The 126,199-nt window shown below is 50.2% G+C and overlaps 2 protein-coding genes and 1 long non-coding RNA gene across 16 annotated transcripts in view; 2 read left to right on the forward strand and 1 right to left on the reverse strand.

Annotated features, from left to right (window-relative positions):
• KCNC3 (potassium voltage-gated channel subfamily C member 3) overlaps nucleotides 1–2,511 on the forward strand; it is a 16,756-nt gene extending 14,245 nt beyond the window's left edge. For 2 of the 8 annotated variants that reach the window (XM_045077374.1, XM_045077376.1), the window contains exon 5: nucleotides 1,017–1,257. Coding sequence is in view for 3 of the 8 variants with exons in the window: in XM_013063837.2 (XP_012919291.2) it covers nucleotides 2,116–2,252 (137 nt within the window). In the remaining 5 variants the exon portion in view is untranslated. Of the gene's footprint in view, nucleotides 1–826; nucleotides 939–1,016; nucleotides 1,258–1,284; nucleotides 1,389–2,115 lie in introns of those variants that run through there. The other 6 variants (XR_006605881.1, XR_006605882.1, XM_045077377.1 and 3 more) reach the window with 6 other exon arrangements.
• A 3,578-nt stretch (nucleotides 2,512–6,089) lies between these two features.
• Nucleotides 6,090–107,634, reverse strand: MYH14 (myosin heavy chain 14). Of its 7 annotated transcripts, none has more exons than XM_045077361.1 (43): nucleotides 107,532–107,634; nucleotides 100,529–100,669; nucleotides 82,959–83,369; nucleotides 78,679–78,835; nucleotides 75,306–75,333; nucleotides 75,076–75,178; nucleotides 74,395–74,415; nucleotides 73,345–73,437; nucleotides 72,798–72,861; nucleotides 70,564–70,662; nucleotides 69,424–69,564; nucleotides 58,319–58,414; nucleotides 56,033–56,151; nucleotides 54,656–54,808; nucleotides 54,312–54,485; nucleotides 53,813–53,986; nucleotides 52,333–52,447; nucleotides 48,689–48,876; nucleotides 45,376–45,497; nucleotides 43,697–43,766; nucleotides 43,403–43,563; nucleotides 42,223–42,331; nucleotides 40,190–40,321; nucleotides 39,329–39,535; nucleotides 36,461–36,598; nucleotides 34,569–34,692; nucleotides 33,812–33,983; nucleotides 32,131–32,343; nucleotides 31,462–31,606; nucleotides 31,120–31,326; nucleotides 29,254–29,358; nucleotides 28,995–29,147; nucleotides 27,506–27,754; nucleotides 23,062–23,274; nucleotides 21,769–21,981; nucleotides 20,804–20,965; nucleotides 18,974–19,102; nucleotides 18,288–18,376; nucleotides 18,081–18,204; nucleotides 11,530–11,738; nucleotides 8,768–8,876; nucleotides 6,990–7,162; nucleotides 6,090–6,882 (listed from the first exon to the last, which is right to left on the reverse strand). In XM_045077361.1, the coding sequence occupies exons 2-43, from the start codon at nucleotides 100,610–100,612 to the stop codon at nucleotides 6,729–6,731; spliced, it is 6,102 nt and encodes a 2,033-aa protein (XP_044933296.1). In that variant the 5' UTR covers nucleotides 100,613–100,669; nucleotides 107,532–107,634; the 3' UTR covers nucleotides 6,090–6,728. The 7 variants fall into 7 exon arrangements, with proteins under 7 accessions (XP_044933296.1, XP_044933300.1, XP_044933299.1 ...); XM_045077365.1 differs by lacking the exons at nucleotides 100,529–100,669; nucleotides 107,532–107,634 and adding exons at nucleotides 85,733–85,778; nucleotides 86,443–86,582; XM_045077364.1 differs by lacking the exons at nucleotides 100,529–100,669; nucleotides 107,532–107,634 and adding exons at nucleotides 85,733–85,956; nucleotides 86,443–86,582.
• LOC123391269 lies at nucleotides 106,928–110,045 on the forward strand. The gene is made up of 2 exons (XR_006605902.1): nucleotides 106,928–107,092; nucleotides 108,931–110,045. It is a non-coding gene; the product is annotated as an uncharacterized LOC123391269 (long non-coding RNA).
• Nucleotides 110,046–126,199: the final 16,154 nt, after the last annotated feature.

Genomic DNA, 126,199 nt, shown 5'->3' on the forward strand with positions numbered 1-126,199 from the left:
ACAACAGTCTGTGGAAACTTCTTTAGAAATAGAGATAATAGCCCAAAAAATTCCTGCTTACAGCCTACAAAGATGCTGTCATAGGACTTGGGGAGCCTCCAGGGACAGCCTTGTCTCAAGCTCCTTGTTTCACATCAGTTCAGGGGGGCCTTGAGTGACCCCCGCCACAGAGCAGACAGGGACGAGAATCCAGGCTTCCAGGCTCCTCGTCCAGGAGGGACTGTGGCTCCTCTCTTTCCATCCCTCCATCTCCCCCAGTTCATCCTCCATTTTCATCTCATTATCCCCCCCTTCCCTGCTCCCGCCTAACCCTTCCCCCTGCTTGCACCCAGTACCACCCTTTGTTCCCCACCCCAAGGATCTAGATGGGCCCCAGAGAACTGAGGGGCTCAGGGAGTGGGGAGGATTTGGGAATGGGAGGGAGGGTGGAGTGGGGCGGGCGGGTGGAGGTCTCTGCTGCTCTTGCCTCTGATGCCAAAATCCATTCATTGAACTCAAATAGTGGCTGGAGCTGATGGGGCTGACTGAGCGATCTGCTCCCCCCCCCCCACCGTCCTGGGTCCCTCCCCACTCCTGCACTTCCAGGCTCCTCCCTTCCTCTCTGCCCTCCCTGGGTGTCCACTACTGTCTCCCCCACTCCTCCCAAGACCCTTCCCCCTGGCCCACCCCTTGCCCACCCATGACCCTTTCCTTCTCCTCTTCTCACACCAACCTCCTGAGTCCAACTCCTGACACCTGTTACCCTTTCTTCCCTAACCCTCCCCCAGCCTCCCTCCCCTGGTCCTCCTCCGCACCCACCCACTCCTCCCCTGGTCCTCCTCCCCAGCCACCCCGGAAGCTCCTTCCATATTTGATGTCTCTGGCCGCCCCCATTTCACTGCTCCCCTCCCCCGGAAAACACCAGAGAGGAGGAAGAGATTCCGGCGTTTCTCCGTCCCCCCAACAGTGAGGCTGTGTTGGGGGGTTCCCCCTGACCACCCTCCCCCCGCCGTGACTCTGTGTATTTCTGTCCCCAGCTCTTGTCACCGCCTGAGACCTCGCGAGACCCTCGGTCCCCCCCTGCCCCTTCCCCCCAGGTTAGCAATTGGGAATGGCTGGGAGGGGGTGTCCCCAAGATACTGGGCTTCCAACCCTGGCCCCCCAGGCCCCTTCCCCTCTGGTCAAGATGCCCTCATCCAGACAGACCTCTTGGCATGGCCCAGAGAAGTACTGAAACTTTCCCCAGACACTGGCAGAACTCAGATCTTCCCAAGCTTTCAAGAAACCACACACATACTCTCCCAGTCTTAGATCCCTTTGGCTCTCAAGACACTGTGAGAACCTTCCCATCAGAAGGTTTCCACCTCAAGACTTCATGACCCTTTAAAGATACCCCATTACAACCTGCAGGTGAGCCTTGGCCCACTCAGACTGCTCTCCAGCAACCCCCCCCCCCCAGGCACTGCCCGCTTTTGCTCCTTTCCACCTCCCACAGCCCCATCACCTGCCTTTCCCCCTTTCCCCACCACTAGGTCAGCCCCCACCCAAGCCCTCCCACCGGCTGCTCCCCTACATGCATTCCACCAAGCTCCCTCCCCATGCCCGGCTGCCCACCATCTGCCTTGCTGCCCCCCACCTTTTTGCCTCAGATAAGGGGGCCAACGGGGGAGGAGGAGGGGAGGTGGGGGGCGGGTTGCGGTGGGGTTGGGTGAGGGAGGCTCGGTGGGCATCACCCTGCCTCCTAACCCTGAGTCTCTCCCCCCTCCCCATGTCTGAACCTTTCTCCTTGATGCTGACTGACTGTCCAATTTGTTCACCTCTCTCTCTCTCCATCTCCTTGGTCCACCTCTGTCCATCTTTGTCTCTGCCATCTGTCTTGTTATGTCTTGGTGTCTCTGTCTCCCATCCCCTCTGTCTCCCTCATTTTATGTCTCTATCCCTGACCCTCTGCTTCACCTTTTTCTGTCTCTTGACTTTTTCTGTCTCTGGCTCTCTGTTCTCTTTCTTTCTCCATCTCCCTTCCCTCCTGGTCATTTCTCCTCTGCTTCCCTGTCTCGGGGTCTCTCTGTCTGTTGGACCCTTCCCCTGCACCCCCATCTCCATGCTTCCTCCCGTGTTTCCGACCCCCCCCCCCAGGTTACGAGAAATCCCGCAGCCTGAGCAGCATCGCGGGTCTGAGTGGGGTGTCCCTGCGCCTCGCGCCCCTTGCCACTCCCCCGGGCTCTCCCAGGGCCGCCCGCCGCGCTCCCCCAACCCTGCCCTCCATCCTCTAGCGCTCCCCTCCCCCCTGTGGGGGGACTCGGGGGTGACAGGGAAGAAGGTCAAAGGAGCTGGGGGTGGGGGAAAGGGTTTTGTTTTTTTTTTTTAAATCAAAAAGTCATTAATAATATGCAACTGAGACGACGACGCCAGCAGACACCCCCGGACCCCTCACCCCCACCTGGGCCCCCAGGATGGAGGGGGAGGAGCCAAAGTCCAGCCCCCCCAACTCTCTACCCTACCCCCCAATAAAGCCTTCTCAGGTCTCCATGAGCCATAGGACATCCCGCTCCCATAAACTCCTGTAAATATGTCCAAATTATGCCAATTATATTTTGGGGCACCTCTCCCCTACTCTGCATGCCTCCCTCAATCTGGACACCCCCCCACCCCACCCCACCTCAGCAATAAGCCACCAGGGGCTGCATGCCACAGGACTGAGGGAAGGGACATTCTGGGAAGGGGGCAGGGATCTCAAAGGGAGTTTAAGCCACAGGAGGGTTTCCTGGCCTCCTACTCTTCACCCCAGGAGGGCAACCCATCACATTGGTGTGATATATATACATATATATATATATATATATTAGCAACAATATTGGGGAAGGAGTAACAGTCACTCGAGCCCCCAAAATGAGCTAATGAGCTGAGCTCAGATGGTAGAAACAGAGGCATGGGGTGTGTGCTGTGGACAGCTGCTCCCTCAGCCTTTAGGAGGAACCCTGGTGAATGTGACCCTGTCATCTCTCCCCAATTCTCCCTCCCCATCCCAACGTTCCCCCAAGGGATCTGCTCGCCTCTATTCTTGCTGCATGGACTCAGACCTCCCATCTCAGAATTTCTGGGATGATCTGGCCCTAGCACACAAAATTCCCCAATACCCCCCTCAAATTACCAGGACATGAGACCTGTACCCAGAATTCCTGAGACCAACCCTGGCACCCTGCATCCCCTAAATCCCCACAGGGTCCTGGGACTTAACCTCTGCATACAGATGCTGCCCCCTCAAGCCCCACCCCACCCATTGCCTGGACTGCATCCCAGCACCTTGAACCTCCAAGACTTGACCCAGCCCTTCAGCTCACTTTTAGCCTTTGGGATGCTCCAAATCCTTCCCACACTTGGACATTTCTTGGACACCCCCAAATCCTCAGGCCTCCCCCCCATCCAGATATCCCCAAATCTCTGACATCAGACATCCACCTCAGGTTCTCCTGATGCTAGAATTTCCAAGATAGGCTCAACCTGTCTGCAATTCCAGGGAACCAGACCTTCCCCTGGGCATCCCCTTTCTTATGCCTAGACCTGCCTCTTCCAAGAGCCCCTCCCCCTACATGATGCCCAAACGGACCCTCTTCATGGACATCAGTGTTTCCCAGAGGGCTATATTTGGACCCCTGGTGATGTGCTAAAGTTTTAGGCAGTACAAGGACACTTAATCTAGAAAAGTTTTGTCTTTTACGGCATCTTCCAAAGAAGCCGGTAAGTCCAGATACAGCTGCCTAGCCTGGACACCGTTTATTTAGGGTAGAGTGTTTCCACTCACAGCAGAGGCTGTGCCCCCCCCCCCCCCCGGTCAAGGGACACTGGAACATCGGAAGCTTGGGAAACGACAAACCTACGGGGGCTGGAATCCCAGCCCATCCTTCCCCGGCATTCCTCGTCCTGCGATGCTCATGGGCAGAAGATCATTTCTCATATCCCATCCTGGCTCAAGGATGCGCTACCTCCCCCAAGCCCAGAGACCACACGGTCCCAGAATCCTTAGAGGGGACCACCCCTTGTGGAGCTGGAGACCCACGGAATTAGCAACCTCCCTCCTTCTGCTCCCACGGCCTCAGGAGCCCCCCCCCCCAGCCTGAGGGTTGGGGGGTGTCACTGAGCATGATTCTTGATGCAACGATTCCTATGCAAGGGGCATTTTGAGTCCCCCATCCTTCTCTTGGACCCTAAACCCTGGCGAATCAGGGGTGAGGGGTGGGGCAGGTTCTGGTGGGAGCGGGGTGGGACGAGGCAAAGGGCTAGGGGCTCCAGACACCAGGGTATGGGGGTGGGGACCGGTTATATTGCCAAAGGGTTTAACTTATTTAAAAAAAAAAATAGCCCCCAGATTCCCATGACCCTCACGGAAGCCGAACAGCGCAGGGAAAGGGGGTGAGGATCTTTTCCAAAGGGTACAGACCTCTTCCCAACGTCTCCCCCTGCTCGCCAATCTGCCACACGTACCCAGCTTTTTAGTTCAGCTTTTGAAAATAATCACGATCATAAACTTTTACAAAACGTGACTCTCGTCCTTCACCACCGTCCCCAAACCCCAAATCAACAGTGTGGGATTCGGGGAGGAAGAGAGAGCTAAAGGGACAACTTCCGAGTCCCGGCTCCCCTTTTCTCCTCGGCCGCCAGGGTGCCTGCAACTACACGCATGCGCTGCATGACGCGCTCCCCACACGCATGTCGCGCCCCTCCTGCGCTCCGGGAACGCACGGACACGGGGCGGGGGGCGATTGGGGAGGAAGGAACGGCGAGGGGGGGGGGTCTCCCTGAGTTCAGCGGCTCCTCCTCCCCATCACACACACAGCAATAAGACTCTCTCTCTCAAATGTGGGCGGGGCGGGCCTGGCCTGTTGAAGTGGGAGGTGGGAGGAGTGGCGAGGGGGCGCTCTCAGGGATGGGGGCGGGTGTCCGGAGTCAGTGTGGGGAGGGGAGGTCTGCAAATCGTCCAACTCTGGTGCTAATGGCGGGTCTTCTCAGCCCACCCCCAGGGCAGGGAGGGAGGGGTCGGCATGGCCCCACCCCCAAGTCTCCCCCACGCCCACCCTGGGTGCATGAACCGCCCAATGCAGAAGCTGCCGCATGTCACCTGCCCTCCCTAAAGAAAAGTGTCATGCCCCCTTCCCACCCACCCTCTTACTTCCACCAAAATAAAAGTTTCCTTTTCATTTGAAAATTGCATCCTGTTTGCTGGGGAGGTCTGATCCGGGCCGGCTTGGGGGGGTTTTGGGAACAGAGGAGTTGGGTCTTCAACAGGGGTCATATTAAAGTAGCAAGACTGTGTGCTTTGTGGGGGGCAGGGGGTCCAGATATGCCCTTGATCGCTGGCTCTCACCTTGTTACTTTTCTAGGGGATGGTGTGGGGGAGGGGGTAAGAAGTGACTGCCTCAGTTTCCCTGATGCTAAAAATGAGGATCCACACCCCTAACTTGAAACTGTGAGGGCATCTGGTAATAGCTCTTAAGTCAGGGTGATGACCCCAGGAGAGGAGTGGAGCTGGGTCTCCAACAGGAGGTCAGGGCCCGAGGACCACATGCTCCACATTGCCCACTCTGAAGCCCATGGGCAGACTGTGTGGGTTCAGCTTCTTAGTAGTTGTGTGTCCTTGGGCAAGTCTCAACCTCTCTGGGCTTGTTTCCACCACTCTAATAGGGCAGGAAGGGGTGATCTATTCATTCAGCAAATATATGAATTCCAACGGCATGCCAGGCACTATTCTAGGTGCTGGAAAGCAATGGAATCCCTACCTCTAGGGTTCTGCTGAAGGTTGAGAGGAGCGGCCCACGTTTCGCCCATGTTCAGCTAAACAAAGGATCGCCATCCAAAAGGTGGCTCAATGGTCACTCTGTCACTGTTTTGCAAAGGGTCAGAGTGCAGCATCCCTTCTGCCACTTACTGGGAGTCTGGGAGCAAGGGACAGCTCAGCCTCAGTTTCCCCACCTATGATGAAGGGAATATGTGGGAAGGAGGCCGAAATGAGTTTTTTCACATTAAATGCCGGGTACCCCAGCGGCTCTCAACACTGGCCAGCTGTGATTCGAACCAGCAGACTGCCCCACCTGCTGCCCCATCAGAGATCTCTGTGCAGGAACACACACAGCCCCAAGGGCTGGGGCTGGAGTTTATTTCTGCAACAGCCTGGACGCTGAGAGGCTATGAGAGCCTCCTCCAGGCCCCTTAGGAAAATCCAACCAAACTGTGATCACACAAGAGCAATCAGAAGGGAGGGTGGAGCATAGGGGGAGAAGGGTCCCTTTATCCCGCCCCTCTGCAAGGGACAAAGGCTGGTGGAGACCTGGGGCTCGGGCTGTTGTCGCTCAGATGTTCAGGGATCACTGGCTAAGTGGAGCGAGAGGAAGAAATGGGGGTGGGGGGAGAGGAATGGGAGCCTTAGCTTCGGAGGCCAGGGAAGCCATGCTCCCTGGCTAATAAAGATCATTAACAACTTAAGGATGGAGGGAAGCCCTTTGGGACCACAGCTTGCCAACTACACCTGGATTTCTTCCCCAGCGAAAGCCCCAGTCCTCGTCTCCCTGCTCGCCAGCTCCTCTGTGTTTAGGGTTTTACAGGAGGTCGCAGCCCCCCCCCCCATTGGGTTGGTAAGTGCTGTAGTGCCAAAGGGTGGTACCATTTCCCAAGTGCAAGAAGCTGGAGGTCGGAGGGAAGGTTCCTGGCACTTGGGCCTTCAGGGGCCAGGGGCCATGGCTGGGAACAGGGTGGGGTCACTGGGGCTGGGACACAGGCGGCCCGTCAGGCTCTGGTGGTGCCGGCCCAGCCCCAGGCTCTGCCTCCTCGGCCTCCTCTTCCGAGACCACGCCCTCCTCCAGTCGGAAGACCTGGCGCACGGTGCGGGTGGTGAAGGTGAGGGGGCCACGTCTGCAGGGAGGAGGGAAGACCAAGAGACAGAGGTTAAAGGAGGCGGGCAGAGAGAGCTGGGGGGCGGGGCTTATGGAGTGAGGGTGCACGTGCGCGGCTGGTCCTACCGGAGCCGGTTCCTCAGCGTGTTCAGCTCCCGGTTCATGGACTCCGAGGCCTCTGTGACATCCTCCAGCTCATGCTGCAGCCTTCGGCGGACTGACTGAGCCCGGGATGCCTCCTCCTCGGCCTCCTCCAGCTGCCGCTTCAGCTGCTTCACCCGAAGGTTGCCCTTTTCCAGCTTGGTGGGAGCAGAGGACTGGGTTGCATCTCTGGGCCACTCCCTTGGGCCCCCAGAACCCCATCCCTCCTGCCCCCTGCCTTCTGTTGATGCGTTGTTCTAGATCCTCTTGCCAGCCTCCATCCCAGCTGCAAATGTGAGGCTGTCCCCTACTTGGCCTCAGAGGGGTCTTTCTATGCCCAGACTGACCCCATCTCTCCTCTGCTGAAAGCCCTCCCATGGCTTCCCAGTGGCACTGAGACAAAGTGCCAGCCCCTCAGTCTGGCATTCCAGGTCCTGCAGGGTCTTCTTCCCATAAACCCACTGGGAGACCATCTTCACCAAGACCTTCCCCAAATCCTGCTATCTCTGTCTCTGGGGAGGGGACACACATTATCTGCCTCCCACCAACCCCTCTGGCCTCCTTTCTTATCACTCAACTTTCCCTCCCCATTCTTCTCTCCAGCCACACTGCTCGGCTTTTTGCTCTAAATTCACCAAACTTATTTCCACACCCCAGGGCCTTTGCACCTGCTGTTCCCCCTGCCTAGCTCTTTCTCTCCTTTCAGTTCTCAATTCATATGTCACCTCCTTAGAAAGGTCTTCCTGACCCGACCCCCTCACCCCCAATCTAGGGAGTATTCCCTAATCCTCTACCTCTCCTTTTCTCTTCATTCTCTTGTTCCTCCATAGCCCCTGTTACAATCTGTCCTCATCTTTCCTTGTTTATAGGTTTGTGTCTTCCTTTCCTTATGCTACAAATGTGAGCTCCATGAATGAGGGACCTTCTCTATTTTGTTCACAGCCACATCTCCAATGCCAAATACAGTGGTGGGTGCCGGATAATGATGGGATGCAGGGCAAATAAGCGGCAGCAGAGCTTTTAAGGCCACAGTGATGCTATCTACAGTCAGAGAGTCCCGGAATCTGATGCAGGCTCTGTCTCTACTAACTGTGTGACTTTGATATAAACTGTGTCCCCTTTTGAAGTTTCTGTTCTCCCACCTGTTCATTGGGGCTGGTAAGAGAATGCAAACATGTTTTTGTTTTTTGGTTTTTTAAACCATGTGGCACAGTACTTGGGGCACACTTGCTGCTCAATAAATAAATAAGAGCAGAGAGAGACTGCCGTCGGAGTCCTGGGGTTTGAACCCAGATGCCATCTCTTATGAGCTAAGTAATATGAACAAGTTACTTCACCTCTCTCTGCCTCATTTTTAACACCCAAATAAGAGGGAAAAAGATAGTACTTGCCTTGCAGGGTTCTGATAAAAACTGAATATACTACACCTAATGTCTTTCGCACAGTGCCTGGCCCATAGTAGGCATTCTGTAAACATTACACATTGTGATTTTAGCCCTGGCCTAGCCTCTGGGTAGGGTTTCAGTTCTTCCTTCTCCCTGGCTGTCTCAGCTCCCCACCAGGACCTGTCCTCGATCCCACAATGGACAGATCGCAAAGTCACCGATGACAGCTCTCCACTGATGCACCAAGCCCCAGGATGGTGGTCACATGTGGCCTCTCATGATGGGAACTCACTGCATCCAGACAGCATGGGCTACGTCTCTGTCAGTGGAGACCATCCCCCCCCCCCCCGCTGCTCCCTAGAGATGTCAGTGGCTCACCTGGTCCCGGAGCTGGTCAGCCACCCTCCGTTCCTCCTCCACCTGGAGCACCACCTCCTTTAGGCGCTTCTCGGCCCTGCGCACCAGCTTGCCGGAGAGGATGCGCTCCCTGGAGGGGGTGTGAAGGAGGCAATGAGGAGAGGTGCTCATGTGGGCTTCTGTCCCCTCAGCCTTGTCCAGGGGCTGCTGTCCTGTTTTTGCAGTGGCCTCTTCTCTCTTTCCCACCCTCTGTAGCTCCCACAGTTTCCACAGGCCGGACATGGCTCCCAGGCTCCTGACTGCATGGCATCTAGTCCTTGACTTGTACCAAGGTGCTCAATGTTCCTGAGAGTGGCTCATGTCTACACCAGTTCCCGTACCCCACTGTGCACCCCAGTCCTCCTCTTAGAGAACTGCCTCACTGACCACCAATCCCCAGGTCAGATCTAAGGCATTATCTTTGCCCTTTCCTTCCTTGCCATGTGCTCACCCTGTCCTGATGTCCTGTGGACTCTGTCCTGTCCCCTCCTCTCTGTCCTTCAGCCCAAGCCCCCAGCTCAAGGCTGTGCTCTCCTGCCTGACCTGGCCTGTCCCTTCTCTAACTCCCTTCTCCACTGTCCACAAGTGTGTGTATGACACTCTGGAAGCCCAGAGCATCCCCATCAGCCACCCTGGTTGCTTCTTCCCTTTCATACACATGCTTCCCCTGGACAAGCTCATCAGCACCCCAGGTCGCCACAGTCATCTGCTAAATCTGTTTCCTGGGCTCCAGCCAAGTAGGCCCCCAGCCTCGGCCATCCACCAGACCCTACACCCCCCCCACCCCTCATATTCCTCACCAGGCTCAGCGCCTTCTCCCCAACTAGTTCCTCCTCCCCCTGTAGTCCCCCTAGGTCTGCAGATCAGACACCAGAGCCATCCCCACCTCCTGCCCCCTCAAAGCCATCCCCTCCCTTCCCCCAAATTTCCCCACCCATGGCCCTGGCTCCTCTATCCTTTCCTGCAAGGACCATCACACCTGGGGTGAAGTCCACGTGAGGGGCCCCTAGTGATGGGTGGTGCTCGGCAGCCTCAGATGGGCTGAGAGGCAGACATGGGGCTAGGGAAGTGGGAGGGCTCAAGCTGTGGAAAGGGATGCGGTGGGGGAGGCTCCTTGAACTACAGATCCCCCAGCCACTCCTTGCTCCCAGGATGACTTTGAGTATGTCATTAACACCCTCTGAGCCTCAGTTTTTCCATCTGTATAATGGGGGAGGGGAAAGAGCTCAGAGTGGTATATCCATCTGCCTCTGGAAGGCCTCTCCAGAGACCCCAAACTACATCTCCTGTGAGCCCCTGGGCCCTTGGCTGGGCCCTGAGATGACAACACCTTCTCCCATGACCCTCTGGGGCTGGTTCCCATTATCTGTCCTTGAGACCTCATGTTTATCATACTCCCCAGTGAACTCAACTTGTTTCCCTACTATTCCCCCAGTCACTGGGACTTAACCACTAAAACTGTCCTTTTCTCCCTACATCCGCAAGAGCCTATCAGCCCCCAGCTCCACCCCTTCTGCCTCTCTCTCTTTTTCATCCCCTCATGTCTATCCTCACTCTCTAGCCTCAGCTTAGGCCTCATTTTCTGCCACAATCACCCAGCCTCCTCTCTAGCCTCCCAGATCCCAGTCTCTGTCCTCTAGTCTGCTCCCAACTTGATCCCCAGGAGGACTTTTTACACCCAGCACTGACCCTACCCCCACCCCCTCCAGCTCACAGATATCCATGGCTTTCCATCTTCCCAAGACAGAGTTCTTCGGCCTGGCATTCAAGGCTCTTGCCTCCCATCCCTCTCCTGAGTCACAGGCTCTTAGGACCAGTCACCCTCCTCCAAACACCCTGATGTTTCCCATATGTGTCCCCAAGGCTGCTGCTCTGCCTAGGACAGAAATGGCCTCAATTCTCACCTCTTCCTCTACCCACAGCCTTTGCAATAGGATTTTGCAGCTTCTCGCACCAAAAGACAGAATCGATTTCACCATTCCCTTAAATCTGAGCTGGTGACACGACTTGCTTTAGTGACAGGAGGATGCAGCAGATGTGACATTGTACCAGTTCCAAGTCTAGGCCCCAAGAAACCTTAAACACTTTCCCTCACCCATGGAACCTGGACTCTGCCATGTGAACAATCCTGGGCCAGTCTGCAGCAGGGACAAGTGAGCCTCACTGTCCCAGGCAAGGCATTAAGCAAATGGGAGCCCAGCCAAGATCAGCATCCATCTAGCTGACTCAGGTACAGACACATGAATGAAGCTCCCACCCTCAGATCGGCAGAACCTATCAGCCAGCCAAAGACTCATGAGCAGTAAGAAGTGGGTGTTGTTTTAAGCCACTAAAATTTAGGCTTGTTTGTTATGCAGCTAGAGCTAACTGCTACATTACTGTTTGAGGATTTATTTACTTTAGAGAGACTGTGTGGGAACAGGGAGAAGCAGAGGGAGAGTGTGGAGTCCAACATGCATCTAGATCCCATGACTCTGAGACCATGACCTGAGCCAAAGCCAAAGGTCAGATGTTCAATCGACTGAGCCATCCAAGCACCCCTACATTATTGTTTAAATCTTATTCTTGGTGGGAGTACAGTTACTTATAGCCCCAAGTATCTTAAATAATAGAGGAAATCAGCAATCATTAATATTATGACATCTTTAGGATGTTTCTAAACCAGGGGCTTGTAACACAGCTCCCCTTCATCTCCCTGATCAGAATGTGGGGACCACCCTCCAGCTGTGCACCCCCCCACCTACCTGCTCTCCTGCTCCAGCTGCTCCTCAGCCTGGGCCAGCTTAGACTCAAGGGCCGCAATGATCATCTTCTGGCGGGCCCGGGCCCCAGCATCCTCCTCACCTAGGCGCCCCCGGAGCTCCTGCATCTGCCGCTCCAGCTGCTGTCGCCCACTCTCTGCCTTGGCCGAGAAACTGCGCTCAGCTGACAGCTCTGTAGTCAGTGATTCCACCTGTAGCAGTGGGAAAAGCAGAACCATCATGGGAGAGTCTCAGAGGGAAGACAGTAGGTAAATTCAGGCACCTCCCACAATTAAGTGAGTTGACAAAAGTTAAGTGTGTAGCACAGAGTCTGGGACATAATAGACACTCAATAAACAGCATATAATTTCCCTGATTGTCTTAGCAGCCAACAACAGTGCCAGCCCCATGTTTTCACCTTTCCGATAGCTTTCTGCTACATTTTAATAAGTCCACAGGACTATCACAAACTTGTTTAAATGCTATAAATTCTACCTCTGACTGTCAGTGAGTCCATTCAAAGGGTTATCACACCTCTGTTTGCACTGGGATCATGTGGGGAGCTTAAGAAAAAGATGCAGATTGCAGGGTTCCTCCCCCGAGAAGTTCTGCTTCTGGCTGATCCAGGGTTGGAAGGCAGAGGAGTGTCCATGGATCCACATTTTCAACAAGCATCTCAGATGGTTCTGATATGGGTGACAGGCAGGGTCATTTTAAGAAATGCCAGCTCGGGGTGCCTGGGTAGCTCAGTTGGTTAAGTGTTGGCTTTCAGCTTAGGATCAGCCCCCATGGGAATTCCTGCTCAGCAGGAAGCCTGCTTTTCTTTCTCTCTCCCTCAGCCCCTCCCCATTGTTCATTTTCTCTCTAATAAATAAATAAAATCTTTAAAAAAAAATGCCAGCTCCAACAGCAGCTACTACATTGAGAATGTGTAAACACACCCCTAATAATAGTTCCTGTTGATTTATTCAGCTCGTATTCTGACTGAGGTCCTCGCCAGGGCTAAGGAAGTGAGTCAGGTTCAGGCTGATTCATACTTTATTTCACTGGGCTCTCACAGGAACACATCGACACAGTGATTAGCATATGATTTTTTTTTTTTACTTTTCACTGGAAAATGAAACTGTAATACAGAAAGTCAGAAACTGATCAAGTCCATGACATCAGACGTTGAATGGCAAACACCCAGGTGAAGAAATAGAACGGTGCCGTTTCACAAGGCCCAGCACCTGACCACCCTAATACCAACCCCAACCATTCCCCACCAAATAGCACACTGTCCTGATTGTCACGGCCATCACTTCTTTGCTCCTCTTTCAAGTTTTGTCCCTCCAAGATGAAGGCATAGATCCTATAGTTGAATCTTGCCCATTTAAAACTTTGGTCTATGCTTCTTTTAAAAAAACAATATGAATATACTTTCTTTATTTTTTAAGCAGGCTCCATGCCCAGCGTGGAGCTTGAACTCACAACCCTGAGATCAAGACCTGAGCTGAGATCAAGAGTCGGACACTTACCCAGCTGAGTCACCCAGTGCCCCTAAGTTGCTGTTGTTTTGAAGCTACCTGGTTTGGGGGACTTTGTTATGGGTGCCCTAAGAAATGAATATAGTGACTAATGAGTAGTGGAAGAAAATCACTGAATTCATGGATTTAAACAGACTAGATTGATTTAAAGCAGTTGTGATTATTATCCTTGTAGAAGCTCTAACTGCTGCATTTGGGGCCAACAGGAGCTTCTCCTGGTTGATGTCTAGCTGCTTTTTGATGTAAGTATGCCAGCTCCCGGGGTGCCTGGATTGCTCAGTTGGTTAAGTGTCTGCTTTTGGCTCAGGTCATGATCTCAGAGTCCTGGGACTGAGTCCTGCATCAGGCTCTTTGCTCAGCGAGGAGTCTGCTTCTCCTTCTGCCTCTGCTGCTCCCCCCTGCTTGTCCTCTCCCCCGACCACCCTTCAAATAAGTAAATAAAGAGGCTGCTCCCCCTGCTTGTCCCCACTCCAACCTTTCAAATAAATAAATAAAATGTTTTAAGAAAATGTATGCTAGCTCCCTCGATACTGGTATGTTGTAGACTGAACGCTTGTGTCCCTGCAAAATTCCTACATTGAAGTCCTAACCCACAATGTGCTGATCTTGTGAAATGTGGTGAGATCTTGTTATGGGGCCTCTGGGTGGCAGTTAGGGTTCGATGAGGCCACTACGGTGGGACCCCCATGATGGCATCTGTGCCCTTATAAGGAGCCTCAAGAGAGAGCTCTCACCACATATGGTGGCTGCCTCCAAGCCAACAGATGAGACCTCAGAATAAAATCTACCTCATTGGCACCTTATCTTAGACTCCCATCCTCCAGAACTGTGAGAGATAACTGTCTGTTGTGTGAGCCCCCCGCCAATGCTGTGGTATTTTGTCACGGCAGCCTAAGCAGACAGGTGAGGTATGACCAGCACGCCCCAGTCTCCTCTTGTTTGTTTCCTGTTTCAGATCTGGAATCAGCCAGGCCTTGGCATTTCTGGATGGTAATCAGCGGGCCTTGGCATTTCTGAATGGCAAACTTGGGTACCGGCGATGCTCACAGCTACTGGACTGGTTACTGTTTTCAGGCCTTTTGAGTAGATAAAGATAGGATGGCTCTCTACAAAATGCCTCACAAGTTCACATGAACATGCCCAAGTCCAATTCAGAATCACAGAGTTTTGTTTGATTTTAATTAAGCCTCTCCTCATGACCCACCTACATTTAAGTGCTTACTCGCTTATGGACACAGGCAGCAAGAGGACGTGAAGATGCCATCTTTACTCATTGACTTTGTCCCACATTGCACACATGATGGTCTCAGAAACACGACGTGAATACTGTCCTTACCAATATAATTACTCAATCTAGTAATACAGGGTTGTTTTTTTTTTACATATTTGTCCATTCTCTTAATTTAAAAATAATTGCACTACACACAACTGAGCAGACAGCTGTTACCTTCCTTATTCCTTTTCAGCCCTCACTGAGTCTTAGAACAATGAGCAAACTGGTCGCTCATTACGCCCTCATGCTGCTGTCTAATGATTCCTATCACCTGGACCTGGCTCTCAGAGGTGGCATGCATCAGAACCCACTGGGCTTCTTAAAACAGATTGCTGCCCCACCTCTGGCATTCCTCACTCACTCGGGCTTGGCCGAGGCCTAAGAACTTCCATTTCCAGCAAGTTCTCAGGTGACTCTGATGCTGCCAGCCTTGGGGCCACTTTGGGAACCACCAGTCTCATAGATTCCTCAAGAATCACTTGTGGGGACATGGCTGCTGAGCTTCTGCATGCTAACACCTCTTCTGTGTCCTTTATACTTGGAAGGAAGTCTTGCTGGGTGCAAAAATCCATGGCTCACATCTTATGCTGAGAATCTTAACTATATCTTCCATTTTCTTGCAGCACGAAATCTTACTCTCAAAAATCTGATGACAATCGAATTTTCTTTTCCTCATAGATCACAGGCATTTTTCCCTAGATGGCTAAGGATACCTCCCTCCCCCCTGCCCTTATTTGTGCAATAGTTTTGCCAGCATCTGTCTTGGTATCAGTTTTTTTTAAAAAATATATTTTATTTATTTATTTGAGAGAGAGAGAGAAGAAGCAGGGGCAGAGGGAGAGGGAGAATAAGACTCCCTGTTGAGCGGGGAGCCTGATGTGGGGTCTGATCTTAGGACTCTGGGACGATGATCTGAGCCAAATGCAGATGCTTAACCAACTGAGCCACCCAGACACCCCTTGGTATCAGTTTTGATAGGTCAGTATCCTTGGATACACAGTGTGCTCTTCCAGTATGTAGCTTCCAACTGTAGTATTTCAGGAAAGTTCTTGTGTCATGCTCTCAGGTTATTTGCTCTTTCCTCTTCCTGGGGTCATCTTCTTTGGGAACTCCCATTACCATATGTTGGATCTTCTTTGCCTGTCTTCAATATTTGCTATTTTCTTGTAACTCCCTTTTTGTGTCTTTTTAAGTTTCATTTTGATTTTTTTTAAAAGATTTGTTTATTTACTTCAGAGAGAGAAGTGGGGAGGGGCAGAAAGAGAGGGAGAGAGAGTCCCAAGGAGACTCCATGATGAGTGCAGAGCCTAACGTGGGGCTTGATCCCAGTACCTTGAGATCATGACCTGAGCTGAAGTCAGATGCTTAACCAACCGAGCCACCCAGGTGCTCTGCTCCCATTTTGATTTTTTTTTAAGACTTATTTACTGTACTTTATTTTAATTTTTTAAAAGATTTTATTTATTTATTTGATATAGAGAGACACAGTGAGAGAGGGAACACATGCAGGGGGAGTGGGAGAGGGAGAAGGAGGTTTCCTGCCAAGCAGGGAGCCCGATGTGGGACTCAATCCCAGGACCCCCGGGATCATGACCTGAGCTGAAGGCAGGCACTTAATGACTGAGCCAGCCAGGTGCCCTGAAGGACTTATTTACTGTACTTTAGAGAGAGAGAGAGCACACATATGTGCACACATGTGAGCAGGGGGTAGGGGCACAGGGAGAGAAGCAAACTCCCTGCCGAGTAGGGATCCAACTAAAGGGTTCAATCCCAGGAACCCGAGATCATGACCTGAGCTGAAACCAAGAGTCAGACACTTAACTGACTGAGCCACTCAGGCACACCACACCACCCCACCCCCCATCCCATTTTGATTTTTTAAAGAGGTCCTCTTTTCCACTAACAGCCAAAGATGCAGGTTGGGTTAAGTGCCCTTCACTAGAGCATGTATTGGATTATTTACCTAATTTCTAATGAGCACCCAGCACTGTTTTAGATCCAAAGATAGAAGAGTGATCACAATTAAGACAGAAGCCCTACTCTTAACACGCTTACTTTTTTTTTTTTTTTTAAAGCCTCCACACCCAGCATGGAGCCAACGTGGGGCTTGAACTCACCACCCCGAGATCAAGACTGAGTCAAGATCAAGAGTCAGACACTTAACCAACTGAGCCACTCAGGCACCCCTCAAGGTGCTTACATTCTGGTGGGGAGATGGAGAGCAGACAAACAGGTAAATACGTAATATAGTGCCAGGTAGCACTAAGTGATATGAAGGAGATTAAAGGAGAGAGAATGAAGGAGAACTGTGGAAGAGAAGCTGGCTGTTTCACACAGGGTGGTCAGGGAAGGCTATTCTGAAGGAATGAGACATGGGATGGTCTGGGATAAGAGCTCTCTCCCAGAAGGTGGGAAAAGCAAGTACAAAGGCCCTGAGGTAGGAATAAACCTTGCAGAGTCAAGGAATAGTGAGGAGGCTGGTGTGGCTGGAGCAGAGTCAACCAGGGATAAAGAAGGGTTAGAGATAAGGTCTGAGTTAGCTGGGGAGCAGAGTGTGGGGCCTTGCATATGACTGGGCTTTCACTCTGAGTGAGCTCATCATCCTGGAGTATGACTGCCTCTCCTACTGGTCAAGGTGCTCCCCAAGCGCTGAGCTAGGGTCTTAACATTTCCCTGCATCCCCAGCAGGATCAGGGCATGGTTCCTGAGAGGCCTCAAAATGTGTCTTTAAAAATGAATGAGGGCACCTGGTTCAGTCAGTCAAGTGTTAATTCTTGATTTTGGCTCAGGTTATGAACTCATGGTTGTGGGATCAACCCCACACTGGGCATGGAGCCTGCTTGAGATTCTCTCTCTCTTCCTCTGCACCTTCCCACCGCCCCCCTCTCATACACATGGTCTCTCTCTCAAATAAAAAATAAATCAATGAAATAGTGGAGACATCTCCACTATTTCCAAAGGCCTCTCTTTGGAAATCCCATCCCTCCACTGCCTGCCTGGCAAACTCTTAACTTCCTTCAAGATCTTTTAAGATATCATCTCTATCAGGAAGTCTTCCCTGACAGCCCCCAACCTCCAGGCTGGGTCAGTAGTCTCTAGGTTCTCACAGTGTCTTGTGCTGCCTTCACTTTCATTTATATTTCTGTATGGGGATAGTCTGTCTCCTCCATCAGACTAGGATGTCCTTAAAGGCAGAGACCTGGAATGATCCATTGCCAGGTCCCCAGCACCACCCAGCACAGGACCTGAGCCTCCAGAAGTTTCAGACAGTATTTATAAATAAATATACAAATGAAAATATGCTTTTCTCTGTCTGTCTAGCTCCTACTTATGCCTTAAAACCCCAGCCAAATGTTCCTTCTCCCACATACCTTCTTATGATTCTTGGAGCAAGTTCTCTCCCTCCTTCCCCCATTCTTTCTCTATCTCTGTCCATCTGCTGGGCCCAAGATCCTTCTATTATCACACATGCCACCCCACCCATAGACACTGTACTTCCATGTCTATGTTCCCAGAGAACTTTGTAGGACAGAGAACCCACATCATTCATCTCTGTATCCAGCCCTAGAGAAGCCTCAGAAATACAACTGAATGAATACATCCATGCCTATCCCCTCCTTGAGAACTCCTATTCAACCATTAGAACCCAACCTAGACACTCCCTTCTGCTTTAGCTGTTGAATAAGAGGGCTGAAGGTTACAGGCCCAGGTCAGCGGGGTCCCAGGTGGTCCGGGGGGCACTCGGCAGTGCTCACCTGCAGGAGCAGCTTGCGGTAGCGGTCATTGAGCAGCTCTGAGTTGCTCTGCTCCTCCTCTAGCTCCTCTTCCATTTGCCCCAGGCGCCCCTCCAGCTGACGCTTCTCTTCCAGAATGGCTGCCCTAAGGAGAATGGGAACAGGGAAGCTGAGAGGATGCGAGGGCCAGGGAGGGTGTCCTGCCCCATTCTGCCATGGGCCACTCACTTGCTAAGGCTGCCATTGGCCAACTCATCTGCCATCTCGTCCCGCTCCTGCTGGATTTGCCGCCGGGCACGATCTGAGGCGGCCAGTTCCTGTGATGACAGAGGGGGTAGTGGTCAGCAGTGGTGGGGTGACGCTACTTAAGCACCAGCCTCCTTGCCCCTCATACCTCAAGTCTCTTGGCCTTTTCTTCAGTGCACATGAACACACCACCCGTGGGCAACCTTGGAATGAACTTCGATCTACAGGCAGATGTCTCCTGAATCTGTCTCTGGAGCCCCTGACTCAGGTCCATTCCCAAGCCCCTCCCCCTGGCACGGCCTCACTGAGCTCAGCACCTCCTTTCCAACCGGCTTCTCCAGCCATCATCCCCCCACCCCAACCCCGCCCCGTGTCACAGGGCCTAACCCCCAAGGTCTCTCCTTACCTCCTCTGCCTCCTTACAGTCCTATGTTGACCCTTTATTTTCTCTGCCTTGTCTCCTCCCTGCACCCACATGGCCCTAGCTCAGGCCTTGTCCTTTCTCCCCAGCCTTCCTAACTCCAATCTCCCCCCACCCAGAACCATCCCCAGTAGTGCCCTCAAGCCGTCTTTGGCCGGCCCCCCCTCCCATCCCTTGGGCCCCGCCTATCCTCAGCCCCCAATCCCCGCCCACCCCACTTCCAGGGCCACGCCCATCCTGACAATACCTCCTGCAGCCGTAGCACCTCCGCCTCCAGCGCTTTGAGGCGCTTCTCACTCTCCCGGTTCTGGCCAAAGATTTCCTCCCGGGAAGTGCGCGACTCTTCCACCTCTCGCCACAGCTCCTTCATCTGGGCCTGGGTGGAAAGAAGCAAGTGAACTGGCGCAGCCTGGGTGTGACTCACCGGGAGGCCCCTACCCTCACCTTAGCCCTGAGGGACCTCAGAGCAAAGCTCTGCAACCGGCCCTAGGCCCTTGCTCTGTGACCTTGGACCAAGGTCCCCTCCTGGGCTTTGGCTACCTCCCGTTTAAAAAAAGTAACACCTTAAAATTAAAATAAGGATGAAATGGGTGTAGTATTTAGCCTCTGCCATAACCTTAATACTAATGCTGGTGCACATTTACTGAACCTCTACCCTGGCCAGCCTCTGTTATATACTACACATACCGACTCCCTTAATCCTCACAGCTCCAGCTGGTGGGGACTGGTTCCCTCCCCAGTGTAGACGTGGAGCAACCGAGGCAGAGAGGCTCGGCAGCAAGCCAAGTCTGGTAAATGGCAGAGTCAGGACTTGAACCCAGGCCATCTGGCCCCAGGGTTTCCCTCCTAGTCACTTTGCCATGCGGCCACACCAATGTGTGTGTAAAAGTGCCAGTGTAAGACTTCTCAGCGGCTCTTAAACAGAAATAAAACACAAACCTGATGTCCACCACCGTTAACAAAAACTCTATAGAGGGGAGAGTGAGGACAGTACGGGGCTTGATACTCCAGCAGGACAATTAGCATCGCTGTTATGAATATTATTATTTGCTCCATAATAATAGCTTTTCAGGGCAGGCACGTTCTCTATTCTCTCTCAGGGATGAGGTAGTGGGGAATTTTTACTTTTTGGAGAGGGATCTTTCTATCCCAACGCTGCTCTAGGGGAGATACTGCAAGGATATGCGGTTTTACATTATCTAGTGGCTAGATTACAAAAATGAAAAGAAATGGGTGAAAGTATTAAATGCTCTATTCTTATTTAGCCAATATCCAAAATATTATTATTTCTATTTATAATCACTGTAAAAATTATCGAGATATTATACTTTTTTTTTTTTTGTACTAAGTCTTCTGAATCCAGCAGGTAATTTGGACTTCAGTCCCACCACATCATAGATGCCCAACAGCCTCATGGGGCTGGCACCCACTGTACTGGACAGCCCAGTTCTATACTTTTTTTTTTTTTAAATAAGACTTTACAGGGACGCCTGGGTGGCTCAGTTGGTTAAGCAGCTGCCTTCGGCTCAGGTCATGATCCCAGCGTCCTGGGATAGAGTCCCACATCGGGCTCCTTGCTCAGCAGGGATCCTGCTTCTCCCTCTGCCTCTGCCTGCCTCTCAGTCTGCCTGTGCTCGCTCTCTCCTCTCTCTCTCTCTGATAAATAAATAAAATCTTAAAAAAAAAATTAGACTTTACACAGACACATCATTATCATTTAAAAAAATTTTTTTTTCAAGTAATTTCTACTCCCAACCTGGGGCTCGAACTTACGACCCTGAGATCAAGGGTCCCATGCTCCACCAACTGCGCCAGGCACTCCCACCGTCCCACCAATTTTTTTTAAACCACCAGATATAACTTTCATATTAGGGGAGGAACCCTAAGGCATTTCCGTTTCAAAAGGTTAAACAGAATAAAGAAATTGGACTTCATGGCTAAGGATTTTAAATAAAGTCAATAAAAAAATATAAAAAGAAGCAAGTGAGCCTTTGACACGTGAATGTTTATAAAGCAGTGGCTGCCCCCGTCCACCAACATCCCCTCTCCCCCAGCCGGGGTTAAGCCCCACCCCTACCTGCATCTTGCGGAGCTGCTTCCCCGCCTCCTCCTTGCCCTGCTGGGCGGCCGCATTCTGGGCTCTCAAGTCCTCCAGCTCAGCCTCTAGCTTCTTGCGGGCGGCCACAGCCAGGGCGCGCTGCTTGCGTTCCTCGTCCCGCTCCACCTCTGCATCCCTCAGCTGCGGAGAGGTCGGGAGGGGCAGGCTTAGGGGATCGGAGGCCCAGGCTCCCTCTACAAGCTAGGGACCTAGACGTCCACCGGCCAGCTACTGTCCAGGCCACCAGCGCCACTCTGCCTGCCCTCTTGCTTCTCTGCGCTCCAAAGGGATCCCAGCTCTTCGTCCCCAGAGCCCCCAGCTCCAGGGTTTTCCCTTTCCCCCTTTACTTCAGCCTCTGCTCTGCTCCCATGTGTGTCCCCGCCAGGCCCTGCCCACACAGCTCCGCAGGGTCCTTCTACACTTACAGCTGCCCTGCCCTTCCCATGCTCAGCACCCAGCTCCAGCCCACTGCAGAGCACTGGAAGTCCCTCCACTGGCCGAGCCATGAATGGACGTTGCGGAGCCCAGGGAGAGGGGGATGAGTACATGAACAGGGGAGGAAAGCTGTGGTTGAAGGGGTGCAGAGGAGCTGGTCCTTGAGTGATGAAGGAGCACTCGGGCAGGCTGGGGACTGGGGGGAGGAAGTTGCTGGAAAGGGGGCAGCTGGGCGGGTGGAGAAGCAGAGGTACTGCTGTGTAGGCTGTGCGTGGGTGCTGATGCCCATGGAGATGCTGGGTGAATGGTCTGGTGATGATGTCTGATTGGGTATGTCAGTCGGCCAATGAGATATGTGTGTGACTTCACGGTTCCGGTGGGTGAGTGGGCTGGGCAGCAGGAGGGCCTTGGGAAGCAACTTGGAGCAGCAGGGAGGTGAGTGAGGCTTTCTCTGCTCCTCTGTTAACCTGCAGGCACCAGAGCCCTCCCAGCTGGATGGGTGTCCATACCTGCTTGGCCAGCTGCCTCCGCCTCTCCTCGCCAGCCTCATCCCGGCTCTGCAGGTCGCGCTCCTGCTGGGCCTTGAGAGCCTGCAGGGTCACTTCCAGCCGCAGCTTGGCGTCCTCGGCAGCTGTCAGCTCGTCTTCCAGCTCTGTCACCTGGGCTCGCAGGTCGCTGGCTATCTGTTCTGCTGCCCGGCGGGATCGCTCCTGCTCATGCGCCTGGTGGGGACAGGAGGGTGAGCTCTGGGCACCGGGGGCACGGGGAGAGGGAGGCCAGGATCCTAGCTTTATCCTAGGACAGAGTGAGGGAAGCTTTGATGGTCAAGGTGATGTGCACATTCTGGTTCGCTCCTTCATTCACCATTTCCCAGGCAGCAAGTAACCACATGTCTCATTCTGAATCCTCCAAAAACATTTCATTAGTAGCCTCTGCACGCAAGTTCTGTGATCCCAAGCCCTTGAGAGTCCAGTTCAAGTGTGACCTAGCTCGGCTGACTCTCGCTCACGGTAGAGACCTTCCTCACAGGCTTTGAGATTTTTGCATCATGAGCTCACTTCACTAAGGGGCTTCTTTGGGGACATCCTGTGTGGACATGGGTTGAAGGCGTGTCACGTCAGCCTTGAGTGCTGATTTGGGCGGGACCCCCCAGGATCACACCATCGCACTATCTCCTGTGATTTCTTTTCTCAGACCTCCTGGGAAGTTGTAAATTAAAATTCCAAACACCCTGTGAAGGCAGACCTGGGATTATGAATTCTGAGAACCAACCCACCCCCCATCCCCGACATGCCTCTCCTTTAACTGTCACCTTCCCAGAGAAGTGTCCCTTGACCTGACAGGGCTTCTTTGTTACCCACGCTCCTGGTCCTGAGCCCCTCCCTGACTCAGCCTTAGTCACAGTGATCATTTAACGCGAGTTTATGTGCCTTTGTGCATGTGCAGAAACTCATGTCTGGGGCACAGTTCTCAGGCTGTTATGTTGTGGTAAATTCTCTTCATGTTCTCTGTGTATCTGTACATCAGCATGCATGCTGATGAATGGCCTTCCTTACTTCCTGCATGTATGAACATGTGTGTTTGGTGGAAGATTCTCCTCATGCTCTGTATAGGTCATGGGAGTACATGTTTGGTAAGGGGTTCTAGTCCCATTCTGGGCTGGGCGTGAACACATCGCTGTGATGGCTGGTTCCTTTCATGTTCTGTTCATGAGAGCACGCACATGGCTATGGGCCACACACTGTCAGCTGTGCCTGCGGCAGCCCACAGGTATACATTAGGGAGTGGGGGCCCCTGCTCACCGTCTTGCCAGCATCATCCTTGCTGCTCAGTAGTGCTTCCATCTCTGCCCGCAGGGCCCGGTTCTGCCGCTCCAGCTCCTCCCGTGCTTCTTGCTCCTCTTCCAGTGCCCTCGTCAGTGACAAGGTCCGAGCCTCGCGCTCCCGGCCCTCTGCCTCGACCCGCTCACGTTCCTCCACCGCCCGTAGGACAGCAGCCTTCTCCTCTGCTAGGAGCTTCCAGGGTGAGGGAGACGGGGTGGGGGAAACAGATTAGCTGAAGGGAGTGTACAAGTGGATGGGGAAGAGGGAGCAACCAGGGACAGAGAGAGAGGGAGACAAAGGCAGAGACACAAGAGGGAGGTAGAGGGATTAAAGTTGCAACTGTGTCCCAGAGCAGCCCAACTTCTGAGTGGATCAAACTGAGCAGCCCCTCACTCTAGAAACCCAGCAGAGGAAAGGGTGTTTCTTCCTCCTGGAGTAGTGGTATCAAAAACATGTACAGCATTTTTAAAATGTACTTCAACCCTGGCTGTGGTTTGTTTTTTTTTTTTTTTTTTAAAGACACAGAAATTAACAATAATAAAACTTGCAAGACCTGCCAAAAGGGAGAACAGGGCTCACAGTCAAGAGAAGAAACAGTCCATGGAACAAACCAACAGATAACCTCCACATTGACACTGGAATCATCACTCAAGGACTTTAAAGATGATTAATAAATTTCAGGACCAGATGGAAATGGTGGGTAAAGACCCAACGTTATTTCAGGAGGGATTTGAATCTAAAACAGAACCAATTAGAAAGGCCAGGACTGGGGCGCCTGGGTGGCTCAGTGGGTTAAAGCCTCTGCCTTTAGCTCAGGTCATGATCTCAGGGTCCTGGGATTGAGCCCCCGCATCAGGCTTTCTGCTCAGCAGGGTGCCTGCTTCCTCCTCTCTCTCTGCCTGCTGTTCTGCCTACTTGTGATCTCTGACAAATAAATAAATAAAATCTTAAAAAGAAAGAAAGAAAGAAAGGCCAGGACTGAAAAGCATGATATCTGAAATCAAAAAGTCATTGGAGGAAACTGAGAGCAGACTGGACACATCAGAAGAACCAGTAAACTTGAAAGCAGATGTTGATAGAAATGATCTAAATAGGGGCGCCTGGGTGGCTCAGTGGGTTAAGCCGCTGCCTTCGGCTCAGGTCATGATCTCAGAGTCCTGGGATCGAGTCCCGCATCGGGCTCTCTGCTCGGCAGAGAGCCTGCTTCCCTCTCTCTCTCTCTCTGGCTGCCTCTCTGTCTACTTGTGATTTCTCTCTGTCAAATTAATAAATAAAATCTTTAAAAAAAAAAAAAATGATCTAAATAGAGGGGGGGAAAGGTAAAAAGACTGTAAAAAATTAACAGAGCGATAATAACCTGCAAGGCAGCATCAAGCAGTGAAAATTACACAGGTATTTGGAGACCCCCAGAAAAGCGGAAGAAAAAGGAAAGGAAGATGTGAAACTGTCTTCATTCATAGAAAACAGGGTCACCAATATAGAAAATCCAATGAAATTGGGCGCCTGGGTGGCTCAGTGGGTTAAGCCGCTGCCTTTGGCTCAGGTCATGATCTCAGGGTCCTGGGATCAAGTCCCATATCAGGCTCTCTGCTCAGCAGGGAGCCTGCTTCCCTCTCTCTCGCTCGCTCTGCCTGCCTCTCTGCCTACCTGTGATCTCTGTCAAATAAATAAATAAAATCTTTAAAAAAAAAAAAAAGAAAATCCAATGAAATCTATTAAAAAAAAACTTACTAACACTCATAAGTGAATTTAGGTAATAAATTGTAGGATACAAGATCAATACATAAAAATCTACTGTATTTCTATATAGTGGTAATCAGAAACTGAAATAAAAACCAGAACTGCTTAATTTAAGTAATCTCTGTATCCAGTGCAGGACTCAAACTCATAATTCCAGGATCAAGAGTCCCACACTCTTCTGATTAAGCCAGCCAGGTGCCAAAACCAGAACCAATTAAGAAAGCACTGAAAATATGAAATGGTTGGAAATAAATCTGATGAAAGATATGAAAGATATACACTTCTAAGTACTAAAAGGGGGCAACTGGGTGGCTCGGTTGGTTAAATGTCTGCCTTCAGCTCAGGTTATGATCCCAGGGTTCTGGGCTCGAGCTCTGAGTGGGGTTCCCTGCTCAGAAGGGAGTCTGTTTCTCTCTCTGCCTCTGCCAGCCACTCCCCCTGCTTGTGCTTTCTCCTTCTCTCTTTCTATCAAGTAAATAAATTTAAAAAATCTAAAAGTACCAAAAGTAAAGATCTAAATAAATGGGCACATGTACCATGTCCCTAAGTGAGAAATCAGTATTATTATGATGTCAATTCTTCCCAGATTAATCTGTAGATTCAACACAATAGGATTTCCTTTCTCTGTGTGGAAACTGACAAATAGATTCTAGAATACCTGTGGAAATGCAAAGGACCTAGAAGAAGCAGAACAACTTTGAAAAAGAAGGGAAGATTGGACAACTGTCACTCCCTGATTTTTAATGCAAGGAATGAGTCAGTAAGAGAGTCTTTCCAGCTGTGTTTGAACAATTCAGTAACCATATATAAAAAATTAATTTGGAGCCATGAGAGCACAATATAAACAAATTCACCCAAACTGGATCACAGACCTAAATATGAAACTGCAAAGTAGAAAATTTCTGGAAAAAATGTAAGAAATCTCTGTGACTTTGGGTTAGGCAAAGTCTCCTTAGACACAACACTAACAAGCAGAACCCACAAAGTGACAAATTAATAAATAGGACTTCATCAAAATTCAAACCTCTTGGTCTTTGAAAGAGTCCATGAAGAGTAAAAAGTCAAGCCACAGACAGGACAAAAACAATTGCAAAGCGATACAGAATCGAGCCCTGCATTGGGCTCTCTGCTCAGCAGAAAGTCTGCTTCTCCCTCTCCCACTCACCCTGCTTGTATTCCCTCTTTCACTGTGTCTGTCTCTGTCGAATAAACAGAAAAATCTTTTTAAAAATGGGGTTCATCAGCAATAAAAAAAGGAATAAATAATTACTAAAAAAAATTTTTTTTTAAGTTATATCTACACCCAATGTGAGGCTTGAACTCACGACCCTGAGATCAAGAGTTGCATGCTCTACCAATAGAGTCAGCCAGGTGCCCTGAGGGATGAATTATTAATCAATGCAAAAATATGGATGAATCTCAAAATAATTCTGAGTGAAAGAAGCCAATCAAAAGAATTTATATGAGAAGAATTTATATAAAATTCTAAAAGAAACAAATAGAGCCATAATAATCAATGGTACAGTATTAAGTGGTCAAACATACATGTACTTGGAGTCTGAAAAGAAGAGGAAAGAGAGAATGAGACAGAAAAGACATTTAAGACATAATGGCTGAAAATTCCACGTTTGCTCAAAACATGAGCCACAGCTGTGGGATAAATTCAAAAGCCCACAGCTAGATATATCATAGCCAAACTGCTAAACACTAAAGATAGAGAGAGAGAAAAAAAAGTAAACCAGCTAAGAAAACATACATTCCCTATAAAAAAAACACAGGATTTGAATGGCTGCAAACTTTTCATTTGAAACAATGGAGGCCACAGAAAATGGAATGACCTCTTCAAAGTGCTTAAATCATAAACTCTTTGCCTAGAAATCAAGAGCCAATGATAAATCCTTCAAAAATGAAGGCAAAAGTAATGACTCTCCCATCTTCTAGATGAAGAAAATAAGGCACAGAGACATTGGGTAATTCACCTAAGCCACACACAGCCAGGAGAAGCCGGGCTGGGATTTGAACCTCAGAGTTGCCTGATGGTTCTTAATGCTGAGGGGTCCTCTGATTTTTATTTCATCCTCAGATTGCCAGATGCTTAATACTATCCCCATTTCCTAGATGGGCGAACTGAGGCTGAAATGGGAAAAGCAGCTTGCCTGAGCTACACAGCGAGCCAGCAACAGGAGCACATTATGTTATTTCGTTTATTCCTGGTTAGCATGCCCTGGTGCACCTGGTGCATCTGGGGGAGTAAGAGTAGGTACACGATCAGGGTGCCTGGGTGGCTCAGTCAGTTAAGCCTCTGACTCTTGCTTTTGGCTCAGGTCACGATCTCAGGGTCCGGGAATCAAGCCCTGTGTCAGGCTCTGTGCAGAGTGTGGAGCCTGCTTGAGGTTCTCTCTCTCCCTCTCCTATGTCCCTCCCCCTGCTCACATGTGAGTTTCCTCTCTCTCTCTTAAAAAAAAGTGGGCCCTACCAAGAATTATTTTGGGACAAGAGTCATAAAGCAGGAGGATGGGGATCTTATCTGACAGAGGCTTAGAGGGAAGAAGCATCTTGCCCGAGGGTTCCCCCACGTTCATAGCTTAGCTCTGAGGCCACATGTCACCCAATCTGCAATGACTGCAGAAGCATGACAAAGCATCCCAACTCCCCACCCCCCCTGCAACCTGAGGGGCCCCACCTGGTCGAATTTGCGCTGCTTCTTCTCCAGCGTGCTCACGAGCTGCCGCTGCTGCTCCAGGTCCATGAGCGCATCATCCAACTCCTGCCCCAGCTGCCGGCGGCCTCGCTCCAGCCGCTCGACCGCCTCTGTCTTTTCTGCTAGGCGCTGGGTCAGGGCCTCAGCCTCACGGGTGGCCCGGCGCCGCGCCTCCTCCCCTGCTTCCAGTGCTCCCGCCTCTTCCTCCTGGCGCCTCCGCCACTCTGACAGCTGGGTGGGGGAAGTAGGAGACAGAGGGTGGGGGGCAGTCATGGCTGCAACCAAGGTGTGAGCTGGTAGTGCCCTACTTCCCAGAAGAGAAGACTGAGGCCAGAGGAAGGAGGTGACTCTCACTGGGTTCTCCTACCTTGGGATAGGGTTGTGGTTGCAAGTTCTGTGAACCTCAGCTTCTTCCAGAGATGAAAATTACTCCCATTGGGACCCAGAAGATGAACGGGACCTAGACCCTGGCCTAGGGGAACCCTCCTTCTAAGGGGGGAGACTGAGCATCATGGCCAGGGTGATGGAGGCTAAGGCAGGGAGACTTAGGGAAGCATGGGAGCCGTGAGGGCCCACAGGAGGAATTTAGAATCTGCTTAGAACATCCAAGAGGGACTTCCTGGAGAAGGGGGCATTTGAGATGGGTCTTGAAATATGCATAGGAGTCTGCCAGCTGAAGAAGGGTATCTTCAGGCATGCATTCAGCACTCATGCATTCAAGAGGCATTTCTCCAGGCGTCCTATATGTCAGGCTCTATGCTGGCCTGTGCTGAAGACCAAGGTCTAACTCAGAGAGGGTCCCACTTTCAAGGAGCTCCTATTCTGGTTGGGGGTGGGGGAAGACCTATGGGCAGAGAGAGTTCCAGCCCAAGGTGACTGGAATGGGGACAAAGAAAAAAGGATGCGGGAGCTCAGAGTGGGGCGGTGAGGGACCTCCCACAACAGGAGAGGCTGGAATTGAATCCTGAAGAATGAAAAGGGTTTCTTGTATGAAGCGGAAGGAGGTGAGAGATCAACACAGCTAACGACATGGAAGGGCCAACAAAGGCACAGCTGAGAGGCACAGGCTCCATCCTGGGGGCACTGGGAGAAAGGGAGGGCTGTGAGAGGGGAAGAGCAGGGGCAGCTCTGTGGCAGGAAGACCGTGGGGAGGATGAGCTTGGAGGGGAGAAACCAGAGACAAGGAGGCCTGAAGGGAGGCTAACAGGAAGATCCAAGTGGCAGAGGATGAGGCCTGAGTGGGTCTAGGTCTGTGTGGATGCAAAGTAGGGGTGAGACAAGAGTTGGGGGAGGAGGGTGGGGTCTGAAATGACAGGCTGTGGGCTGAGGGACAATCAGAGATGAGAATGGGGGTCTCCCAGGGATCTGGCCTAGGACCAGGTGGACAATGGGGCCATCCCCGATCTGGGGAACCCAGGGGGAGTGGGTTGGGACTGGAGGCCCCTTGAGGTCGCCCTCCAGGACGGCTCACCTGGGCCTGGGCAGTCTGCAGCTCTCGGGCCATCCGCTCCCTGGCGACTGCCTCCTCCTCCAGCTGCTCCCGCAGCCCTACTACCTCAGCCTCCAGGGCTCGTGCCCGGGACCCACAGGCCAGCTTAGCCCTGGTCTCCTCCTGCAGCATCTCCTGCAGATGGGGAGGGGGAATGGAGGACAGGTGATGGCAGAGGGTATGGAGGCATGGTGGGGAGGGGCTGGGTGTAAGGCGGGAGGGTGGGGGGTGCTGGCCTCACCTGGGTGTCATGTAGCTGGGTCTCCGAGCTGCCCAGCTCCTTGCTCAGCCGGATGACTTTGGACTCAGCCTCACTCAGGGCTGCAGACATGTTCTCCAGTTCAGCCTGCGGGGAAGGGGCACCTTCCAATGGCGGCTTCCACCCGGCTGACCCCACCCGCTCCTCTCCCCTCAAATCCCTGCCTCACTGGACTGGTATCGATGATGTCAAGTGGGGAAACCAGCCCCGTGTTTCCTCAAACAGTTAAATGCAGAGTTTCCATATGGCCCTCGCTCTCTAGGGGAAGGAAACCCACCAGCTTCACACACCAATAGCACTATTCCCAGTTGACATAAAGGGAAGCTGAGGCACAGAAAGGTTAGGAAATTTGCCCAAGATGACACAGCTACCAGAGGTGGGACTGAGCCAGGCAGGATGGCTCTACGGCTGTATTGTCCAATATGGTGGCTACCAGCCGTACGTGACTACTTAAATTTAAAATTAAATAAAAGGAAAAATGCACCTCCTCAGCTTTGCTCCCTACGTTCTGAGTATTTGGGGGCCAAGTAGATCGCACGAATACAGAACATGTCTACAATGAAGAACTCCTCTAGTGCTGGAACTCCTGCTATCAGCCCTCAAACTCTACTTCCGTTGTCACTCTTCTGTGTGTGATATATAAAATGTTTAGTACAGTGACCGCTGGCTAGCATGATTCCATCTGGGGCAGACCCTGGCTGTCCCCCCAGAGCCACTCTTCCATTATCCCACTGTGATAGTCTATTCACTAGGCTTGTGCCTGTTAGCTAGAAACTACATTTCCCAGGCTCCTTTGTAGCTAGCTGTGATCATGTGGTTAGGTGGCAGCCAATGGGATATAAGCTAAGGGATGTATGCAAATTTTGCCACTCCCTCTCTTTCCCCTTTCTAAGCAGGAGCATGGATGTGCCCATAATCCAGATTTGACTTGAAGGTGAGGGCAATGCTCTCAGGGACGGTGGCATGACAAGGCCAAGGAACCTGGATCTTAAGTGAACCTGTGGCGCATAGTATCCTGCCGGCCTTCACTGCTTACCCTGAGTCTCTTCCTCCAGAGGGAAAGACACGTCTTTTACTTAAGCTGATGGATTCTGGGATGCCTTTGCTATATGTCAGTTTAGCTTTGACCCTAACTAATACAGCATTTTAATCTGGAAACTAACTGTCATGGTGTTTTCCCCTGGAGGAACTGGACAATTAAAAATCATTCTTCCTGGGGCCCCTAGCTGGCTTAGTCAGTTGAGCATTCGACTCTTGATCTCGGGGTTGTGAGTTCTAGCCCTGTATTGGGTATAGAGATTACTTAAAAACAAATTATTTTTTAAAAAGTCGGTTTTTTCCTTCATTCTTGCTGCTTCTTTGTATTGTCAGTAAGTAAGTATCGGCCATCTAAAGAAACATAATAAAATTAAAATGTAAAAGCCCACATTTCTTTTAACAGTCACAGTATGATATTATCCCCACACAGTTGCACGTGTCCACACTAGGTTTTTTTTTTTTTTTTATCCGAATACAGATTATTTAATGCTTCTTGGAGGTTGGGGGGGGTCATGGTAGGGTTAAGAGCTATAGAATCCGGCATGCCTGGGTTCGAGTTTTGGCTCTGAGGGATCTCAGAGGATCAGTTTCAGGTCTCTGCGCCTCAGTTTCCTTGTATGTACAGGGGGAACAATATTAGGAGAGTCGGAAAGATTTAATGAAACACACAGGATATCTGGTATATAGTAATTGCTCACGGAATCCTAGCTACTCATGAGTGATCATGTTGGAAGAGCTGGAAGGGACAACAGGCTGCTATGGACCAAACGGAAGCCCACAGAGCGTCCCTGCCCTGGCTGCCCCACTTACCTGGACTCGTTGAAGCTTCTCTGTAGCCTCCGCTCGGGCCCGCTCCCCATCACCAGCCCGGCCCTGCACCTCCTGCAGCTGTGACTCCAGGCGGCGTCTGCGCTGCTCACCCTCATGCCGTGAGGCCTGCAGGCTGCTCAGCTCTGACCGCAACTCCGACACTTCGGTCTCCAGGGCCAACCGGGTCTTCTCCCAGGTACCTTTGCTCTGGCAAGGGAGAGACAAGTAAAGATTTATGCCTCCTCTCTCAACCGGACTGGGCACCCTCCTGCCTCAAGGCCTTGGCACTGGCTGTTCCCTCTGCCAGCCCTCCACAACCCCCCCGTTCCTGTCCCAACCCACCCTCCGGGCCTGTTCCAGCTGCTCCGTCAGCTCGCCCAGCGCCTGGCCATGGCGCTGCCTCAGCTCCTGAACTGCCACTTCATGAATTCGCGTCTCCTCTTCCAAAGCCTTCTTCAACTCTGTCACCTCCTGTTCCCTCTTGGACCTTTTGTAAAGGGAACACAATTTCAGAATAAAGAAAGGCAGGGACTTTGGGGATGTGCCTCCTTTTATTGTTTCCCTTCAGGGATGAGGACCTCACTCTACATTCCCTAAGGGATCTGGGTGGTAACCTAGGGAGGAGTGTGGCTTTAAGGGTGAACTCCTATTCACCTTTCAAAACTCTATTCAAAAGTCCCTTTCTCAAGGAAGTCTTCCTGGACCTCCTTCCATAGACATGGTTTAGGGGCTCGCTCTTATCATCCACAATGTCCTGGTTGCTCCCTTAAAGCATACTTTGTTCTGGATTGGGTCCCTTTGCCTGCCTCTGCCTCCCCCAGACCAGAAGTCCTGAGGGAAATGGCTGGGTCTGATGAATCTGTCCCCAGCCTGGCTGAGCTCTACACCCAATACTGGATAAACAGCTGGTGAAAGGCTAAACCTCCTTATGGATGGGGGGCTCGTTCCAAAGCCCCTCTCCTCTCCCTGCCCGGCGCCCAGCCGGTGCCCAGGCTCTGCCGGCTGCCTCACCGGAGCTCTTGCTGCGCATTGGTGGAATCCAGTGTGTCCTCCAGCTCGCTCCGCAGGGCCTCCAGCTCCTCGCCCAGGTCCCTGCGCTGCTTCTCTGCCTTGGCCCTGGCAGCCCGCTCAGCCTCCAGGTCCTCCTGGGCTTCAGCCAGTCCTGCTTGCGCCTCCCGCAGGGATTTGAGCAGCAGGGCCCGGGCGCCGCCCTCCTCCTCCACCCTGGGGGTGGACAAGGACCATGGAGTTGGTACAGGGGCAGGCGAAGGGGAGGGATGATTTCTGGGGGCGGGAAGGCTAAGTATGGATTTGGGGGTGGCCCAAACTGGGCTGAAATCTCAGCTCTGCCCTTGGGCTCATGCCTCACTACCCCGAGCCTCAATTTCCTCAGCTGTAAAATGGGGATGACACCAAGAGTAATCACAGGGACACGTACTGAGCCCCTGCCACAGGGGACCCTTTACTTAATTATCTTATTTAATGATTACACTGAGAAAACTGATGTACAGAGTGGGAAAGTCCTGGCCCAGGTGACACGGTCAGCAAGTGGAAGAGCTGACCCCAGCATCTGATCAGGTTCATAACCCCAAGGAGACACAGCCTCTTGCAAAGAGAAGCTGAATTGAGGGGCAGCACTGACTGGGGGTTTAAATTGTTCATGGAGTCATGAAGACTGGGGTTTGGATCCCCTGCTCTCCAGACTGATCAGGGAAGCCACCCTGGGGCTTGATACCAGAACATTGGGATGACGACCTGTGCCAAAGGCAGATGCTTAACAGACTGAACCCCAAGGCGTCCTTTAAAAGCAGTTGCAGATTTCATCCCCATAATAGCCTTAGGAATAGCTTCAAAATCTCCCCATTTTACAAATGAAGAAATTGGATAGGGAGGCCAATGGCACATGGGTGAGGTCATGTGTCCAGAAAGGGGCGGGCCCATGGCTTGAACCCAGAATTCAGACTAGGGTGCGGGTTCTTAACCACACACACACCTGGCGCACTGCTGATTTTTTTTTTTTAAGATTTTATTTATTTATCAGAGAGAGAGAGGGGGAGAGAGCAAGCACAGGCAGACAGAATGGCAAGCAGAGGCAGAGGGAGAAACAGGCTCCATGCTGAGCAAGGAGCCCGATATGGGACTCTATCCCAGGACACTGGGATCATGACCTGAGCCGAAGGCAGCTGCTTAACCAACTGAGCCACTCAGGCGTCCCCGCACTGCTGATTTTAAGACACACATTTTTCCACACTGACATTTAAGTTGAGCTGCATCTATAACCAAGGGCTCTCAGAGGGCATGAAACACAGCAGGGGCTGGCGGGGGGAGGCATTCATAACACAGGGCGCACACAGTAGGTGCTCCATAATTGCGACTGGCTGTAATCATAATGATACGCCTCCTTTCATGGCTGGGGCGCTTATGAAATCACAGCTGACCCCCTATTCCGACCCCTGAACTGGGCAAGTTACTAGACATGCGAAGCCCCCTTTCACTCTTCCCTTAACCTGGCGGGCTTGGAACTCTCGCCAGGTACAGGTTACAGAAGGGGACACTGAGGCTCAGTGGGGCTGGGGCGCATGCGCGCTGGTGGAGTCTCCCTGCGGTGCCCCCCTGCTGGCGGGCTGTGCCCTGTGGACCCTGCACCGCGCACCGCGCAGGGTCCCCGCTGTCCCCCATCCCCACTGCGCACCTGGCCAGGGCCGCCTGCAGCTCCTCCTCCTTGCGGCCCAGCTGGGCGCGCAACTCCTCCCCGCGCTGCTGCTGCTCGGCCATCTGCTCCTGCAGCTCCGAGCTCTCCCCGTCCAGCCGCCGCTTCAGCTTCTCCAGCTCCTGGCGGCCCTTCTCCTCCTTCCGTAGGCGGTCTGGGGGAGGGCGTGGGGGCCATGCAGAAGAGCTCCGGACCCCACACCCAGCTGCTCCCCCACACCCGCGGCCCCGCCCCTGGCACTGGCTGGGGTGGGGGAGGGGTGAAGCTGTGGCTCAGCATCTCCCTGTGCCCCTTCTTTCCGCTTCTGCGACCCTGGGCCCCACCCCCAGGTGCCGTCCTCTCCTCCTCACCCCCGAGTGACACCCTGCTCCTGCTCAGTGACTGTCACTGCCCTGTCCTGTCCTCTGTCTCCACAGCCTTCTCCAGGCGCTCTCTCCTTTCTGCTTCTGCTTCTGAGTCAATAGCAAGGGACCCAGGCAACAATGTGCCTGAAAGAGTCAGTGGGACAGTCAGAGACAGAGAGAGTGACCCCAAGACACAGAGGAGAGAGCAGGAGAATTGGATTTAGAGTGGCAGAAACAACCTAAGAGCTGGGAAGACACCCAATCTGTCTGGAGCCTCTTTCCTGGCCCCATTGAACAGATCCCACCGCGGAGCCTCCACAGCTCAGAGGTTCCCTCAACGCCCCCTCCCCCGCCAAGTATGCGCAGCGTGGCTTCCCACTGGTGGGGGCGCTTACCCTCCATGTCTGCAATCGTGGCCTCGTATTTGAGTCGAAGCTTATTGAGGCTCTTGACCTTCTCCTCCTCCTCAGCCGCCTGCGATGAGAACTCAGCCAGACGCTCCTCCAGCAGCTTCCGCTCCTGAGGGTGGTGGGTGGTGGGGTCGGTCAGAGCAGCGCCCCCCTGACCCCAATGCACATATCTGGTGTGTTCTCTGCATTTCAGCTCCTCTCCACTCCATCCACCCTGCCCTGAGCCTCCCGCTTCCGACCCCCAGCCTTCCTTCCCCATTTTCTTGGGTCTGCAGACCCATCCCATCCCGAACTACAGGGTAGACTCCCGTTCTTAGAAGAAGCCCAGCATTCCCTAACACACCATCCCACTCTCAGGCGCTGAGGTTCATTCCAAACTGTGTGCCATTACAAACAACACTGCTGACTGCACTGAACATCCTTGCCCACCCGCTGAGTTCCCGGGAGCTCTGGCTCCATGTCCCTTCAACTGTAGGTTTGTGGACCGGCAGCAGCACCAAATGGGAGATTGTAAAAGAAATGCGGCATCTCAGGCTCCCCCCCAGACCCCCTGAATGAGAACAAACTCCCCATGTGATTCCTGGGCATGTAAGCCTTTGAGAAGCCCTGGCGTGGATCTGTACTTTTCAGACTGTGAGTGGTTCTAGACACCAGTGTAGTGCGTTGACACTACCCTTAAAAAGAAAGAAGTAAAAGAGTGTAGAATGGAATAGCCATTGTACCAAAAGGAATATTCTGTGAAGAAACCCCTGTGCATCCTTGACCTCTCAACTCAGATATCTTTGTCTCCGAGAAGCCTGCCCTGACTACCCCAAGGACAGGTGAGGGACCTGTCCTCCTCCATAGTCTTCTGTTCTTTTCTCACAGTTCATAATTAAGTCACAATGTGTGGTTATATTTATTTTCTGTGGTGTCTCATCTAGCATCCCTTTCCCCCATCCCCCTGTCAGGACACAGATGGTTTTCCAGTCAGTTCAATGCCGTCTCCCCCTGTGCCTAGCCTAGTCCTGGCTGTGGCAGGTCAAAGAGGGCAGCGGATTCTCTGCCATGTCCCCACCCAGGGACAGAGCCTGATTTCCCACCCGCTGAGTCTGGGCTGAGCCTCTGACTGCTTTAAGCTCAATGGTCTGCAAACCACAGTGTGTGGGCCCAATCTGGCCCACCACCTATTTTTATAAATAAAGTTTTATTGGGGCACAGTCACACGTATTCAATTATATACTGTCTGTGGCTGCTTTCACGCTACGTCAGCAGAACTGAGCGCTCGTGACAGAAACACAGGGGCTGGGAACGTGTGAAATATTTGCTATCTGACCTTTTACAGAAGATGTTTGCTAACCCCTGATCTATAGAATTGGGAGCAAGCAATGCCATGTCAGTTCCAGGCTTAATACTTTAAGCGGCCTGGATGTTTCTGCTTGACCTTCTTAGAGCCCTGAGCTGCCATGTAAGAAACTCAGGCTCTCCTGTGGGGACAGAAGCCACATGAAGGGGCACGGAGACCGCAGACATCCGCACCCGGCCCCCACGTCACAATGACAGCCTCCGAGAGCCCCGACTGAGCCCCAGCTGACCCACAGAAGGACGGGCTATAATGAGATGGTGTTTGTCTCCAGCTATGTGGCCTTGAAGGTGGGGGGCATGTCTTATGATCTACCAGCCATGGGTAATGACATACAGTAGTTGCTCAAAAATACCGGCAGGGGAAGGTGTGACAAAGGGGAAGTGAAGGTGTGATGGATGAACAAGGGTGGAAGGGAGACATAGCTGAGACTGAGAGCTGGAGAACCCCTAGAGGTGGCACCGGCTGGGGGACAGGCAGAGACCCATGTGCCACTGCCCCTGCCCCTGCCCCTGGGGGCCCACAGGCCACTGACCTTGCTCAGCTTTGCATTCTGATCTTCTAAGAGGAGCAGGTCTTCCTCAAATTTCTTCAGCTTCGCCTCCGTGGTCACCTTCTCTAGCTGCAGCTTCTGTCGCGCCCCCTCCTCAGCCTCGAGGTGGCTCTCCAGCTCCTGGAGAGGGGCGAGGGCAGGGATGAGGATCCAGGGGCTGGAGACTGGGGTGTGATGGGAAGGACGGGGTGGAGGGGACGGTCCCAAACCCTGAGGGCTTGTGGCTCAGACAGGTCCACACTCTGGGTGAGACTGGGAAGGAGCAAACCTTCACTGGTCTCCCTGTTTTTTTTTTTTTTTTTTTTTTTTTTTTTTTAAAGATTTTATTTATTTATTTGACAGACAGAGATCACAGGTAGGCAGAGGCAGGCAGAGAGAGAGGAGGAAGCAGGCTCCCTGCTGAGCAGAGAGCCCGATGTGGGACTCGATCCCAGGACCCTGAGATCACGACCTGAGCCGAAGGCAGCGGCTTAACCCACTGAGCCACCCAGGCGCCCCTGGTCTCCCTGTTTCATTCATTCATTTCATTCTCCCCTGAGCCTTCCCTGAGGGCCCCGTGTGTGCCAAGCCCTGTTCGAGGCACCCAAAATAGATACACATCTTTGTCCTTATGGAAATGACATTCCTTTGTGTGCGGGAAGATGATAAACAATAAAAATAAACTAGCACATCATAGAGATGGGCACTGCCCCCTGTAGCAACATGTGATGCGGGACTGGAAATTAAGATTCGATATTGGGTGACAGCATGGATGGACATCAAGGGCATTGTGCTAGGTGAGAGAAGTCAGAGAAAGACAAATAGCCTATGATCTCACTCATGTGTGGAATCTAAAAAACAAAACCAAAAACACACAAAACACTGAGCTCACAGATACAGAGAAGAGACAAGTGGTTGTTGGGGGAAGAGAGGGTCACTGAAGTGAGGGGGGAAGGGGGTCAAAAAGTATACACTTCTAGTTATAAAATAAATAAATCCAGGGGATGTAATAGTACAACTGTGGTTTTAGCACTGTATTGCATATTTGAGAGTTGCAGAGAGACTAGATCTTAAAAGTTCATACCACTAGAAAAGTTTTTTTTTGTTACTATGTAAAGGGATGGATATTGACTTACTGTGGACATCCCTTGCCAATATGTACAAATACTGAATCACTATGTTGTATACCTGAACTAATGTTATATGTCAATAATACCTCAATTTTTTTCTTTTTTCTTTTTTCTTTAAAGTATGCTCCAAATCACGAAGCCTGACACAGGGCCCGAACTCATGACCCGAGATCAAGAATCAGATGCCCAACCAACGGAGCCACCCAGGTGCCCTAATACATTAATTTAAAAAAATGGGGGAGGACCTGGGTGGCTCAGTTGGTTGAGCATCTGCCTTCAGCTCAGGTCATGATCTCAGGGTCCTGGGATTGAGCCCCAAATTGGGCTCTCTGCTCAGCGGAGAGTCCGTTTCTCCCTCTCTCTCTGTGCTCCCCACCCCCAAGTAAATATATTTTAAAATTTTTAAATATTTAAAATTAGGGGTGCCTGGGTGGCTCGGTGGGTTAAGCCTCTGCCTTCGGCTCAGATCATGGTCTCAGGGTCTCGGGATCGAGCCCCACGTCAGGCTCTCTGCTCAGCAGGGAGCCTGCTTTCCCCTCTCTCCCCTCTCTCTGCCTCCCTCTCTGCCTACTTGTCATCTCTGTCTGTCAAATAAATAAATAAAATCTTTAAAAAATAAAATAAAAGTGTCTCTTTGAAGAAAATAAAATATTTAAAATTAAAATATGTAAAATTTTAAATATTAAAAAAATTAAAATATAAAAATATTAAAAATTTTAAATACTTAAATATCATAAAAATATTTTAAAATATTTAAAATTTTAAAATATTTTAAAACCTTTAAAGAAAAAAGGATGCAGTATTAGGTGCTGCTTGCTCCCTGCTATCGGGAGGATCTGTAATGGCTTACCCACACGTCCTCCTCCTCCCACTCTACTCCCACAGATGAGGTCTACTGGCCACATAACAGTATATATCACAGGGACCAGGCACAGGGCCAGCTTCTGCCGACAGAGTGGACTTCAGCTACCTGCCAGCCCTGGAGTTATTCAAACTAACCCATCACATCTCCCTGTAGGAACCAGAGGTCACCCCATCCTTTTGTTACTACAAAGCCGCCTCCCACAGCTGTGACCTGTTCTTTTCACTCCTGAGTGCAACCCATGTGTGGCTCTCTGTGGCATGGTGTTAGGCCATCTCCATAACTATAGGGCAGAATCCCTCCCCCACATGCAGCTAAAGAGGAGGTAATTAAAACCCTTACTGAGCTCCTGAAATGTGGTCAGTATGACTGAGGAACTGAATTTTCAAACTTATTTAATTTTATTTATTTTAAATTTAAAACCAGACACTCACTTAAATCACTGAAAAATTTTCAAGTATGTTTGGCATAACTTGGGTACCTCGATCTACTTTTTTCAAGGGAAGAGATCATAAAACGTAAATGCAGATGAATACTGTCGGTGAAACTTGAGCATCTGGATGGAGAGGTAAAGTACATAGTGGATTTTGAAGGGGAAACCAAGGGAGCGTGGCCTGCCTGGGAATGCTGCAGCCTAGAGGCAAATGGACCGGATGGAGAGAGAAAGAGTACAAAGGATATCACCTTGGCACCTGGATCCAGCCAAGCCTGAAGTCTTCCATTATTTGAACCAAAGGAGTATTCTTTGGGCCTAATCACTTTGAGTTGAGTTTTCTGCAAATTCATGGCCCAATGAGACATGGTTTGGAGAAGCAAAGATTGTCAGGGTAGACAGAAGGGCATGGGGTGAGGTGGTCTGTGGGCACACAGGGGCCAGACCTGTATATGCTGTTGCAGCCTCTTCTTGTCACTCTGCAGCTGGCGGCTACACTCCTCCTCCTCGCCCACACGGGCCTCCAGCTCGGTCACCACCAGCTCCAGCTCCTGCTTGCGAGCTGCCAGCCGCCCCCGTGTCTCCTCGGCCTCGGCACACAGCTCTGCCTCTGCTCGGAGCTGCTCTGCCAGGCGGGCCCGCTCCTCTTCCAACTGGGGACAGGGTGGGAGGTCAGCACTCAGCAGGCAGTGCTCCCAGAGCAGTCTCCGTGGAGCAATCCAAGTCCCTCCTGCCTTCTGCCTCCTGATTTGCTTTGACCTTTGGGACCTGGAGGGCTTTCCATCTAGGTCCCCATCTCAGGATGACCTCAACCTCCTCCCCCACACAGTCATCAAGTCAGACCCCTAGGTGCCTCCCTCTCCCCCACCTCCCTTCTCCCCAGAGCTTGAGCCTTATCCTTTCCCAGTGAACTCTCTCCAGCCTCCTCCCCGGCCTCCCCGCCTCCAGTCTTTCCCTCTCCAGGCCACCCTCCAAATAGCCCCGGAGAGGCCTTTCTACCATCTCACATTTCATTTAACACTCCTACGCCTAGAAATCTAACCAAAGGAAATAACTCAGTAAAAGCAAACAGGAAAATGCTCCAAAAAGGGTTTTGCTTCAACATTACTTAGAAGACACCAGAAAAACATGGTCAATGGAAAGCTCACCGCCTGTCTTCCTCTCTGCTTGCCCCGCCACAAGGCCGCCCCTGGCCTGCCCCTCTCCAGTCCCCTGAGCATCTAGGATCTGCAGGAACCCCGCGCCTTGCGGCTCAGTCGGGAGCCCCGCCCCCACACCCTGGCTCCGCCCCCGGCCCCGCCCCTTACCTGTGTCAGGCGGCCCTGGAGCTCACACACCTCGCGGGCACTCTGCTGCTGCAGCTCCTGCACTTTCTGCAGCTCCTGTGCCCGCGCCTGCAGCACCTCGTCCTGCCGGGTCACCTGCAGCAGCGGCTTCACCTGAGTCGGGGGAGGGGAGAGGTAAAGGTAGGAACGGCGGGCTCCACGTGGCCCGGGAGCAGAGTAAGCACTGGGCGGCAGCTCGGGAGCCACAGGGCAGCGTGTTCATCCATGGATCCGGGATGGGAACAGCCCCTGCGCTACGGGGTTTTCGCGATGGGTGAATGAGCTGACACGACGAAGAGCCTCGAACAGTTCAAGGCTAAGGCCCGCAGTACAGGCACGAAATGTGTTCCTCCTTCGCTAAACTAACGGGGGGGGGGGGGCGACGAGATGCCGGCGCCGCCCGCTCTGTAACACAATGTCCCTCAAAGTCAAATCCCAGCCCCGAGGGAGGGATGGGAGGGATGCACTGTCCGTGGTGTGACTCGGGTCAGTGGCACCGAAAGGACACACTCCCCTTTTGCTGAGCGGGATCCCCTCTGATCATTGCTGTCGCATGGCTGGCTTCCTGTTCGGTTCCTCCCAACTCTCCTTGGTTCTTTCTCTAATCATAGTCTCTTCTGCCCTAGCTGGTGGCATTTATCACGGCTATAATTTTATATTCCTCTGAGATGCAGTCAACCCCTGGGGCAGGCCAGCTTTCTCCCATGGGGTGAGCAGGACTTTGTTTTTATTCACCATTTTATCATGATCCCCCAAAGGTGACTGGCATATAGCAGGTGCTCAAGTGACACTGGCTGAGGGCCCAGAGGCTGAGCACTCTCACACCGCACTCAGAATTACACTGAATGGCTGGGTTTTTTGCCTCCAAATTTTGACCTTCCTTCCTCCTCTCCAGTTTCTCACTGGGGGGACACACTGCCATGCTCACAGGGGTCTGATGACCCGGCTCTGCCCCTCTGCTCCAGGCGGGCGTGTGATTACCAGCCTGGCTTATGGGATGTGTTGTGACAAGTCCTTGGGTGGTCAGGTCACATGACCCCAGCTGGCCAAGGGTGAGTCAAACCTGAGAATCTAGTGGGAGCTTTGGGACAGAAGTCCATGCTGGCCTAACCGGCCAGGGGACAAGTCTCAGTGGACTGGTGGCACCCGTGTGAAAAAGCCTACAGGGCATCACCTGGGAGAAAAAGCCAGATGGGAGACACAAATCACTTTGATATCACTGTTTGGGCCCTTGTGGCATAAAGGGTTGACTCAGCGGGCCTGGGCTGTCCAAACCCTGCCTCTGTCACTGAAAGGCCTGGCCCTTGCCTGGCTCCTGGAAGATAATCTCCAAGCTCTTGGAACATTCTGACTGATAAGATGGATTTTGTTACCTGGGGTTCTTGGCCACCGTGGTATCAACTTGACCTCTGGAGAGTCTGGAGACTGAGTGAGATCAACTGCATGGCGGGGATCAGCCGTGCCTGTGAGACTGAGCCCTAATGACAAGCTTGGACACTGAGACTCGGGGAGCTTCCCTGGTTGGCAACAGCCCATATGCATTGTCACACACTGTTTCTGGAAGAATTACGCACTGTCCACATGACTCCGTGTTGAGAGGACAACTGGAAGCTTGTGCCTGGTCCCTCCTCTGTTCAGTGCTCCTTTTCCCTTTGCTGACTTTAATCTCTCTTGCCTTTCACTGTAATAAACCACAACTTTGAGGATAACAGCTTCTCTAAGCTCTGTGAGTCCTCCCAGTGAGTCACTGAATCTGAGGGGTTCTCTGGGACCCCTGACTCAGCCCTGGATCCAGCTTTTCCTGAAGCTGTCCAGAATCTTTTACTCATGTTGGTTTGAGTCAGATTTTGGGGGTCTCTACCAAAGAATCCTGGTTAACAAAGGTTGAGCTGATTAGTCCCATTTTACAGATGCAGAAAGTTGAGGCCCAAACAAAGAAAACCACTTGCCCGAGCAGCCCTGGACCCAAGGTGCTGTCTCCTTGCTGCTCAGGTTACTTCCCCAGGTGCCCTCACCTTGATGAAGAGCCGCCACCACTGCCAGTGTCTCAGCTTGAGGTAAGCGGCACAGTTTCTCTGCATCACACGCAGGGCGCTCTGCTGCTGCTGCCGCTTCTGGAAGGCTCTGAGAGGAGAGAGAGGCGGGCAAGGGGGAGAGTAAAGGCTCAGCTCTTTTAGGCCTGTCCCCTTCACAAGACAGCATAGCTCCCTTCACTTAGTCAACCATCGTTAAGAGCCTCCTGTGTGCAAACGCCCTCTACGATTGGCAGGTCCTGTTGCATACAGGCTGTCAGTCCTTCGACCCTTGACTCTCTCGGCTGTGTCCCCTGCTCTCTGTTCCCACAACCCTAGTTCAGGCCTCCTCTTCCCCCGCCTGGACCCTTACCCCAACCTCTCAGTCTCTTCCCCCCAGTCCACCCCCAACCTGTCTTCTGAGGGGGTCTTTCTATACCCCAGAGCTTACCCTCCCCTCCCCTGCTCACAGCTCTTCCATGGCTCCCCAGCACCCCTGGACAAGTTCCCTGCCGCTCAGCCTGGTGTTTAGGGGAGTCCTTTATTCTCTGATCCTCCCTCTGGGCTGTTTCAAGGGAGAAGGAGACTGTCCTACAAACTTCTGACATTCCTGAGACGTGTCAGGCTCTCGTGTCCCTGGGCCTTTGAACCAGCTGTCGCTCCTGCCCGTAGCACCTGTCCCATCCTCCTTTGTCTCTCTGGTCATCGGGTGTATGACCTGAAGGCAATTTGGTCTGCTGCAGGGTCGCCACACTTCACATGGGAGACCATCAAAGCTCCAGACTGTGACATGTGCCCATGTACGTCTCCCCGTCCAGAGTGGAGACCCTTGAGGCACTGGCCGGTAGGGTAACCACCACGCTCTGTTTGCCACAGGCTTTCTTTAGCCCTGAAAATCATGCACCCTGGGGATCCTCCAGTCCCGGGTGATGCAAGACGGTTGGTCAGCCTATAGCCAAGCCTAGCTCCTCCCTGTGTCTCCAGCACTGCTCAGCACCAGACCTGGTCTACAGGGACCCTCGGGGACTGTAGAAGCAAGAAGTCTGAGCATCTGGTGACTCCACCCCTTTGTTTCCCGGCCCTTCCACTATTTTGGAGGCCCTGACCCCTGGAGCCTCTGTTCAACCCTTCCCTGCCCCCGCCCCCAAGCCTTGGCCAACAGGACCCAGGCACGGTGCCCTACTTGCGAGCTAGGTATCCCCGGGCGGCTGCCTGGAAGGACACGATGATGTCTGTGACCTTTAGGTCCCGCTCCTCTTCCAGCTGGGCCAGGACACCTGCCCGGAAGAAGATCTTGCTCTGTCCCACACGGTAGAGGTTGGAGTCTAGTTCTAGGGCCTGGATCTGTGAGGGGTTGGAGAGGGGTGGTGAAGAGGAGGGACAAGGAGAGGGAGGTCCCAGCTCCCCTCTTCCACTGCCAGGGCCCCTGTACATGCACACGTACACACCCACAGCCTAGGCTCTGCCCCATACTCACCATCTTCTCACAGGCCTGTTTCCCATCCATAAAGCCCTTGGGGATGGCATTGGGCGTCAGGATCTCGTATCTGTGGGGGGAGGGGAGGAGTTACATCACGCTGTCACAGCTCCTGCCATGGCCCACACTGCGCTCCAAGCGACAAACAGCAGTAACGATGATGATGATGATACAAACAGTATGAAGAGAGAACATTCGAGCGTTTACAGAGCACCACACCCTGGGCTAAGAGTGTTAATACTGCCAATGGCAGCACTGGCTCTGGGAGCTGCCAAACTTGGACACTCACCGCGAGCTGATTATGAGGGTTCACCCCACCAGCACCACTGAGATGCGGAACATGGCGGGGCTCAGAGTGGAAAGGTGAGAACGCCCGCCAGTGACAGCTGCTGCCTCTGAAGACTTATTATTGGTCAGGCCCTGAGCTAAGCACTGGGCGGCAGCTGTTTCTCAAGCTCAAAGCGCAAATAAAACGGGATACGGTTCCTAAACACATCCCTGCTGTGCCCTTCCCTGGATCTCGACATTCCAGAAAACATCATACACATTATAAATACAATGTATACACACACACATCATAGACATAATACATGTCCTATGTTAATACAACTTATTTTATGACCGGTGGTTGAGAAACGTGTGTGTGCGCGCGCACATGTGTATATCAGGGTTGCTCAGTCACCAGGGGTGGGTTATTAAAATGCAGATCCTAATTCTGTAAGTCTGGGGTGGTGTCTGAACATGTGCATATCTGACAGGCTGTCCAGTGACACTCATGCTGCTGGTCCCGGGGACCACACTTTGAGCAGCCATCTCAGAGCTGCACTGTCCAACAGAGAAGCTGCTGGCCAAATTTAACTGCTGAGCCCTTGAGATGTGGCCCGGCCAATGGAGGAATTGGATTATTGATTTACTTTTGAGAGAGGGAGAGCGAGCACACATGTGCACAAGCAGGGGGAGGAACAGAGGGAGAAGCAGACTCCCCACTGAGCAGGGAGCCCAAGGCTGGGGTCGACCCTGGGACTCCAGGATCACGACCTGAGCCAAAGGCACATGCTCAAGCAACTGAGCCATCCAGGTGCCCCAGTAACTGGATTTTTAATAATTTCTTTTTTTTTTTAGAGAGAAAGAGAGCACACGTGTGCATAAGTAGGGGTTGAGGGGTAGGGAGAGGGTCAGAGGGAGAAGAAGACAGAGAAAGTCAAGCCAGCTCCACACTCTGCACAAAGTCCAATGCTTGCCCGATCTTATGACCTAGAGATCATGACGCGAGCTGAAACCAAGAGTCATAAGCTTCACAGACTGAGCCACCCAGGGGCCCCTATGGCTTGCTGCTTCTTCTTCTTCTTCTTCTTCTTCTTCTTCTTCTTTTTTTCCCATATGACTTGCTTCTTAAACTCTGGTATTTTCTGTCCTATCCCTTCCTATTGCATTTGTAAAGAAATGCAGCTCGTCACCCAGGGACTACCACAGAAGGCAGTCTTTCCCTTGGGAGCGCCCTAAGCCGGGTCCTGCTCTCCCTTTCCACAGAGGAGAAAGCTGAGACAGGAGCCAAAGCAACTTGCCTGGACTCCCCAGACTCAGAAGTGGCAGTGGGGGGATTTGGATGCAGATATGGGGAGGGGGGAGGGGGAGCTTCTCAACCCAAGCCCCACCCCGCGGCGCCCCACCGCACTCACCGCTGCCGGAACTCCTGGAAGAGGATGCGGTTGGGGAAGCCCTGGCGACAGATGCGGATGCCCTCCAGGACGCCGTTGCAGCGCAGCTGGTCCAGCACCAGCCGAGGCTCCAGCTTGCCTGCCTGCAGAGAGCAGGGCAGACACACGGTGTTGGCGGCGGCCACATGGGGGCGCCTCGCACCGGACGGCAGCCGCCTGGGGAAACCAGGGCTGGCCCTACCGGCAGGTCAGAAATCATTGGCGATTTCGCACGGGTCAACCTATAATTTCCTGAGCACGTACTGCCCGCCAGGTAGAGATGCCTGCCCTGGGGGAGTTCATTGTCCAGCTGCAGAGGCTGACAATGAGGACAAGAAATTAGTCACTAAGTCAACGTAGTAGGACGGGAGCAACAAGTGTGTGCTGAGGCAGAAAGAGCCCCAGGGAGGGCGGGGAGTGCTGAATTTGCATGGGGGATAGTTGGTGAATGGCCTCCCTGGAAAGGTGATGTGTAAATAACACCCATGCATCAATATTTTGGAGTAGCTAACTTCTGTTGCCTTTTTTCATTTTAAATTGCTTCTAAAAAAAAAATCTAAACAGTACAAAAATTTAAATGACATTCTTAAAGAGATCTCTTATCTTGTCCAGGCCCCCAGAGTGGGAACACAATCCCCAGTTTCTTTTCTCTCTTATCTCTTTCTCTTTCTTCCTTCCTTCTTTCCCTCTTCATTCTTTCTTTCCCCCTCTCCTCCTTCCTTCCCTCCCTTCCCTCCCTCTCCCTCCCTCCTTCCTCTCTCCCTCCCTTCCTTCCTTTCTTTCTGTAGGCCTCACACCCAGCATGAAGCCCAATGCCCCAGGCTTAAACTCATGACCCTGGGATCATCCTGAAATCAAGACCTGAGCTGAAATCAGGAGTCGGACTCTTAACTGACTGAGCATCCCAGGTGCTCCACAATCCCCAGTTTCTTATAGAACCTTCTAGATCAGTTGTTCTTCAACCCTGGCTGTAAACTAGCACCCTCTGGGAAGCTTTAAAAACAAAACAAAACACCAAAAAACCAAAATCCAACATCCAGGCCACAGTCCAGAATAAAACGTGAATGTCTCAGGAGGGGTATTAAAACACAAGAACCGCCATTCTGGATCTTTTTATGGGGCCACTGAAGCATATATATCTTATATTTATGCAACTGTCAAACATTTATTGAATATCTGCCAAGCACTGTTTGAGGCACTGGGGACTCAACAATGAAAAAGCAGATAAAAGTCTCTTCCCTCAGATTGTTAATGTTGTGGCAAAACGGATTTTCCTTTTATTACTATAGGTGTCCCCCTTTCTTAGCAATAAGGCTTCACTACTGTGGGAGAGAACTAACTCTCCCCTACAGCTTTCAGTGGGATACTGGAGCCACACATGGTCATGTGACCCAGGCCTGGCCAATCACAGTATGTGGTTCTGGGGTAGGCACAAAACCCATCCTAGACCAATGAGGGCACTGGGCAAGAGCCCACCTTTTCCTCCAGGGTTGCTGAACTGGGAGAACCAAAGTTGGGAGCTACTAGGGGCTCCCTTGCCACCCTGAGGGGAATAAGAGAAAGAAAGAGAGCAAAAATGAGATACCTTCAGAATGAAGTCAACACAGAGCCAAGCAAAGGAAAAAGATCCCTGACACCCCATTTGCACACCTGGATCCAGCTATAACTGAACCCCACCATGGAATTTCAATCATGTGAGTTCATACATTCTCGTTTTTGCTTAAGCCACCTTAGTTGACTGTCTCTCAATCAAAACAGCCCCAAGGAAATAGCTGGAGAGAGCTGTAGTCAGAAATGATAAAAAGGATGGTCTCACATTGATGTTTTCTTCCCTCTTCCATCCCACTCTCTTACAAAATATTGGGCAGGCTTGAGTGTGGGAGGTGTCAGGAGGGCCAAGAGATGGATTACATGAAAAGGGACTGAGAAAACACATAAATGTGTAGTATTTTGTAGGATCCAAGTTTCTCACTATTACACACACACACAAAGAGTTACAAATTTGTATGAGGAAAAAGTTACAATGAACTTTGGGATATTGAGAACTTGGCACATTGGTGTGAACTCAGAGATTTCCATATGTAGAGATATTTATAGAAATCAATATAGATATAAATGTGTGTATACGGGGGTGCCTGGCTGGCTCAGTCGGAGAAGCACATGACTCTTGATCTTGGGGTCGTGAGTTCGAGCCCCACGTTGGGTGTAGAGATGACTTAAGAAAAAAAGTATGTTTGTGAATGTTTATGCACTTGTGTGTATATACGAAGCTGTTTGCTGAGAAGTTCTAATACCGCTGAGCATACCTAACACCCAGATCCTTAGATTCCAAACACCATTCAGGGAAAAGAACCAGGGCTCCTTGGAGAAATGGGTGAATCTATGCACGGTATTTCATCAAATACAAGCCTCCATCAGTTGCAAAACATGCTGTTACTTTATATACTGTCAAGAAAGACCAACTCCTGTCAATCATCCTCTGACAGGCCATTGATTGCAGGCCACCCCCCCTAACTTCAGAGATGCTAAAGTGTGAGAAATAAATGTATCCTAGATTTGATAGGATATAGTATCAGCAGACACCAGACACACACACACACACACGCACACACACACACAGGAACTATAGTTCCTATTTTCTGAGGACAGGAGAAGCCTTGGGCACTTATTGCTGTATTTCATTTTCCACCCATATTGACCCTTCTCTACAGGGCCCATTCTCTGATTGTCCTAACAAGAAAACCTTTTGGTGGCCTGGGAAGCCAGGCATGGTCTCCCTACCCTGACATGACACCCCCAGCCCCAACAGCCTTCATTCCATCCCCTGTACCTTTCATGCCCCAATCTCCCACCAGACCTTTGCACAAGCTGTTCTCTCCTCAGCATACCACTTATCCTTCATGGCTCAATCACCACCTCCTCCAGGGAGGCTTCCCTGACTTCACAGACCAGATTAAACTGTAGGGGATACCTACCCCTACAAATTCAATCGGACATTCATTATGGTTGCTCAGTTGAATGTCTGTGCTCCCTCTCAGACTGTGAGAATAGGAGTTGGCCATGCTTTTCTCTCAAAAGTATCCCCAACACCTGACCCTTAATAGGTGCTCAGTAAAATTTAAGTCCCATGAATTGAATGAGTAAGTTTTCCTAACGGAGCACTGAGCCTGGGAGGGAAAGCGACTTGGTCAAGGTCACACACCCAGTCCGAGGTGAGCCAGGCTCCAGCCAAGGTCAGTGGCCAGGCCTTTACCTGCTGCCGGAGTTGCCCCCCCTTCCCAGGCTGATCACTCACCCTCTTCTCATGGTTGGGGACGATACAGCGGACGAAGCTGGGGTTGGTGTTGCTGAGTGTGGCCATGAGGCGGCTCAGGGACTCCTTGTAGAGCTGTCCCACTGTTCGGAACATGCCCCGGCGGGGGCGGCCCCCTGGTGGGCCATCCCCAAGGCTGCTCACCTGCTCCAGCCCCACGATGCCCTCCACTATGGGAAGAGGAAACAGAGGCAGAGGAAGAAGGGGGTCAGGCGTCAGTTGTAGGTGGCCTGGTTAAACCTGGTTAAAGTTCAGGGATCTTGTCCTTGCTAGGACCTGGCGCTTTACATATGAAACACTGCTAAGATAGGTGTTGTCAGCCCCCTGGACTGCTGTGTAAACTCAGACAGGAGGCTCAGAGAGGTGGAAGATGGCACCTGAGGCCACACAGCTTAGAAAATGCAGCTCTAGGATTTGAACCCAGCCAGGGTGAGCCCTCAAGGACCCTGGCCTCTGACCACTCATCTTCTCAAGGATGAGATCTCCATCTCCACACTCCTTATCCACAGGTGCCGATGATGACAGCACAGGCTTACCGAGCACTTCCTCTCTGCCTGGAAGAACCATTCCCGTTTTACAGGCAGACACAGGGTGCTGGAGATCCTGAACGCAGCTTCTGGCATTTTTTAGGAACTTAAAACGATGTCCCACTAAAAAATGTAATAAAGCCTGGGTTTTATGTGCAGTGTGTCAAAGAAGACAGACTGCCTTCACCGAACCAATTTCCCAGTATGGTCTGATCTTGTCATTTGATGGTGTCACTTCAGCTAGTGAGAAATACCTCCTCCTTCCCCTCGAATTCTGTTCTAAATCCTGCCAGGTTTCTGCAGGTGGGGTGGACCCTGACGTCCTGCAGCCCTCAATAGGGAGGGTCAACCAGGTAAATCTGACTTCCGGGCAGGGCCTGGTGTGCAGTGGGGCTCACCTATGGTCTCTTCCTCCCCAGATTTAATGCTCCCTCTCACTGCCAAACTCCCAGCTACCATCAAAAGGATAATGAAGTTCTTACAGCATGGAGGAAAACAGAGGATCTGGGACCCGAGGTCCCAGGTTCAAATCTCAGCTCTGTCCCTTAATGGCTGTGTGACCTCAGGCAGGTGACATAACCTCTCAGGACTTCAGTGTCCTCTGTATCATGGGGTTAGTAGTACTAACACCTGCCTCTCTGGGTTGTTCAGTGGATTCTAGGGCTTCGTAATCGTAAACGGGCTTTGCACATACTAAGTGCTTAGTAAACACCAGCTGGTATTATCATAATTGCTTGTCCCCTTACATGCGGTCTAGTTAGAAGGCATGTGCTGCTATGGAAAGTCTGGAAACTGCTGAGGGAAGCGCCAAGGAAGGGGGAGAAAGGCAAGAGTCCTCCACGTGGAGGAGAGGGGACAGACATTCAAAGTCAGGTACCCGGTCTGACAGGCCCACCCTCCTCGGCCGGCAAATCTCACCCATGGATGCACAGCAACACCCACCCCCTGACGGAGAAATGGCAGAGCCGCGCCTCCCTGAAGATCCTGGGGGTGACAGTGGGAAGGAGCCAAGAAAAGCGAATTGCTGGAAACCCCCATGTTCTTGGGGGGGGAGGTGAGGACAGATGAGGGGAGGGGCAGAGAGATGGGGTAGGAGATGTAAAAGGAACAGCAAGAGAAGGGAGGAGAGAGAGGGAAGGTGGCAGAAAAAAAAGAGAGCATTATTAGTCAACAGCACCAGGCAAAGCAGGAGGGAAAACTTCAGTGCTGACCGTGAACTTCTAAAGCCAGGGGGATTGTCCCATTCGCCTTTGTGTCTACCACTGAGGGCAACAAAGGTGACTGAAAGGATGAACGACCTTTATGAGAATTTAATGCCAAGGGGGGGAAAAAAATCTCTCTAGAGGTTAAATCTGTCTGTTTCATTACGTATTCCTTTTTGCCCTGGCTGCCAGGTAGCTCAATACTCCTCCCCAGTTTGTTGAGGTTGCCTCTCTGAGGAGAGCCTGTCTCATTCACCTTCCCCCCTGGGCTACCAGGACGCTGAGCACCCGACTCTGAGCTCAGGGAAGCTGTCATAGAGATTGATGCACAAACAGCCACTGTCCCTGTCCCTCCCTGTGACTTGCAGCAGCTCCTTGAGTCTGGGCTGTTGTGATTTGCTTTGTTCAGGAGAGTCGTGGAGGAAATAGCACTGTGCCAAGTTTGAGTCCAGGATTCAAAAGGCTTCCCAACTTCCACTTCACTCTTGAAACCCCTGGGGGGCTGGGCACCTATGAGATGTGAGATGTGAGGGATCACAGTGGTGGGGGAGCGTGCTGTGTCCTTGAATGGGACACAGTTTTTGAAGAAGTGTCAGTGTGTTGGTGTGGAAGGATTTTTCAGGCTGAAGAGAGGATGCTTGTTGTGTAATCTGCCTGTTACTGGACATCAAACCCTGCTTGTCGGTCTATCATGTATAAACCACGCAAGACACCATCATCAGATCTCTCGGTCTAAAACCAGCTCACCACCATTGAGGCACCTCACACCCTTTGTTCCATGAGTTCGTCTGGGAAGCACACGTTTGCTTATTTTGTTCTCTTGTCTCATTGCCTGGGCTGGCACTCAACTTCACTTTTCATGTCAAGAAAAAGGCTAAGGCAAACTGACAGATTCTGGAAGCCTTGAATTGGGAGAAACCAAGATGCTGGTTCCACTGGTTGTTAAAATCACCTCCCCTTGGGGCACCTGGGTGGCTCAGTGGATTAAGCGTCTGCCTTCGGCTTGGGTCATGATCTCAGGATCCTGGGATCGAGGCCCGCATCGGGCTCCCTGCTCAGCGGGGAGCCTGCTTCCCCCTCTCCCTCTGCTGCTCCCCCCAGTTGTGCTTTCTCTCCTTCTCTCACTCTCTGTCAAATAAATAAATTCTTTAAAAAAAAAAAAATCACCTCTCCTCTAAGGATGGAGAGTGGTGGACAAGGTTTGGAAAACTACAGGGTTCACTCCAAAGACATTCGGCTTTTCTGCCCGTGCCTCCCAGAAAGGCCATTCCAGAAAGACTGATGGCTAAACCCACATGAGCCTTGTTGCAGCAGGAAAGCTCTCCCAAATGACATTGTGATCTGTCATTCCTTTCTTCTTCCCTGGGGGCCCTGATGGGAACTTTGTGAGAGCCAAAAAAGCAAAGCCCCAAAGCTGACTAATCTATAAAAACACCATGTTGCTGAGTTCTCTTGTGATTAATTCTTGTTCAGTCAAATCTCTTGATTTTTTTTCTTTTTTAGGGATTATATGCTATCTACAATGAATAACTTTCTCTCTTCCTTTATAATAGCAATATAGTTATTTCTCTTTCCAGTCTGATTGCAGAGGCTAGTATTGCTAAAACCATGTTTCCCAGCAGTGCTGACTATGGGCACCCTCATCTTGTTTCTGATTAAGGATAAGTGTGTTTTGTCACTGAGTATGATACTGGCTTAAGACAGCAACTAACCAACCACTCAGTCACTGATTGGAAGCACTACCAGGAGGCCGTCTGGCCTGCCCGCCTCAGTTCTGCGTCCGAGCAGACAACTTCCATTTAGAACTTAGCATCTAGAGCAAAGGTGGTCACACTGTGGGCTGGGGAAAGGGATGCACAGAGCTCCAGGGACAGGGCCTGGAGAAGCTGGCCCTCACCATCTTTCCAGATCTCTGCCGTTAGCTTGTCTGTGCTCAGGTGGAGCAGGGCAGCGACATTGTCATTCAGAGGGTCCATGTTCTTCATCAGCCACTCGTTGGCCTTGTAGTCGACCTGGGTGAAGCCGGGCAGAGGAAGGTGGTGAGACTTCAGCCTCATCAGCTCTCCCAATTTCCCATGGAACCTCTCAGAAGCTATGAGAGCACCAGCTCCAGCAGGGTTCCCCATGGATCAGAGAGCATTGGTGCCACCTTGTGTCCATTCCCAGAACTGCACCCTCCGCAGGTAGGGCCCCTTTCCCTCTACTTTCCATGTCTGTCCTCCACCCAGCTGGAGAACCTCGCCCACCATCACTTCTTCCTTATCCATTCTATTCCAGCCACACTGGGCTCCTCACTGTTCCTCAAACATGCAAGCTGATTTCCACCTCAGGTTTACCCCTGCCATTCCCAACGCCTGTGATTCCCTCACCGTGGATTTTCACAAGGCTGGCTCCTTCCCAGTATTTGAGGCTTTGCTCTGAGGCTTCCAGTCAGTCTTGACAGGCACAGTCCCCGACACATGTGCCCCCCACCAGACAGTGGTTCCCTGAGGCCAGGGCTCAGGTCTAACCCACAGGGCAGAGCTGGGCCCCCTGGAGGTCTTAGATGATGTGTGGAAGAGGGAGTGAGGGATAGACATGGAGCACAGAGGTCTCCTGCCTCCCAGCCTCTGTATGCTGTTCCTTATCCCTGGACAGCACTTCCCATCCTTCACCCATTCTTTGCTGGCTGTTACTCATCATTTGAGCCATGGATTGGCAAATGATCGCCCACAGGCCAAATCCGGCCTTGCCACCTTTTTATAGATAAAGTTTTATTGGAATATGGCCTTCAATTATATATTCCTTTATGTATTCCCCAGGGTGTCTTTCACACTACAGTGGCAGAAGAGAGTAGCTGCAGCAGAGACTGTCTGGCCCACAAAACTGAAACTATGTACAGAAGATGTTTGCTGACCCTTGATTTAAATTCCAAATCGAGCCTTACTCTCCTCTGAAACCTCTCCTGGCATTCCTTCTCCCAGCTTTGACACTGCCCCCACCGAAGCACCTAGCAGCATTTTTTATTCTCATGGTCTTTGTCCCTCTCCCAGATCAGGAACCCTGTGAGGGCAGAAACCATGCCCAGCGTGGGGCCCCAGCTTTGCTCAGCACACAAAAGGCATGTCTTTGCTGAATGAGGGTATAAAACGCACATAATTCTCCTTGCAGAGAACTCCTATCCACCCCTCCAAGCCTCCTGGAAATACCACTTCCTGAGCCAGCTTTTGCTGACTTCATCAGACAGCGTGCCTGGTTGACCTTGGGCTTTCCTTGCCCTGGCCAATGTCTTGTTCCGGGGGACATGGTGGGGGGTCCTGCATTCTCTCTGCATTCTCCCTGCATCTGCAGCTGAGTGGTCCCCACCCCTGCCCACAGGCCCCAAGCCCAGCCCCCACCTTGCCCGCATAGTGCAGGACACTGAAGTCAGCCTGGTCCCGCAGGTTCCTTGGCCTCTGGAACTTGGGATGGCCTCCTTGCTCCTGGGCCACCTTCTCTACAAAGGACTTGTCGGTGGCCTTCGGGAACCAGCACTCCTCATCCAGCAGGGCCAGGAGTCCGGGGGGGTTAGCCTAAGCACCAACAAGAAGGGAAGAGGGCGTCAGATCCCCACATAGTGGACACTTAGGTTACCACGAACTTGTAGCTCTTGGAAGAGGCACAAGGACATACGACTGAACATGAGAACGACAGTTACAGTTCTAGCTGCTGACGAGCGCTTTGGTCCAAGCCGGTCCCATGGCAGGCATATCCAGGGCCCAAGCATCTAGTGGCCATGCATCTACAAAGCAGACGCCATCACACACAAGTTTTGAGCCCGGAAGCCCCAGCAGGGCTGGAGGCGGGCCAAGGGCTGGGATCTCGTAGCTGGGGAGGCGGGAGGACCCTCAGGCTCACCGGCCGCTCAATGAGGTCGATGCAGGGCTGCAGGTCGAGGCCGAAGTCGAGGAAGGTCCAGGGGATGCCCTCGCGCTGGTACTCCTCCTGCTCCAGCACGAACATGGTGTGGTTGAAGAGCTGCTGTAGCTTCTCGTTGGTGTAGTTGATGCACAGCTGCTCGAAGGAGTTCAGCTGCGGGGGTGAGGGGACAGGTGAGAGAGGGGACAGAGACCAGGGTAGTGGGGGACGGGGGGGACTGGGTGAACAGACACCCAGAGGGAGGGGGCAGACAACCAGAGGGAGAGGACAGAGAGCCAGGCTGACAGAGCCCTCCCAGCCCCAGCATGGTACCAAGTGCAGACCTGGAAGATCTCAAAGCCAGCGATGTCCAGGATGCCCAGGAAGGAAGCGCCCTGGCGGGGACTGCGGTCCAAGGCACGGTTGAGGCGAAGGACCAGCCAGCGGAAGAGGCGCTCGTAGGTGGCCTTGGCCAGGGCCTCCAGTGCAAAGTCAGCCTGTGGTGGGTGGGGGGGGTGCGGGTGGCACATGGTGAGGGCATGGCCCTGCCCCTGCAGCCCCAGCCTGACCCCCAGCAAGGAGACACTAGTGTGGACTGGGGTCCCCTCACAGCTCATCAAGAATTCTGACATTAATGATAACACCAACCAGTTCAGAGCCCTACTATGCGCCAGGCAGCGTGTGAAGTGCATGGGGCACATCAGTTCCTTCATCCTCCCTGCCCCCAACCCTTGAACCAATTTTGACAGCATAACAGTTAAGAGGTTGGACTCTGGAGTCTGACAACATAGGTTTGAAGCCTGACTCTGCCCCTTAGAAGCTCTGTGGCCTCAGGCATGTGACTAAACCTCTCTGTGCCTCAGTTTCTTCATCTGTAAAATGGATCCCAACAATAGTACCTCAGCTGAGAGCAGAACCTGGTCTCTCACGTGACCCCCAATCTCTGGCCCCCATGTCCCCCACTGTGTCTTCTTCACCCTAATACTTTGTTTCAAGGGGCCAGCCTGGGTCCAGGCAGAGGCCTCTGCCTGAAAGCTGGATTCTGAAAACCTCTAGCATGGGTTCACTTCTCCCCAGTCCCACCATTATCGTCACTTTTCTGGACTATGACAGCAGCCTCCTTTTGTCTCCCTGTTCCCACCTGTACCCCCGGGATCCATTTCTCCATGCAGTAGACAAGGGGATCTTTATAAAAGACAAACCAAAGCAGGTTGCTCCCTGGCTTAAACTCTCACTGGTGTCCTACTGCACTCTGAATAAAACCCACCTCCTTTCTGTGTCCCCTAAGACCCTGCATGATCTGCCCGCTTCCAACCTCTCTGCTCCACTCTCTAGCCTCACTGATCTCCTTGACGTTCTCAATTCGCCAAGCCTGCTCCAGCCCCAGAGCCATTCCTTCTGCCTTGAACTATCTAGGTCCAAACTCAAATATCACCTTGTCAGAGAGGACTTCCCTGGCACAGAAACCCCCTTTTTCATAGAAGGCCTCACTGCTTATATCTCCTTTTAGGATCTGTTCCCTACTTTGGCTAGAGCTCCACGAAGGCATGGTCTTTGTTTCCATCACTAATTTTATCCTAGCACCAGAACCAGAGCTGGTCATGGGGCAATCAGCCAAAGTTTGTTGAGTGAGAGAAAAACCAGCATACGCTGCCTGAAGGCCCAGGACCTTGGCGCCTGGCTCTCCCCGCACCCCTCCTACCCCCCCAAGGCCTACCCACCTGCTCCTTGGTCTGTGCCTTCTGCACGTAGTCTCGGCCAACTTTGATGCGGGGAGTGAGCAGGGCGCGGGAGAAGTCCGTCACCCCCAGTCCCAGGAGGCGGCAGAGCTTCTGTGCAGCTGAGGGTGATAGGCACAAAGGTCTGATTGGCCCCAGGACATGGCAGTGGCCACTGAGTGCAGCAGAGGGGGTCATCCCCACTGCTGGTGGGCCAGAGAAGGGGCCCAGCCTCTCCCACTAGAAGCAATACAATCCTAAAAGTGTGTACGTCCTCTGGGCCAACAATTCTCTCTGGGACCCCAAGATGGGATCAATAATCCCGGAGGCAAGCAAAGACTGGACCAAGAGGATGTTCATTGCAGCCTGGGTGATGATGGAGGAAAACAGGACACAGGTCGAATGCCCAGCAACCAGGGACTGGTTAGGGAGTCAGGGATCCTCCATTTGAACATGTGTTCTGCGGTCACTGAAAATTATCAGCGCTCGTTACATGGTACATTTAAGATGTGTGCATTTCATGATTTGTATGTTCCATGCCAAAGGAACAACTGTAAGCAAATAATGGATACCGGTAAGTGATATGCACATGCGAGCTGATGAGTACACATGTGAACTACTCATGTACATGCTGAAAGGTACAGAAATCTGCAACTTTGAAATGCACCAGACTACAGGATGGATGACCGATGTGTGGAAAGATACCCAATAAACCAAGTGTAGTAAAATGTTAATGGCAGAATGTAGGTGGTGGATATCTGGGGGTTTGCTATGAAAATTCTTTCTACTTCTCTGTATGCCTGGAGATTTGCTGATATAATTTTGGGGGGGAAAGCTATTGGAGTAAAAACCCATGGAAGTGGCCAATAAATAAATATTTAAAAGCAACTTGTTTTTCCTTATTTTTATAGGGGAAAAAATGCATAAAAAAAGGTATTTGAGAAATGTTTTCCAGCTTCTGTCACTTCCATAACGGGAAAACGGTTACTACAAATGCTCAGCTCCAACAGAAAAGAGAAAGGAAAAGAACACATCTAGAAGGAAAAACACCAAATTAAATAAACAGTGATTATTTCTGAGAGGCGAGCTGATGAGAATTTGCATTTCTTTCTTTCTTTTCTTTTTTTGTTCTTTTGCTGCAATTGCAGTTTCTAATTCTTCTATGGTGACTTTGCATGATACAGAAGGTATTTAAGAACTCTAACAGGGGCCTGAAGAACAGCAGGGAATGTGTACAAGGGTGCTCTGCCACGAGTCACAGGAATGTTCTGTAGGCTTCTAAAGCCTCCGCTGTGTCCTCTGGCCAGTGGACGCCTTCTCCAGTGAATGTTTGCAAATGCAGAGAATGAAACACCCAGCAGTTCCCAGGAGATTAATTATGTTGACATATGGTTCTACCCATAGACCCCACAGGAAGAAACCCCAGTAGCATTCTAGTTAATAGCCCGGAAGCATTACCCTCAGTGCATTAAGGGAAAAAAGCAAATTTCAAAATGGTCTACAAGCTCTGACCCCAACTGCACAGATCAGAAAAATGAATGAGCAAGCATGTATGGCACACTTGCTGGGCATGTGAACAGAGCCCCCGAGTGCCACAGAGGGTGCCATTGATCATGGGGGAGGGGCCCCTTTCTCATATCTTCTGTGGTGGTACAGCTTTGGAAAATGAGCCCCTAGGATTTTATGGATGCAAAGCTCTTGCTGTCTTGAGGGAAAAGGGGCGAAGCATGATTCCATTTCTCTGACAATTATTTCTACACAGATATGGACAGAGAACAAAGCCCAGAGAGAAATACCCCAAAATGTTGCACTACTTACCTCTCAGGGGTATGACTGTGGGTCATTTCCCTGCTTTTATACTTTTCTGTTTTGCTAGATTCCGCCCCCCTACCCCATCCAGATTGTATTATTTTATGACCATAAAGAAGCAGAGCTATTTCCATTGGATAAAAAAAGAGTATCAACTATAGTTCTGCTTTTGAAAAGCAAAAAAACGTATATATATGGCAAGCACAGAGGCCAGGAAGTTATAAGCCCAATGCCAATGGCAGTTTTCCCAGAGGGGCCAGGATGAGGGGGGATCTTTGGTACACTGGTGCTGTTCAAACCTTCAGCAGGGAGGACACCATTCAGAATCAGAACAAGAGTAAGCGATGACATTTTGGTAAAGGATCAGCACAGCCTGGAGGCATGCCCAGCTGGGGAGCGGGGAGTGGTGTCACGCTCTGTCTGGTGGGAGGAAGGGGAAACACTGGGTCGGATGGGTGGACTGCAGGCCGGGTAGGATACCTGTGTTGTCAGGCATGGAGGCTTGGTCGTTGTTCCGTTCTCTCTTCAGGACGATGTTGCCAAACTGGAGAACGGCTGAGACAATCCGCAGCATGGCTATGGGATAGAGAGAGAGAGAGAACAATGTCATGGGGGCTCCAGACCCTATTGTGTGGGCGTAACTAGCCCCTTAGAAATCTAGCTTAAAAACCCTACATCAGGGGTATCTGGGTGGTTAGAAGTTGTACTCTTGATTTCAGCACAGGGTCATGATCTCGGGGTCCATGGGATCGAGCCCCACCCTCAGCACAGAGGACCTCCCTCCCTCTCTCTCTGCCCCTCCCCCACCCGCTTGTGTGCACACGCATGCTCTCTCTCAAATATATAAAATGATTTTTTCATAGTCCCAACTTTTAAAATAAAATCTTAAAACAACAACAACAACAACTCTATGTTAAATTACACCACCGCCCCTCAGCTTAAAATCCATCTGTGACACTGGGCAGGTCTTAAAACATAAGAACAGATACATGAATTCTGTATTTTGTATTCAAGGCTTGCTTTAGCACCATTTGGTGTCTGCTTGTGTCCATTTCATAAAGCAACACACAGAATATTTAAAAGGATGTGTGGAAGTGAATTAAGAAAGTCTTGGGCAATGTGGAAAGATTTTCCTTTTTTAAGATTTTATTTTTAAGTTATCTCTCTACCCAACGTGGGGCTCAAACTCATAACCCCAAGATCAAGAGTTGCACGCTCTAGCAATGGAGCCAGCTAGGTGTCCTAAACAGGAAAAGATTTCTAAAATAGCAAGTGGAAAATGTGAGGTGCAGAATAGTATAGACAGCATACCACTGTCTACGTTTTAAAAAGGCAAAAATATACAGTCGAGTCTCCTTATTTGCCAAGTTACATTCTTTGTAGTGACCATGAACATGAATTTACTTATGGGAAATACGGGGCTTTGTTCCTGTGAGCCTCTAGTCACATTTTCCTCAGCTGATCACTACATCACCTTGTTTTATGCGTGCTTCAGTTCAAAGATACCTTATCTACTATACAACATTGCTTCCGAAACGTTGAACTCACGGCCAACAGCTGTCTGACTCAAGCCTGAAGGATTTACACGTTTTCTCTGTGAGACACACTACAGCCTTCCTGCACTTGGGAATGCTAGCCAGCATTAAGCACTAAGCATGGGGGGCATTTTAGACGGTGAAGCCATCAATAAGAAAAGCAGGAAAGACGTGAAAAACATGGCACTCAGTAGCAGGTGAAAAGGAGACAAGGTCATCAGGTTATGGTATGAGCCGAGACAGGAAGGCAGCACACCAATTTGCTGAAACTCAGCTGCGTATGCGCTGGACCGCTCCAACTTTCCACCCCTGTGTGAGTGAGACGATGATTGTAAAAGCACCACGGGTGCTCTTTGGGGGTTACGTATAAATTTAGCGAGTAGGCAAAGTCGCAAATACAGAAACCGCAGTAGAGGACGGACTGCGCTTGTTCGTGAATGGATAGTGCTGCCCCCTAGAGTACATCTCAGGAACTCCCGGTGTGGGTTGGCGTGACAAGGGAGGCCAGGGGGCAGTTTCTGGGGTGTTTCTGGATATCACAGGGTCGCGGCAGGTTGGGACCCAGATGAAGAGGCCCCCCGCACCACAAAGAATTTGCCACACCCTGTGTGACCCTCAAATATCCCACTGGACATCTGTGTCCGTGAAATAATGGCCTATAATTACCGGAGTCAAATCCCAACTGTTTTATGTATAAACTCAAGTGTTTTGTGTTTGGTTTTAATGCACAGTGGATTCTGGGGGACATCTGTCTGGCTCAGTCAGTGAAGCCTCCGACTATTGGTTTTGGCTCAGATCATGAGCTCAGGGTCATGAGACTGAGCCCCACGTTGGGATCTGCACTCAGCGCAGAGTCTGCCTGTGATTCTCCGCCCCCACCCCCACCCATCTCTCTCTCTCTCTCCCTCAAATAAGTAAATAAATAAAATCTCTTTAAAAAATTACACAGCAGCTTTTCCAGGAAGGTAGCCACTGTGAAATCTGAGGAAAGACTGTGCTTGGTTCAGGGTTTTACCAGACTTGGACATTGCCTCAGAACTCCCTCACCTCCGACAGGGAAGCAGCTCATGGCAGGTGAGTGGCCTGTGTAACACACCCGCCTCAGGCTGGGTCTCTACTTGTGGCTCTCGCGGCGACACTACAGATTGACGCCAGTGCCTAGCCACCCCACTAAGGACGCACTCCGGAACAGGTTCAAACAGACACTGACTTATTCTCACTCACTCCATGCCAGGTCCTGTTCCAAACACTTAACAAATACACTTGTTTAAACTTCCTAACAACCAAGGGAAGCAGATCCTACGGTAACATTTTACAGGTCTGGAACGGAGTGAAACCCCTTCATAGATGGGGAAATCAAGGCACATTCTGGGAGCCATCTTGCCCGAGATCATCGTCAGCAGCAGAGCAGAGGGGCAAATCCAGGGTCTGAATCCTTTATTTTTTTAAAGATTTTATTTATTTATATGATAGACAGAGATCACAAGTAGGCAGAGAGGCAGGCAGAGAAAGAAAGGGAGAAGCAGGCTCCCCACCAAGCAAAGAGCCCAATGCAGGGCTCGATCCCAGGACCCTGAGATCATGACCTGAGCCGAAGGCAGAGGCTTAACCCACTGAGCTACCCAGGCGCCCCTTGGGGTCTGAATTCTTAACGGTGGTGCTTTTCTTTCCTCCCTCTTCCAGCATGAAATTCGAATAATGAGTACAGAAAAGCACGCAAATCACACGGGTCCGGCTCTGGTTTTTACAAAGTAAATGTACCTGTGGAGCCAGCCCCTCAGAAGCCACCTTCCCTGGGACACCTGAGTAGCTCAGTCAGTTAAGTGTCTGTCTTTGGCTCGGGTTATGATCTCAGGGTCCTGGGATCCAGACCCCCGGCGGCCTCCTTGCTCAGTGGTGAGACTGCTTCTCCCTCTGCCTCTGCCTGCCACTCCCCTGCTTGTGCTCTCTCTCTCTCTCTCCCTCTCTGGCAAATAAATAAATAAAACCTAAATAATAATAATAACAAAAGTAGCCCCCTCCTGGCCACTCACTGAACATGGACAAATTTCACAACCACTGGGTAGAGTAGAAGAAGACAGACATGAAAGCACACATGCTGAATTTGTAACAAAATTCAGAAACAAGTGACACAGGGGCGCCTGGGTGGCTCAGTGGGTTAAGCCTCTGCCTTCAGCTCAGGTCATGATCCCAGGTGCTGGGATCGAGTCCCGCATCGGGCTCCCTGCTCAGCCAGGAGCCTGCTTCCTCCTCTCTTTCTGCCTGACTCTCTGCCTACTTGTGACCTCTGTCTGTCAAATAAATAAATAACATCTTAAAAAAAAAAAAAGAAAGAAGGGACACAATTCAACGCTGTTAGACGCCAGAATAATGATCACACTGCCAGTGAGGGGGGGCAGTTCTTGCGATGGGAAGGGGCACAAGGGGGCTCCTAGATGCTGGTTATACATGGCGGTCACTTGCAGAAAGCCCCTGAACTGGACGCTTAGGCACTGGGCGCATTTTTAGGTGTCTTCGCTTCTACACTGTCTACTTAGAGAAAGGGGGTGAAGGAGGGGGAGGGAGGAGCACCCTCCTGGGGGTTTCCTGCCAAAAATGTGTAACCCGAATCCTAACTGCAAGGATACACACCCAAGTTGAGACAAAACAACTGGTCTGTAATCTTCAAAAACGTCAAGGTCATCAACGATAAGAAAGAATAGTTCCAGGCAGATGGAGAGCACAGTGTGCTAGGTACATGTACTCCGGCCGGGGGGAAATGCGTGTGCATGTGTACACATGCATGTGCGTGTGTATGTGTGCGTGCACCCGTGTATGTGTCATGAAACCTTTTTTGCTCTAAAGTACATTGTTAGGAAAACTGGCAAAAATCCTGTAAAAAACACTTTTGCGTGTTATAAGGGACATTACTGGGACAATATGGTCTATGAATGGGGATGCTAACAGTGCCAGTGCTCTCAGCTCCCAAGACAGTACCATCCAGTGGCTGCATATAAAAATATGCAGACAGGGGGCGCTCGGGTGGTTCAGTCGGTTGAGCTTCAGACTTGATCTCTGCAAAGGTCTCTATCTCAGCTTTGTGGGTTCGAGCCCCCAGTCCGCTCTGGGGGTGGAGCCTACTTACAATGTATGGACAGACTCTGCAGGGTGGTAGGCGCCGCGGGACAATCCCTCCCCGCCCCCAGAGAGGTCCACATTCCGAATTCCCCACCAGGAAATGTTACCTGGCAGAGCAAAATGGACTTCACCAATGTGACTGGGGAATGCTGAGATGGGAAATGAACTCTGGATTACGCAGGTGGGCTCTAGCTAGAGGGTCCTCATAAAAGGGAAGCCGAGGGAGAACGCCACGTGAGCAGAGGTTACAGGGATGTGCTTTGAAGTCAGAGAAGGCAAGAAAAGTGATTCTCCTTTTGAACCTCCAGAGGAAACCAACCCTGCCAGTGAAGACTGGTTTTGGACTCCTGGCCTCCAGCATTATAAGAGAATCAGCGGGTGTTGATTACCGGTCACAGGAAGCTAATACAAAGGGTAAAGGGGAGTCTCATTGTGCAGAAGTTTCCCGCACGGAAGTTCCCCAGTACACCTGTGCCTTTGTCCCTGCCTCCGCTCCTTCCTCCCGCCTTGTGGGACCATCACCCACCCTTGGCCTAGAGTCTGTTGGGGTGTGGCTGCATGCTTGTCCACACCCCTGTTCTCAAACTGCTCAGAATAAGTAATTAGAAAGACAGACGGGAAGCAAATGTGGCAAGACGTTAGCACCCGAGGAATCTTAGAGAAGAGCGCAGCAATGTTTTGTACTCTTTCTGCAACTTTTCCATAAATCTCAAAGTATTCCCAATAAAAAGTTTTTTGAACAAACCCTGAAAACAGAAGGAAGATCACTGGCCTTATGGCTTCAAGACACCTTGCTCTGAGGGACACGTGGGAAACTGTGGACAGAGGTAGCCCGGGCCTGGGAGCTGATTATATAGTACTGATTATATTCTTTCGGAGTTTCATACTTGTTAAAATGTCAGATCTTGTCCAGAAAAAAAAAATGGCTGTTAAGAAAGGACTTGGTGTCTAGAATTAGTGCAATTGTACATTCGCAACAAATGGCTGCACTGTACACTTGACAATGGTGAATTTTACGGTACGTGGATTCTCTCTCAAAGGACAAAAAAAAAAAAAAAGGCAGATGGTGGCTACACTTGGGATAAGCACTGATGAACAGAATTGTTGAATCCATATATTGTATACCTGAAACTAACATGACTTTCAATAATAATAAAAAGAAGTTAAAAAAAAAAAAAAGCAAGCCTGAAAAACCAGGTTTGGGTATAATTTGCAGGGCATGGCAGGGTATGCAACAAATATTATTTTTTCTCCATTTCCACTGAAATCATAACTTCCTGTGGAAAGTATCTATTCCTTACTCATCTGCTGCCCATGTGCTCTGCATAGAGTAGGCGCTCTATAAATGTTTACATGAATGAACTTGAGCTTGCCTGTTCACAGGGAAGAGTTCCTTCCCTGGTCCCTAGTACTTCTGGGATTCAATGTGAGCCCTTACCAGGGTCTTGAGAAACCTGACCCTCCCAGCCCCTCCGGCCCCAGGGTATCCTCGCTTACTCCAACCAGCCACCCCAGCTGCCCCCCATCAGCTTCTCCAACACTGTCTTGCCACCAGGCCTTTGCCTTGGTAGTTCCCTCCGCCTAGATGCTGCCAGCACCATCTAGGGCTGGTTAGCTCCTGCCAGACCCATCAGTGCTCAAGCAAGGGCCACCTCATCCAGGGGGCTCTCCCCAGGCCATGCTGGAATGCTGTGACACACGGTCCCTGCTCCATGCACCCTCCATCACTCACCCTCCCACTGGTTCAGCTTTAATGCATGTGTGTGATTCGATGCTTCCGGGTCTGAGCATTCCACAGGTCAAGGGTTGGTTCTGTGTTGGTCACTGTGAATTCTGCCCAGCGCCTGTGGCGGTCTGGCCCAGAAACCCCACCACCAGTTGAATGACTTGATATATTCATGAATAAAGGGCAATGAGTTAATTAATGGGGGGGATACATACATTACTGGATGTGGGAGTTTGCTGTGTGCCCTTGGACAAGCTGGGTGACCTCCTGGGCCTCAGTTTCCCTGGCTATGCAGTGAGAGGGGCTGGGCTTAGAGATCTCTGGTCCTGCCCATCTGGGGTCAGAAGGAAAGAGTGGATGGGGGCAGCTCAGAGCCCTGGAAGTCCTGGGGGTTCCCCAGAGGACAGCAGGGCACTTCCGAGAAGATAAAGACATCTCCTTATGGGCCCACAGCGGCATCATCACCTAATGAACCAAAAGATCATTCATCCCTTAACCTCCGCTCAGACACAGTCCAGACTCAAGTCCCCCCAGTGGCCTTTGAAACGGCCTCTGACAGTTGGCTTAGGACCTTGCATTGGCGTCAAGCACCCGGGCAAACCTGACATCTGAGAAGTCGGCAGTTAGCTCCTGCGGTGACTTCACACCAGCTGACTGCAAGCAAGCCCAGGCCTGCGGAGGCAGGGGCGTGGGGCTGGTGAGGCCAAGTGTGCTCCCCAGCATGAACACCCGCCTCCCCAGGTACCAGGCTCCCTGCTCAGCCTCTCGGAGTGGCATTCCCAGCACCAGCACCGGTGAAAGTGGGAAGTGGGGAGGAGGGTGGAGGTCCTGCTTAGATGGGTCCCCAGTGTTCTCCATGTTAGCCTTCCCACTGGTGACCATCTTTCCAGAGACAGTCCAGAAAGCTTCCCAGAGGCACCACCTGCCTCTCTAAAGATGGATCATGGGCTCGCTTTGGAGTCAGCCCTGGGTTCCATTGCCTTCTTGTCAACTGGGGTGAGTCGTGGGGCAGACATCCCACCTCCCTGGACCTCTGTCTCCTTTTTTGCCAGAAGGACTCTATGAAAAGGTGACCACAGGACACGTGGGTGGCTCAGTCAAACATCCGACTCTTGGTTTTGCTCAGGTCATGACTTCAGGGTCATGAGATCAATCCCTGCATCGGGCTCTCCACTCAGCGTGGAGTCTGCTTGTCCCTCTCCTTCTGTTCCTCCCCCTGCTTGGTCTCTAGCTCTCTCTCTCTCTCCCAAACAAATGATAAACAAAACCTTAAAAAAAAAAAAAAAAGTGACTGGCTGGCTCCACTCCTTGTAAGTAAAACACCGAATAAAACTGTGAGACCCCATCCACCTACCACACCGGCAAAAGCCAGAAAACTGACAGCAGTGGTTGGGGCCTTGCATGGAGGGAAAAGCGCTCCAGGGACAGGGTGGATGGCAATGGAGACTAGCGCCACCTTCTGGACGGTGATGAAGTGGCTTCTCTACAATTTAAAAAACCTGTGGAGCCCTGGGGGTGGGAGATGGGGGTTTCCAGGCAAAATCCAAGAAGCCACAGGTGGGCGCTGATTATAGGACCTGGTACCCATACTAAAAAGCTAAAAATCAGGGGCACCTGGGTGGCTCAGTGGGTTAAGCCTCTGCCTTCGGCTCAGGTCATGATCTCAGAGTCCTAGGATCGAGCCCTGCATCGGGCTCTCTGCTCGGCAGGAAACCTGCTTCCTCCTCTCTCCTTGTGATCTCTGTCTATCAAATAAATAAAATCTTAAAAAAAAAAAAGCTAAAAATCAAAACTATTTAGCAATAACCAGGAACAAAACACTGACCCTGATTAACCCCCCACCCCCTGCCGCGGAGATGAACCTGAAACCCTCTTGGGGAGTAAAAGCAGCCAGCCACGAGGCCATCGTATTGTATGATCCCATTTACATGAAAGGGCCAGGATGGGCAAACCCGCAGGGACAGGAAGCTGAGGAGCAGTTGCCAGAGACTGGCGGTGGAAACCGGCAGCTGACAAATGCCAAAAGGGTGCAAGATATCCTCTTGGGCCACTGAAAAGGTTCTAGACTCACCTTGGCAGGGGACGGAGGGGAATGGGTGCCCCGACTCCGTGAACAGACAGAAAGCCCCTGCCTTGTACGCTGTCACCAGGTGAGAGTGTTCAAATTCGAGCTCAATACCTCTGTCACACTTCTGGTAAAGCCAGATTAAAATCAAAAGGGACACCCCCTCCTTGGACCCAGCATTTCGCTTCTAAGAATGGATCTCATGGACACAAGAGAACAGAGAGCTCCTTCAAAGGATATTCCTGGCACCTCTTTTGGGAGGGGGGTTCATTTTAATAACAATGGGTGCAAACACCCTAAAGGTCTCTCTGCAAGGGACAGAGGCTGGTTAAAAGAATCACAAGCCATTTAAACAATGAAATTTTATGCAGCCCCTCCAACACACACACTCTCTGAAACCTATATACAAAACCAGAATTATCACTAAAGTATGCTGTCTGCTAACAAAAGCAGGGCACAAAGTATGCTAGCCCAAGGGTGATGAGCTGAATTCTTAACCCCAACACTACCTGGCCCCTCCCCGATGTGCCGCACGGTTTTCAACTGTTCGTTGCTCTATCTGGGATGGTCTTGGGAGGAAGGTCAGGGAGATAAGGTTCACTTAAATCCACAACCACGGGGGACTTTTTTTTTAAGCAGGCTCCATGCCCAGTATGGAGCCCACCTTGGGGCTTGAACTCACAACCCTGAGATCACGACTTGCGCCGAAATCAAGAGTTGGACACTTTATAGACTGAGCCACCCAGGCGGCCCTGTGCGGGGAACTTTTAAATTCAGCAGAGAAATATCTTACCACTTTTATTACTGGTATTGATGAAGTCCCATAACCTAAGTCAGGTTCGGTGGGGTGAGGAGGTTCGGAGCCGACGACTAAAGAAAGAATTCTTAAGACGTCATTGGTGCCAGCCTCCTGCTCCCTCATCAGTATGGCTGAACATCCACCCTGGGACTACAGAATGCCTCGTTCTTAGGAAAATAGTATGGAGACACCTGGGTGGCTCAGTCAATTAAACATCTGCCTTCAGCTTAGGTCATGATCCCAGGGTCCTAGGATGGAGCTCCAGGTTGGGGGGGTCCATGCTCAGTGGGGAGTCTGCTTCTCCCTCTCCCTCTGCCATTCCCCCTGCTTGTGTTCTCTCTCTCTGACAAAGAAGGAAGGAAGGAAGGAAGGAAGAAGGAGAGAAGAAAGGAAGGAAGGAAAGAGAAAGAAAGGAAGGAAGGAAAGAAGGGAGGGAGGGAGAAAAAATAATGTGTATTCTTTTTTAGATGTAGAAAATATTTCTGGAAGGATGTGTGGGAAGCCAGGGAGAAGCAGGGCTCAGGGCCCTGCAGGAGACCCAGTTGCCAAACTATGACCTTTGGCACATCCAGATTATGTCACCACACACATATGTCACTTCCAAAGTTTTGTTTCAGAATTGCAAAAATCGGCTATGCAGTGGGGCGGCCACGGGGAGGGTCACTTGAGGTGATCTGTGACAGGAGGTCAGGCCCCCACAGTGGCCGCCATCCGGATTTGTTCACCAGCTGCCCCGGGAGGAGAGCAGAGACTCCAGGCGGAGGAAGTTTTGCAACTGTGGTTGGGCAATCTAGCAGGGGAGGCCTGGGACCCTGTGTCAATACGCCCGAGAAGGCCGGCCTGTTTGCAGCCCGGGGAGACAGCCAAGCTGGCGCTTGCTCAACTTCCAGCCCTCCCAGTTGGCCCTGGAGCCAACAATAGCTCCCAGAGCTTTCCGCATTGCCAGAGATGGGAGGAGAAAGAAACCCGCCATGCCAGCTCAGCCCAAGACATCGGGGTCTTTGTCCATGGGACTCCAAGTTCATCCAAACAGTGAAAGAGTCAGGCGGTTGCAAAAAGACGGGGTCCACCTACACGTACTTGGCATGGGTCAAATCGTACCCTCTTCCCCCCAGAACAGGTGTGGTGACATCCTAACCCTTGAGCCTTCTCAGAATGTGGCCTCCTTTGGGTCTTGGGTCATTGCAGATGGAATTCTTTAAGTCAAGACAAGATCACAGTGGAGTAGGGGGCTGCCTGCAGGGGACAGACAGATTCTCCCAAGACCGAGCAACCCTGCCAACACGTAGAGCTCGGCATTCTGGCCTCCAGAACTGGGAGATGATCCATCTCTCCTGCTGAAGGCACCAGGCCTGGGGTGCTCTGTCACAGCGCCAGAGCAAACAAATATAGGACTGCTGCTGACCTGCTGTCAAAACAATGCGATCTGGTGAAAACCAGCAGGGGGCAAAGCATTGCCACGTGGGTAACGGGCCACAGTCAGGGTCTTCCCCACACCTTTGCTTCAGCCTCCTCTGGCCCGCCAACGCATCCTCCATACAGCTCAAAGGGGCCTCTGCCCTGCTGCCAGCTCTCCCATGGCTCCCCGGTGCCCCCAGGACAAAGTCCCAGCCCCTCAGGATAGAAATGAATTCATCAAACCATGCCATGAGTTTTCTGCCCCAGGGCCTTTGCATAGGCAATCCTCCTCATCTAGAAGGCTCTTCTAGCTCTCTCTGAAAATTTGTATGGGAAACCTCACGAAAGCAGACTCGGGAAGCTAGAAGGAGAGGCTGGAAGGGGGGAGTCACACTACTCAATGTCAAGTACAGACACCAACAGAGGAATCCTCAACAGGAAAGAATCCTCACTGACAGGCCCCAACAGGGAAAGATGTACATCACAACTCCTACAAAAAATTGGCTGCCCCAGCTGCTCAGCCAGAGAAACCGTCAACACCCTCCACTCTTGGATTTCTCCAAAGGACTTTCGTTCAAAACAACCTCTTCCAACCTCCTCCTCTTCTCCATAAGATAAAATTCCTGTCCCTTGCTGGATTCCTATCCTACCTTGCTTGTCCCAAATTACAATTCTCCATTATTCCCAAATAAATCCATTTTGCTGGTAAAATAATCCACCGTTTTACTTTGGGGGTAATACCCTGCTAGCACCGATGCTTACCCTCTCAGCTCCTCAGGCCTTGGCTCAGAGGTGTCCCCTTCTTGATCCCCTCCTTAAAGCTATACCTCCTCTTTCCTCCCATCCCTGTACCTTTTTCCCAACTGAGGAATGCATGTCCAGGTTCCCCACCTGCCCCTGCGCTGCCCCAGCCCCACCGTTCGTGGAGGCTCAGGGCTTACTCACAGGTGATTTCATCCGGGGTGAATCCCAGGACCTTCAGGGACTCCAGCGTCTCGTGGAAGAGCTCCCGCTCCTGGCCAGGAGAGGATGATGGCCCGTTGGTCAGGAAGCGGTAGTTGGAGCAAGGCTCCAGGAGGAGGTCAGCTGCGGGGGTAATGAGTGGAGGCCGAGGTCAAGGGTGAGCTGTAGAGTCAGACTCACATCCTGATGGCCACCCACGGGACAAGCGTTCACTTTCTCCACTGGGGACCTCGGTCTCTTCCTCTGTTAAATGAGTGAAGATCCTCTCCTCAAGGTTTGATGGGAAGGGCCGGGCGTGGTGGGGGTGCTTAGCCCTCATTGGGCCCTTTCGTCCTTCCAGAGATTGTCAAGTCCTGGAACTGCCCAGAGCAAGCAGGAGCAGGAGCAAAGGGGCCGCGGATGCCTGAGCTCGCAGAAGTCATGGGACAGCAGAGCTGGCAGCAGAAGGCCTGTGGGTCCTGCAGCCTTGTGGGGGAGAAGGGGGAGGCAGCCAAGGCTATGTGGGAAGGGGCCTGGCGACAGCAGGGGTCCGCCCGGAAAGGAGAACCCCGGACTTTCTTCAGCCAGAAGGTGGGAAGAGCAATGAGGAGACAGGAGGAAGCTCAGGCAGGAGGCAGAGGAAAGGCCATGGTGAGGCAGCAGGTGCAGCAAAGCCACACAAACCAGGACTGCCTGGACCGCCAGGACCTCGAGGCAGCAGGCGCTGCGGCAGGAGCTAGCGTCATGGCATCACAGGTTCGGAGTAAGCCCTGCGGTTTCAGAAGAGAAGGGGTGTGCGCAGCAGCCAGGGAGCCACGTGGCCGGGGTGGGCGAGACCCCGGAGGAAGCTGGGAACAGAGAGCCACAGGGTCGGTCAGCAGCATAGGGGCGGGGACAGCCGGCGCTCAGGGGCAGGTCCTGAGGACGTCAAGGCCATAGTGCGACAGAAACCTGGGGCAGTGAGCTCCGGGGAGAGGCACCAGAACCCACTGCCCAGCAGAAGCCTGACCTAAAGCAGGTGCTCATAAATCCTACTGACTGCCTCCTAGTTCCTCCTCCTAAGGCCCAGGGATGCCAGAGGCCCATGAGGGCCCCCCCACCCCGCTGCCTGCCCCCACCCTCCCTGAGAGCCCCAGTACTGACCTTTGAGCTGCTCCCCCGCGCCTCCCAGCAGCTGGTAGAAGATGTGGAAGCTGCACTCGTCCTTGGCCTGGCGGATGGCCCGTGACTTCTCCAGCAGGTCTGGGTGGCCGGGAGTCAAGGTTTCATAGGTGAGGAGCAGTGAGGGGAGCCCACCCAGCCCCCTCGGCCTGTGCTGCCCCCACCACCCTGTGAAGCCGTGGAGTTGTTCACAGCCCAGGCCTCGGTCATGTCACTTGAGCACACGTGCCTCAGTTTCCTTTTATGAACCCCGTGAATGAGCTGCCATGTGGGTAAATGCGTCACTATGTGTCAAACACCCAGAGCCCTGTCTGCTTGGTAGCCAACCCCCACAAGAAAATCTCTGGCCATTGTTAGCCTGCCGGCCTCAGTTTCCCTATACGGACAGTGGGGCTATTGGCTCCTCCCTTCAAGAAAAGTCACATGGCATGTTTACACTCTAAGAATGGGCAAACCACCTTAAAGTAGAATAAAACACCAGCTAAGTTGTTGGTCCCTCCATGGCCCCGCTCACGGACCACACAGCGTCCCTTCAGCATAGCAGTTGGAATGCAGGACCTACCTCGGGGAGTCAGGCCCAAGATCTGCACACCATTGACCAAAAGCCCTGGCTCATTAATCTGCTTGTGCAAGGTGGGGAGGATGTGGGGGTGTTCCTCACAGACAGGGTGGGGTGGGGGGAAGCACACACACCAAGCCTCGGTTTCTTCTTCTGTTAAATGGGCTGACAAGGGGTGCTGGGACAAGGAATTGAGCACACAGGGAGAGCTCGCAGGACAGCACTAGGTGCAGAGCAAACCCTCAGGAAACGGGAGACGCCCATTTCCTTATTTGCTAAGGTCTCTTCCACCACATCTGCTTCCCAGCCTTCCCCCAGACCACAGAAGACTGAGGTTCTCAGACACCTCTGGGAAGGGGCACGTGGTTTACTGTTAATGCGGCTGATTAGTAATTACCAACAGAGAATATTAACATCGATAAGGACATTGCTAATTTGTTCCCATGGTGAACTCCTAATGACAGCAGCTCATTTTGGAGTGCTTGCTACATGGCAGGTGCCAGGCGAAGAATTTGCCCCCCAATGCCCCCCAGTCCTCCAAGAGAGGATTCTATGAGCCTCCCTCTTCCACAGAGCGGGGGAAACAGAGGCACAGAGAGGTCAAGGAATGTGCTGAAGTTCCCTTGGCCTCCAAGTGGCATAGATAGAATTCAAACCTGGGTTGATGTGATTTCTCCGCCGGCTCTCTTAAATTCTGAACTTCTGGAGCTACCGTGCTTTATCTTTTAAATTCCTACTGAGCTGAGGGGTTCCTGGGGGGCTCACTCCATTAAGTACTTGCCTTAGACTTAGCTTGTGATTCCAGGGTCCTGGGATCAAGCCCCGCATCAGGCTCCTTGCTCAGCAGGGAGCCTGCTTCTCCCTCTCCATCTGCCCCTCTCCCCACTTGTGTGCTCACATACATCCTTGCTCTCTTTCTCTCTCTCTCAAACACAGTCTTAAAAAATAAATCCCTACTGAGCTTGCACGTTGCCCACAGAGCAGGGTTGATGCCACAAGTCTGAGGTGGGCACGCCTGGGAAGCTGGATTTCGGGAGGGTTCCCAGCGCTCCTTGACTCCCAGGAGGGGCTCCCCACGCCTAAGCTGTTGGTGCATACAACGTGGTTTCTGCTGAAACCCCTGATTTCCCTTGGGGAGTCTGGAATTTTGGTACATGATAGGCCAAGGGCACTGAGGCCACCGGCCCCCACGAAGAACTCTGGGGCACTGACAGAGTCTCTGACAAGCATCCCTGGTGGACAACACCTCACACGTGTTGTCACATCTTGTGTGTGGCCCATCCTATGTGACTCCATGGGGAGGGGACTCTGGAAGCTGGCCCTGGTCTCCTCCATACTTGGCCCCACATGCCTGTTCCCTCTGCTGCCTGGGCTGTGTGTCCCCTCTCTGTGGTAAGCCACAGCCACTCCACCGTCCCACTGCAAGGCCACAGCAGTATGGCCCTCCTCCCTCCACCAGGGGGAGGGGGTGCTGCATCTATGCCTTCCCAAGGTTCCTTTCCCTTCCACAGAAGGGGAAACTGAGGCACAGTTTTTGAACATCAAGGAGCCAAGCTTCCCCGTGTTTGTGAACATCTGTTTCCTGGAAACAGTGAGATCCCAAGGGCCACCCTCCTCAGACACCAGGATCCCCCCCGCAAGCGCTATGTGAGGATACAGGTCTCAATGTTGGCACCCACGATATACCCGGCCACGTCAAAGTTGATGCGGATGAATTTGCCCTGGGAAGGAAGGGGTCAGGAGTTAGCAGAGAGTCCTCTTCCACATTGGGGACCTGAAGAGCCCCCCTTACCCACACTCACCCCTCCCAGAGCATCTCAACTTTCTCCCTCCATCTGAACCCCACCCCAATTGTGAGGTCCCAGCCATGGAGAATCCAAGATCTGGGCCTCCTTGACTGCCTTCCTCAGGACCCAAACCCCCTCCTCCCTCAGACCCAGGGGTCCAGGTCCCCAACACCTCCTCCCTCAGGGCCAGGAGTCCAGGCCCCCAGCCCCTCCTCCCTCAGACCTGGGAGTCCAGACTCCCAGCCCCTTCCTCCCTCAGACCCAGCAGTCCAGGCCCCCGCCCCCGCTCCCTCAGACCCAGGAGTCCAGACCCCCAGCCCCTCCTCCCTTAGTCAGCCCCCACTTCTTGCCTCCCCTTAACCACCCCCAAAGCTCCCAGCTCCCAGCAGCCAGCCTCTGCTCTCCCCCAGCACTCACGAAGCGGGAGGAGTTGTCATTCTTCACGGTCTTGGCATTGCCAAAGGCCTCCAGGATGGGGTTGGCCTGGAGAAGCTGCCGCTCCAGCTCACCCTGTGGGGCGCGGGAGACAGGCTGTCAGTGACAAGGCTGGGGCAGGGGTCTGTGCTATGACCGGCTGCGCATGTGTGCGTGAGGGGCCTCCGTGCCTCTGCAGGTGGGCCTGCTCTTCCACACCCAGGTCTTGCCCTTCGTTGACTGTGAAGGGAACAAGTAAACCTCTCCAGGATTCACCGTGGAGTGGGAAAACAAAACACAACAAAATTCCGTGGCAGAGCAAAACCTACAATGTGACCCCATGAGTGAAAAGTACCTCGAGAAAAAAACACTACAAAACATGACTCCCACGTCTCCAGGTATAGATGTGTGTTCGTAAGCATTTAGAGAAAGGTCTACGAGGATACACACCAAATGGTCGACAGCAGACACCACTCCAGGGGATGACGGAAAGGACAAAAGAGGGATTTCATTTTATCTTTTTCTGTTGTTGTTAAAAAAACACAGACTCATGGATTACTTACAGGATTAATTAAGAAAAAAAAATCTATACTATCCATATAACATGCTTCAAACTGCCTGGCACATAGTACGCATTCAAGAGAGGGTAGCCTCCTTCCCCCAGTAGTGGGCTCCAAGAGAGGGACCCCACTCTGAACTTCCCTCCAGGCACCTCAGTGTCAGAGTCAGGAGCACAGTAGGTGTTCAGGAAACACCAATCCCCCTCCCCTCTTAGCAAGGTTCTCAAGGGCATCAACTGTTTCCTGAAGTTTCTGCACTAAATGGTAACATGGGCCCCAGGATGTGTCCGTGTAGGGCTGCTAGAAACCGCAGCAGGGAGCACTGCAATGGTAGTACGGGGCCTGGCATACACGCAGTAGGGCCACATAAGCTGCAGCACAGCTCCCTGGCAGACACCGGGGTCCTGGGGCCTGCCTGCTGGGAAGACCGTGGGTTGGGCTGACCAGGTGGCCTAAGGGGTGGCGTGATTTGAGGTGATCCCCTGCTACTCACATAAGACAAGGTGCTGGCAGCCTGAGGAAGTCACGGGACACGAGACACGGACCGGGACACAGACCAGGACGCGGCACATGGAACGTGGACAGACACACAGGTGAACCAGTGGTGGTGGGGACAGAGGGGAGACATGAGGGGCTAGGGAAATCAGGCTTGTGGGGCAGGGTGGCCTGGGGGAGCCATATCGCCTGGGCTTGAATTCTCTCTAGCCCTTCCTGGGTGTGTGACCTCCAACAGCCGACTCACCCCAGACAGGCCTTAAGTTTCTCATCTTTAACACGGGAGAGCGACACCCATGCACTGGCGTGTTAAGTTCATATAAGCAGAGAGACGGGTCTTACAGATGCTCACTGGTGAAGGCAACTGGGAATTGTAGGTCCTTATATCAGGCCTGGAACCCAGTAGGTGCGCAGGGCTGTAGGCACCTCCCATGTACCTGGTGCTGTTCTGAGGAGCCACAAACTGGCCCGTGATTTTCCGTTTCCATCCTGCCTCCACTCCCAGCACTGTCTTGGGCACATAATAGGTGTGTGGGCAGCATGGGCAGCCAAAAAGAAGGCTCGCAGTTGTGGCCCTCCATAAGGGAGGCAGGGGGTTAGGGGGAAAAGCAGGGCCTCAGATGGGGGCAGGCACTGCTGGTGGCAGGGTCCAGAGTGTGTCCCAGGACAGGGCACTTACCGGTACACCAGGCTCCTTCCTGCCCTTTGGGGACGATGCCACATGGGCGAGATACTGGATGACCTTCTTGGTGTTTTCTGTCTTCCCAGCCCCAGATTCCCCACTATAGAAGGACACAAGTGGGAGAGGAAAAGGGTTGACAATGATGCCAGGTAAGACCTGCCATTCCAAGCAGAGCTACACCCAGCCAGAACCCCACCTCCTCCAGGAAGTCCTTCAGGATTACTCACGTGCAGAGAATGGATTGATCTTCACGATCTGTAAGGGACAGAGGTCGACATATCACCTGGAGGGTTGCTGCTCTAGGGGGACCCTGACCTCTTTTACCCCACCCTTTTCAAGGATTAAGGAAAAGTTCCCCCACCCCCACCTCGCAAAAAGGTTTTTGTTTTTAATATTTTATCTGTCTATTTGAGAGAGAGCATGAGTGGAGGGGGCAGGACAGAGGGAGAAGTGGAAGCAGACTCCCCAATCAGCAGGGAGCCCGATGTGGGGCTCAATCCCAGAATGCTGAGATCACGACCCGAGCCAAAGGCAGACATTTAACTCACTGAGCCACCCAGGTGCCCCTCCACCCAAAAGGGTTCTGATGTGTGACACTCCAGGATTCTAACACCCCACCCCAACCCAGCTTCTTATTTGCTGTGTGACCCTGGCAAAGTAGCCCTCCCTCTCTCAAGCTGTTTCCTCACCTATAAAACAGAAGTGGAAAACTCCAACTGAACAGAATGTAACTCATTCAACAAACTTCAGTGTGAGCCCCTCCTGGGGGTCCCCTTCTGCCAGGTGTGTGGGATGCCAAGACAGGACAGCAAGGTCCTGGCCCTAAGGTAAGGCTTAGACATTGACATGAACAGGCCACAGTATGGTAGTGCTGATGTCTGGTGACCTGTCGGTGGCCCTCTGCCCAGCAGAGAACACAGCATGCTTCCCACCATCCATCTCCGCCAGCACTCGCCCTGCATCTGACATGACTGATTACCTACTAAGTGCCAGGCACCTACAACAGTGGGAACTGGCAAAGTCCCTGCCTTCATGGGGCTTCTGCTTGAACTGGGGGACAAAAAGCACATAAAGTAAAAGTGAAGATGATTTGGAAGTTGGCAGTGTCTGCAGACATTTTTGGTTTGGTTCTTGCAACCAGAAGGTCCTATGAGTGTCTACTGAGACGAGTTCAGGGATGCCGCTGAGTACCCTACAATGCACAGAATGCCCTGTATAAAGAATCCTCCAGCCCCAAATGCCGATAGAGCCAGGATTAATCCCTAGTGTAACGAAGTAAGAAGACTGAGGAGGGGGAGGGCCAGGAAGGCTTCCCAGAAGGGGTGATGTTTCAGCTCAGGCCTAAAGGAAGAGGGTAGAGAAAGAGCGTTCCAGTCAGAGGACACAGCCAGGGCAAAGGGCCTGTGGTGAGACCAAGTTGGAACTGTCTGAGAGACAGAAAGGAGGTCAGAGAGGCTGGGGGACAAGGCAAAGCTGGAGATTGTGCAGATGGATTGGGAGACCATGATTAAAAGATCTGGAAGATTTGGGGGGCACCTAGGTGGCTCAGTCAGTTAAGCATCCGATTCTTGATTTCGGCTCAGGTCACAAATTCAGGGTTATAAAATCGAGCCCCACATTGGGCTCTATGTTCCGCAGGGAGTCTGCTTGAGACTCTCTCTCTCCCTCTGCCCTTCTCCCCTCCCCCCTCAAATAAATAAATACATATTTTTAAAAAATCAGGATAGTTTTTAAATGGGGCAGGAGGTCTCCAGCAGGTGGTTTTAAGCCAAAGGGAGAGATGCATTCAGCCTGGTTTGGGAGCCATACAGATGTGGGTTCAAGGCCCAGTCTCCCCCCTGTCTTGCTATGTGACCTTGGACCAGTCTCTGAAATGCTCTGTGCCTCAGTTTTCCCATCTCAAAAACAGGGCTCAAACAGCCCTTACCTCACAGGGCTATAGTCAGAACTCCAAGAGAAAGTCCAACAAAGTTTTTATATACTAGTTAGCACATAACATTGTTTTGTGGCCCATTTTCTACCAGGACCTGAGCCCTGGGGTCTGGGATCTCACTCTCATATCTTTGACTCTCTCATACCCAGCACAAAGTAGCACACACGGTAGGAGCTCAAATTGTAGTTGGTTGAATGAATCGCATTCTGTTCAGCTGAGGCTTATTGTCTCCATTTTACAGATGAGGAAAGAGACTCAGAGAGGTACAGCTGCTCTGCAAGGGTCACACAGCAAGCAAAGGGCTGAGTTGGGGTGTGGTATTAGAACCAGGTGAGTCACACAGAAAAACCCACAACACCCAGCCCAGGGTGAGGATGGGACACACAGTGTGACCTATATAGAGGAAGGTGGAGGTCGGAAACCCTGGGTTCAAGACCCACCTCAGCCATCTACCCACCAGTGGGACTGCAAGCAGTGTTGGTGCTGCTCGGTGCCTCAGTTTCCCCAACTGGAAACCAGGGATAATGATCACACCTTCTCTCTGGGGTTGCTCATCATGAGTTTAAATGTGTCAATCCATGAACAGTGCTCAGCACAGAGCAGCCACTCACCCCTGCTTTACTGTTTATTTATTTATTTATTCCTAAGATATGATAATGCATGTATATTAATGGCTAAAAATCATAAAAATAAGTAGATACCAAATCAGATTAAACAACCAAAGGAAAGAAGTGTCACCAATGATCAAATATAAATTTATACCGTGAATTCAAATTGTGGCCTATAAACGTGCTCTGCATAATGCGAGTATAACGATATACTGGATACTACACCAGTGGTTCTCAAACTTTGTGCCAGCATCCGGATCCCCAGAGGGAGCCCAGGGATCTTGTGAAACTCCCAGTTTCTCTGACTTCACGGGTCTGGAGCGGGGACCCAGTTTGCATTTCTGCTAAGTTCCTAGCTGACGCCGATGCTCACTGCGCTCCAAGAACCTCGGCACTGAGCATTATAAATGCGTCATTATGACCCACAGTAGAACTACAGCACAGGACATGTGATACAGGTATAACACACACCGTATAAATATATTGCTGCAAAAACCAACCATAAATGAAAAAAACAAAAACAAAAACAAAAATATATTGCCACATATCATTGTATGTCATATGATAGTAAGACATAAGTTTTTAAATATTTATTCTGCATTTAATTATAAACCAAATGTTAAAATAGATATGTAAAAATTTATAATAATGACATTATGTATAGTACATGTGAGTTACGTTGTTTTGCCAGGACATCCTCATACAACCTGCTCAGCTCTCCCCAGTGACCCACACTGCCCACCACCTAAGGGACTGTCTTTGATTCCACGACAATGTGGATCACATCAACCACCTAAGTGCTGAACAAATGAACACTAACAATCACTGTCTCAAGAGAAAATTTTGCAGAAGCCTGGCCTCAACTGGCTTCCAGATGATACTGCAGAGAGAAGGGGTAAACAAGGAAACAAATAAGATGGGGACCCAGAACTCATCCACTCAGCCCTTCCTCCTGCCCCATGAAAAAGCCTGAGAGTCTGAAATTCTTGGTCTGTTGTCTTATCTCAACCCCCAGAATAGCCCCCACCTTGAAGAGACATATCCCAGCCCCACACTCACCCTGAAGCATGCTGCGGTAGGCTCCCTCAGTCACTGCATACACGTGGGGAGGCACCTCGTGGCGCTTCTTGCCCCGGTACATCTCCACAATGGCCTCCGTATAGATGGGAAGCTGCTTATATGGATTGATGACCACACAGAAAAGGCCAGAGTATGTCTGCAGTGGGCAAGAAAGGAGAGGGCCTCAAGTGCCTGTCTGAGGCCCAGAGGGCAAAATGGGAGTGCTGTGTACAGCTGGGCAGGTTGCACACTGCACAAGGAAGCAGTTCATATTATGACAATGTAGATTTGACCTCATATCATGGGGTTCGTATCATGACAATGTAGATTGTGACAAAGACATTCAGGCTGATGGTGGAAGAGAATCTTTCCCTATTGCACAAAGGTGCTGTAAGGATAACGATTCACCCTGAGAGAGAACGCAGCCTTTGCAGCCAGCCAGACTTGGGTCCCAGCCTCCTACCACCTGGATGCACACACACATAAAATGACCACATGCGCACTCATCTGCTTACTCACTCTCTCTCTAATGGCAGAAGTCTGGCAACGACCCTCATACACGTTCTTAAAATGGATCCCTACGATACTTGCAGTGAACAGATTCAGAATTCTCTCCAAAGCATTATCAAATAAAGAACACAAGGTGAGGACTGTTTGCACTGAGAGAGGAGGAATAGTTATATTTGTATGTATTTGTTTAAATATGCATAAAACACCCTCAGAAGATACCACAGTTCCTGAAACGTGACAGGAACAAGTCTGTGGTTTCTACCGAGACTCAGGCCCTGCTTACATGCTCATGGGAGGAAATGCTAACTTTTGGGATCAAGGTGCCTGAAAAGAAAGATGCAATTTGTCTTGCATCCAAGTTCGTGGACTCCCTGAATTTGTGCTGACACCCGATGGGCCCAGGATTCAGCTCACACAGAGGCCCTCAAGCCATGGAGAGGCAGTGAGGATAGCTAGATAGCTAGCTGGTCACCCCACTAAACCAGCCCAGAGAGCTCACGGGCTAAGCTAGCTGGCATTAGCTAGCCAAGAGCCAGAGAGGTAGGTGCCTAGTGGCCTCCCTAGTTAACGATTAAACTGCGTAGCTACTCGGCCAGCCAGCCAGCCAGCTCCTTAGTGGGTTAGTAGCGGGATCCCTTTAAGCTCCCTGGACTGCTTGGGCTTCTCAAGCAGAGCAGGGTGTGGCCACCAAGGGCTGTCCGGCTCCCAGGTGCCAACCTGTTAACGGCGGGAGGGTGGGTGACCAGCCGGGAGCCGAACAACCGGTTTGCTGGGTGTCTGCCCTCCCTGCCTTGAAGAGCTGCTCCTGGGAGCTCCGGCTGGCAGAGGGCGGGGCAGCCAGGCCACATTCCCCAGGAGGGTATCTCATGGCTGCTGGCGCCCCGGCCCCCACTCCTGGCTGGCGGAGGAACCCACTCCCCACGCCACCCTCCCACCTCAGCCCCCTCCTGTCAGCCACACCTTGTTACCAGGACGACACCCCCCCCCACCCGTCCCACAGCAACCTGAGCTGGCTGCTAAGGCCGGGGAGCAAAGGGCGGAAGCTGGTGCATGCCGTGAGGGCTGGGGACACCTGAGTCAAGGGGGCAGAGCTGGGGACACCCATGTGGAAGGGTCTAGAGTAGCTGCCCAGCCCTTAGGGCTCTGAAGCCGTCCAGCCCAGTGACTCTCTCCACAGTCTCAGTTTCCTTCTCACCTCATTACAGAGGCTGTGGGGATTAAGGGAGATAATGAATAAAAACCAGCCAGCCCAAGGCGTGGCCCATAAAAGGCACTCCAAGTGTGGATCCCAAGACTCTCCTGGTACCCATGCCCTGGGAGCTAAGCGCTCACTCAGACTTCGAAGCTGTGTGATCCTGGGCTTCCCACTATGTATGGGATTTGCCCTCCCTGAGCCTCAGTTGCCAGCCCTGGAAAATGGGCTTTTGACCCTGACCACCTAGAAAGATTCTAAGCATGGTGTGTGCTCAAACATATGGGTTCCCTTCCTGCCTAAAGCATCGGGGCAAAGGGACTGAGACCCTCAGGGACTCCAGGCCAAATAGGAAATTAGTGGCAGAAATGGGTTTCCAGAGGTCTGGACACCATACCCACTGGGCAAACGCTGGCTTCCCCATCATTCGCCAGCCAGTCAAACCAATACCTACAAAGCCCGGGCCTAAGACAAGCAGGGTGTAGCTTGATCACACCTCTAACACTTTCTGGCTGATGGCTGCAGCAGGCACCCTGCGCTTTCTGGAACTCACTTTCTCATCAAACGGGGAAAGGAACAGCACTTCCACAGAGGGTGGCCGGGAACCAACCACAGGCTGGTCTTGCACGTACACAGCATGACAAGGGCCCTGGAGGACCACGCGCGCTGTTAACTACTGCAGGGCCAATGGCTTCCCCTCTCCCAGGTGGGGGAATGGGTGCTAATTCCGACCTCACAACCATGTGTGGAGAGGGGAAACCAGGCACTCACTAGGTGCTGATGGTTATTCTTCAGGCCCAATTAGCTTCCTGTCTAGTCTTGTGAAATCTTCCATCTCGCTTCCATTTGTGAAATCCAGGGGAATGGTTTGGGCCAAGCGAGGCCTCTTCCCCAGGGTTTGCAAACGCGAGCGAGGACTCAGCGGGGGTCTGTGTGGCCTGGAGAAGGTTCCCAGCCCCATTCAGGGCTAGACACCCCTCAATTCTAACCCCGCCACTGCCACCTCAAGCCGGGGGACCCTGAGCCAGCCACTAGCCCTCCAGCCATGGTCTCCTCCTTCCCAAACGGCAGTCAGACCTCATAAAAATATTCTGAGCTTGTGATTTGTGACCCTTAACAGGGTGGATATTGGGGCTGCTCTGTTTATTTTTATATTTTGATATATCTCATCACTGAGTTAAATGTTTTTATTACTCCCAACAGTTTCAATGGGTTTTTTTCCTCCCCCTAAATATAAAACAGCACCTTTCCTTTGAGGGTGTTAGCTAGGTATTTAAAGATTTTTCTTGGGGGGGGGGGTCAGTGCAAGGTGGGAAGACCCCAGCTCTCTAAGCTGCTGTTCAGAGTGTGATTCTGAGGCTAGCAGCCTGGGTTCAAATCCGACCCCGACTCCTTCCTGTCTGGGTGACCTGGGATCCAAGTCACTTGAGATTCCTGAACATCAGGTGACAACAGCAGTCCCCAGCCCAGAGGTGTGCTGATAACCCACAGGTAGCACTTAGAACAGCACTTGGCACATGGTAAGGGCTCAATAAATATTTGCTAGCCACCATTATTATTATTTTTCATTATTATTGTCGACATTCTTTGTCAATCTCTTTAATCCTGTTTGCTCTAATAACGCTCTGGCTGCCCATTAGAACCACCCTGGAAGCCTATTAAAAATGCCATTGTCCATGCCACAGCCCCGGAAAGCCTGATTTAAACTGGGGAGGGTGGGGATTGGGTGCTAATACTTTTAAAAAAATTCCCCAGGCGATTCTAAGTGCAGGGGCAGGCTTATGAACCACAGCCACGGCCCCTCCCTACTCCACCTGTTCTCTGTAGAGCTTAATAATGTGAGCGATACTCAAGGCTCAAAAGACAGGCTACCACCAGAGTCAACCTCACTATTGTTAATCCCATCTTTATCTTGAGAGGCACCACAGCAAAGGGATGGCACCTGCCGCCGGACCACCCAGGTCCACCATGTCCCCCTGGGTGACCTTGGTCACGGCACTTGACCTTTCTGGGCCTCTGCGTTTGTTCTGTCTAAAACAGGGACAAAATGCTTTCTAACTGGGAGAGTGTATTGAGACAAGACATTTAAGAGTGCCTAGTGCCTGCTTCATAAATGTCAGTGTTTATTGTTAGGAAATCTCTCCAGGCCTCAGTTTCCTTTTTGATGAAATGGAGCTAATAACAGGCTCTGCTTTGTGTACAGTGAAAGGAAGTGAATTAATATATGGAAGGGAATTTAGGACAGGGCCTGGTGTGCAGTTTTCCACCCTCGGTGATTGTCATTAATTAGTATGACAGACCCATATCCCTTTCTCAAAACGCTTTGATGTGTTCTATTTGAGAATTTGGAATTTTTCACACTTTAGGAAAATAATAAGGTGTATGACATTCTGGGACACCCTCAGTGGCATCTGAGGCCATTCTGGCAACCTAATAATTTATAATTTGGCCACTACGTGTGGGAATAGTTGCACAGCGCAGGATCCCAAGCAGAAAGGGCTTCGCGCTTCTCATGCTGGGGGCTGACACCCAGCTCCCCACCCCCAGGGCCATGCCCTTCCAGCGGGCAGCCACTCACGTAGATGAGGCCCGAGTAGTACCGCTCACGGAGATTGTGCAGGACGGAGGCCTCGTTGAGGCAGGTGAGCTCGGCCATGTCCTCGGCCTTGCTGAACTTGGGCGGATTCATGCGCTGGATCTGGTCCCGTGGCAGCCGCAGCCTCCGCCCGCTCTCCGCCAGTTCCACCTCGGCCTCCACCTCGCCCTCGTGCCGCAGGGCTGCCGCCTCGAACCCATGCAGCTCCGAGGGTACCCACACCAGGCGCCGCGCCGTCCACTCCACCTGTGGTGAGGTGCCGGCGCCCCCGGGTGAGCCACCCGCTCCCGGGCCACTGGGCGCGAACAGATACGGCTGGGCGGCCTCCGGCACTGGACCGGGCCTGAGGGGCGCCTTCCGCCCGGGCACCGACAAGGTCACTGCCGCCATGATCTGCAGGGGAGAGAAGGGTGGTGGTCAGCCCAGATCACACCCCACCCCCTACCCTGGGCAGTCCCCACCGCCTTTCTTCACCAGACCTCTTTTTACACATCTGCAAAACGGGCCCACGGACCTCCTTTACCAATTCCATTCATTCATTCAATAATTATCTAATAAGCCTGGCTGGGCCAGGCATCCTTCAAGGCATTGGCCATACAGCCAGGAAGAAGCGAGCAACAGGGGCGCCTGGGTGACTCAGTGGGTCAAAGCCTCTACTTTCGGCTCAGATCCTGATCCCAGGGTCCTGGGATCAAGCCCAGCATTGGGCTCTCTGCTCCGCAGGGAGCCTGCTTCCCTTCCTCTCTCTCTGCCTGCCTCTCTGCCTACCTGTGATCTCTGTCTGTCAGATAGATAAATGAAATCTTAAAAAAAAAAAAAGAAGAAGAAGAAGAAGAAGCGAGCAACAGATCCCTGCCTACATAAGGCGTTTGCATTCTGCCTACATAAGGCGTTTGCATTCTAGTCCAGTGCTGTCCAGTATGGGAGCCACTGTCCCACACAGCTACTGGGAAGTTGAAATAGAGAATCCAAACTGAGATGGGGGTTCTAAGTACAAGATACATAGCAGATTTCAAAGACTTGGTACAACAAAAAACTCATTAGTATTTTTTATATTTGGTGATTGATACATTGCAATGATAGTTATTTTTAATATACTGGATTAAATAAAATATATCATTAACATTAATAACCCTTGTCCCTTTTGAGTTTTTTCCATTTTTAATGTGGCAACTACAACATTTTAAATTACACAGTTGGCTTGCATTCTATTCCTACTAGATAGTGATGCTCTAATGCCAGGAGACAGATAAAAAGATAAATAAGTAAATTATATAGTATGTTAAGGGTGATAAATGCCAAAGAGAAAAAGAAAGCAGGGAACAGGGGATGTTAGGATTGAGGGCTGCTGCAGTTTTAATGGGGATGGCCAGGGAAGGCCTCTCTGATGTGGTATTTGAATAAAGCCCTGAGGGAGATGAAGGGAGTGAGCCATGGGAATGTTGAGAGGTACAGCATTCCAGGCTGGGAGAAGAGCCAGTGCAAAGGCCCTGAGGCAGAAGTATGCCTGTGTGTCTGTGGCATTGTGAGAAGTCAGTGTGGCCAGAGCCAAGTAAACAAGGGGGAAGAGGTGGTAGGTGAAGTAAGATCGGGGACCAAGAGCACCAGACTGGGCCATGAAGAGGACATCAGCCCCTTAGATGTGAGCCCTAGGAAGGCGTCAATCTGATCTCGGTCACTCGGGTTCCCTGATCCCTCTGGCCTACCCCACAACTGCAGAACAGACTCAAATCTCATGTCTTAGTTATCAGTTCCTTCCTTCCCTGCAACCCACCTTCTTTTTCTCTATGATGAGGAGAGTGGCCCCATTCATTTACTTCTGCATTCACTCAACATTCACTCAACCAGATGTCCAGATGCCAGGCTCTGCCCGGAGTGAGAGTCTGGGGACCCTGAGATGCTTCAGATGGGGCCCTGCCTTGAGAAGCTCCTGGTCTGGGGGTGAGGCACCTCTAGTCTCAGTTGGCCACAACCCGGTGTGACCTGTGTACTGTAAGGGAAACACGGGGTGAGCCAGAATGGGCTAGACCCCTCCTGGCCCTCAAAGGCCCCAAAGAGCAGCAGCAAATAGCCCACACCAATTTCAGGGCAGTCTAAGCACCAGTCACGACAAATGCCCTCTCTGTCCCCGCCTGTGCCCTGTTCCTGAAGAAGTCTGCCTCTATTCTCCCCTCTCACTGCAAACATCTGTACGAGTCACAGGAATACCCGAATCTTTGTCTCCCCCACTCAATGTTTCTGCCTCTGCCCTCCAGGACCCCCACCTCCAACGTACCCACACACCCAGCTCCCCCTGAGACATCCCCACATCTGTCCCATCAGGCTCTTGGCTCTCCCTCAGAGCCTCTCCCACCTGGAAACTCGCCTCCACACCACACATCCCACTTTCACCCATAGCCCCTACACAAGCCCCAGCCCTTGGTCCTGGCGATCTCAGGCCTCAAACGGATGGCTTCTGCCCTCAAGCAGCAAGGTTCTCCCCCGCCACACACACACCCACTCCCCAGGCTCCCAATTGCCAAGGCTAACCACGGGCCTTCAGTGCAGCCCTGATCCACCCAGAGCCAAGCCCGGGACTTTGCCCCTACCCTCACCCTACCCCACCCACCAACTTCCCTCTCAGCCTGTGGCCTTTGACCAGGAAAGGTTTGGGAATTTTTGTAATCCGCAGGCCCTATGCCTCCCCTCCCTAGAGCCAGGATTCTGGGCCCCCAGTCCCTCCTCCCTTGGACCCATGAGCCCGGGGACCCCCTCACCTTAGGGCAGCTGGGCTAGAGGTGAGGATGACGGGACATCCAAATCCTGAGGACTGACAACATCCCTGATGTGGGGGGGGGGGGGCGCAGGCCTTGGCTCCCAATGGCTGAGCCCCTCCGGCAGCCCCGCCCTCCTTAGCCGGCAGGATCACCTCTGCCTGGGCTCATTACTGTCACCGGGACAGGTGCTTTCACCTGCCCTGGGAGGGGCAGAGACTGCTGGGCTGGAAAAGGAAAAGGAGCCAGGGATCCGCCCCTGGGGCAGGGGCTGGGCCCTTGGCATCCAGCCCTCTGACCTCAGCCTAGTGCTAGTAGTATTCAAGAGTCCCCTCAGTGGCCAGACCCGGAAATCTGGGCCCCCAGCCCCTCCTCCCTCAAACCCAGGGGTCCGGCCCCCAGCCCCCTCCTCCCTCAGATCCAGGAGTCAGGGCACCCAGCCCTTCCTCTCTCAGACCCAGGAATGCGGGCCTCCAGCCCCCTCCTTCCTCAAGACCAGGAGTCGGGCCCCCCAGACCCAGTATCCCGGCCCCAGTGCCTTTGTCCCTCAAGGCCTAGAAGCCCAGGCTCCCAGTGCTGTCCTCACTCAGACCTGGGATTCCTGGCCCCCAACTCCCCTCCTCAGATCCAGGAATTCGAGCGCCCAACCCCCACTTCCCGGAGACCCAAGCGCCCTATGGCCGCCCCCTTAATCTGCGAATCCTCGGGGCTACCTGGGGCCGCCGGCCGTCGGGAATCCAGAAGATGGGAAGGGGGCACGGGAATCCCCAGACCGATTGAGCTCTCAGGTGCGACTACCTCCGCGGTCCAGCGCGGGGCGGGGCCACGCCGCGTCACCCGGAGGGAGCCCAGCTCTGATGTCACTCAGCACCTGCTGGGGGGGGGGGGGGAAGGGGGCGGGTCCTGGAGCTGCTAAAGCCCTTCGCAGGAGGATGGGGGGGGCGGCGGAAGAGTCCTCTGCCAGGTGGGCTGCAGTGGCAGCCCCAGGCGCCCCTCCTCCTCCCGGGAGGCTAAAACCAAGGACACGCGCAGCGGAGAGGGCTGAAGACTCCCGGGTTCGAATCCCGCTCAAGCTTTCTGGGCCTCAGCTTTCCTCTGCGTGAGTTGCGGCCAGAGAAATTAATAAGATGACGTGGGAGAAAAGGCCCCCAGCCCAGTGCTTAATAAACAAGCAGTGCCTCACGACATCGTCTGATCTTTCTGAGCCTCAGTTTCCATAACGTCAGAAATGGGACAACACAATCCACAGAGAGTATTGAGAGTACCAAAGAAGATCACAAAGTGTTATTCTGGCCTCCAGAGCTTCGGTTTTCTCATAGGTGGAATGAGAACTAGGGAGGGGTAAGCGCATCTAATCTGTGCCAGTGTTTTTCTACGTTTAGAACAGCTCTCCGGGTTTTAATTCATAGAATGGTCTCAAAAACCAATGTGAGAGGCACCTGGGTGGCTCAGCTGTTAGGCATCTGCCTTCAGCTCAGGTCATGATCCCAGGGTCCTGGGATCAAACCCCGCCTGGGGCTCCCTGCTCAGCGGAGAGTCTGCTTCTCCCTTTCCCTCTGCTGCTCCCCCTGCCTGTGCTGTCTGTCTGTCTCTCTCTGTCAAACAAAACAAAACAAAAAACAATACGATGGGGACGATCAGCCTCCCCATTTGTCCAACGAGGAAAGTGAGGCACGGAGAGGGGAAGTAATGCGCTGAAGGGCACAGTCAGTAAGAGGGAGAGCTGGGATTCAAGCTCATACCGTTTTATGTCATTCTAAAGAGGAATCTGGGTACTCAAAGGGATCAGTTTCCTCTTCCTCGTTGGTTAACTCTATCGAACCTGCTTCCACATCTCCACCACAGGGCCACAGCCGGCCTTAGCGGACTATTATAAGATTAAAAAGGTTAAGGGACCCAGCACACAGCCTCCAAAGTGTTAGTCGCAACCCCTTCTCTCTTCAGTCACTGCCTCTGTTCAGCCTCAGTTTTCCCCTCCCTGTAAAATGGGTACAGTATAACCCCTCTCGAGTTAATATAAATTTACTTGTAAAAATAAAAGCGCCCGAGTACATGACAAGTGCTCAAATATGTCTTTCCCTACCCTTCTGTCTCTGCAAGTCGTGACCCCTGTCTCTGGGCTGCAATTTTTACACGTGAGAACCGAGACACGTTATCTGGAGGCGGAGGTCTGAAAGCCATGACTCAGGTATTAGAGCGTCCAAGGTCCCAAAGCGAGCCTCAGTTTCCTCGTCTGCGGAATAGGCCCGGGACCCCCAGGGAGGACCCGGACCCGGCCTTTCACACAGTAGGAACTCGAGTTGGGGGTGAGTGTAGACGCCCCGCCCCCCCCACCCCGCCGCTGTCCCGCTGAGTGCCCAAGGTGAGTGGCCGCGTCACCGCTTCTCCCCAGCCGCCCGCGCCGGCCTTCGGGGCTCCTGTCCGAGGTCCCTAGGCTCCAACCTCCCCAGGCCCAGTCCCGCTCCGCCACCTCCGGCGGGCTGCGAGCCCCAGGCACTCACCGGCTTCCAGGGCCGTCCTGAGGCTTCGGCCTGGGGAGAAAGAGGGGCGGGCCCACCAGGAGAGCCCCGCCCACATGAGCACGGCAGGGGCCAATCGGCCCCCGCTGCGACAAAATACGGCCCCGCCTGTGGGGGATGCTCCCACCAATCAAGATCAGAGGCTGGCGGGCCGGACCAATCAGAAGTTGTCGGAGTGTGCCAGCCGTGGGAAAAGAACGGCGCCGGAGTGCGGAGCCAGGCAGCGCGGTCGTGGGCAGGACCCCAGGCCTGACGGGCAGGGGAGGCAACCAATGGCGAGCTGCGGGGGGCGGCCGGGGGCGGGAGGCCGGCCCGAGGGACACCGGTGAATGCACCGCTTTGTGCATGCAGCATGAATGGGGGCCTTTGTGAGGGCCGGCGTGGGGGGGCAGCTGGAGGCCGGAATGCCTGGGTCCCTCGGGAGCCGGCGGGCAGGAGAGACGGGAGAGAGAATTCACTTTTGTGGAGCTCCGACCGCGTACCAGGCCCTCTCTCGGAGGTGTGGGCGATACCGTCAGTAATAATAATGATCATTTATTGAGTGCCCAATGCATGCCAGAAGCTATGCTAAGCGCTTTACCTGCATGATCTCATTTAATCCTTACAACTACCCCTTGGAATTAAGATCATCATCTTCCAGATGAGGTAAACCCAAGCTTAGAAAGAGGGTGTTAATTGTCGAAAGGCATGGAGCTGGCAGGTGGCAGAGCAAGGGCTTGGATCCTGCCAAATTTGACTTCAGAACTGGTGCTCTTAACCACCATGATATACCCAAATGGTAGTTAATGCTTCCCAATTTACAGATGGGAAAACTGAGGCTCAGGTAAAGACAGATAACTTCCCAAGTTCACAAAGCAAAGGCCCCACTGGACCCTGAGGTGGAGCCCACCTCTGAAGCTAGTCTGTTGCTGGAAAGCCCTGCATGGTTGATTTCTGAGCCGTGTCCCCGCTTTATGGGTGTGTATCAAAGCTCCTGAAGGAATGAACAGCTGGGGTGGCCTGTCAAATTGTATTGAGACTGTACCCCTCCTCTGCTCAGAAACTTGTGCTTCACGGCTCCATTTCAGTAAAAGCTGAAGATCTCATTGTGGCCCACAAGGCCCTGTGTGATGTGTCCCCTCGGGCCCTCTCTGATCTCACTTCCCTCTTCTCTCCCTGTCACTCCTCTCCAGCCACCCTGGCCTCCTGGGTGTTTCTCAGTTCCAGAAATACTCCCCATGCATGGCCCTGCCTCAGGGCCTTTGCATTTGCTGTTTCTTCCAGCAGGAATCCTTCTTCTCTCCCCCCAACCCTCGCCAAACCGGGTTCTGCATGAATATCTGCCTCTCCCCAATGTCAGGTCTCCTACAATGTCACCTGCTTCAGCAGGCCTGTCCTGATAATTCTGTATAAACCAATTCCCCTCGTCACTCTCTCCCCTGACTTTGCTTTGTTTTTCCTCATAGCACTGGAAGTATTTATGCATTTATCTGTTTATCATCCGTCTCCTCACCAGAATATGAGTCCCAAGAAGGCAAGGGTCTTTGTATTGTTCAGTGCTAGATCCTCAGGGCTTGGCTTACAGTAGGTGCTCAAGGTTTTGTTGAATCCATAGTAACAAATCCTTGCATTGTGTGAACTAAATGAGTTAATGCATGCAAAAAGCTAGTGTGCTGCTGACATCAGGAAAGGGTTGAATAAACAGTAATTATTAGGGGCACCTGGGTGGCTCAGTGGGTTAAGACGCTGCCTTCGGCTCAGGTCATGATCTCAGAGTCCTGAGATCGAGTCCCGCATCAGGCTCTCTGCTCAGCAGGGAGCCTGCTTCCCTCTCTCTCTGCCTACCTCTCCATCTACTTGTGATTTCTCTCTGTCAAATAAATAAATAAAATCTTTAAAAAAAAACAGTAATTATTATTACAGTTGTTACTCCTTGCCCTACAAACCCTTCTGATAGCATGCAGGAGAGAAACAACAACAGAGAGAGAGAATGTCTACCACGAGGGAAAGAAGCCAGAGAAAGGGAAAGGTTGAGAGGTAAGAGACAGGGATCAAAGATGCAGGAAGAGGAGATGGAGTTGGGGTGACAGATATAGGAGCAAGAATCCAACACCCAACGCATTTACTTGGCAATGGCAAAGGCCATTATCCCCATTTGACTGATAGAAAACTAAGGCTAAAACAGATGAAATCCTGTGTACTTATGGGTCCCAGGGAAGAATGTGTGAACTGGGACACCACAGAAATTCAAACAGGAAAGGCTCTGGCACTCGCATTCTAAACATATTCTGCCTGATGACTGGTGATGTCATCAATGCCGGTGAGGGTTAAATCTACCTGGCAACTGGTGATGTCATTATTCCCACTAAGGGTCTAAATTGGAGATGTCATTAGTTCTCAATCTGTAGGGTAACGGATGACATCACTGATTGGTAATAATGAGCTTCCTTTCGCTGAGGATGTTCTATGAGCTGCATGCCTGTACTAAGTGAGCACTTTAATAGCTGGTGATAGATATTTAGCACTTACTATGTGCCCAGCACAGTGCTAAGTATATTAAGTATATTAATGTATTAATATATTTGTATTAAATGTATTATGTATTAAACTCTAAGTATTAGGTACTAGTGTCATACCCATTTTACAGATGAGGACACTGAGAGAAGGCAGCCCAAGATTGGACAGCTAGAAATCATCAGAGCCCAGATTTGAACCCAAACAGTCTGGCTCCTGTGCTTGGAATGTGAATCACTCTATGAAACTACAGGAGAGTGGCCAGGACCCAGGAAACCAATTCAGAGCCCTCCATCTGTCTTCCATTCCAAGTCTGCCACTGAGGTTCCTCAGGAGAAAACCCAAATTCATTCCCTTGACAGTCAAGGCATCTCCACCAGGCATCCATCTCCACCCCGCACTAGAATTGTTAAGTTGCGAGCCTAGGGCTGTCAGGGGCCAGATATGACTCTACTGTGGGTATAGCAAAAGCTGTACTACAGAGGGGTGAAAGTAGGGGTGATAGAATATCAGGAAGGATGTATCAGGGACAAAGGAAATGGGAACAAAGAAGCATTCCAAGTTCCCAGACAAAGAGAGGGATTTCCGCAGGCCGGCACAGACCTTATTATTCTTAATTCATAATTGCCTTGTTATGCAGAATCTGAATAATGGGCAGCACAGGTGTGGGATAAAAGTCATCAGGGAGCTAAGTTCATGGACCAAAGTAAAATGTTGGAGCTGAGAGGGGAGGAGACAGGAGAACCAGCGAGGGGGTTGCTCCATATAAGAGAATCTAGGGGGACTTTTTTGGTAAGATTTTATTTTTAAGTAACTCTACACCCAATGTGGGACTCTAACTCACAACCCCAAGGTCAAAAGTCACATGCTTTACTGACTGAACCAGAAAAAAAATTGGGGGAGCAGCTCCTGTGCCTAGTGGGAATAGCAGTTTTACTTTCTCTTTTAATTGATTTTTTTTTTTTTACTTTTTAAAGAGTTATATATTTATTTGTTTGTTTATTTATTTAGAAAGCAAGCGGTGGGAGGGGCAGAGGGAAAGGAAGAGAGAGTGTCAAGCAGACTTCCCACTGAGCACGGAGCCCCAGGTGGGACTCGATCTCACAACCCTGAGATGGCAACCTGAGCCAACGCCAAGAGCCACGGTGTTCCAAGTCTTACTAGTGAAAAAAGAAGGGACAAAGAGCATGCTAAATGTACAATGGGTCCTGACTATAATCCTGCCTGGGACCTTTTCTCTCTGTGGTAAGGATCTGAATGGTTCCAGTATTTTATTTTTGGTTGCTGGGCTGTTGTTTTTCTGCATGTGATTCAGAGCTAGAAGTAGCTCTGAGACAAGGGCATGCTGGCGGCCTCTTGAGGGTCAAAGATGAATGACGGGTCCAGTTCTGCAACCTCAAATATTTACTGAGCGCCTACTATGTGCCAGGCCTATTCTAAAGCAGGAGTCAGCACACTTTTCTTCTGGAAAGGGCCAGACATATTTTCAGCTTTGAGGGTCACGTCGCCCCTGCTGTAACACTTGGTGCCCTTACAGCAGGTCAACCACAGTAGATAATACGTAAATGATGTGTCTGGCTGTGTTTCCCTAAATCTTTGCTTACACAGACAGGACGTGGGAGGATCTGACCTGTGGGCCAGAGTTTGCAGACCCCTGTTCTGGAAGCTGAGGAAATGGAGGTTACAGGGACATAATCCCAGCCCTCATAGAACTCAGAGCATGATCTACTACACACAGGCAGAGAGAAACTGCTCACACCTAAGTTAGATCCCATCCTTCCTCTGCTCAAAATCTACCCCTGGCACCAGTCTCACTCAGTTGAAGCAAAGTCCTCACCGGGGCTCACAGGCCCTACACCATCTGGCCCCCTTTGTCCCCTTTCTGACATCATCTCCTGCCATCTCTCCATGGCTTCCTTTGCTCCAAACACACCCGACTCAGCCCTGCCTCAGGGTCTTTGCATATGCCATTCTCTCTACTGGTATGCTCTTCCCCTAGCTAACCATGTGGCCCCCTCCTCTCTTTCTAGTCTTTGCTCAGATACTACCTTCTCTGTGAGGACATTTCTGAGCACTTTTCCCCCTGGACTCCTGATACCTCTCACCTGCTCAGCCTATTCTTTCTTTTCTTCCTTCTTTCTCTCTTTTTCCTTCCTTCCCTTCTCCTCCCCTCCCCTCTCCTACCTTCCCTTCCCTTCCCTTTCCCTTTTCCTTCCTTCCTTCCTTCCTTCCTTTCACCATAGTATCCTCCATCCTGCCAATAGTTTGCTTATTACATTCATTATTTATTCTCTGATGCCCCCAACTAGAATGTCAGCTCCGTGCTGGTGGGGGTTTTTGTCCGTCTTGTCCTCTGCCATCCCCAGTGCCTACAACAGAGCCTAGCAGACAGGAGACGTTCAATACACTCTCGCTGAATAAATGAGTGTGTTCTGGTGGTAGACACAGACTGAACGAGCAAACATATAATTATAGAGAACATTGGCAAATCAGGGTAAGGAAGGGCTATGAAGAAAAAGTCAAAGAGGATGCAAGAAGGCATGGGCCTGGGCTATTTTTAGCAAGGGAGTCAGGGAAGGTTTCTTGAGGTGGTGACATTTGGAATAGAAGGATGATGGGACAGTTGGTACTCTGAGTAAATGAATGAATGGACAGGTGTGTAACTGATGGGATAAATGAATAATTGGATGAGCAAATAAATAAATGGATAAATGAGGAAATGGATAACTGGATGGGGGGATAAATGAATGAATGGAGTGTATACACGATCAATCAATAAATAAATGGGCAGATGGATGGAAGAATCAATTAATGCATAAATGGACCAACAGATGAATGAATGGACTGATGGACAGATGGATGGATAATAAATGGTCTTTTGTGCCCCCGTACCTTTGCATATGCTATACCTTCTGCTTGTTCTTCCTTCTCTTCATCTCTCTACTCCAGGAACTCCAGGCCAACTTCCCAAGGCCCAGTCTTTGTTGGGTGTATAAAAGGCTCCCTAATCAGGGCACCTGGGTTTTTCAGTCAGTTGAGTGTCTGACTCTTGGTTTCGACTTAAGTCATGATCTTGGGATGGTGAGATCAAGCTCTGTGCTCCATGCTCACCAGAGAGTCAGCTTGAAGATGTTCTGCCTCTGCTCTCCCCTCCATAAATAGATAGATCTTAAAAAGAAAAAAAGAAAGAAAGAAAGAAAGAAAGAAAGAAAGAAAGAAAGAAAGAAAGAAAGAAAAAGGCTCCCTAGTCTCACTCCACTCCCACCCTTTGCCTGGCCACCATATCCTCTCCCTCATATTGATGCTCTGATCACACTCGGTTAGAACGATCTGTCTGCTGGTAGCTTTGCAGACCCAGCAGCCCCTCTAGAGCTGGACCTGACTCCAAGTCATGTCTTTGTTCCCATCATAGCCAGCATCCCACTGGTACATGAAGTGAGGAGGGTCTCCAGAGGTGTATACTGTGTCTATGGGGAGGTATAAAGTCTAGAGTCAGATGACTCTGACAACATTGCTGTCTGTGGGGGGATGTACAGATCTGAATCTAGGACTTGCATGTGTTGGGTGTCTCTGAGTGAAGGGCCTCCAAAGAGGCAGGTCTGTATCTCTTGCATCTCACCTGGTCCTCAAAATACCCAGAGTCCAGGATCCATAGACTCTTCCATGCTGTGTGATCTTAGGCAACTGCCTTTCCCTCTCTGGGCTTCAGCAAATGGAAGGAATCAGACAGCCATTTCAAGGCCCTTGTTCAATGCCAACCTTCTCAGAATCCTCACCTACTCGCTTCCTTCTTGTGTTGCTGCCCGGATCACCCTGGACTGTATCCCTCTCTGCCTCCTCTATCAGCTTGGAGACTTTAGAGGACAAGCCTTGGGTTTGGCCAATGTCCCTGATACCAGTATCTCCACAATGGTCAAGGTCAGATATGTTGGGTTCCTGGGATCTCCCAGCACACATCATGTTTCCCTGGAAAACATGATGCCTCACAAGAAGGTTGTTGACTAAGAAAATGAATGGATGTATGACTTCTGTCACCTGCCGAGCTCCTATCATACTTCTCAAAAATTCCCTCCTCTGAGAAGGCCTTTCTGACTCCTCCTGGCTGGCCAGATAATAACTGTTCATATTTTTATGATACTTGTTATGTCCTAGGCATCCTAAATGCTTTCTTATACTTATATGTTGCATCATTTAACTCCCAGCAAGCATCGAGAGTCAGATTCTATTGTTTCTCTCCCTGCTATAAACGAGAGAAATTTCTCTAACTTGCAGAATACAGCCGAAGTGATGGGATGTCACTTTCATAATGAGGTTTTAAAATACTGGGACCTCTATCTTGCTAGCTGACTCTCTCCAGGTGGTCCTGACAAAGCAAGTGGCCACATTTAAGGCCGAGGGGCAAGGAAGGGAGGTTGGTCTCTAGCCAGCAGCCTGAAAGAAGCTGAATCCTGCCAACAACCATGAGAACGAGCACAGACTGACCCTTTCTAGCTGAACCATGAGATGAGTGCGCTCCCAGCAACGCTTTGATTATGACTTTGTGGGAGTCCCTGAAGCAGAGGATCACTACAACTATTTTTTTTTCTATTTATTTATTTGACATAGAGAGATCACAAGCAGGCAGACAGGCAGGCAAAGAAAGATGGAGAAGCAGGTTCCCTGCTGAGCAGAGAGCCCAATGTGGGACTCGATCCCAGGACTCTGAGATCATGACCTGAGCCGAAGGCAGAGGCTTTAACCCACTGAGCCACCCCGGCGCCCACTACAACTATTTTTAAAAAAACATTATTTTCTTTTCAAGTGAAAACTACTTTAATTACATAAGATGGGGGGAGGGAATCAAACACTAGGATAACATTTCACCTGACCAGCATCCTACATCTCCCTTCCAAACCACACGTACCCCTGATAATATTGGGTGTCTATTCGTCTTCTAAAAAAATCTACTACATAATTTTCTGTTTCCTGACCTACAGAAACCATGAGATTACAAATGTGTGTTGTGTTAAGTCATGTAGTTTTGTCCATGGGGGATCATTTGTTATGCACAGATAGAGAACCAATACAGGTTTGGGTATTAAAGCACGGAGAGGTGAAGAAACTTGCCCCTGATCACACAGCTAGAAAGGGGCAGAGCTGGGATCTAAACTCAGGCTGCCTGACTCGAAAGTTCATGCATGTAACCATACTGCTCTGATGCTTTTTAAGCCCATCACACTCACACAAATATTCTAGGCATCTCTAGCCTTTACAAATGTCCCTAGCACTCTTCTCTGGGCCACCTTACCTGCCTAGAACTCATGTATTCACTGCCAGTCAGACAGCCCTTCCAGGACCTCCTGCTCCCACTCTGGGGTCCCATAGCTCCGCCCCTCCCCTGTCCTACTCTGACTCCCCTGGGTCATCCCATCTGGGGCTGGCACTGCCTGGACCTCAAGACTGGGAACTCTGGAAGGCCCGGACTGGATCCGATTTAGAACCTTGTCCCTGTGTTCCCCAACATGGAGCCAAGTGTGCTAGGATCTGCCAGAAACCGTGACTTGTTTATGATCAATTTCATCCTTTACCAAGTACATATGTCTCTGGAAGAGGGTGCTAATTATAGCTGCCCTTTCCTGGGAGCCTGTATGCACCGGCTCCAGTTTAAATCTTTTATACACATGAGCTCATTCAGATGGCACATCAGCGCTGGGAGGCGGGCTCTGTCGATGGCCCCATGTCGCAGAGGAAGGAATCCTGGCTGGGAGCAGGGAGCCTCTCATCCACCGATACTCTGTTCCTGAGTAGACCCCCCGCCCCCAAGAGAGGCCCACTACCATGACCTCGGGGTCACCAGTCCCCAGTCTGCACCCTGGACAGTTCACTCAGAAGGCAGGTTCCTGGGCCCCACCTCAGACACACCAGCTAAGGAGATCTGGGTAGGGCCTGGGAATATGCATTTTTACAAATTCCCAGGAGATCTCGTGGCCCCTTGAGTGTGGTTCTAGATCACACTCAATCCAAAACACTTGACATCATCCTTAATTCCTCTCTTCTCCTTAACCCCTCCATCTAGTCCAGCCTCAGGGACTGTCGACTTGACCTTTGGAATGTATCCGGAGTCTGACCCCTTGTTGCCATTGCTCCAGTTTAACTAACCTGCCATTGTCTCCTCCCCGGACCCCTGCAGTCACCTCCTCTCTGGTCTCCCTGCTTCAGCAACTTGCCTCCCTTGGGCTATTCCCTAGGTCAGCTCATGTCCCTTCTCTTCTCAGAGCCCTCCAGTTGTTCCCAGCTCATTCCAAGTAAAAACTAAGTGCTTACCTTGACCACAAGACCCAGAAGGATACAGCCCCCTCCCCTCCTTGATCTCACCTCCCTCCCTCTCCACCTTACTCCCTCTACTCCATACATACCTCCTTGCTGTTCCTTGGACACACCTAGTATGCTCCCACCTCAGGACCTTTGCACAGGCTGTGTCCCCTCCCAGAATCCCCATGGCTCACTCCCTCTATTCCTTCAAGTCTTTGCTTAAATGTAACCTTGGCAATGAGACCTTCCCTGGCCACTTTGTTTAATAGCATACCAGCCCCCAGGTAGCCCTGATCTCTTTCACCTGCTGTCCTGTTTCTGTTTTTAGAAAAATATTATATAATTTACTTATTTCCAACATATTATATCATTTACTTATTTACTGTGTTTGTTATTTGTCTGTCTGTCTTTGACTGTAAAATACCACCCTACAGAGGGTGTGGACTCTGCTTCGTTTACTGCTCTGTTCCCAGCACCTGACATTTGCACACAGTGAGTGTTCCGTAAATATCTCTTGCGTGATTGAAATAAACCCTTTAAGAAATTCTGCTTAAGGATGACTGGGTGGCTCAGTCAGTTAAGCGTCTGCCTTTGGCTCGGGTCATGATCTCAGGGTCCTGGGATCGATTTCTGCATCAGGCTCCTCGCTCAGCAGGGAGTCTCCTTCTCCCTCTCTCTCTGCCCCTTCCTAGGCTTGTGCTCTCTCTTGCTCACTCTCTCTCCCAATCTCAAATAAATAAATAAAATAAAATCATTTTTAAAAAATAATGAAGATTCTCTCTCTCTCTCTCTGCCCTTCCCCCCACTCACTAGCACTCTCTTTCTCTAATAAATGAATAAATCTTCAAAAGAAAACATGACTATAAAAAAAAAGCAAGGAAGGAAGGAAGAAAAAAGAAATTCCGTTCAAGGGGTGCCTGGCTGGCTCGGTTGAAAGAGCATATGACTGTTGTGATCTCACAGTCCTTCAAGCCCCCGTTGGATATAGAGATTACTAATAATAAATAAATAAACTTATTTTCTGTGTGCTCTGTATTTTACTTGATCTCTTTTATCCTATGCTGATTTATAATACAGAATAATAAATAAATAAACTTCAAAAAAAGAAATTCTGCTCAAGCTGGTAAGATGATGGGAAACTTTTGCTTCCTGGTTACTTTTACAGGCTGCTTGCATTTTCTAAAACAAAAATCATGACCTTATAACCAGGAAGGGAGAAAAGGCCACTGAAGCTGTTTTTTACACATTATTTCCTTTTCAGATTAAAACAATTTTAATTACGCAAGGTGGGAAAAAATTCAAGTAAGAGGGTAATGTTTCCTTTGACCTGCACCTTCCTTCCCAGGTCCCCTTTCAGATGGATCACCTCATAATATTTTGGTGTGTACTCTTCCAAAAACACATACTATTTATTGACATCTGGGAGCCCCCACCTGTGTTTGTAAATAAAGTTTTATTGGCACACAGCCACGCTCATTGGCTGATGCATCTATGGCTGCTTCCACACCACCAGGGCAGAGCTGAGGAGTTTTGCTAGAGATTATACAAGGCTCGAAGATGTAAATATTTACTATTATAGACTTTACAGGAAAAGTTTGCCACCCTCTGATTTATATAGATAGATAAACAAGTAACTGAAAAATATTTCCTGTGATTTCTTGTGTTTAGGAAATAGGATCATACTTGGTATACTGCAATTACTGTTCTTTTTGTTTTTTAAGATATTCATGTGTTTACTTATTTGAGAGAGAGTGAGAGCAAGAGAGATCACAGAGGCAGAGGGAACAGACTGGTCGCTGAGCAGGGAGCCCGACGTGGGGCTCAATCCAGGATGCCAAGATCACGACCTGAGCCAAAAGCAGATGCTTAACTGACTGAGCCACCCAGGGTGCCCAGAACTTACTTTTCTTATTTAACAATATGTCGTGGGGAACTTTCTGGACCCCTATATTTAAGTTCACTCTAATCTTTTTCACATCTGCATGGCATTCCAACATCAGTCTGTAGGACCACTGACCTGTTTCCGAATGGGGCTTTCCATGGTCTTCCGTCGTGCCCTTCTACAAATGACAATCCAGCAAACACCCTTCCTGCTTCTTCATGTACATGCACAGATATCGCTGAGTCAGCATATAAAGCAGCTAAGCATTTCATACATGTTGCCAAACTGCCACCCACAACAATCCTAGTTTCCTTTTCAGGAAAGAAACCAACCAGTCAGGTATTTATGATGGGCTAATCTGCCACAGGTCCCATACCTCCGGGAGGTCCACCTGTAATTTCCTGACCCTCGAACACACTCAGTTTTTGCTCAATCCTTTGAACTGACTGGTCCTTCTCCACCCTGTCTACCTGGCAAAATGCTGTGAGGGCCTCAAGATCCAGCCCAGATGATCAGATGGACTTTTGTGGCATTAATTGTGCACTGATTCCAGAGCCCAGCAACCGCGTTTCCAAGTACCCACAGAACTCGAACTCAGGTGATATACGAAGGTGTGTCCAAAACTGACCAAGGCCGCCTTACGGGTGGGACTGGGAACACAGAGACCATCACGATCACGGGCCCTGCTGCTTGGGGAGTGGGTAAGTAAAAGGGAGTGGATTCCCCCAGGTGTTCTAGAAGCAGTAAATCAGTGTTACGTATGACAATGGGCGACATAACGCTGAGTGGAAAAAGTAAGAAACAGAACTTGGTCCCACGGCACAATTTAAAAGATAAAATGCATCTTTCATATCAATGTAGAGGATAGAGTTACACAAAGAGACTGGCTGGTTTGCAGGTGTTAGCCCATACCCAGAGAGGCATGAACGCAACGTGTTGGGTTTGTCCAGGAGTGGGGCCAGTGGACCGAGAGGGTGGGCGGAGAAAAAAGAAGGAAAAACAGGGATACGGACAAAGGACAGCAAGACAAGAACTGAAAATATGACATAACTCTATGTGCCCAGCTTCGCACATACCCATCGACAAAGGATCCATCTCAGGGGTCCCTCTCTTCTTGGAGACCCCCCCAGCCTTCCCCAGCCAGAAGCAGTCACCCCGGCTCTCAGTTCCCACCAGCGCCTTTGGCTGCCTCCGGTAAATCATGCATTTCCCTAGACTGAGACTCTGATTGTCTCCCCAACCATCACACACATAGTCTGAGGGCAAGAAACCAATCGGTGCTTCAATTTTCCTAATCCACAAAAAGGGGAATCATGACAATGCTAAGAGTATCCACCCTAGTTGCTGGAGGGTTAAATTGATTCCTACCCTGTGCTTAGTGCAGGGATTCTAGCATGTTGCAAATACTCGATAAATGTCGCCAGCTACTATTATCATATTAATATCATTGCTATTATTGAGATGGGCTTCCCGACATTGGGAAAGGTCTCCCCTCACCCCCCCAATGCCTCCTTTTCCAGGAAGCCTTCCAGGATTTCTTGTAAGGAGCCCTGCCCATGCCTGTGGCCCCTCATGGGCAGCCTCTTCCCCCAGGTGCGGGCATTGGCTGCTCACCTGCTGGTCTCTCCCACCGGCCTGGGAGCTCCTCGATGGCACAGACCTGAATTGGGTCACCTTGCCTTCCTTGGATCCCAGCATAGCCTCCAGTGTCTCTCAGGCCTCCGGAATCATCTGCCCACCTGAACGGAACGCAGGCTGGGAAAGCAGATAAGGCAGGTGTATAATTAACGAATATATGACAGGCTGTATATGTTAACAGCCTGGTGACAGGATAGAAACTGTAAGTGCTGAGAGTCCCAATCTGGTTTCAGATCACCTCCTGCCCCCCGCCCCCCACCGCTCGCCTTCACGTTCCCTGCACTCCAGCCTCGTGGTAGATACACCTGCCCCAGGACCCACCTCCAAGCCTCAGCCCAAGCCAGGCAGTGCCCTCACCTTGGGATGTCCTCCCTGCCCCTTCTCACATGCAGACTGTGGCACGAGATGAGATTTGCACATTCAGGGCCCACACCTAAGCCTTGGGAGCCTGCCTTCCTGCACCTGCCCTCCCTGCCTTCCCGTTCTTCCCTCCTCCAGCAAATAAAACCCAAAAGCTCTTCCACAGAATCATTGCTGTTTTTTTTTAAAGTCAGGCATTTTGAGGTATAATCCATATGCAAATGTATAATTATAACACAGACACCTATATCAGGGAAATTCGCCCTTTTTAGCACACGGTCCTGGGGGTTCTGATAAATGGAAAGAGAGGACCAAGGTACAGGGCAGAGCCATCAGCCCTGAAAGGCCCTCGAGACATTTGTCTGGTTGCTGAGGTCCGCGGCGGCTGGGGCTCGATATGTGAGCACATTCGTGTCTTTCTCTTTAAAAACAAAACCAAAAACGAGGGCACAGAACTCGACAATGCGGATGTATCCAAGTTTATTCCAGCCAATCCATGGTGGTGGGGGGGTTGATGGGCACGTAGGCTGTTTCCTGGGTTTTCCTATTATAAACAAGGAGACGAGAGGAAAGATGAATGTTCCCACTGAATCCTTCTTGTGAACACAGACCAATTGTCTCTCACTAGGGTAGACACTAACAAGGCTAATGGCTCTTGGGATGTGCATTGTTCCGTAATATTTTACTATGAAACATCTCAAGCATGTAGAAATGTTGCAGGCAGTGGCGGGGGGGAAGTGCCCAGTGGACACAGGGGTAGCCCCTGGCTACATTCTACACTTGGCATTTTCTGTATTTATTTTATGACAAATATATCCATGTATCCCTCCCTCTATCTCAGCGGTTCTGCTCCAGGGACAAATCAGGCCGCTCAGAGGACATCTTGCAATGTCTGGAAACAGACTCTTCTATTGTGATGGACTGTGGAGGGGAGGAGAGGTGCCAGGCCCCATCCTACAGTGCTTGGGATGGCCCCCATGACAAAGAATGACCTGGCCCTAAGTGTCCATAGTACCAAAGCTGGGAAACTCTGCTGTCTCGCCACTCCTTAGAATACTTCGCAAACTTCAGACACTTTAATTCTAAATAATTCATCACACATTTTATTAGCTACAGTTCATTCTCGGTTTATGGTTCCCTTTGGAGGTGGAATTCACAAACAGTAAAATGTAAAGCTCCTAAATATACCAGTCCATGACTTTGGACAAATACATATACAACTATTAGAAAATACAGGGCAGGAGTGCCTCCCTGGCTAGCTGAGTTGGTAGATGGTGCGACTCTCAATCGCGGGGTTGTGAGTTCGAGCCCCATGTTTGGTATAGAGATGACTTAAAAATAAAATCTTAAAAAGAAGAAGAAGAAGAAGAAAATACAGAACATTTCCACACCCCAGGAAGTTACCTTTGCTCCTTCCCTATCAATCCCCACCTTCGTCCCCACCACACCACTCCAGGCAACTACTATCCTGATTTTTATCACCATTGATGACTTTTGTTTGTTCTAGATCTTTTTATAAATGGAATCCCAGTGTGGGTGATCTTTTGTGTCTGGTTTCCTTCATTCTGCAAGACGCTTTTTTTTTTTTTTTTTGAGAGAGAGAGAGAGAGCACAAGCAGGTGGAGGGTTCAAGGGAAAGGGAGAAGCAGGCTCCCCACTGAGCAGGGAGCCCGATGCGGGGCTCCATCCCAGGACCCTGGGATCATGACCTGAGCCAAAGGCAGCCGTTTAGCTGACTGAGCCACCCAGGTGCCCCTGCAAAATGGTTTTGAAACTCATCTGTGTTATTGTATGAGTCAGTTATTTGATATGAGTATTATTCCTCTGTATAAATGTACCCATGACTTTATCCATTTTTCTGTTCGTGGATAGCCGGCATATTTGCAGTTTGGGACTATTGTGAAGAAACCTGCTTCCAATACTCTTACACCAGCCTTTCTGCAGGTGTACATTTTTATTTCTCTTGAGGAAACACCTGAGTGAAACTTCTGAGTCATGAATTGGTGTGGGTTTAATTTAGAAGAAAATGCCAGACTTTTCCCCCACGCTGACTGCGGTAGCTTGCCATTGTTGCTGTGACAATTTCTCACAAACTCAGTGACTTAAAACAGTAGAAATCTATTTCCTTCTAGATCTGGAGGTCAGATGTCCGAGGTGGGTCTTACAGGGCTAAAATCAAGGTGCCATCAGAACCATGCCCTTTCCAGAAGGTTCTAAGGGTGAATTTGTTTCTCTGTCCTTTGCAGCTTCTCAAGGCTGCTTTTATCCCATGGCTCATGGCCTCAGCCCTCCAACATCTGCTTCAGCCAGCACATTTCCTTCTTCTGACCCTGACCTTCCCAATTCCTTCTTACAAAGACCCTTGTGATGATACTCAAGATAATATCCAGGATGAAACCCAAGATAATTGCCTCAAGACCCTTATTGAATCTCATCCACAAAGTCCCTTTTACCACATAAAGAGATGTTCACAGTTTCTGGAGATTAGACTGTGGACATCTTTCTTATCAGATTATTATTATTATTATTATTACTAGATATTATTATATGATTAGATAGCATTGTGATGGGATGAGATGAGATGCGATGCTTTTCTTTTTCCCACCAACAGTGTTTGAGAGTTCCAGCTGCTCCCCATCCTTGTGACATTTAACACTGTCTAATATCCGCCATTGTGGGTGTGTTGTGTCTCGCTGTGGTTTTTAATTTGCACTTCCTTGAAGACTAATGATGTTGAACATTTTCTTCATGTGCTTATTGGCCACTTGTAATTTCTCCTTAGGGAAGTGTCTATTCAGATATTTGGCCCATATTTTGAATCAAGTTGTTGGTCTTTTTTCACTGCATTCCAAGAGGGATACATGCCTTATTTATTTCTTTGACAGAGAGAGACAGTGAGAGAGGTAACACAAGCAGGGGGAGCTGAGCAGGGAGCCCGATGTGGGACTGGATCCCCAGGACGCTGGGATCATGACCTGAGAGGAAGGCAGATGCTTAATGACTGAGCCACCCAGGCACCCCACCTTTTTTTATTTGACTCATTCACTTTATACTCCCGACACCCACACAGGGAGTTCCCAATGTACCCCTCTTTTTTATTCTTCTCTCCCTCTTCAGCTCCCACTCCCCTGCGACCTCAGCAATCCTTGAGACTTTGTGCCTTTAGGGAAAACAAGGCAAATTTTTACAGTTCCTGGGGGAAGGGAACCTTAGTTTTGGGGTCACACTGTCCAACATGGTAGCTACCAGTCACATGAGTCTGTTCAAGTTTCAATTGAAACCTAAATTGAAAATTAAAGTTCCTGGAGTTTCTGGCTGGCTCAGTTGCTGCAGCGTGTGACTCTGGATCTGAGTCCTGAGTTCAAACCCCAAGTTGGGGTCAGCGGTACCCTTAAAAAAAATTCAGGGACACCTGGGTGGCTCAGTCAGTTAAGCTGCTGCCTTTGGCTCAGGTCAGATCCCAGGGTCCTGGGATCGAGACCCACCTCAGGCTCAGCAGGGAATCTGCTTCTCTCTCTGCCTCTACCTGCCACTCTGCCTGCTTGTGTGCACTCTCTCTCTGACAAATAAACAAATAAAATCTTAAAAAAAAAATCAATTCCTCAGTCTTGCTAGCCATATTTCAAGAGCTCAGGAGCCACACGAGGCTGGTACCTACCATTTCCAAGGCACAGATAAGCATTTCGATCATCACAGAAAGTTCTGTAAGTTCTACTGGGAAATCAACCCGTCTCTTACAGAAGTAACTGCATTTCCTAAGATGACAGAGATGCATTATTGTGCCAGACAGCTCAGCCTTACCATTGGGGGTGAGGAAAAGAAGAAAGAAAGAAGAGGCAAGAATGAGGGAAAAAACATCCAACCATAATAATAATAGTCTGGCACTTGGTAGGTACTCATTACGTTAAAAAAATACACACAGAACTGCCAGCTAATGAGTATTTACTGAGTGCCAGGTACTTTCTTGACCATGTTATCTGACTTATGTTTATCCTCAGAGAAAGAGGAGGAGCAAGAGAAAAAGACACTCCAGCCAAGCCCTTTCTTTCCCAAATTGCAGAGGGATTAACTCTTAACTTCCACATACCACTTGGAGCCAACCATCCAGGAAGTCTTTCTCCCTTCCTTCATTTCCTTCCCTTCCCATCCCTTCCCTTTTCTTTCCTTTTTTTTTTTTTTTTTAGGGAAATCTTTCTTAAATATGCCATGCACATTGGGTATCCCAGCTGGCTCAGCTGGAAGAACATGCAACTCTTGATCTTGGGGTTTTGAGTGCAAGCCCCATGTTGTGTGTAGAGTTACAAAAAGAAAAAAAAAAATGTGCCATATACTTACACTAAATGGGGTTTATTATCTTTCCTGCCAAACCTGCTCTAATACCTGTATTCCCCCTCTTGATAAATGGCCTCTCTGTATATCCATATATCTAGGTTAGATAACAGGAGCACCCCCATCACTGTCTCTCTCCTCGTTCAACCCTCCAGCAGCCCACCCCCACCCTGCCTTCTCACCATTCTCTTGGCCCAGCCTCAATTCAGGCATCCTTCCCTCCAACTTGAACACTTACCCTTCCAGGTTTCGAGGTTCTCCCCTCTGGATTGTCCTCCATATGGCACCAGATGGTCTTTATAAACCCAGAGCTGACCCTACTCGTCCCCTACTCACAGTCCTCCCATGGCCCCCCAGTGCTTCTAGGACAATATCCCAGCCCTTCAACTGGCACCAGAAATAATCGCTTTCATCTTTGCACAAATACTGCTCCCATTACCCAGAATTCTCTCCCCCTCCCCTCGTGAACTCCTATTCATCCTTCAAATACCCGACTCAAATATCCCTTCTCCCAGGAAGCCTTCTCTGACTCCCTCAGACAGATCAGTATACACCTCCTGTACCCCTGACGTACCCTTCAAGAACTTAATCACCCACTGGTCTCTCCGTTGTGAATCCTGGCTACTTTTCAATCTTCCTCATGAGAGTGTGACATTCCAGCAGGGAAAAGTCTTACTCATCTTGGTTGCCATAACCTCTTGGAAAGGGCCTGGGCATCTAGTGTGGGCACTCAGTAAATGTGTGTTGGAAAAAATAATAAATAAAATTAGCATCAAATGAACACTGTAAAAAATAGTAAGTTTACAGAGGAGACACTAGAAAGTGCCTTCAGTAAGTAATCAAAATGAATATGATTGGTCACGGGACCTCCCAACATCAGGGGCCTTCTGATGTCATGCACCAAGAAGGACATGGCATCACTTCCACAGTGTTCCTGCCCAAAGCACATAACCTGGATCTAATCATAAGGAAAACATCAAACAAATCCAAACTGAGGGCCATTCTATGAAATAAATGGCTTGTACTCCTCAAAAGGGTCAAGGTCATGAAAGACAAAAAAAAGACAGAAGCATCACATGTTGGAGAAGACTAAGGAGACACAACAACTAATTGTAATGTGAGATCCCGGATCAGAAAAAGAACAGGACTGAGATATCAGGGAAATTTGAATAAGGTTCGTGGGTTGGTTCACAGGCAGTTTACAAGGTTAGTGTCATGATTTCGATCATTTTACTGTGGTTATGTAAGGGGTTAACCTTTGGAGAAACTTGGGTGAGAAATTATGGGAATTCTCCACATTGTTTTTGCAACTTTTTTGGTGACATCTGAAATGATCCCAAAATGATCAAAGAAAATGAGCCACGTATGGCAAGAACTTTACACACAACATCTTGGTCTAATACTCTTGATACCATTGTCTCGATTTTGCCAATGTAGGAACGGGCTCAGAGAGAAAGAAGCAAGGGGCAGAGCTGGGGCCTGAGCCCACAGCATTTCACTCCAGTGCCTGCATTCTTAAAAATCCAACAGGAATTTTTTTTTTTAAGATTTTTTTTATTTGTCAGAGAGAGAAGGAGAGAGAGCGAGCACAGGCAGACAGAATGGCAGGCAGAGGCAGAGGGAGAAGCAGGCTCCCTGCTGAGCAAGGAGCCCGATGTGGGACTCGACCCCAGGACGCTGGGATCATGACCTGAGCCGAAGGCAGTCGTTTAACCAACTGAGCCACCCAGGCGTCCCAACAGGAATTTTTTTGAGCACCTACTCCATGCTGGGAATACCACCACGGACAACACAGAGAGTCTCTTTCCTCCTGGATCTCACCTGGCAGTAGAGGAGATGGACAATGAACAAGTAAGCAATAAAATATATGATGTATTATGTAATATCAGGTGGCAGTAAGTTTTTTAAAACGCTGACCAAGGGGCACTTGGGTGGCTCAGTGGGTTAAAGCCTTTGCCTTCGGCTCAGGTCATGATCCCAGGGTCCTGGGATCGAGCCCCACATCGGGCTCTCTCCTCCATGGGGAGCCTCCTTCCTTCTCTCTCTCTTTCTGCCTGCCTCTCTGCCTACTTGTGATCTCTGTCTGTCAAATAAATAAATAAAATCTTTTTTAAAAAAATAAAATAAAATAAAATAAAATAAAATAAAATGCTGACCAAAGGAAAGAGAGAACACAGACAGACAGGAAATGAACTCTGAGAATAGTAAACGGAAGTACAACGGAGGCAGAGATTTTCAACCTCTGAGCATTGGCTACCTTCTCTTCCCCACGTATCTGAGTTTTACCCACCTGGAGTTGCTCGCTAGAGCCGCCATAACCCGCTCCACAAACTGGGTGGCCCAGACAACAGACATGTTTTTGTCTCACGGTTCTGGAATCTGGAAGCTGAAAACCAAGATGTCAGCTGGGTGGGTTCTTTGTGAGGCTCTGAGGGAGAATTTGGCCCAGGCATCTCTCCCAGCTTCTGGCAGCTTTGGCTTCAGGCATTCCTGACTTGAACATGATGTTTTCTCTGTCTTCACGTTGTCTTCCCTCTGTATGTGTGTGTCTGTGTCCAAGCTCCTGCCCCAGCTGCTTTAGCTATCTCTATCCCCAACATGGGGCTTAAACTCATGACCCTGAGATCGAGAGTCAGAGGCTCCACCAACAGAACCAGGCAGGTGCCCCACAACCTTCCCCTTTTTTACGAGGACCTCAATCCTATTGGAGTAGCTCCCACCCTAATACATACCTTAACTTGATCATTTGCCAAGACCTTACCTCCAAATATGGTCACATTCTTAAGTCCTGGGGGTCAAAACTTCAGTGTCATTTTAGGGAGACATAATTCAACCTGTCAATCCTCAACTCAAATCATGGTTCCTCCTGATAGTGTTTCTTCACTGCACAACCCTCACTAATCTGTCTGCTGACCCACAGAGCTCCTCCTCCAGGCTCATTTCCTACAGATACGTCCGTTCACTTTCATCTGTGTTTTGTGACTGTCCTCTCAGGACAGAGGTCTGTCCTCTCAGCATGATGAGGGCAGTATCAACCATGCCTAATATCCACTCTGACCCTACAGTGCATCGGTACAAAGAAAGTGCTCACTCTGTGTTTTTAGAATGCCTAAACGAATTCATTCGATAAACACTAACTGATCACCTATGAGGACAAGCTCTGGCTAGTCCCTGGGGAGGAGCAGTGGACAAGATGGACACAAATCCTGGCCCTTGTGGATTTCACATCCCACTGGGGAGAGAATAAACAAGATAAATAATAAGTCAGATGGTAACACACACTGGATCCTTTTCCTAGGGCTGCCATGCAAAAATGCCATGAGATTGGGTGGCTTAGAACAACAGACATGTGTTATAGGCCTATGGTTGGGGAAGCACAGAAGCCTGAGATCAAGGTGTTGGCGGGGCCATGCCACCTTCAAAAACCAGAGGAAAGAACTCTTCCTTGCTTCTTCCCAGCCTCTGATAGTCACAGGCGACCATTGGGTGGCCCAGGGAAGGTCTCTCTGTGGAGGGGACACTAGAGTCACAGCCTGAAGGAGAGGAGTTAACAACGCTCTCTTAGGAATGATGAATGTAAATTTCATCACCTGACATTTATGACATTTCCCTTGGCATCTCCGAGGTACTTTAACTTGTTTTTTTTTTCTTCTTCTTCTCCCTGCTCATTTCTTGGTTTGAAACTGGAGAGATGAAGAGGGAGTCGTCAGGGAGGCGTGGTTCTCCTAAGAATCTGAGAATTTTTCCACCACGTCGAATTCACTCCATCAGCGGCTCTGAGAAGCTCCAACAGCTGCGAGGCTGAGAAGCCGGTCAGATCCCACCTCCAGAGAGAGGCCGGGGGCCCCTCTGTTGTGCACCAGCTGCCATGGGAGATCGCAGACCATGCCAGCCAACGCCCTTGCCAGCCTTTGTTTGGAAGAACACGCCCACAAAAGAGGCTCTTGCCTCCTGAGTGCACAGGAGGCAAGGCTTTATCACAAAGTGAGCACGCTGGGGAAGCCAGATTCAAAAGCAGAAAACTCCAACCCCATCCTCACTTGAAACACCATAGAGGCCAACATTCTTGGTCTCGAATTCCCTATAAAGGGAATTGTACGGCCGGTTTTCCTTTGGCTTTACGTAATGTACCCACGTGGGCTTATGTTGTAGATTGTTTATGCTCATTTCTGTGCCTCAGGGGTTGGCAAACTACAGCCTGGGGACTAAAACCGGCCTGTTGCTCATTTTATAAATAAAGTTTTATTGGAACACCGCCACATCTCTTCATTCACAGTTATCTATAGCTGTTTGCTACAATGGCCGTGGCAGAGACCATATGGCCCAGAAAGACGGAAATGTTTACTATCCAGCCCTTAACAGAAAAAGTTTTTCAACTCCTGCTGGATGGCATTCCATTGTACAAATACAACACTATCTTTTTATTCATCCAACTGTGAATGGGTGTTTGTGTGGTTTCCAGTTTCGGTTTATTACAATAGGGCTGCTAAGAACATTCTAGTCCGGAGGTTGTTAAATGTTTTCTGTAAAGGGCTGGATAGTAAATATTTTAGACTTTAGGAGCCACATATGCTCTTTATCACTTATTCCTCTAGTTCTTCTTTTTTTTTTCCTTTTTACAACTCTAAAAATATAAAGCCATTCTTAGCTCTGGGCCACCCAAAGTCAGGCCATAGACAGTATTTGGCCCGCAGACTGTAGTCTGCCAATCCCTGTCTCTGTATGCAGATTTTGGTGAACATCTGTCCCACACTGTTACTGGGTATGCCATGTCCTCTTTTTATAATAAACATTTCTTGGGGCACATGGGTGGTTCAGTTGGTTAAGTGTCTGATTCTTGATTTCAGCTCAGGTCATGATCTCAGGGTCATGGGATCGAGCCCCGCATCAGGCTGTGCTCTTTGCGTGGAGTCTGCTTGAGATTCTCCCTCCCTCTCTCCCCTTCTCCCCCTTCCCCTGCTCTATTTCTCTCTCTAAAATAAATAAATCCTTAAAAACAATTTTTCTCATTTTTTGAAAAAGTTCAAAATTGAAATTTTCAAAATTGAAAAATGTCAACAATTTTCTCATAGCCTCTACCCTGATGAAATGAATTCACAAATAATATAACCTAAAAAATTCAGTTACCTATCTGTACAGGTAATTTCAAAATATCAATTAACACACGATCAATCAACTTTTAAATATCAATTAAAAAATAAAGGAGGAACACCTGGCTGGCTCAGTCAGTACAGCATGGTACCCTCAGTTTCGGGGTAGTTATTACAAGCCCCACGTTGGGTGTGGAGCCTAGTCAAAAAAATAAACAGAGGTGCCTGGATGGCTCAGTGGTCTCAGGGTCCTGGGATTGAGCCCTGCATCGGGCTCTCTGCTCAGCAAGGAGCCTGCTTCCCTTTCTCTCTCTCTGCCTGCCTCTCTGACTACTTGAGATCTCTGTCAAATAAATAAATAAATAAATAAATAATCTTTATAAATAAATAAATAAAGGAAAAATACAATGAAAATAACATATAGTAAAATATATGAATTTCAATCTGCCAATGTTGAAGCAATATAATAAGGTATTCATAGATGTTTAGTTTTTTTCTCTCCTCTGGAGGACATGGAAAGTTTGTACTTCCTGTCATGTGACTTGCTTGGCCCAATGAAATGACAGCAGGAATATTCCTGGTTTCTTGGAGGAAGTAAGCCCATCGCCTTCTTCCTCTAACTGACAGCAATGCCCCCAAGAGTGGCTTCTTGGTTGGCCTGAGTTTAATAGAGGGGACTATGGGAATTTGGAAGAGAAGTCCTCAGCTGCCAGTGAGAGTCATGAGTGTAAGTAAAAAGCAGACCTTTGCTGTTTTATGTCTCTGGAAGTTGGGGCTGGTTTGTTACTACAGCATACCCCACTTTATTCTGACTGCTACAGGCATGATCACATTAGATCAGTGATCCTCAATGGGGAGCAATCAAGTTACACAGGGGACACTTGGAAGTGTTTGGAGACAATTTTGATTCTTGCTATGGTCTGAATGTTTGTGTCCTCCTAATATTTGTATGTTGAAATCCTAATCCCCAAAATGAAGGTCTGAGGAGGTGAGAATTTGGGAGGGATGGTAGTGGTTAGGTCAAGAGGGTGGAGACTTCACGACTGGGATTACTGTCCCTATAGTGCCCCCATCAAGCCTGTGCTCTGTCTTGGATCTTCAACTCTTTCCCCAATGCTCTCAGGTGCTGTCACACTGATTTCTTTGCTTTTCCTTGAAAATTCCAGGCTTGTTCCCACCTCAGGAACTTTGCACTTCCTGTTCCATCCACCCAAAGGTTCATCTCTGAGAAATCCCCATGACTCACTCCCTTATTTCCTTTCTGACCTCACCATCACAGTGAGGCCTCCACTGGCCAAACCATGGAAATTAGCAATACCTTCCTCACCTCTCATCCTCTGTTCCACCTTTATTTACTTCTCTTTGATGCATGGGACCATCTGAGAGCTTATATATTTCGGGTGTTTATTTGACTGGCAGACTGTCTGCCCCTTTACAACATAAGCTGCGGGAGTTCATGTCTGTGTTATAGTCTCAGGGTCTAGAACAGGACCTGGCATGTAGTTGGGGCATGTTTTGTCTCTATGAATGAATGAATGCAACAAATGTTCCTGCCGTGCTCCTACAACAGGGATGGAGGCTGGGTTCTAGAGACCCATGTAGCTCAGATAAGGTTCCTGTCCTGGGAGAGTTCAATGTCTGGTGGTGGGAGGGTTGGAGCCCCATAGGGAAAGAGAAACAGGTAGCACAATGCAGTCTGATAAAGACTGTGAGAGACAAGAGTTCAAAGGTTGGAGGGGCACACAAAGCCTATAAAAATAAATAGTTATCCCTTTTTCAATTCCTTTTTTTTAAAGATTTATTTATTTAAGAGAGAGAGAGAGAGAGCACAGTGGGAGGAGGGGCAGAGGAAGAGAGACTCCTCAGACTTTTCGCTGAGCCTGAGCCTGACATGGGGCTCAATTCCACAACCCTGAGATCATGACCTGAGCCAAAACCAGGAGTCAACCAACTGCACCACCCAGGAGCCCCTCTTTTTCAGTTCTAATACAGGGGTTAGATGGCCTAGGGGCCAGCTGTCTGTTCTATTAAATTGTTGTTTGGAACACAGCTGCATCCATTTGCTGATGCACTGTCTGTGACCATCTCTGTGATACAATAACAGAGCTGAGTGGTTGCAACAGGGACCAGATGGTCTACAAAGGGAAAGATATTGACTATCTGGCCCTTCCCAGAAAAAATTTCCAGTCTCTGCCCTAATATCAAAAGCTAACACTTTCTGGAGTGCTTGGGTGGTTAGGCATCCAACTCTTGATTTTGGCTTGGGTCATGATGTTAGGGTCGTGGGATCAAGCCCCAGTGTTGAGCTCCACATGGGGAATGGAGCCTGCTTAAGATTCTCTCTCTCCCTCTGACTGGGCCCCACCCTCTCCCTCTGAAAAAAAATAAAAGGGAAAAAAAAACCCTAACATTTTCTGAATGCTTACTATTTGCTCTATTTTTGAATGGTAACTAGTTGTACATTTCCCTGCATGTTTTGTTGCTTAATCTTTACTGCGACCTCTGACATTATGAACATCCCACTTCATAGACAAGGGAATGGAGCTTCAGAGAGGCAAAGTAATTTTCCCAAGGTCACTCAGCAAGGTAGGGAGGGGCAGAGCATGGAATATATGGGGTTTTGTGCCTTGCATTTTTCACATAGTAATGCATCTTGAAGAGGTGCCTGTCTGTATTCATTCTCATCTATCCCATTCTCCTATTTCACAGCCTCCTCCTGGGATTTTTCTGACCATCCCTTTCTGATGAACGTGTAGGTTATTCGCTCCTCCACCATGATTAGCAGTGCCACAGTGAACAAATGTCCTTGTGCCTAGTTCTCTGAGCTGATGTATGGGTGTTATTTGAAGGCTGACTTCCTAGAATTGGAATCACTAGGTCAAAGGGCATGTGCCAGGCTGTGACTTCAGCCCAGAACTGAGTTCACTGGGCAGGGGGGGAAGAAGAGAATGCGGAGGGCATTCAAGGCAGAGGAAACCTGCATGGTCAAGGGTGTAGGGTTGTGAGTCAGGCCATCCCTGAGTGCTTGGGTCTACAGTGAATGTGATGCAAGGGAGAGTATGGCCAGGTGTCTCCATTGCCCACCAGGCTCTGTCCTGGGGGCAGTAGGGAGCCATGGGAGGGCTATACACAAAGGAGGAGCAGGGTCAGCTCTGGAGCCCTGGAGGGAATAGATTGGAATGGGGAGACCAAAGCCAAGGAGGAGACTAGGGCCAGGAAGAGAAGGAGAGGAAGGAGGCTGAGTCTTCACCAATCAGAATTTCTTTCGTTTTTTGTTTTAAAGATTTTATTTATTTATCTGAGAGTGAAAGAAAGCACAAGCAGGGAGAACAGCAGGGAGAGGGAGAGGCAGACTTGCTGCTGAACAGGGAGCCTGACACAGGGCTCGATTTCAGGACCCTGAAATCAGGACCTGAGCCAAAGGCAGACGCTTAACCAACTGAGCCACCCAGGCGTCCCATCAATCAGAATCGCTGAGGGTATCCAATGGGTTATCTCTCCTGCTGCTTCCAGCTCACACTTATGGGACAAGGACTTTGCCCCTCACAGAAAAAGTGCTGTAGAGGTACTAACTAATATTAGCCTCATTTTACAGATGGGAACACTGAGGTTCAGGGAAAGAAATATCACCTCCAAAAAACCCCCGCACTCAATAGCAATTGCTCCCCTGTCCCCCCAGCCCCCAGGCCCTGACCACCAGGGTTTCGGTCCCTATGATTCTGGTTTCTGTCTCTAAGGATTTGCCTATTCTGGACATTTCATATGAATGGAATCCTACAACACAAAGTCTTTCAAGTCTGGCTTCTTTCACTTAGCATAACATTTTCACCATGCATTCCTGTTATAGTGTGTGTCACGGCATCATTGCTTTTTGTGGCTGAATAATATTCCACTGCATGAATGGGCCCCATTTTGTTTATCCATTCATCAGTTGGTGGGCATTTGGGCCATCTTCCCCTCCCAACAATTGTGAACATGCGTGCACACTCTTTCTCATGGACATAGGTTTTCAAAGCTTTGGGATATTTACCAAGGAGCAGAATTGCTGGGTCATAGGTCATAGGTCATAACATAAAGCTTTATGTTTTACTTTTTGAGGAAGATCCAGACCATTTTTATAGAGCAGCTGCACTATCTTACCCCTACACCAGTGATGCATGAAAGTTCTAGTCTCTGCACATTCTGGCCAACACTTAGGAGCACCTGACTCTTTGATTACAGCCATCCCAGTGGTGAAAGATGGTCTCTCGCCGAGGTTTTGGTTAGTGTTTCCCTGACGACTAATGGCATGAAGCCTCTTTCCATGTGCTTCTTGGCCATTTCTAGATCAACTCTGGAGAAATGTCTATTCAAGTTCTTTGCTCATTTATTCATTGGGTTATTTATTTTTTCAGTTGTTAGAGTCTGTTTTATATACTGGATATAAGTCAAGTCTCTTATCATGATTGTGATTTGCAAGTATGTTCTTCCATCCTGTGGGTGGAATTCATTTTTTTTTTGAAGATTTTATTTATTTGAAAGAGAGAGAGAGGGAGATCACAAGTAGGCAGAGAGGCAGGCAGAGAGAGAGGAAGGGAAGAGGCTCCTGCTGAGCAGAAAGCCCGATCTTGGGCCTAATCCCAGGACCCTGAGATCATGGCCTGAGCTGAAGGCAGAGGCTTTAAGCCACTGAGCCACCCAGGTGCCCCTCATTTTTTTTTAAAGATTTTATTTATTTATTTGACAGAGAGAGATCACAAGCAGGCAGAGAGAGAGGAAGGGAAGCAGGCCCCCTGCTGAGCAGAGAGCCAGATGCGGGACTCGACCCCAGGGCCCTGAGATCATGACCTGAGCTGAAGGTAGTGGCTTAACCCACTGAGCCACCTAGGCGCCCCAGCCCCTCATATTTTTTTAATATAATGTAATTTTAAGTAAGCTCTATGCCCAATGTGGGGCTTGAACTCATGACCCTGAGATCATGTGTTGCATGCTCTACCGACTGAGCCAGGCAGGTGACCCCATCATTTCACTTTTTTGATGGTGTCATTTGAAACCCCAAAGCTGTACATTGTGATTAGGTCTTCACTCCCCCCATTCTCTTGATCACTTCACTCTGGAGACTAATGTTTACTCACTGGTTCTTAAATGGGGGACCGTGGCAACAGCTTACAGACTTCGGTGGCTGTCACAGCGGGGGTGGAGTGTTATTTGCATCTGGCAGGTGGAGGCCAAGAGATGACAGTGCACAGGATGGCCTCTCCAATGTCAGTAGTGTCTCAGTTGGGAGGGCACAGAGAGGCCAAGGTTCTTGCCCAATGTCACATAGAAAGTGGGTGGCTCCCTGAACACAGGTCAAAGCAAGGCAGGAAGGCAGAAAAAGGAAAAGGAAAAGCAAGCCAAGAAAAAAAGGCACCAAAAGATGGTGATCTAGAGATCAGGGACAGAGACCCAGAGAGGGAGAGACAAAAAGAAAAACAGTGAGGCACAGAGCTGGAGGATGGGGAGGACAGCTGGGATTGCAGAAGGGCAGACAGCCTGGGGGCGCCTCACTAGCCCAGCTGTTTGCAGAGAAGCCCCGGGGCTGGGGAGGGTGCTGAATTTCCTGAGGTGTCCTGGCCCCAGAGGCCACCCAGAGCTGAAGTTTGAGCAGAGGTGGTGTAGCTCCCTCAGGGTGGGTGACTGAAGTGGAGAGAAGCTGGTGGGTAGGTGTGACCTCGCCCCACCCTCTGGGTGTGAGAAATGCCCTGGGAGACAGGTCACGGGCCCCACCTCTGTCTCAAAGTGACACCCAGGCCCAGGCCACTGTGTGTGTGTGTGTGTGTGCTCTTTACCCAGCAAACAGCACTGCACATTATTTTTTAAAGCTTTTTTTGCTGCCAAATGCAACACAGAACCAGAAAGCTATAGAACATGTAACATGCAAGCAAGCAACCCAAGGGTCTGTTGACAGATGAACGGATAAGCAAAATGTGGTCTCTCCATCCGGGGGAATAGTAATCCACCTAAAAAGGAAGGACATTCTGCCACCTGCCACAACAGCGAGAACCCTGAGGACATCATGCTGAGTGAAATACGCTAGTCACAAAAAAGCCAACACTGCCTGACTCCACTCATACGAGGTACTTAGAGTAGTTAAACTCAAGAGACTCAGAAAATAAAATATTGGATGCCAGAGGCTGAGGGGAGCGGGAATGGAGAATTAGGATCTCATGGGTCTGGAGACAGATGATGGTGGTGTACTTAATGGCCACTGTAGTGAAAAATGGTTAACTGTAAAAAATGGTTAAAGTGGGGGGTACCTGGGGGCACGTGGGTGGCTCAGTGGGTTAAGCTTCAGCCTTCAGCTCGGGTCATGATCCCAGGGTTCTGGGATGGAGCCCCACATCGGGCTCTCTGCTCAGCAGGGAGCCTACTTCCCCCCTCTCTCTGCCTGCCTCTCTGCCTACTTGTGATCTCTCTGTCAAATAAATAAACAAAATCTTTTTTTAAAATGGGGGGTACCTGGCTGGCTCAGTCAAAAGAGCATGTGGCACTTGATCTCAGGATTGTGTGTGTTCGAGCCCCATGTGGGGTGTCGAGATTACTTAAATAAATAAAACTTAGGAAAAAAATAGGGGCACCCAGGTGGCTCAGTCAGCTAAGCACCTGACTTTTGATTCCGACTCAGTTCATGACCTCGGGGTGGTGAGATCGAGCCCCGAATAGGGCTCTGCACTGGGCCTGGGGCTTGCTTGAGATTCTCTTTCTCCCTCTCCCATTGACCCTCCTGCCTTTCTTGTGCTCCCTCGCTCACTCTCTCTCAAAATAAATAAATAAAAATCTTTTAAATAAATAAATAAATAAAAACAGTCCCCATGGTCAATTCTGTGTTGTGTGTATTTTACTACAATTTTGTAAAATGAAGATCAGATCATGGCAGGCAATTATCCTTCCTCTAAGAATAAAATATGTAATTGATTTTAGAAGTCACAACTTGTAGCTTAGTTGACAGCTGTAAAATGAAAAACCCTTGTAGTCACCAGCTGGTCACAAAGGGGAACCCTGCGCCCCCTCCTCCTAGCCCCTCCCCCCATTTCCTGGTCCGTTTACCTGATCCCGTGGTTGGCTTTGGCCTGTTCTGAGCTTTCCATCAATGCAATCTCCGATTTCATTTCCTTTGTGTGACTTCTTTGGCATGAAGTCATGTGTAAGAAATGCATCTAACGTGGTGTGTGGCTGGTGACCGTTTGTCCCAGCGCCGTGTGGCATGAATGAATCGGAGGAACGTGCCACCGTGTGGATTTTGTTCTGTTTTTATGATCCAAGGATGTGTTGTCATACATGCAAAATACCGCCGATTGCATTAGCAAACGATCAATGTAAAACCATGCCACATTTCTGCAACTGTCAATTAAAACAATTTTCTTCTGGTGGTTGAATGGTCCAAGGTTGGACCGTTTTCACCCAGGAGTTAGGGGTCCAGGGCCCCGCCGGGAGGAAGGCAGTGTTTACAGAACATTGGAGACCCAAATGAACACTGTTAGGCAGAGCGGACAGGAAGTATGTGTCCCTGTGTGAAGAGGAGGGCCGGCATCGGGGAAGGTACAGCGCCAGCGATCTAGCAAGACAGTGAGGTTAAGATAGTTCATAGTTGACGAATGTCTGAAATATTTTAAGAACCACAAAGCTGCAACACGTGATTTTGCCAACCAGTCACTAGAAAACTGAGGAACGGCAATGCCCTTTTATTAATCTGCAAAAGCTCTGTGTGTTTGTGCAGCAAGTCTCCTGGTGATGGACATCTGGATTGTTCCTGGCTTTGGATCCATAGGAAGGGCGTGGCTGTCCGTGCCTGGTATGAGGACACCTGCGCACACCCTTCTAACAGAGCACACAAGGGCAAGAGGATGGGCACTGGCCAGACCTCCTGGGTCCTGCCAGACCGTTTCCAAAGTAATTGTCCCAATTTATCTTCCCACACCAGCACATGAGGACAAACGCTGCTTCTGTAACCACGCGATGTGGACTGGAGAGGGGGCTGGGCCTGGGCGGTGGACTGTGGGACAGCACCCCCAATGCATCCCCCCAAACCAACACGGATCCCCAACCCCCCCACCAAACCCGCCCCTCCCCCACTGCACCCCAACTCTCCCCCACCCACCTACCACTCCCCCCACCCCTCCCCACCTCACCAACACTGTTTCCCAACCCCCTCCCCTGCAACCCCAACCTACCCCCACCCAACCCAGGAGCTGCCTCCTCTAATTTTGCCTCCTCTTCTGGGCTCAACGCCAAATCCCTCCAACAGTTTCCCTGGCATCCTTTCAGCCTCCCACCAACACCAAACCAGGCCATTAGCATGGCCCCCCAGGACTGTAGTGACCTATTCCGGGCTGCCTGGCCCCACTCCTGCTTCTGTCCCTACCCACACAGCCCAGCAGGAGCAGCTCGACCCTGCTAAGCCTCAGTTTCTGCATCTGTCAAATAAGGATTTTTTTTAAAGCTCTGTGCGGCTTAAAGGTGCTCAAGATTGCCTTTGTTTAGACGATACACTACATTATGTCAATTACTCTAGGAGGTTCATGGAGCACAGTGAACCCTCCGAAAATTTTGGAGCCACAGGTGCAACTTTTTACAGCAGCAATGTGTGCACAAAGCATACCCTGTTTTCTTTTCTACTATAGTGTAGTGGTCAAGAGCATGGCCCCGGGATTCAGACTGCCTGGGTTCAAATCCCAGCTCTCGCAACTCACCAGCTGTGCCACCTTAGAATCATTACTTAACCTCTCAGGTCCTCAGTTTTCCCATTTATCAATGCAGGTCAAAACCGTACCTGTCTCACTGAGTTGTTGTGAGACTGAATGAGTTGAAGCATGTAAAATATAGTTAGGATAATGTGTGGCATGTAATATGTGCTCCATAAATGTTAGGTGTTGTTTTATTACCTCACGGGGTTTTCAGAAGAATTACTTAGATTAAACATGAGTAACTAGAATAATGTGTGGGACTTGTATGTGCTCAAGGGGGACCAGATTTTGGTGTCAATTAGCAATCTCTACCACATTTCCTATAATGCTCCTGAGCCTATCCAACAGGTACAGGCTTTTCCATAGCCAAAGACATACTCCACCATTCCCCCTGGCTGCCTGGGTCCCCCTTCCTTCAAAGGTTGGAGCTAATCGCCCTTTCCTGCGATGTGAGCCAGACTCCATGTCTTGCTTCCAATCGATAGAACGTGGTAGAAGTAATGGTGTGCGGCTTTGGAGGCTAGGTCGCAAAAGACATGGCCCCTTTGTCGGCTTTCTCTTGAAATGTTCACTCTGGAAGAAACCAGCTGGTATACCTTGTGGACCTTTGAGAAGCCTGTAAGAGCAGGGATTTGAGGCTTTCTGCCAAGGGCCAGTACCAGCTTGTGAGGGGGCCACAGTGAAGGAAGTTTCTCCTGCCCCAGTCTTGCCTTCGGATGACTACAGCCCAGGCTGATATCATGAGTCTCTGAGCCAGCATGGTGTACAAGCTCAGCCACTTCCTAATTCCTGACCCACAGTAACTGTGAGATAACAAATGCTTATCATTATTTGTAGGCACTGTGTTTGGATTTTTTTTGTTGTTGTTACAGTGATAGGGGACTATTACACTGCCCACCATAGTGGTATAATAGAACTTCTCTGAGCCAGTCCCAGACTTGAGGGACAAGTTGTCTCAGCCCTCAGATCCCTAAGCTTAAACTGGGCTTTGAGCCAGTCATTCAAGCTGCTCACAAATATTTCAACTCTCAGTCCTTCTGCATACATGAGGGGCTGCTCTTCCTCATGCTCATGAAGTATGGTATGGCCAGGAGACTCGATTTGGCCAAGGAGCAGGTGTCATCTGTGGGTGGAAACTTTTAAGAATGAATGTGGGTTTTCTTCTTTTTTTCCCTCTCTGCCAGAGTCTTGACCAGCCAGCCATAATGACATGAGTAAAAAATAAGTTTTCTGTTTTAAGCCACTGAATTTTGAGACTGCCTGTTACAGCAGCATAATCTAGCCCGCCCTGACTAATACAGGCATCTTTCATGTCCTTTCACCCCTGCCACACTCAGAAGCCCCCATGTTCACCTCCAGATCTATTGTTTCCCCTTGTCCTTGAATCTCTTTCCCCTCCCCAGCTCCAAAGTCCCCCCTCCCTTCCTTTTTTTTTTTTTTTACTTTTTAAACTTTTATGTATGTATTTATTTATTTACTTATTTGGGGGGAGAGGGACAGAAGGAAAAAGTAGACTCTGAACTGAACGTGAAGCTCAAAGTAGGACTCGATCTCACAACCCTGAGATCACGACCTGAGCTGAAACCAAGAATTGGAGGCTTAACCAACTGCACCACCCAGGCACCCCTCCCTTCCATTTTTAATAACCTCAGGTGCAAAGATTAAGTAAATCATAATCTTCATTTCATAAAGCTTATAAAAATAGCCAGCACTTCGATAGTGTTTGGTATGTACTACTCTAAACACTATCTGTCTTATTTAATCCTTGGGATAACCCCATAATGTAGGGACACTTGTCATTTCATTTTATGGATGAGGCAGCTATGGCACCGTGAGTTACCTAATTTGCCTGAGGCCACCCAGTGATTAAGTGAAAGAGCTTAATTATTAATTAATTCAAGCACAGGCAGTCTGACCCCAGCAGTACACTTAACCACCTGGTTCACACAAAGCAGGTGTTAGTTTGATTTATTTCCAATTTAGTGACTCCACATTGCTTTCTTGCTAGAGCCGCCACTGTCATGTTTATTGTATCCTTTTGTTCGTAGGTGTTCTTACACATTGTGTATTTTTGGTTGGGATAGATGGATCTTAAAGTTATATCAGCAGCACTGGGTGGGAGGTCTGGCTCTGTTTCTTACTATTGTCACTCCAACCCAGCCTTCTTGGTGCAGGCATGTCTGTTGCTACTGGTGGCTGCAGAATCCTCTGCCCTGGACACTCTGGGGCACCTCCTCCTCCCTGGTGAGGGACACCAGGTTGCCTTTGACCCACCCACCATGAACAACATTGTGATGAACACTTTGCCCCCTAGTGGGTGAGTGTGAGGATTTCTTCAGCCTCCGCCTAAAAAAAAAAAAAAAAAAATGGAATTGCCAGACTCTGAAATCTGGAGATGCTTGATTTAACTAAGTTTTACCAAATTGCACTGGAACGTGGAGGCATTACCAGAGAAACAAAACTGGTTCTGCTTCCTGATTCTTCCTGCCTTGCATCTGGACCTGAGGATTTGGTGCTTAGAAGCTGGGGGATTTACAGTTTTTGTTCTCCTACCTTTGTTTTCCATCCCCTTCTGAAAACTTCTTTGGGCAAATAGTCCCTTGACTCACTAGCTACATGGGGCATAGTAATGGAGGAAGAGGAAAGACCATCAAATTCATAGATAGCTCAGTTCTTATCTCAAATGGCTCCATGGCATAAGCTAGGATTATAGGTGGCTAATTCTGGGTGGGCGAGGGCCACAGGAAGTCAAGGGTGAGACTCAGGTGGGAGTGAGGGGAGAATTTCATCCGGGTGTGAGCGTCCCCTTGTGGCCAATTTTTTCATTACACTTTACGTGATTCCCCGCATCAACCCCCAGCTAATTTAATCACATCTAATCAATTCAAATGGTATGAATTGGGTATCACCTATGTGCTAGACCAGCGATGTCCATTTGAAATATAATGTGAGTCCCACATGTAATTTCAAAATTTCTGCTAGCCATGTTAAAAATTAAAAAGAAGGGGTGCCTGGGTCGCTCAGTTGGTTGAGCTCAGGTCATGACCCCAGGGTCCTGGTGATGAAGTTCTAGAACCTAGGTGAGGTTTGGTGGGCTGAGGTCCGGAGCCGATGACCAAGAAAGAATTCTTGAGACATCTTTGGTGCAAAATGGTGGTTTATTAAAGCACGGGGAAAGGGCCCGTGGGCAGGCAGAGATGCGGCCGCCCCGGGTTGTGAGGGGTGGTTGGTTATATACGCAGGAGTTGGGTAGGTGAGGACAAAGGGTTATTGGGGCAAAGAATACTATCAGGATATTGAAGGCTTAGTTACTATTAAGTAAAGACAATTGAGAGTCTCCTGGTGGAATGTTACATTCCTGCCATCAAACATCCTTGTTAATGAGATTTAGGTTTAGAAGAAATTTAACTTTATTTGCTTTTCCTTCTACCTCCGCCTCCTTCGGTTTTTATGGAGGGGAGGGTGACATTAGGCTTGAGAAACTGAGTTCTGTGTCTTTGGAATTTGGGCTATTGATAAGGTAACTTCTTTGTTTGTAAATCTCAAGGACATTTGCAAACCAAGGGAGACTCCTGTCTTGTAGAATTGTGATCTTAGCAAGTTAACTATTTATCATTTTATGGCAGTCAGGGGTGCCTGAGGAATGCTACACCTAGGGAGGGGAGCGGATGAAGGGGGGGTGCAAGGCGCCAGCTTTTGCTTTGTCCTCAGCCAGCCTCCTGCTCCCTCATCATTCCCCCCTGAACAATTTTGACCCTTAAATCTTTAAGGTGGTTGAAGGTGGAAGGTCTCATCTTCTGTAACTTCTTCGTGCTGAATAGGGGCGTAGAGCTGTCCCTACCTGCTCGGGTCAATATTTGTCAGGGTAGGAACGTATAAGAGAGTTATGAAAGGTGGAGGCAGCTGAATCCAGCGCTGACAGTGAGGAGGCGTCCTCGCGCGCGACAAGGATCGTCTGCCGTGGTGTAGTCATTGTAGCAATGGAGTCTCGGCACCAAGTAGAGAAACATGGAACAAAGCAACATATTAAGGTTAATAAGGCGATAAGAATAAGAAGCCCGAAAAGGAGATTCGGCCATAGCCCTCCTTCAAACCAGGAACTTAACCATTCGCTGAGAGAGAGAGGAGGATCTTGTAGGGCCTTAATCTGGGTATTCATATCTTTTATTAGTCCTGTGACATTTTTGTGATAGTCTGGGATGTACACACAACATTCTGTCTTGATAATTGCACATGTGCCACCCTGTGCTGCTGTCAGGACATCTAAGGCCATCCTATTCTGTAGGACTGCCTGGCGTATTTGTGACACTTCAGTATTAAGTAGGGAGATGCTGTTCAGTGAGTCATTGAGTGCCTTTGTAGTATATTTATTAAGGGCTTCTACATGCCACATGACATCTTCTAGTCCCGCAGATGGAACAAAGATGGATGCTAAGTGATCATACCATTTAAAAACAGATCGTGTCCACCTTTGTTTCAAGTTGGGGAGATTAGCTGGAGTTGTAATGTTTTTAGTAATGCACCCATGGATCCAGGCAAATCCTAAAGTACAGCGACCTATTCACCCTGGAGGAAGCCAGGGCCACAGGTTGGTTCCACATATCCAGTGGGTTCCGTTTGGAGCTGGCCATCTAATGCCAGGTCACCTTACCCAATCAGTAGCAAAACATTCAGTAGCCTGGAGTACTATTATTTGGGAACACATTTCTAATGATAGCCATCCTCGATACTGTGTGTTATTTGTCCAAGTATCCTACGTATGATTCTTTTGTTCCCAGCATAAAACTGCCTTTTAACTGAGCTGTCCAATCGTGGGTGTGAACCACAAATATGTATCCCGGATCTGATATATGCCATCTTCAGTATAGCGATAAGGAGGGTTTTGGAACTTAGGCCCATATTTGATTGGGGAGTTATGGCTTGATAGCAATCCCCTTTCCTTCCAAATAGCTCCATGGGCATGTAGTACCAGGAAAGCATATTTGGTCAGTATAAATGTTAATTCTTAGACTTTGGCAATTGCAAAGTGCTAGTAAGCACTATGGCACACCTAGCTTTTCTTATTTTTTTCTATGAAAACTACTGTCATCAGAAAACCAACTGTCATTCATATTTTTAACAGGGGCATCTTAAATCTGGCCAGATAGAGTAAGCAAGATTAATAACCTTTTTTGCTCTATAGAGAAAGAAGTACAGTGGTCAGGTTCAGGCATACAGGTAACTAGGTTTAAAGTTTGACAAGTTTTAAGTATTATTTCTGGCATATCTGTAAGTATGGCCCAATATTTAATTAGTTGGCCTCCATCACACACTGGTGGCCTTTGATTTCTAAGACAAATCTGGACCTGATGTGAAGTCATTACAGTCAGGGACTGTCCCATAGTGAGCTTTGAGGCTCTTTTTATAGGAGGGCTGTTCTAGGTTTCGCTAAAGCATCTGTTTGCAATTGCACCTCAACAGAGGTGGCCTCTAGGATAAATATAACTAAGGGATGAAACCAATAAGAAGACCTTTGAGTGGTCCAGCCTTAACAATATCCTGATTACAGAGGATCATTGTCAAGTGGGAGAAAACTTGTCAAGAGATAAGGGGAGCCCCCCATGAATCATCCAATCCACTCATAAAGAAAGTGGGGTCATCCATTATCTCCACAAGTCCATAGGTAATCCTATGGAGTCGATAGGTTGGCTTTTAGGCAATTTTCATTATCCCAGCCACACATAAGGTGTTAGTTAAGTTATACAATTGTAGGGGAATCAATCCCATTTTCCAGTTGTTTAATCATGTGCTGTGGGGTCTGCTAATATCCCCACAAAATAATAAGATTGACTAAAGAAGCTATTGTACAACTTCTCTGAAGTTTACCTCAAATTGTTTAGCTTAGGTAAACAAACATTTAAAGACAATCAAATCTAGAATTTAACATCCATAAAGGTGTTACTAAAACAATTTTTCTCTCTAACCCTCATTTACAGAGATAGCCAAATCAGGACTAATTCACTTGTGACACAGGTCCAGTTTTAATAAACTTGGCCCATTATTTACATAAGCTCAGCAAGAACAGTGAGTGTGATCAAATAGATCTTTTAGAATCTGCTTTGCTGGGACTTTGTATAAGGAATCTCTAGGTTGAACTTTTAGTAGCCTCTCTGGGCCAGAAGCCAAGCCCTGTACTTGCCATGAGGCATGCCTGCAATACCTTTGGGCGAATTCCTCTTCCCGAGACTGCACCTACCAAGGAGTGACATTCTTTACTCACCTGGTGAGGCTGCTGGGAACTCTGTAAGCAAGGTATCAGGCCAACAGTCCCAAGGGGCTTTATGGCTCCAGGTTTCATAAAGTCAACCTTAGTTCCTTAAAGCTGTCTGGTCATATCTGAGTCTTTTCAAATATGACATCCCAGTCAAAGCCTTGGTAAAATAACCCGTGTTTCCAATTCTTTCCTGTTACAAGGAGAAAAGATTCTTATTGAACTTATGCAAATGACTGATTGCCATGGAAGAAAGAACACTTACTGAGACCTTTTGGTTTCAGAGGGTTCAGATAAAGAGAAAAGGTGAATGCTTTGAGCACTTTTACAAATGAGCACTTTTACATCTCTATAAGTTACAGATAACTAGGAGGGAGTATCCCTAGTCTGTAAGAGTAAACAGTAGAGAGAACCAGCAATGTTTAAAGTAAGACAAAACATTAACAGACACAACACTATAATCTTTTAGTTCATTTAGTCCCATGTTACTAATTCTGGTGAATGCGGCTTTAGTCAGTTCTGGAAATTCTTACCCATTTCAGTTTTGGGATTTTCAAGCATATCAAATATCTGTATTTGTCCTGAAAGTCCTTTATAGGAATATCCTTGAAGATAAAACTCATTTTACCAGAGAATTAAAACAATTATAAATTACAAAAACTCAGAATGGATATGGTTAGAGCTAAAGAGACATGGGAGTTTACAATTTAGCTGCAAGGAAATCAGGTTATTTCTGTGATACATAACATTTCCATAATTACAGTATCAAGCGATGATCTCTCAAAACATTAAAACTTTAAGAAGTGCATAGAATCTCTAGAATAGTTATAGTATTTTCCCAAATGTAATCCAAGGTTTATCATTGGTTCAGTAGTACTTCATGAGCAACTTCACATACCAAGGAAAAGCCTGA

Source organism: Mustela putorius, unplaced genomic scaffold (genome assembly GCF_011764305.1).
Source record: "Mustela putorius furo isolate JIRA1106 unplaced genomic scaffold, ASM1176430v1.1 tig00000196_pilon_pilon_pilon, whole genome shotgun sequence".
Taxonomy (NCBI): domain Eukaryota; kingdom Metazoa; phylum Chordata; class Mammalia; order Carnivora; family Mustelidae; genus Mustela; species Mustela putorius.

Excerpts from the sequence above, each read along its gene's own strand:
- MYH14 (XM_045077361.1), bottom strand. The coding sequence starts at position 100,612 with ATGCTGGGATCCAAGGAAGGCAAGGTGACCCAATTCAGGTCTGTGCCA. Across the intron at positions 54,809-56,032 it reads AGGCACAGACCAAGGAGCAG|GCTGACTTTGCACTGGAGGC; the intron begins GTGGGTAGGCCT and ends CACCCACCACAG. Across the intron at positions 32,344-33,811 it reads CTGCAGGCGGCCCTGGCCAG|GGTGGAGGAGGAGGGCGGCG; the intron begins GTGCGCAGTGGG and ends GTCCACCCCCAG.